Here is a 144179-nt window from a genome sequence, read left to right as displayed (position 1 = left end):
AGACCTTTGTTGCCAAAGTAATGTCTCTGCTTTTTAATATGCTGTCTAGGTTGGTCATAACTTTCCTTCCAAGGAGTAAGCGTCTTTTAATTTCATGGCTGCAGTCACCATCTGCAGTGATTTTGGAGCCCAGAAAAATAAAGTCAGCCACTGTTTCCACTGTTTCCCCATCTATTTGCCCTGAAGTGATGGGACCAGATGTCATGATCTTAGTTTTCTGAATGTTGAGCTTTAAGCCAACATTTTCACTCTCCTCTTTCACTTTCATCAAGAGGCTTTTTAGTTCTTCTTCACTTTCTGCCATAAGGGTGGTGTCATCTGCATATCTGAGGTTATTGATATTTCTCCTGGCAATCTTGATTCCAGCTTGTGCTTCATCTAGCCCAGCATTTCTCATGATGTACTCTGCATATAAGTTAAATAAGCAGGGTGACAATATACAGCCTTGACGTACTCCTTTTTCTATTTGGAACCAGTCTGTTGTTCCATGTCCAGTTCTAACTGTTGCTTCCTGACCTGCATACAGATTTCTCAAGAGGCAGGTCAGGTGGTCTGGTATTCTCATCTCTTTCAGAATTTTCCAGTTTGTTGTGACCCACACAGTCAAAGGCTTAAATAAATATTAGTAAGCTGGATATTTATTATTGATTTTTTTATTTTGAGAATATATATCTATTGCAAATGAAAAGAGACGCAAAAGAGGAGCTACTATTTTCTTCATGTGAAAAATAGCTTACAGGTATGGTGTTAACACTAGAGCTGGTCCAGCAATAGTACCATCAGGCTGCTCAAAGATGATCAACCTACCGAGGACTGTGAAACACTAACTAAACTGACAAACAATAGATTGGTCTCCTCAAGGGAAAATTTAATAAAGTGTCATATGAAATAAACCTGACTTGACAATGGGATCCTGTTATCTGTACAGTAAGTTCCCTCTGAATACCAGCTTACATATTTATAATATTCATACAGAATAGGACACAGAGCATTAGAAGCTCTCAAAAGATGTCTCCATTAAGTCATCTAAGTCTGGGACAGTAGCTTTCTTTATTCTGGGGATATTTTTTATCCAGATTAGAGCATTTGGTTTTCTAGAATCAACACAGTCTCCTCTTGGAGAGAATCAGAAAACGGTGACAAATTCCACAGGTACCATTTCAATGTGCCAGGCAAGCTACAATGCTGCTGGAGAGAAAGGACAGTTTCATTTTACATTAGTGGCATTTGAACCATGTCTTCCTGACACAGAGATTGGTCATTTTCCAGTTCTACCAACAGCACATTTGTAAGTCGTCTCTCCAGCTATTATGTTATAATAACATTCTAGTTTCACTTTCAGAAGATGACTTCTTCCATATTCTACTTCCACATTCTGGTTATTGAAGTGTAGTCCTTCATGAGCCAACAACATTTAAGTTTTAAGAATGACTTTAAAGCTGTGTGCCAGAACCATTACATTTACTACTAAGAATTCACAAGGTTCTTCTCAATGAAATCATTCAAACTAATTAATGCTATGTGTGAATCTACTGAAATATGATGATTTACATAATCTGGAGGGCGTACATGTCCCATGGTCCCTGAATTCTAATTAGTATATGGATGTGTGTTAAAAATAAAATAGGAAATAAATTTATACAGTTCATACTTATTTATCTAATTGAAGTTCATATTATTTTTGGTCTTGCAACAAAGGCTGTGTTGCTAGAAATATAAAAGTGGAGAGCTGGAAAATTATGTCATAAATTTGATCATGTAACTTTTGTACATGACAAACTTTTTAAAATTAAACAAGTATTGAACATATAAGTTATCTTAAACACTTATAGAATTCAGAAGTATCTAGGGTAAAAAGTGTAAGTTGATTCTTAGGTTCTGGTTTGCTATAAACTTTTTTTTTTTTTAACATGAATGAGCATTGACTTTTCTAGAATACTATTTTCTCCTTTAATCTTTCAGTGCTATAAATTACACAGAGTGATTTCTCAATGTTGAGCTGACAATGTTTACCTAGAATAAACCCTGCCATGTTCATGCTGCATTATTCTTTCATACATTGTCATATTCAACTTGCTACTCTTATATGTGTATATTCTTTCACTATACATGACTTTCACCTGTATGTTCAGGAATGATATTAGCCTAGAGTTTTCTTTTTTAATACTATATCCTTGTCTGCTTCTTATATTAGAGTTATACTTGTCTCCAAGAAGGAGTTCAGAAGCTTTGCATCTTTTCTGATGTTCTAGAAAGTTCATAAAACATAATAGTTTCCTGTTAGAATTCTTCTGTGAAAGGGCTTGGCCTGGTGCATTTTCATAGTTGTTTTTTTTTTTTTAATAACTTTTGTATTATGGGGAAATTCAAACATAAAAAAGTAGAGAGGATGACATAATGAAACTTGATGCTCCCATCACCCAGCTTTAACAGTCAACTGAGGGTCAATTTTGTTAAATCTAGTATAGCATACTTCAGGGATACTGTAGGTCCCATTCCAGACCATAGCAATAAGGTAAGTCCCATGAATATTTTGGTTTTCCAATACATATAAAAGTTACATTCACACTATATAGTAGTTCCTCAAGTGTGCAGTAGCATTCTACCTAAAAAAAAGTATGTACCTTAATTTAAAAATACTCAATTGCTAAAAATGCTAATCATTTAACAATACAGGGTTGTCACAAATCTTTGATTTGTAAAAGGTTTTGTGAATTTCAATAAAGCAGAGGGCAAAAAATGAAGTATCTTTGAATTTTAAATATTATTTCAAAGTAAATTCTAGATGCTACATGATTTCATGTATAAATATTCCCATATGAATTGCTAAGAGATCAAAACCCACACTGGGGTGGGTTGCCATTCCCTTCTCCAGGGGATCTTCCTGACCCAGGGATTGAACCCAGGTCTCCTGCATTGCAGGCAGATTCTTTATTATCTGAGCCACCAGGGAAGCCCAAACGGTGAAATTAGGTCCCAACAACAGAATTTTAAGAAGATATTTTACAATTATGGGGTATACTTGTCATGAAAATCATATAATTCTTTGGGGGAAAACAGTTTTGACACCCAGATTAGCTCCTTAAGCTGTCTACATTGATACAAAAAGTGGTTGTGTTAATTCTAATTCTCCTCTTTACCTTATATTGTTGCAAAGAGAAAAAAAAAGATATCCAAAGTAGTGAGTTCAATTAATTCAAACTATAAAAAATCATGTTTTTAATGCCAAGTTTTTTTTTTCTATTGAAGTATAACTGACTTATTGTGTTACTTTCAGGTGTGCAACATATGATTCAGTATTGTTTACACATTATGAGATGACCACGATAAGCCTACTTACCATCTGTCACCATACAGAGGTATTACCAATATTATTGTTGGTATTTGTTATGCTGTACATAATATTCCAATGGCTTTATAACTTTTAAACTATTTATAACAGGAAGTTTGTACCTCTTAATCCAATTCCCCTTTCTCACCACCCCCACAGCCCTCCCCTCTGGTGACCCCCAGTTTGATCTCTAGGATTTCAGTTTTTTATTGGCTATTGGCTGGAAGCTACCCTTATTTCCTGTCCCTTTATACCTTTATTCCCAATATGGCTGCTTGCTTCTTCAAAGTCAGCAGGGAGAGAGACTTTCCTACACCAAGATCGTTTGTTCAGTAATCTTATGGATTGAAATCAGCACATGTAATCAGGTCCATCTTTGTTACCTTTGCCATGTTCTATTAGTTGGAAGCAAGCCTAGTTCCCACCCACATTCAAGAGATGAGGATCACACAGGGCATTTTGGCTTTCTGTCAGTTCCCAGTATATACCATGATCTGTTCTGTCTCAGGGTATTTGTATAAATTATTCCTCTTTCCCAGATGCCTTTTTCTCCTCCCCAAGTTTACCTAGTTAATTCCTACTCCTCCTGCAAATTTCAACTCTATCCTAGTTGCTTTGTTTCTTGGGAGGAATTTGGGGAAATTTAATGCTAGGCTACTAGTGTCATCTTCCCCCCACTTTTTCTTTTGCATAAATTTTTAGATAGCTTCTAACTTTCTTTTGTGTCTTTTCACTTATGTAGTTTTTTCCCTCCGTCTCCCTTTAAAAGTTTTGTTATGTTTATTTTCCAACAAGATCATTCATTCACAGAGATATTGGTCTTTAGTAACCTCTTAAAGTTAAAACAAATCTCCTCCATCTCTAAAGTTGCCTCTCTTCCTTACATGGTTTATTTGGGGTTTCTCTTCTGTTATCATACTTGACAAAGATCTGTTTCATTGCTCTTTCAAGGAAATAACTTGTAATTATATTGAACAAGTTGTATTGTTTAATATTTTTTACATTTAGTCAGTTCAGTTCAGTCGCTCATTTGTGTCTGATTCTTTGCAACCCCATGGACTACAGCACACCCTGTTTCCCCGTCCATCACCAACTCCTGGAAAAAAAACCACAAAGCTTATTTTTTACATTAGTGCTTTATTAATTACTTGCTTTTGCTTTCTTTGAATTATCTTTCCTTTTTCTAGTGTTTTGAATTAATTTATTTTTAATCATTCCCATTTTTTAATATATTCTTTAAGTTAATACATTGTACCCTGAGTATTACTTTGGGTATATTACTTAAGTTTTAGATATTTTTTTCCCTCACTTTTAGTTTATTTAAAAGTAGTTTGTAATTTTAGTTTTCATTTTCTATTTAAGAGGAAACACTATATGTGTTTTTGTGATCTAATATTTTAGATCACTGATATCAGAATCAAGATTATGATTTCTGTTTTCAAGAGTTTCTTAGATTTGAGATATTTCTCTTTGACTGGGTTTATGTTCAATTTTTGTAGCTATTTCATTGGTGTCTGAAAATAAGGTGCATGCTTTTTTTTGAGGGGAGTTATATGTATTTTTGATTATTATATTATTCAAATTCTTTTCATTCTTTCTTAAATTCTGTTTACTTGATCTATCAATTCCTGATACATTTAATAAGTTTCCCACTGTGTTTAAGCATTTGTCAATTTCATTTAGTATTAATATTTTTATTTTATGCTTTCAAAGTTATGTCAGGTGAAATTTCTGACTGTTTTGTTTTTGTAGCTTGTTATTTTCATCAATATAAAATATTCCTCTTCTTCCAAATTAAAAATTTTTCATCTGGAAATTTATGCATGTGAAATTAATATCACCATATTGGCTTCCTTCTTATTAGCATACCTTGGATATCTTTTTTTCTGAAAACTTCATTTCAGTTATTTGGGATCATTTTGTTTCAGCTATGTCTCTTATGAGAAAGCATATGACTAGATTTTTTTTTTAAATGCAGTTTTTTCCCCCTGTTTATTGACAAAGAAACTTAATACATTCACATTATTGGATCCTACCCTGATATTTATGCTTCCGATACACTATTCTTTCTTGTGGATTTTTCTTTTCTGTATGAAGATCAAGAGAAAATCCAAGATGTTCCCAGAGAAAAAAGAGATGTTACTGACAAAAAAAAATATGAAGCTGAATATCAGAGAAAAAAATTTCCAGCATCAATATAAGATACTGAAAGACAACAGAATGGTGTCTCTAGTTCTGAGGGAAAATTATTTTTAAACCAGAATTCTACAGTCAGCCAAATGTGACTGCATTCAAATGTAAGAGAAAACAAAAAAGATGGTTTGGAACATGTCATGAATTCTATAGGACAAGAGAAATGCCACTGCTGCCCACTGCTCAGTGTGGAGTGGGGAAAACCATGCTGAAAGGTTTTCCCCGCTCCAGCTCTTTTTATTGCGATCTTTTGTATTCTTGCCCAATTGTGTTCCTTGTATTTGTGGGTCCTGAGCTTGGGGCAGGGGTTGGAAAACTGGTCCTCAGGCCAAACCCACCCTGTCACCAGTTCTTATCAATAAAGTTTTATTGGAACATAATCATGTTCATTTATTCACACACCTGTGGCTGCTTTCACTCGGCAATGGCAGACATGAGAAACTGTTACAGAGATACATGACTCACAAAGCATATAACCAGGGCTGGGACTAAGGTGAGGGGAGAGAGGTGCCTTGGGTGCAGTATTAAGGTGGTGCCCCTTTTTAAGACTGACCCTGCACCTGCATGACCCTGAGCACTAGCGTCTTAAGTTTTGCTCACTCACCACTTCTCCAGTCTCACTCCATTTCCAACCCTGCCTATAACATTTACTATGTGGCCCTTAACTGCATTTGTTCTCCTGGCTCAGAGTATCTCTGAAATTGTTTGTTTTCCTGGAATAGTTGTCTCTTGCACATGATATGGACCTGCTTTTCTACTTTCTACTCTCTCCATCAATCTGATTGTACATACTTTTTATTCAGTGATTCATTACTTAAAAAAATATATTATTTTAGGTTTTGCATAGTACAGGAGGGGAGGTAGATCTATTTTACATAGAACTCTAATGGCAATTCAGTTGAAACGATAAAATTGTAATATAAACTGTTATTCTCTCTTTCCATTAAAAAAAGTTTTCTTTTATGTTTTCAATATGTTTCAATCTTTTCAATATGTTATTGGGAGGTTTATCTTTGCAGATTAAATCTGACAGCACTGCAGAGGTCATGGCATAGAGTTATATATCCTTTCCCAAAAGGTTCATAAATATGTCACTTGAAATTTTACTCATATTGATTTTTTTCTCCTGAGTCCTTTTATATTTATTATATGAGGCATAGAATTAATATCTTTATCTCTTACCACTACTGACTTGTTTATCCAGCCCCTACTTTGTGCCAACTGCTGTGCTAGGTGCTGCAGCTACAATGGTGATGGGAAAATCAAAGCTGTTTCTGTTCTTTTGTAGTTTACAGTGTAGTTGGAGAGACAGAGATTGATCAAATATTGAATTGAATACTGAATCTTGGTAAGTTGTGTGAAAGAAAGAAACAGGAGGCTGTAATAATGTCTAAAAGATGGTCCTGACCCAGGCTTCTAGTGTTGGGAATGTTCTTCTGAGACAGTGATAACTGAGTTGAAATCTGTAGGAGGGGTAGGAATTAACTAGGTCAACTTTGGGAGAAGAAAAAAGTGGGGGAGAAAGAACACTTTCTGCAAATGCCTTGAGGCAGGAGTGAGGATGGTACATTCCGGGAGTTGGAAGAAGGCCAAAGTGATCAAAGGTCTGAGAGTCATACCATGAGGGAGAGTAATGAAAAATGAGGCTGGAAAGGGAGAGTGGGGGTCACATTATATATATAAGAATTTTGGTCCCAATCATTACAGCAATTGATATCTTTTAACCTGGGAAATGGTATGGTCACATTTAGGTTAAATTAAACAAGGAGTTTGTCACTAGAATATAAAACTGGATGGAGGCTATAAGGTGACCAGTTAAGAGGCTGTTATAATGGTCCAGGTGAGAGTTGGGGGGTAGATTGGACTATGGTGGTAAGAGAGAGAAGATGAAAAGAAACTGATTGGCTCAAGGGATATTTAGAACATAACATGAACAACTCTTTGTGATAATCTGAATATGGGGGATGACTAAGTGGTGGATGACAAGGACAATTCCTAAGCTTCTGGCTTGCTCATTTGAATGAATTTTGTTGTCACTTACTGATAAAAACACCATAGATGAACTAAGCTGTGTGGATAGACCATGTGTTCAATTTGGAACTCTCTAGACTTCCTGGAACTGTGTGTCTATTTTCTTTCCCCAGGTTAGGGGAGCTTTCAGTTATTATTTCTTCAAAATGTTTTCCTCTTCCTTCTCTCTCTCTTCTCCTTCTGGGACTCCTGTAATCTGAAGTTTAGTCCACTTATTATTGTTCCATAAGTCCCTTAAGCTATTTTCACTTTGTTTCATTCTTTAATTTTTTTTAAAATTTCTGCTGTTCGGATTGGGTGGGGTCCTCTTCCTTGTCTTCATGTTCATTGACCCTTCCTTTATTTCATCTAGTCTACTGTTGAATGCTTCTAGTATATTTTTGAGTGTTTGTTTTTACACTGTTCATGGGGTTCTCAAGGCAAGAATACCTCGAGGTTCTCAAGGCAAGGAAACCAAAGTAGTTTGCCAGTCCCTTCTCCAGTTGACCACATTTTGTCACGCTTGCTCCTTGGAAGAAAAGCTATGACCAACCTAGACAGTATATTAAAAAGCAGAGACATCACTTTGCCAACAAAGGTCTGTATGGTCAAAGCTATGGTATTTCCAGTAGTCATGTATGGATGTGAGGGTTCAACCATAAAGAAGGCTGAGTGCTGAAGAACTGATGCTTTCGAATTGTGGTGCTGCAGAAGATTTTTCAGAGTCCCATGGACAGCAAAGAGATTAAACCAGTCAATCCTAAAGGAAATAAACCCTGAATATTCATTGGAAGGACTGATGCTGAAGCTGAAGCTCCAATGTTTTGGCCACCTGATGCAAAGAACTGACTCACTGGAAAAGACCCTGATGCTAGGAAAGATAGAGGACAAGAGGAAAAGGGGACGACAGATGATGAGATGGTTGGATGGCATCACTGACTCAATGCACACAAGTTTGGACAAACTCTGAGAGACAGTGAAGAATAGGGAAGCCTGGCATGCTGCAGCTCATGGGGTTGCAAAGAGTCAGACACGGCTTAGTGACTGAACAACAAATTATGTTTCTTTAGCTCTGTGACTTCTGTTTGATGCTTTCTTCTAGTTTTCATTTGCTTGTTGAAGTTCTTACTGTGTTCATCCATTCTTCTCCTGAGTTCAGCAAGCATCTTTATGACAATTTCTTGAACTTTTTATCAGGTAAATTACTTATCTCCTTTTCATTAAGGTTTATTTCCTGAGGTTTTATCTTTCATTTGGAACATATCCCTCTGTTTCTTCATTTTGCATGACTCTCTGTATTGCTTTCTGTGTATTAGGTGGAGCAGTCACCTCTCCCAGTCTTGAAGGGTTGGCCTTGTGTAGCAGATGAAACTTACCATTCAACCATGCCCTAGCTTTTGGTTGTCTTTAAAACTTTTTGTGGTTGTTCAAGCAGACTATTTTATTTTAAACACCTCAGTATTTGAAGGTGTGCCAAGACCAGTCAGTGTCCCCAAGAGGATAATCTTAGTCAGTACTTAGATTAAGGCTTATTGGAAGCCAGACCCTCAAAAGCAGCAACTTTTAAAGAATGCAAATAGATGCAATCTTATGGGACTGCCAGTACAAGCCCACTGTCCACCAGAGCTAGGTAATCTAGAAATGTCCAGAAAAATTGTGGTTCTAGCAAAGCATATAAACTCCTTTCTGAGAGATACAGGTGAGCTATAGTTAGAGGGACAGCACAAAGATGGTATCCCCAGCCTATGTTCCTTGAGGGCAGCTCTGTAGCCTCTGATGCATGCTAAACCTGAAGCCTTACTCTAAGGCCAAAGCTCCAAGACAAGCAAAGACAGCAACCCACCCTCAGATCCAGGTGGTCAAGGAGTGTTCCCTGGGTTGCACCCCAAAACTGGGTCACCAGGTGTAAAGATTAGGGCACTATATGTTTGTAGAAGATGGCTCCCAGTGACTGAAGTGAGGCAGAAGGGGGAGTGCAAAGATTGCACCTGCCAAAAAAAGAGAAAAGAAATAAAAGAAAAAAATTAAAAGAAAAGGAATAAAAAGAAAAAAAGATGGTGACTTCCAGGTTTAGCAAGGCAAAGGGAGAGCAGGAAGATGGCACCTAATAGCCTCCAGCCCCAGAGAGTATCGGGCAGGGCCCTATTCCTCAGAGCAACACTTTAAAATTAGCAGATGAGTCTCCTTCACATAAAATCTGGGCGCTTCTCAAAGAGTTGCTTCTGTGCTGATCGCTGGGCTGGGTGAGCCTCTCTCTCTGTGGGAGCCCATTTGGAGCTGCTTCTCATTGCCACAGCCTCGAGGGTCTTGTGAGCATGTGCCCCACTGATTTTCAAAGCTAGATGTTTTGGGGCCTCATATCTTAGATGCTTGTCTTAAAAGTTAAAGTCCCTGATGTGTGATTAAACCCTTCATTTATCAGGTAGAATCTCTGTGTTTTGAGTTCCCTCTTGATTGTGGGTCACTGTCCCAGGGGTGGGGTTTACAGTGAGATTACATCTCAGCCTCTCCTACCTACTTCAGTGTGATTTCCTTCTTGTCTGTCCTATGTGAAGGGGTTTCTCTACCAGTCTTTAGCTCTTTTCCAGAGGAAGTTGTTTCATATACAGTTAAAGATTCAGTGTGTCCATGGCAGAAGGTCGGTTCAGGATCTTCTTACATCACCATCTTGAAAAAGACTTCCATGTGTTCAGTTTGGAGTTATGTGAGTGAGAAGTGTCTCTCTGAGACATGTGATCAAATATATCACACAGCTGTCTTGGTCCAGAGCTCAAAAGAAAGGTCCAAAATAGATGTGCATTTAAGATATCTGGTATTTAAGCTGTGGATGTGTTTGAGATTGCCTAAGGAAGTGGACTGGAGCTTCCCAGGTGGTGCTAGTGGTAAAGAATCCGCCTGCCAATACAGGACATACGGAGATGAGGGTTTGATCCCTGGGTCAGGAAGATCCCCTGAACGAGGGCATGGAACCCATCCCACTATTGTTGCTTGGAGAATCCCCATGGACAGAGGAGCCTGGTGGGCTATAACCCACAGATTCAGACACAACTGAAGCGACTTAGCAGACACACATGGACAAGGAAGTTGACTGGTGAGCCTATAACTGAACTTTGAGGAACTAAGAGCTAGCATAAAAGAGGATGAGCCAAAAAAAAAAAGAGGATGAAGAAGTAGCAGTCACAAGTGCAGAGAAAAAACCAGAAGGGCATGGCATCATGGAAGCCAAAGGATAAAAGTGTTTACAGAAGGGATTGGCCTTCATTGTGGCTACTGAATGAAGATGAGGACCAAAATATAGATCAAATCTAGTGTCAATAAAATTATTAATGTTAGTGATCTTTACCAAAATAGTTTCATATTTTGGTAAGAGAAAAATTCACATGGGAATATGTTGAGAAATTGGTGGAAAAAAATTGGAAATTGGTGGGAAGTTGAAGTTAAGGAAATGATATCAGCAAATGTAAGCATCTCTTTGATGAGTTTGGTGGTGAAGGGGAATCTCCAAAAAGGGAAGTGAATTTAAAATGGTTTATTTTTCCTCTCTTCTCTTTTTTTTTCTTTGCCTGCTTTTACTCTTTATTTTTAGTGCAAGAAAATGGAGTATGTTTAAAAGGGATAGAAGAATGCAAAAGTTAAATATTCTGGAGAAAATAGGATTAATAAGGTTCCTAAGAACAGATGGCAGAGTGTGGGATTCAGAATAGAGTGAATCTTGGAGGCCTTGAGACATCTTTGATCTCTTAGTCTCATGTCTTCTCACTGCTTAGAACTGTTATGTCTTTGCTTTTGTTTATTGTTTTTGGCTCAGTGAATGATAATGAAATGGAGCAGGACCATTTAGGTCATTTTCTCTTGACATCATTATTCTTATATTAGGTACACAGCCATTTTCTTTCTAAAATACATTTGTGGCATGTGCTTTTTAGAGGGTGAGGTCCTTCACATCAAGGACTCTTTGCCAATGTTGTTTTAAATCCCCCTCAGCTCTCTTTGAGGGCTTCAATGTTTTGCCTAAAGTCTGGTTCAAATCACAGATAAATGGCGAAGACAAGCTACAGACTGTTCTCCCTTTTCGTCATTGGTGCCGGCTCACCTGGCACTCCGCATACTCATGTCACTCTGTTATCCTGCAGGCTATGGTTTCTGCATAGGTCCAAGTGGTGTGATACCATCAGCATATGAGTAGTTGGAGAAATACACATGACAGTCAAGAGTTCATCTTATCTCAAAGTGATAAAAGACTTGGTTTTCAGGTTATATTACATCTCAAGATGATCTCACCTGTAGCTGAAGGTTGGTATTTCATCAATTATCAGCCAGCAAGAACTATAAAAGCCCATTCCACATTAACCAGATAAGCCATCCTAGAATTAAGTAGGTAGAAATTTTAAAAATAAACAAATGGAATCTAATGAAACTTACAAGCTTTTACACAACAAAGAAAACCACAATAAATGAAAAGACAACCTATAGAATAGGAGAAAATATTTACAAATGATGTGACAGACAAGGACTTAGTCTCCAAAATATACAAACAGCTCATACAACTTAACAATAGAAAACCAAACAGCCTAATTGAAAGATGGGTAGAAGGCCTTAATAGATATTTCTACAAAGAAGACACACAGATGGTCAGTAGGCACATGAAAAGATGCTCAACACTAATTATTCAGTTCAGTTCAGTTGCTCAGTCGTGTCCGACTCTTTGTGACCCCATGAATCGCAGCGCAAATCAAAACTACAATGGGGTACCACCTCACACCAGTCAGAATAGCCATCATTAAAAAGTCTACAAATAGTAAATACTGGGGAGGGTGTGGAGAAAAAAGAATGCTTCTGCACTGTTGGTGGGAATGTAACTTGGTACAGCCACTATGAAGAACAGTGTGGAGGTTCCTCAGAAAACTAAAAATAGAATGACCGTACGACCCAGCAATCCTACTCCTTGGCTTATACCTAGATAAAACTATAATTCAAAAAGGTACATGCAACCTTATGTTCACTGTGGCAGTATTTATAGGAACCAAGACATGGAACAACATAAATGTCCTTTGACAGAGGAATGGATAAAGGAGATGTGGTATATACATACAATGGACTACTACTCAGACAAAGAAAGAATGAAATAATGCCATTTGCAGCAACATGGATACAACTAGAGATTATCATACTAAGCGAAGTAAGTTAGAAAGAGAAAGACAAATACCACATGAGGTCACTTACATGTGGAATCTAAAATATGACACAAATGAACCTATCTACAAAACAGAAACAGACTCACAGACACAGAGAACAGACTTGTGGTTGCCAAAGAGAAGGGAGTGGGGCAGGGGCAGGCTGGGACTTTGGGATTAACAGTTGTAAACTATCATGCATAGGATGGATAAACAACAAGGTTCTTTGGTATAGCACAGGGAAATTTATTTGATACCCTGTGATAAACCAAAAGAAAAAGAATATAAAAAAAGAATCACTGAGTCACTTTGCTATACAGCAGAGATTAGCACAACATTTTAAATCAACTATACTTCAGTCAAAAAATAAAAAAAATTAGAAGTAGAAAAATTTAGCATTTACAAAAAGATGTCACTCTTGTATCTTTTGTTTGCCTCTTATTAAATGATATTATTACCCATTCCAGTATTCTTGCCTACAGAATTCCATGGACAGAGGAGCCTGGCAGACTATATATAGTCCACAGGGTCTCAAAGAGTGGGACACAACTGAAGTGACTTGGCATGCATGCATACAAGTGATATTATTCATCTAAACAAGGGTGAAAACTAGGAAAAAACAGTGTGGGATAAAAGAAAAGATATATTAACCCAGCAATTCAATTATACTTTTTATAACCAGTTTTTATAGGTAAGTCTCAGAATAACATTTCTTCAGCAGGCTTAGAAATTAATAATCCAAAGTAAATGGGAGAGTCAGTGTTCTCTAAGAAGAATAAAAATGGAATGACTTCCATGTAATAGTTAGCATGAGGAAGAAGTTGAGGGACTTCCCTGGTGGTCCAGTGGCTAAGACTCCATGTTCCCAATGCAGGGGGCCTGGGTTTAATCCCTGGTCAGGGAACAAGATCACACATGCCATAGCAAAAATCGAAGATCCAGTGTGCTGCAACTAAGACCTGGCATAGCCAAATAAATAAACATTAAAAAAAGAAGAATCTGGAATCCATTCATAACATAGGGAATAAGGGAATTCTTATCTATAGGAACAATTAAAAATGATACAAAATAATAGAAAAACAAAAAAATTTACAAGTCAGAATCCAAATATGCACTAGAAAATGTGTAAAGCTTTTCAAAAATTGGAGGGAAGGAAGAAGAAAGAAGAATCAATTTGCCCTTGACTCCAGAACATTCTTCTTTGAGTGGTACAGGTGTTATGATGCTGGTACTGTAAGGAAGAAAGGCACTATGGTTGTGACTGTGCTTCTTTTCTACAAAAGGTCACTGACCCTGAAAGGCCATCTCTGGATTTTCTGATACCTACTCCTTCCCTTGCCACTCCTGACTTAGAGGTTGCCAACCATGGGGAATCACCATCCATGACTGGTTTCCCTTAACTCTGCCCACATTTTTGTAAAAGATTACTTCATTAAACTCTCTCTGCTCACCTGTCCTGAGAGTTTCTGCTTGTATCCTGACATCAAGAGAAAGAGAGTTAGACAATACTTCAAATTCCATTTAGGTTCCACCCAGAAATGAGTGGAAGCCCATGAGGTAAGTGTAAGATGAAATGAGAGACACAAATCTCCCCTTCCTTCTGTCAGGTTCAGTCCCATGTCCACAAGCCTCTCATAGTATGCTCATCTTATGCCACATACGATTCTAGTGTTTGACTATTAATTTGTTTTGGGGCCAAATGGCCCCTATACACAAACATACTACCTTGGGTTTAGGTGAATAAATGAGACCAGTTCTCATAGTCAGTATTAACTCACTTAGAATGACTATACAAGTTACAGAAAAGCTCCTTTTCTGCATCGTGGTGAAAAGAACAGGCTCACTGGAGGGAGTATCTCCCACTCACCCCTCTGGAGACCTTGTGAGGGCAAGGGACAGCCTCCACCCCACATTCAGTGGCCCTGCTTATCCGTCTGCCAGAGGAAAGACTGGTTATGTTGGACTTACTGAGACACCATTCAGTCTAGAGCTCTACAGCTTGTTAAAATAAAATACTGAACTTTAAATAGCCTCCAAACCACAGTGTAATCAACCAAATCAACCTGGGCTTCTCATGCTGGGTCATGAGAAGGGACTTAGATGTTTCCACATGATACCAACACATCTTAACAAAAGGCCAAATCTAGGCATAAAGCTTATCCACTAACGGTTAATTCTCTGTTTTTCATAGAAACACCTCTTCCGATGTTCAAGACAGCTCAGTGGTAAGAAGCGTTGCCCCTCCTCCCTTCTCCCTCCCCCGCTCAATCAACTTCCCTTTGGGCTTCCTTTCCCTCGCTTGCCCCGCGCCAAGACCCTTCCGTGTCTGCCCAGAGGCAACTGCAATGTTTGTCCACACCCTGCTTCCAGATGCCCCTGTGAGCTGTGATTCAGCTGTGGAAGAGCTTCACAGCTATCTGACTTCAGATCTCCCCATTTTGGGTTCTTTTCTCCTTTTCCTATCTCAAGGCTCCAAGATCTTTTTGCTTGGAAGGGAAAAGCATTCACCGAAAAGGATTTTTTTTTAAGTTATCTATATTTTATCTGAATCTCCATTCTAATAATGATAATTCTTTGCATTAAGTACACAGGGCTTGCTTTGTGGTACTTTGATGTGGTTATGGCGCTATCGTAAGACTACCATTTTTGACCTAGGGTCAGTGCAGCCAGACTCCACTGCTGGTTGTGGATAAAGTATGATCACCTTTCTCAAATTAGAGCCATGAAAAGTCCCGTTTCTATCCAGCACTAACCTGGAGCTTGTCATTAAGTATTCTGCTAGATCAAGTGCCAAGCATTGTGTGGGGTACTTCTTATGCACTGTTCCAGTTAATGTTCACAACCACTTTGGTGTTTTTATTATCCCCACTTGAAAATAAGAGACTAAGCCAATTTCTCTTTCCTTAGAAATAGCTACTAAGTGTCCATTTCTTTCCTTCTCTTTAGAACATCAGCTTTTGGTTTGTTTGTTTCTAGGACAAGGATTGCTCCAAGCAATAGTAAGAAGAATACCGGCTATGTATCGAGCCCTTATTAGGTATAAGGTGTTATAGAAAATATTGTATAGAAATTACCTAATTCTTCTTTATACCAGTTCTTTGAAAGTGAAAGTTGCTCAGTCATGTCCGATTCTTTGAGACCCCATGGACCATGGAATTCTCTAGGCCAGAATACTGGAGTGGGTAGCCTTTCCCTTCTCCATGGTATCTTCCCAACCCAGGGGTTGAACCCAGGTCTCCCACATTGCAGGTGGATTCTTTACCAGGTGAGCCACAAGGAAAGCCCAAGAATACCTGAATAGGTAGCCTTTGAGGTAGCGATTATTTTAGAACAGAGATGAGAAGATTTGTCCTAAATGACACATCTAGCATAAGTTTGAATCTGGAACCACCTCATGCTATCTCCTATTGGTATAGGAAACCAATCAATACAGTGATAAGTAGGTTCATTGAACTTTAATAAAAAATAAAATGATGCTATAAGAAACCAAATGTGCTATGAAAATCACTTTCTGGTGGATAATTGCATAACAGAACATTTGTGGCACTGGAAAAGAAAAATTTAAAGTATTGCAAATAGTACCTGTTAAGAAAATTGGAAACACATCACTCATGATTTTATCTGAGTTGAAAGTACACAAATACACACAAAAATTCAGCAGTGCCTTTGGTCTGATTGTATTCCTTTCATGATCTGTCACTTCCTTCAGGCAAATATTAACAAAAGTCTCCTACTGCATCTCCTTAAAAAGTGGTTTACCCAGTAGATTCTTGAAATTCTATATAAGAGTACTGGAGGCTAATCAGCTGTTTGCTTGCCTTACTGAACTCTTAATTCTCCCAGCTAGGCACAATTTTGATGTTTATAAATCTAAATTTGCTCAGTCTTCACCAAACATAGGCTGGCCTCATGTACTTGGAAATGTGTGCAAGCTAAGTTGCTTCAGTTGTGTCCGACTCTTTGTGACCCTATAGACGGTAACAACCTGCCAGGCTCCTGTGTTTGTGGGATTCTCTAGGCAAGAATACTGGAGTTGGGTTGCCATGCCCTCCTCCAGGGGACCTTACTGACCCAAGGATCTAAGTTATCTCTTATGTCTCCTGCATTGGCAGGCAGATTCTTTACCACTAGCGCCACCTGGAAAGCCCTTGGAAACAGGATGTCTTAAACTAAATGGGCCTCTGACTCTACATTTTATGCTATTCTTTTCTTTTGATTTCTCTTTTCTTAAGAAAAGTTCCTTAAATTCGCTACTTAATTCTTCCTTTTTTTTTTTTTTTTTGATTCTTCTCAAATCCTTGTTCACTTCCTCAAAAATAAAATCAGAGCCATTCCCCAAGGGTTCTTGCCTGACTCTGTGTCTGTAATTGAATTTTAAATAAGCAGTCTCTTGTGTAAATTCCCATATCCTGACTCCCTAGAACAAACTACTCTCTCTTCTCTGTCTGTATCATTCTTATTTTGCAGTCACCGATTTTTTTCTGATACATGTTCATTTATCTTTTTCTAACTTTTTGCTCCACTCTTATGGTCCTTTCATTGCTTCTGCCGTTTTGGTTAGCAGGACTGTGTAGCGCAACTACCATGAAAGTGAAAGTGAAAGTGAAGTCTCTCAGTCCTGTCCGACTCTTTGCGACCCCGCGGACTTAGCCTACTAGGCTCCTCCGTCCATGGGATTCTCCAGGCAAGAATACTGGAGTGGGTTACCATTTCCTTCTCCAGGGAATCTTCCCAACCCAGGGATCGAACCTGGGTCTCTCACATTGCAGGCAGACGCTTTAACCTCTGAGCCACCAGGGAAGCCCAACTACCATATGACCTAGCAATTCCGCTCCTAGGTATGTATCTGCTGCTGCTGTTGCTAAGTCGCTTCACTAAGTCATGTCCGACTCTATCTGAAAGAACCCCACAATTGATTTAAGAAGATTACATACACCACAATGTTCACAGCAGCATCACTTACTTACGCTTGCCACGATATGGAAGCAACCTAAGAGTCCTTCAACAGATGGATAAAGAACATGTGGTACATATATACAGTGAATGCTCCTCAGCCATAAAGCAGAATGAAATTCTGCCATTTGCAGCAACACGGATGAACTTGGAGGGCGCTGTACTAAGTGAGATGAGTCAAACAGAGAAAGACAAATACTGTATGATACTATTTACATGTGCAATCTAAAAAAATACAATACACTAGTGAACAAAACATAAAAGAAGCAGACTCACAGAGAACAAACTAGCAGTTACCAGTGGAAAGAGCAGGGGAGCGATATAGGGGTCAGGAGGTGGGACATACAAACTATTGGGTATAAGAGAGACTACAAGGATGTATTGTACAACACGGGGAATATAGCCAATATTGTGTAATACATGTAAATGGAATGTGACCTTTAAAAATTGTATAAAAATAAAGAAGCTCTTAAAAAAAAAGAATGAGTAGCCAATTTCTGCTTCTCATTTTCTAAATGAGATTAATTTAAATATGATCTAAGTTAAAGAAAGTATTGATTTTAAGCCCAGTCCCCTTTTCCTGTCTCTTCTTCCCCCAGGGTTGGAGGATTGGCTCCTGATGACTTATGAAACCTTTGTTTCTTTCTAGCTGTTCATGAGTTACGTATTTTAATAATAAAGCAACAATCTACTAGGTTATAATGTTTCTCAGAGTTTTGTGAGTCCCTTGAGCAAATTAATCATATATGAGAAGGAGGAGGAAAAGGTTGGGAACTTTTATAGTCAGCCAGTCAGCAGTGCAAGTCCTGGGCTTACAGCTGGCATCTGAAGTAGTGTGGCAGTCTTACAGGATTGAACCCTCAGCCTGTGGAATATGATGCTATTTCTGGGTAAACTGCCAGAATTGAGTTGAATTCTCGGGTACCCTGCTGGTGTCCGAGAACTGTTTGCCGGTACTAGGGATCATGCCCTGCCATCTGATACACATGTTGGAACTGGGTCCAGGACCCCATTTTGAACACTTAAATGTGAAAGCCTAGAACTATAAAATTCTTAGAAGAAAACACAGGCACACATCTTTGTGGATCTGGTTTAGGCAATGCTTTCTTATATGAGAACAAAAGCATAAGAAAAAATACAAAAGGAAAATAGTATATTGGAGTTCATCAAAGATTCAAACTTTTGTACTTTAAAGGACACCATCAAGAAAGTGAAAAGGCAACTCACAGAATGGGAGAAAATCAAACATCTGATAAGGGACTTGTATCTAGAATACATAAAGCACTCTTACAAGTTAGTAATAAAAGGCAAATAATCCAATTAAAAATGGACAAAGAATAAAAAGATACTTTTCAAAAGAAGATAGGCAAAAGACATAGACAAATGAGATAGACCAATGAAGACAGGCACATGAAAAGATGCTTGACATCATTAGCCACCAGGGAAATGCAAATAAAAACCACAAGGAGATAGTATCTCACACCAACTAGGATAGCTATAACCAAACTGTCAGACAGTAACAAGTGTTAGCAAGGATGGGGAGAAACTGGAACTTCATACCCTGCTGGTGGGAAAATGATGCAATCACTTTGGAAAACAGTCTAGCAGATCCTCAAATGGTTAATTATGATTCAGGAAGTCCAATCTTAGATATACATCTAAGAAAAATGAAAACATGTTCACACAAAAATTTGTACATAGATGTTCACAGAAGCATTGCAAAAGTGAAAAGAGCTCAAGTATTCATCAACTGATAAGTTGATACATAAAATATGGTATATCCATATAACAGAATATTAGTTGGTAATAAAATATTAGTTGGCAAAAAAAAAGTACATGCTACAACAAAAAGACATTATGCTAAATGAACGAAGCCAGTCAGAAGGACTGCATTATTGTATGATTCCACTTATATGAAGTATCCAAAATAAGGAAAGTTGTGGACCAGTGAGGTAGGGGAAGGGAATGGTAAGTAGCTGCTAGTTGGTACCAGCTTTCTTTTTATGGTGATAAAAATGTTCTAAAGTTGATTGTGGTGATGATTGCATAGTTTTGTTTATATAACAAACCAATGAATTGGGTGAACTGTTTCACATATAAATTCTATCTTAATAAAACTATTAAAAAATAAAAAATGAATAAATTTTTAAAAACATAAGTTATTTGAAAACAAGTTCTTAGATTCTTTAAAAACAAGTTCTAAAGACATTTCTTTGCATTGACTCTCAAGCCAATGTGAAGTACTGCTTGATGTTACACTAGAAAGCTGGAGGAAGCTTAAGGAAAAAGGTAAACAGAATATAGTTGAAAACTGCCTCTCACATCACAAAATGTTCTTATTCTCAACAGCAAGATTTTCTTTCTCATTTTTCTTACTCAAGCTTGTGAAGTTTAAGAAATCAGAAGAAAAGACAGGATTGTAGAAATGCTATTTCATCATGGTTTGGGGCAAAAAAACTTTTATATCAGGCAGGCCTGTGTTCAAATCTGGACTCAGTTCATGTGGGGCAACAAATGACAAAGTTGTTCATCTGACTGGAGGGCTATAGATGAAGAACACTGCTAAAATCCCTTTTCTCTTACATAGTCCCAGAATAACTGGGTAATTGTTTCTTAGCTAGCTAGTATTTATTGACCTTTTTTTTTTTTTTTTTTTGAGACCAGTATCCAGAGATTTCTTTGGGAGAAATAGCCTTCTCAATTTCTGTACTTTTGGTGCATTTGAATGAATTTCTGATTTTCCATATATGTGCCTGTAGCATGGCTAATCAGCAAATTCCATGGTTTGGGGATGGGGACAAGTCAAATTTAGCCACTGGAATTAAGCTTATGATCTCTGTTTGGACTGTTAAAGCAGAGCTCTCATTGCTGCTGCTTAACTGAATCTGACAGTGTAAATATTTGGAACTGCTCAACCTTTATTGCACATTCACAGCCTGAAAGTGTGGGGAGCATGGAGACAGTAGCGTGGAGAGATGAAGAGGGGCTGGGTCTTGGGGACATCATATATGGCTCTTGTTAAAGTGTATCAACAACAGTTCCAGACCTTTCAGTTACATAAGTTGATCATTTGTTGTTAAGCTTAAACAGGTATAAACTGACTTTTTGGTTACCTACACCCAAATGATTTTTACAAGTAGCATTATCTCCTGGCTAGTTACTATGGCTGTGTAACAAATGACCCCCAAACCAGTGCTTTAAAATGAGAAAATTTCATGGTTTAAAAAAAGAAAACATTTATTTTGCCAGTCTGGGCAAGGAGTAGAGGGGGTAGGTTATTGCTTCTCTATTTGATATCAACTGTGGTGGTTTGAACACCAAAGGTTGGAATCATTTAAAGGCTTGTCCACTTATACGTCAGGTGCCTGGCTGGGAAGACTCAGATGGGACTAGAAAAGTTGGGGTTCCTTTCTCTAATTCTTTCTCCCTCCTTCTCTTGGTAATTCTCTCTTCTTCCTCCCTCTCTTCATGTGATCTCTGCATGGTAGCTTCAGGATGGCAAAGTTCTTCTGTGTCAGCAGAAGGCTCCCAAGGGAGAAAAATCTGGGAGAAGTTCTAGCATTTTTTATGACTTAGCCTCAGAAGTCATGCAGAGTCACGTCCACTACAGTCCAAGGCCCACCCAGATTCAAGAGGAGCAAACACAGATGGAGAAGTGTCAACGTCACACTGTAGAAAGAGCACACGGTTGGGATACACTGGTATGACCATCTTTGAAAATAACTTTGAAAATAACAAATACTCTGTGAGGTATTTGTAAAGATTAAATAACAAATTTTTCAGAAGACCATATTACAAAGATGTACTATAGAACCAAAGACCCGAATAGGCTGAGGGACCCTAAGGAGACCACTATGAACTGGAAATAAGCCTGTGGCCCAAGACAGGAAAATGCTAGCGAGAAGAGACAGAAGAGGACAATGAGTGGAGAATGTAATTACTCAAGTTTCACCATGTTGAGCTTTAAGGGCAATGTACACAGAGACTTGGAAAAGGAAATGTGAAAATGACATTTATGTCATAAATCTATTGTTGTTTATAAATATGCTAGTCTTTCTGATGAAAATTGTCTATTTGCTTATCTTAGCAGTCATGCTTGAGTAATAAGAGAGGGTGGGAAATGGTGCTAGCTTCTTCTCTTAGTTTGAAATTCCAATGACTGAAGTTTTACTCTATTAATCCCACAACTGGAACCAACTTTAATGTTCCAAAAATATATCTTCAAGCTTTTTTAGAAGTCAAATAAGTATTTTGGAAGTTAAGACCATAAAATTAAAGTTACAGTGTGTGAGCCACTGTCCCATAAAATATGAATCAGACTATTGATCAAGATGAGAACAGAAGCATAAAATGGAAAAAGCCACGGCAAACATAAATTTACATGAGGCGATTGCAACTAAACTGATTAACTAAGTCATAGCGATGAAAAGAGTCCCTTTTAGATTCAAAGTTTAAAATATTCCAAAGGGGGATGTCCCTGGTGGTCTAGTGGCTAAGACTCCATATTCTCAATGCAGGGGGCCAGTGTTTGATCCTAGGTCGGAAAACTATATCCCACATGCTGCAACTAAAAAAAGACCCTACATGCCTCAATAAAGATTGAAGAAACAGAGTTCCACAACTAGGACCAGGCATAGACAAATAAATAAATAAAAATATTAAAAAAATAAAATATTCCAAAGAAATTAGCCTTCCAAATTTGTAAAAGTTATTTTCCCTCCTGTAAATCTCAATTTTTTTTCATGGACAAAATGAGGGGATTGGACTAGAGATTCTTGATTTTTGTGGGGAGGTTGCCAGAATCCTTGCATAATCAGACTAAAGCTCTGGACCCTCTTCTCACAGAAAATGCACAGACACAAACATTTTCCATATAATATCAAGGATACAGCTTCTGAGTCCAGGTTCAAGACTCTTGGACCCCTTGGTTTCTCTATCTTCTTCTAAATTCTGTGATTGAGGACAGCTGATTTTGTGAAAGTTTGATACTTCCAGCTTTGTAAGGACTCCAAGGCCTCCTTGAGTTCATCGTCAATTCTCGGACCCACGACCAGCTTCTTGAGGCGTTACCGGAGCAGTCACATGTGACCCTGTGCTCAGAAGAGCCTCATACTTAGTTTAACACTCTACTGTTGCCATCTTGATGTTCTTAATAATTTCTTGACAGGAAGTCCTATATTTTTGTTTTGTACTGGGCCCCACAAATGATGTCATCTTCCTGCTCTGGCCACCCTCTGAGTCTCAGCCATTCCTTTTCATGTTCCTGAGATGTGATCATCCAGTCTCTGTGTGAACTCATGCAGCAAGGAGGAACTCCATAGTTTTTGAGGTAGACAGGCAGATCAGACATTTGTTTTTATGTTGTGCAGAGATCTACCTCTCTATAACTGTATCCACTGATTTTAGTTTTCTGCATCTTTAGTGACATGGTTTTTTCAACTTCAGAATATCTTACAAATTTTAAGACAGGGAGCTTTCTCTGCCACCTTAGAAGAACTCTAATAAATTAAGGAAATGAATCTTGCCTTCTTTGATTAACCATGGGAAAAAAAGGCTATAGAAAGCTCATTTGAGGGTCTTCCCTGATGGTCCAGGGGCTAAGATTCCACGGTCCCAACGCAGGGGGCCCAGGTCTGATCCCTAGTCAGGGAACTAGATGCCACAACTAAGAGTTTACATGTCGGAGCAAAAAGTCCCACATGCCACAACTAAAGATCTTGCATGCTGCAACAAAGACTGAAGATCATGCCTGCTGCAACTAAAAGCTGATGCAGCCAAATAAATAAATAAATGTTTTTTAAAAAAGAAAGCTCACATGATATGAAAGGTCACCCAGAAAGGGTCACATATGAAAAGGAAATAAAATCATTACAGGATTGACATTGTAGGTTGAAAATTCAGGAGAAAATGAAAAACGAACAGCAGAGCTTATGCTTCTGAAATGAAAACAAGCCAGAGGTTTTTTGTTTTTTTTTTTTGGGGGGGGCACCATAAAAAATCCTCAAAGAGTGAACTAAGCTAATACAACATGTTTCATTTTGAAACTGGTAGTATTAAGGAACAGATCTGTTTCCTAGTAAGGCAATGACACAGTTTGGGTTATTTCTGGGGTTCTTGTTTTTAAATAAATATCTTAAACAAGTAAATAACATGGATGAATAGACTTTAGCATCACTGTATCCAAATATGGGTATCTGCTACATGTCCTGACAGAGTATGACCTTCCCAGGGAGAAACTTACATTTTATTTCCCTGTGTTTTGTTTATGTGTGCTCTGGTATATAGTATAGTGCTTGGCACATAGAAAGCTGTCTGTAAATCTCTGATTCTGTAGTGTATGTTTCTGGGTCTGTGGCATGGGTGGTCAAAGATGATTCTCTCTGTTGGGGGATGGGCCTCCGTCAAGAGTCCTGTCTTGACCATCACACAGCTAATGACTCCCTTCACTGGGTGTCCATTCTGACCACACAGGAGGCAGGCAGAGTGCAGGTGCTCAAGGGAGGTGCTGGAGATGACATTTTCCTTTTCACATGGTCTTTATTACAAAGAGAAAGGCAGAATCTATGTTTCCCACCCCCCTCCCCCTATATAAAGGTATAGCTTTATCACTATAGACACAAAGGTGATCTAGAAACAACTAAACTCAGAAAACTGGCATCCAAGACAGTTGACAGCAACTCTACAAAGCAAAATGGGCTGGCCTAAATAACTCCATCCAACAAGCCAACTCATTCGATTGTCAGGAGGTAAAATGTGCAACACACCTTTTCTGCAGCCCCAACCAGGAGACCAGCTTGCACAAAACCACATGTTCGGCAGAAGTCGTGTTCTTTTGTGGCACAGGTGACTGGCAACACTTGCCCTGAAATATTCCAGGTCTAAACTGTTCCATAGGACTCTCAGATGTTAGCAGTACACTTGTCCAGACCCAGAGAATTCAATTAGTGAATTGTCAACACATGAGAAAAGAAGTCTTGAGTGTTATTAGTCAGTTATTGCTAAGCTGTTACAATACCAAGCAGTCCCTCAGTGGTTTCAGAGGTTTCAACAACACAGGTTTCCTTCTTGCTTGCGCTACTTGTCTTTGTGGGTCAGCTGTTTCTCTGATTCTTACTTTATCCATCCCAGGCCCTCCCCCTCATGGGGAAGATATGGACCCTCTCTGGACATACTGATTTTATCGCAGAAGTAAAAGAACATTGAACCTTGCAGAGTTCTTTAAAGACTTTGCTGGATACAGGTGCATTTCATTTCCCTTGACATAGAACTGACTGTTGACATACCTCTCAAAAGTGTTTCTGGAGAGATACTTTGAACTACAAGCTAATTTGCACCATCTTCAAAATTATGCACTTCAAAATAACTTCTTTTTAAAAATTGAAGTATAGTTGATTTACAATATCAACGATTAGCTTAAGGTGTACAGCTCAGTGATTCAGTATTTTATATATATGTATATATATATTCTTTTTCAGATTCTTTTCCCTTGTAGGAAAATCATCTCTTTTTTGTTATAAATTCCATTTTAAAACTTATACATTAAGTCTGGCCAGAAACTTGTTCCCCCTTTTACTCTTGTTTCCAGCTACTTATTAATGATTTTACCATTTAAAATGCTTTAATGCATTTTATTTTTTATTATCTATCATATGGGTAAAAATACAAGAGTATGCCATGTAGTCTATTTCTCCCCACTGTAGCCTGGCCATCCAACTTCCCCACAGGCAACTAGCATTATTGTTTCTTTTCTATTCTTTTTCAATCTTTTGCATAAGCATGAGCAATGAAATTTCAAGTCATTTCCATTTTCCTAAGAATGGGGTTATTAGTAACATTGTTTTGTGTGTTTGTGAGGGGAGGCATGTAGCCCTGTTTCCCCTGCCATGACTTTCTGCTTTGATCTCCCATCTTCTGACTCAGACAATTAGCCCTGAGCTGTCAGTGATCCATTACCATTGCATTTTTCATCCCTCTGTCCCAAGAGAGCATAGCTCACAATGTTAAACTCTTTTCATGAAGCCACAATAAAGCAAATATTACTGTACTGGGGCAGGACCTCTCCAAGTTATTTTCCATCCCTTTCTCAAATACCATTAATCTTCAAAGTCACCACAGCAAAAGGTTTTTCTGGGAAGATAACAAGAGATAAAAGTTTTAGCCTGTTCCATACTCAAGTTGGTGGGATCTGTCTCTTCTTTTCCTCTCTCCTCTACTATGGGAAAGAATATTGTTCTTTAAAAAGTTCACTACCAAACAATGATTCGGATCTCCTAAACTTTCTCATGAAGAGAGATTTCTACTTTTGATTTCTCCCCACATTTGTCCTCACCAGCGATGGAAGAAAGTTCTTGAGTGAATCTGAGGGCAGATTTGACTTAGAGAAGAATTTTACCACTAGGTTATTGACTAGATCCCATTATTTTGTGTGCTCAGAACTCACTCACTTCCTTTTCTATTCCTTCTTCCTTCTAGAAACTATCCCGTCTTCCTTTTTATCCACAAGGTTGATTTCAGAGTGGGCCATGTTGGTTCAGTGCAGGTTTTTTTTTTTTTTTTGAACCATTTTGAAAATCTTTATTGAATTTGCTACAATGTTGCTTCCACTTCATGTTTTCATTTTTGGCCACAAGGCAGATGGGATCTTAGCTTCCAAACCAGGGCTGGAGCCCATACCCTGCTTTGGAAGGTAAAGTCTTAATCACTGGACAGCCAGGGAAGGCCCTCAAATGTAGTTTAGACCCTGGCTACAAATAATTGGTTCAGAGGTGTACACCAGATGCGGCTTGGGCCAACAGAGTTTCCCCCCAAGGAATTTGGATTTTGATTTGAGACTCACGTCAGTCTCTTTCCAGATCATTGAAACTACCAGTAACATGGAAAATTCTTTGGTTTACTTTTGGTGTTATAGGGGTGAAAGAAATAGACGTGGATTGTCTGAAGAGAGGGCAAAAAGAAAGAAACAAGAGATAAGATGGAGAGCTACTGATAGCATTCCTGTTCCTGACTGCAGCTGTTTCTGCCCCTGCTTTCTAGGAGACATCTTACTCTTCTTTGGAATAAGCTATCTATATTTCAGGTTGGCTTTCTGTTACTTTCAACCAGAATCTAACAAATACGGAGGGGGTGTGGCAGCATCTGCCAGCCCTGCTTTCTATTGGGTAAGGCTTTGAGATATACCTCCAACTCCCTACATATAGCATTTTATCCCCTCTGCCAGGCAGAGTTAATACTCTTTCAAAAACTTACCTCTTTGGATCATGTTTCTAAACAAAATATTTACCTGAAATAATTTTTCTTTTATAAATGTTGAATTACATTAGACTATCACTGACTTCTTATGAGGCAGGAAAAAATGTTGTTTTGGATTTTTGACTTATGTATTTTTTAATCTAAGTATTTCACCTTCTCCTTTCCAAGCAAAACCTCAGCAGTATTCTGACAAAAGCTAGGAGTCTTCCAGATGTAAAAGCTGAGCCCACAAGGGAGGTGATACTAAGTATTTCTTAGGAAATTTATCAAAGCTAAATAGGAATGTTCTACCCTACCCCCAAGGGATTCAGAAACATGAAAATTTATTTACCAGGAAGAGCCCTTGAGAGATGACATGATCCCAGGAAAAATGTGCAACTGGTGTGTCTGGGCAGAAAGGCAGCCGTAGATATCCTTGCTGATATTTGCATGCCCCAGAGAGGCAAGGAAAGTACAGAAAGATGCCAAACTCCCACTCATGTCAGGAAGAAGGTTAGCAAACAGCTAGATAAAAAGGGCCTGTGAGGACAGGAATGGGGCATCTCAACTCCAACCTGTGGAGATCATTCCCACAACCATAACTACAGGGGTCTCTGTGGATGTGCTGGAGACCGACCGGGCTGGTGGACAAGATGCTACCACCTCCACCAGTCCACCCAATGCCTTAGCTTCATTGCAGGCCCCTGGAACTTAAGACAAACCTTGGGAGAGGGATACTCTAAATTGGTAAGAGAAAGTTTCCACCCCCCTACAGAATTTAAGCCAGAAAGAGAAGTTAAATGGAACGATAGGAAAAAAATGAAGGTCTATTTTGTGCTCACTTGAGTTTCTGATCTGAGATTCATACATGGCTGCCTGTTATAATAGTGATTTGCTTTATATTTAGGGCTAACCATGCATTCCTAGACACAACTATATTCAGTTAAAATCTGTAGTGAAAATCTGAGAAACTGTTGTTTGTTCTGTTCATAATAACTGTGTCAAGTTGTACTAAGGACTTTAAATTCATTATTACATTCAACATTCATAATAATTTTAAAGGGTAGAAATTCTTATTGTATTTCATAGACATAGAAAAATGGGTCTTTGAGAGGATAAAACCTTGCTCATTTAGGAAGTATAAAGGAGTCTATCCTATTTGTAGCAATTGCTTCTGTCAAGGGACTATTGGGATGGAATATCTATGCCAGAGTAAGAGTTCTCCAGGGATTTCAAAGTAACTACACAGTCTATGAAGCCAAGATCACCATTAAATAGCTTTTATAAATTGTTCATTAGCATGGGAGGCTTTCAGTGAGGGCCAGCTTGAAGCAGAAGCTGTGCCAGAAACTTGGGTTAACAATGGCATCCTCCCCTACAAACAGACCTGGTCTGTTAAAAGGCTTGTCAGGAGACAATTCAGATTCAAGTTCTTGAGTACACTAGCCATTAAGTCAGAAAAACACAGCTTTCAGAACTTGAAAGGACCAACACAAATCAGCAAGCAGGGCACCACTGTAACACTTCTGCTGGTGGCACAGTCAAAGCCCTGAGTGACCAAGGGGTCTCTCCCCTTTCCTGATCTTTTAATTACATTATCTTTATCTTGCAATATGGCACCCTTTCTGCACCATCATATTGTTCCTGGTTTCAGCCAGAAGAGAATTACCTCTTTCATACACACACACAACTCTCAAGAGGGTTCAAATTACACGAGAAAACAAAAACCAGAAAATGGAAATTTTTATAACTCTGTAACGTCTTTGGTTCAATTAAAACACAATGCCAGCATATTAGGGCTCTTCAGAGAGACCGGTCCAACAGGAATATATACACAGAAACACACATACACACACATTTATATTCATATACACATATATGCAAACATATACAAATATGGGGAGGGAGAGACTCAGATTGGGGTTAAATGGTTGATTTTAAGGAATTAGCTCACACAGTTGTGGGAGCTGGCAAGTCTGAAATCCACAGGGCAAACTGGCAATCTGGAAATTCAGGTAGAAGCTGATATAATTTTAAGTACAGAATATTCAGGGAAGGCCACTCAGGCTGAAATTCAGAGAGGGTTTCAATGGGCAGTCTTGAGGATAAATCCCTTCTTTTGGAAGCTTCAGCCTTTCTTTTACAGCCTTCAACTGATTGGATGAGGTTCACCCGCACTGTGGGAAAGTAGTCTGCCGTACTCAAAGTCTACTGTTTAAACATTAATTCCACATAAAAAAATAACTTTAAAGGAACATCCTGGCGTTTGACCAGGCCAACTATAATCACCGACCCGTGAAGCTGAAAGGGGTAAGTTCTGTCAAAGATAGGCTATATGGAATTTTCAGTATGTATTCCACCCAAAAAGTCCTCATGGTCAACAGTCCTTTGTTTCAACAATTTCAAACACTTATTTATTGATGAAAGCCTTTATTATGCTCAATATACTAGGAACTCTTCAAGTAGGAGCTGTAGTTTGTGGTGGCCTCTGATTTATGTAATCATATAATCTTTTTTGTATGAAAGTCATCTCCTCTCAGCCAGTTTCTTACTTTTTATTGAAGCCTAATTGATTTACCATATTATACTAGTTTTAGGTATGCAACAGGTGATTTGATATTTTTATACATTATGAAATGATCACCAAGATAAGTCTAGTTTCCATCTATCACAGTACAAAGTTATTAAAATATTATTAACCATAATCCCCATGCTATACACTATATCCTCATGATGGAAATTTATACCTCTTAATCATTGCTTATTTCAACCAAGCCTCCTCACCCTCCCCGTCTCCCCACCTTAACCGGTTTGTTCTCTGTATCTATGGGTTTGTTTCTGTTCTGTTTGCTTTCTTATTAGATTTTATATATATATATATATACATATACATACATATATATATATATGTATGTATGTATGTATGTATGTATGTTACATATACATACACACACACCATTCCTGGAGACTGTTCTAGCAGTTCCCTGACCTGCTGGCAGACACACTTCCTTCTCGTGCAGTCTAGGTGCTCTTTAAACTATTATTTCATTTTTGCTTTCAGGGTGGGTAAGTTTGTACATGGGCCCCTCAGCGATATCCATCCCTACTGCAGGGCACCATGTTGAGGGTGGGATTCCCCTAGACTCCATGCCTCTGTCTATCCTACCCATCTCTATGTGGTACTTTTATTGCCAATTGTGCAGAAGCTATTCAATCAGTCCTCAGTTCTCCTTTAGAAGGGACTGTTCTATATGTAGATGTAGATTTGGTGTGTCTGTGGGAGGTGAATTCAGGGTCTTCCTATGCTGCCATCTTGGATGGGCCCCCTTAACCATTGTTTCTTGATGCAGAAATAGTGATCAGAATCAATCTCTCTTTCCTGAAGCTGAGAAACTGATGCATAGACAGGTGAAGGGCTCTGGTTCACAGAGAGTTGATGGCAATTACAGATTCAAAATTATTGACTTCAGTGTTCTTACCAAATGGAAAATACAAAAAGTTAGTAATAAGTGGTAAGGATTGGAGCCATTCCTAGGGAGGTGTTTAATCTGAGATAGGCAACTGTGACTGATTCTGTTTTTCTAGCATGTCTGTGTAGCTGAAGTTAGACCTGATGAATGGATACATGATGGGAGTGGAAGTCCAGCAGGCTTTGTTTTGATGATGATGTGTGTGTGTGTGTGTGCACGTGTGCAGATTATCAACTGGTGGGACCCTCTCTTTTTTCCCTAGGGCCAGTTTCTCTAGTGACAGCCCAGTTGGTAGCAAGAGGTGGTGGAAAAAGCTGTTGAGTGAGTCTATCTAGGGGTTTGAGTCAATTTTCTACATTTGCTATACTTTGAGCCCAAAGATGGAAGGAATTCTCACCTGGGTAAAAAAAATGATGAGAAAAATTACGAAACAATGATGGTATGTCATTCAAATAGGAGGCTATCAAAGTTGAAAATTAATAGAGGACTATGCCCTGAAGCTCTTTCCAACAGAGTTAAAAAATCCTTCTTCTATCAATTATTTTCCCTTGGTTATTGGCTTGGGCAGAGTATAAAAAGCTATGATTTTGGATTTGATATATTATTCTCCAGGAATAGACATCCTCCCAATGTGCAAATGTTTTCAACTGAAGAATTGTTGATTTACAATGGTGTGTTAGTTTCTGTTTTTTAATTGAAATATAGTTGATTTTTAATTTATTAGGTTCATTTTCATCTTTAAAGCTTCCTGGGAAACTCTGTATCCCATGGCAGATGACATTATATGGCTCTGTTTGTATTTTCTTTTATGATAGAAGCATCAAACATAGGTGCCAGTATTTATTTTATTGTACAGTATGCCTTAACACTTGGAATAGGACATAGTAACCCACTCCAGTGTTCTTGCCTGGAAAATTCCATGGACAGAGGAGCCTGGCAGGCTACAGCTCATGGGGTTGCAAAGAGTCGGACATGGTTGAGTGCACACATACACGCCTAAAAAAACACTCTAAAAGAAAGAAAGCACTCTAAAAAAAAAAAACCAACCAAATAGGACTGAGACATTATACTAAAGCCATAAACTCTCCCATAGGGCCAAACTATCCCAGTAATCCAAACAGACCTACATTTTGTTTGAAAATGGTCTGTGCTAGTCCTTCAGAAATTAATCTTGAAAATTAGGAGATAATCATCACAGCACCTCCCCTCTTTCTAATTGTTAGGAACTTGCCCTCAAATTCTCTTAATCCTCCTAAATTTTTCTCTTAGGGGTAAGAGACTCTAATAGTGAATATTCATGGTATAAATCAGTTTGTGGTGGGGTTCTTACCCCTGCACTCTACCCGAGGCTATTATGGCTCCTGGAAAATGCCAAACAATAGATGCTATAGGTATATGCACGTTCTTCGAGCCTGGTTGTTAGGTTGGGTTTCCTCAGAGCACAGCCTGCAGAAGGCATTCTTGCACAGGCGATTTACCAGGGAGTGATCTCTGCTGAGCTCTGTATGAGGTGAGGGCAGCAGAACTGCCCAGAGGAGGAGGCTGAGTAAGGTGTGGTTTCAGCTAAAGCCCAGCCTCAGTCTGAGCCCATGGGGAGATGTGAAGCACTGAGCCTGGGGAGGAAGCTGTATCTTGCAGCTAATGACTGCACGTCACCCTGAGGAAGCATGCAGCCTCTCAGTCATTTCTGGGTGGAGGGGTGCCACAGCAGTTCTCTAAGGAGGGATGCAACAGCTGAGGGAATTGTGCCTTGGCTCAGTAAATGGCATCGAAGTAGGTCACCAAGGACATCTGTTCTACCTAGGCAGGCTTACTGTCTTGGATCCTTCCTTCCCTTCTTATTATCCTGGACTTAACCACCTAGAATGAACATTAAAGGCATCTTAAGCTGAAAGAACCAACTCTCGGCAGTCAGTTCCTCTTCCATGCACCTTGAGCCACATAATCCAAGTATCAACTGGATTTCCTAACTTTGAATCTCAAGATTTACCCTTACCATCTTCAATCCTTGAAACCTTTGCTATTTTCTAGTTTTATCAACTATTTACTCAATTGACAAGAGTTTCAACTTACTGCCCAGTCTTGGCCCTCACAGGGCAGTGTATTAGTTATCTTTTGCTGTATAATAAATTGCTCTAAAACTTACTGGCTTAAAACAATAATAGACATTTATTTTATTATAGTTTCAGTAGGCTTGGCTGGGGTTCTTTGGGGTTCAGTATTTGTTTTGTTTCCTATTTTGATGAGTTTCATTCAGATATTGACTGGAACCTGCAATCATTTGAAAGCTTGACTAGTGATGGAGAATCCTTTAAAGGTAGCCCAACCACATGGCTAGCAAGTCACATGGAGCTAGCTGTTGGTGGGAGGCTTCCATTACTCTACTTCACAGAGCTTCATGAGTGTCCTCATGGCATGACAGCTAATGTCCCCAGAAACAGTGAACCCTGAGAACAAGACAAATGCCACAATGACTTTTATGACCTATCCTCAGAAGTTGAATATAGTTGTCTTCATTAACTGGTCACACAATCCAGCTCTGATTCAGTGTGGAAGGAGACTGCATGGGGTGTAAATAGAGGCAAGGACCACTGAAGGCCACCCTGGAGGCTGGTTACCACAGGGCAGTATGTTCCTTTATTTCTTCGCAATATTATCCTGCCTTCCCACTCTGCCTGTTTGGCAAGAATATGGTGACTTCCTACCTCTCTATTCATAGCTTCTTTATTTTATAGTTCTGATATTTCTCTAGACTCCTACTTTAACAGGGCCATGTAGGATGTGAACCCAAAAGTTTATTTAAATTAGTAAATTTTTATCCGTCTCCAAGCTTTCAGAGATGTCTACTAACATTTCAGGAGCTGGTGACTAAGCCCAGGTTCTCCTCATCTCTAATCTTCATGATTATATACTCTTCAATTATGCCTACTCTCAGCCTTCATCTTTTCCTAGAGTCCTCATTTATAATGCTTTAATTACATAATTTTTTATGTAATTTTTCCTCCTATAACTACACTTCTGTTCTCTCCCTGGGTCTTCAAACCATCCATTCAGGTGCTTTATCCATTAAACCACAAAGATTCCAGAATGACATTTCCTTCCCTCAAGATGGCCACTCTGAGGCATGGATGTACTGAGCCTGAGTCAGAATGTGCAAAATTAGGTGGGTTGGCAGGGGAAAACCAGAACTGGATGCCAGAGGGGCACAGTATTTAAAGAAACCAAGCCTTTTGACCAAACACTACCTTTTGTGATGTCACATGTCAAGGGATTTTAGCTTGGATATCATAGAGTTTTTGATTTTCACTTTACAGAAGTACCACGCAAAGGTTATACAAAGCTCTCTGCTTATCCAAATGGGATTTGAAATATGAATGAGAATTAGGCTAAGCCTGACCACTCTGTCATCTGTGGGCTTTATTCTCTTTTCACTTCTGTGACACTTTTCATTTGTTCTGAAACAGAAAATCTCTGTTCCATTGACATAGGTGATATTCCTAACCCTGCCAGCTGTCTTAAAAAGCTGGTCATTGGTCAGTAGAGGATATGGAACTGTGGTTCAAGATAAATCTCAACCAGAGATAGTAAATATTCTAGGCTTTGCAGGCCACAAACAGTTTCTGTCACCCCTTCTGTGTTTTGTTTGTTTGTGTAATCAGTTGCTCAGTTGTGTCTGACTCTTTGCCGCCCTGCAGACCGTAGTCCACCAGGCTCTTCTGTCCATGGGATTTTTCTAGCAAGAATACTGGAGTGTGTTGCCATTTCCTCTTCCAGGGGATCTTCCTGACCCAGGGAACGATTCCATGTCTCCTGCATTGGCAGGCAGATACTTTACCACTGAGCCATCTGGGATTCTATTCATTTGTTTACAAGTCTATAAAAATGTAAAAGCTAGTCTTAGATCGGATGTCCATACAAACACTGGCCTCTGGAGGAATTTGGCCCATGGACTGTAAGTTGCCAACACCTGCTATGTCAAACAACTTACAAATGTAGCAATGGCACCAACAAAATTGAAAAAAACAAACACTTAAATACAAGTCACAGCCATTTGAGAAGCAAAGGTGCAGATTAAACGGCTACTAGAATGTCAAAATCAACATTAAACATCTTGCTAAAAGCAGGTAACATTCAGTAAAAAAAAAAAAAAAAAAGGACCAGAAAATGAATTATTTAGTAGCAGAACTTATTGCCCCAAACAGGAAGTCACATAGTAGGTGAGATGCTAATGTGATCAGGTATAATTTTTGTAAGAAAAATGCTAGGACAAGATGCAGTATAAGAAACTGAAAAGTTCACACTCTCAAACAGTGTGATAAGTTGAAGTATAGTCATCCCTTGGTATCCATGGGGGATGGATTCCAGAACCTTCCCATGGATATCAAAATCCACAAATGCTCAAGTCCCTTATATAAAATGCTATAATATTTGTATGCAATGTAGGCACATCCTTCCATATAAATGATCTCTAGATTACTTATAATATCTAATATAAAGTAAATGCCATGTTAACTAGTTCTAAATACAATGTTAATGCTATATGAATAGATGCTGGCATGTGGCAAATTCAAGTTTTACTTATTGGAAATGTCTGGAATTTTTTCCAAATGTTTATGATTTGTGGTTCGTTGAATCCACAGATTTGGGATCCACAGATAGAGAGGACTGACTGTATTGATGACGCGTTACATGATATTGAAGAGGTTTTGTGAAACAAACTGAAAGACTACATAGCTTCTTTATCTAGATTGAGTCAGCAGATTTCACCAACGAAAGTGATGCTGCAATATTGGTAAGATTTGCAAATAACTGTGAAGTTCAAGAACACAAAGAATTGCCCACAAAAAGCAAGGGTCAAGACATAATTAATGTTTGGCCTTCATATCTATAAATAAAAGATTTATCTTGGAAGAACAGTGTTGATTTCCAAACTGATGGTGCCCTGTCAATGGCTGGTTTTATGAGAACTTTTTTTTTCTAGTAGTTATGTATGGATGTGGGAGTTGGACCATAAAGAAAGCTGAGAGTCAAAGAATTGACCCTTTTGAACTGTGGTGTTGGAGAAGACTCTTGAGATTCTCTTGGACAGCAAGGAGATCAAATGAGTCAATCCTATTCCTGAATATTCATTGAAAGGACTGATGCTGAAGTTCCAATACTTTGGTCACCAGATGCAAAGAACTGACTCATTGGAAAATACCCTGATTCTGGGAAAGATTGAAGGCAGGAAAAGAAGGGGACAACAGAGGATGAGATGGTTGCATCACTGACTCTATGGACAGGAGTTTGAGCAAGCTCTGGGAGTTGGTGATGGACAGGGAAGCCAGGCATGCTGCAGTCCAAGGGGGCACAGAATTGGACACGACTGAGCGACTGAACTGAAAAATGACAGCTTTTGTATCTTAGTTAAAATTTCCTCACATTGTCACAACACACTGCCTTCTTTACAAGGAAGTACTGTTATCAAACACTCTTAGAGAGAGAATGAAAGGAAGTTTTGCATCATGCTACAAAATGGCTAACTTTGATATACAAAGACTAACTAACTTGAGAATAATTGAAATGTAGGAAAATCTGGACAAAGACCACATATTCTGCTCTACTAGAATTACGTGAATTCCCAGAGAAAGAGTTTTCAGCAGAGTTTTTGAGTCGGTAGGTGAAATTTAGAAGTACTTTCAAGATAAACTGGTCAGATTTTGTTAAGTGCTTTGAAGACGAACAATAGCTGCAGAAAGTAGTCTTCTCAGCAGATACTTTTCATCCTGTGAGCTAGTTGAACAAATTTCTACGAGGCCCTGGACAAAGTGTTTTGCCTTCAAATGACAAGATGCTTGAATTTAAAAGGTACCTGAGAGGAATTCCCTGGTGGTGCAGGGGTCCAGCAGCAATGAAGACCCATCATAGCAAAAAAAAAAAAAAAAACTGAGACAGATTTCTGATTCAGGTGATGAAGTTATTAGGCTCTCATGGAAAACTTTCCTGCAGTAAATGACTATAAAACCTGGACATAAAGCAAAAAGTAATGACCCTAAAAGCACTGGACAGAAACTGGTGAGAAATAAACACTTGGAAGAGGGGAGCAGAAACAATTAAACTCCTTGTATCTGTGACTTTGTGCCTGGGTGCATAGCCAGTACATGGTGGTGAACGTGTCAGGAGAAAATCTATGGTCAGGGGAGTCCACAGATGGAGAGAGTTGGAGATTCCTCAAAGAGAAAGAGATAGAACTTTCCCAAATTCTGCCTGCTGGTTTCTCTAATTCCTAAACCACACACGCATGAGGCAGATTCAAGGCATCTTAGCTAAAGACAGATGGCCCAAACTGAGACTGGAGTTGCTGTTTAAGAAACAGAGCTGCATAAGCAAAAGAAAATCTCTTATTAGAGAAAATCAACAAAATCAAGAATGTACACAACCATTCACAAAGCCCAGGGTAAATCCAAAATTTCCCAACAAAAAATAATGAAGAAAATGGAACATATCGTCAAGAGAAAAGGAAAGCAACTGAATCAGAACTTGAGAGGAGCTAGATGTTAGAGTGAACAGATAAGGACTTTTAAACAGCTATTATAATGATTTTCAATGAGATAAAATATGAGCTCAGTAAATGAAAAAAAATGGAAAACATCAAAAGTGAAGTAAAAACAACATCCCCAAACCAAACGGGCAGTATTTGAATAAAAAATCAGTACTCTTTGAAAAATACAATATTTGAATAAAAAATTTACTAAGTGATCTTAACAACCAGATGAAGATGACAGAATAACTCAAAGAACAATAGCAATTTTCCAATGAGATGAGAGAAAAAAGATTGTGAAAAAAAGAACAGAACCTTTTATATGAATAAAGATTCCAACATGTGTATAACAGGAATCCCATAAGCGAGAGAAAAAGTTAAATAAAGATGACTGAAGTGAAGTGAAGTGAAAGTCTCTTACTTGTGTCTGACTTTTTGCAACCTCATGTCCTTGGAATTCTCCAGGCCAGAATACTGGAGAGGGTAGCCTTTCCCTTCTCCAGGGGCTCTTCCCAACCCAGGGATCAAACCCAGATCTCCCACATTGCAGGTGGATTCTTTACCAGCTGAGCCATAAAGGAAGCCCCAAAATGACAAAAAATGTTACTAAATTTGAAAAAAGACAGAAATGTATAGATAAAACATGCTCAGAGGACATCAAGTAGAATAAACATAAACAATCCCATACCGAGGTGCATCATGGTCAAACCATTGAAAACCAAAGACAGGATAGCAAATCTTCAAAGCATCAAGAGAAAAACAGTAATACATTCTTCACCAGGAAAAATAATTTACTAGTTAAGTTTTCACCAGAAACCATGCAGAAAGGGAGAGAAGAGCAACATCTCTAAAGTATTGAAAGAAAAAAATCAGCTCAGGTTCCATAACCAGAGAAAATATCCTTTCAAGAATGAAAGCAAAATAAAGGTATTTTTAGATGAACTAAAAGTATCATCACCAGCCAGACTTCAACATACTAAAGGAAATTTCTTAGACTGAGGGTAAATAGTCACAAAGAAAGAATAACATAAAAGTTGCAAATGCAAAGGAATAGTTTTTTCTTTTTTCCTATTAACTGGTTTATATGAATCACCTATTTAAAGAAAAAAAATAGAATAGTTTCTTGCATAATTTATAACAAATGGAGACATATTATGTATAATAGCTATACATTATGGCAGGCACATGGAACAAATGGCTCCATGGTTTCTGTATTTTGAATGGTACAATATTAAATGCAAGTGGGCTATGAGAAATTAAGGATGTATAATGCAATCCTGGAGCAGTCACTAAAATATTATTATAATGCTTGAAACAAGTGAAAAGCTACAAAAAAATACATAACATTAACATGTTGGGTATCAAGAAATAAAAGGCCTTTTCCATCTCCAAGAAACAGGAACCAAATGAAATAAGCCCTACAATTACTCCAGCTGACTGTCAAAGTGTCTTCAGTGATGGTGCAGTGAAAGGGAAGCTGGGAAGAACCCAGCTGCTCCCTGAGTTGAGAACTCTGAATTGGGAGAGTGGAGCCATCTGCTTCAGAAGTCAGGTAAAAACTACTCCTGGACTAAACACTGCTCTGGGTCCACCTAAGAAAACTTAAAAGCAGTCCTTGAAATGATCAATCTGTTGTCAAATAGCCAAACTGTGTATAAGGACAAAGATCAAGACTACTCATAGGAATACAGATTAAACAAGTTAAAATTAACAATATCTGGCATACAATAAAATATTATCAGATGTATTAATTTTCTACTGCTGTACTATAAATGACTGCAAACTTTCTGGCTTAAGATAACAGCTATTTATCACCTCGCAGTATGTAGGTCAGAAGTCCAAGCAGGACTCAACTGAGTTCTTGGTTCATAACTTTGCAAATTAATAATCAAGGTGTTGGCCTGGTCTCATGTGGGGCCCAGGGTCCTCTTTCATGTTCATTTGACAACTGGAAAAATTTGTTTTCTTGCAGCTGTAGAATTCATGGAGATTGCAACTTCAAGGCCACCAGGAACACAATCCTCTGACTTCCTTTGTCTCTGTCTACTTTCCTTGTAAGGGTTCAGCTAAATAAGTCAGACCCACAAAAGACAATTTATTTCTTGATAAGTTGAAATGATTTGGGACTTAAATTTAATCTCTTTTGATATAGTAATCATGAGGGTGATATTTTCTCATCAGGCTAGGGGGTTATAAAATGGCATCAGTCATTGAAGTCATGATTGAGACAGCTACACAAGATATGAAAAGCAGAAAACCATGACCCATAAGAAAATTCAATAGTTGAAATCAACTTGGAATTGATGGAGATGATAGAGTTGATATCCCTAGAATTGATAAGGATATTTAAAAGTTATTATAGCTATATTCTCTAAGTTCAAGAATCTAGAGAAATGATCAAACATGATAAATAACACATACAAAAAATACAAGTGTGGACTCAAAGGAAGAAAATTACAATGACTGAGATAAGAAGTGCACAGGATGGGACATCCCTGGTGGTTCAATGGCTAAAACTCCACACTCCTAATGCATGGGACTTGGGTTCAATCCCTGGTCAGGGAACTATTTTCAATCCCACATGCTGCAGCCAAGAGTCTGCATGCTGCAACTAAAGATCCCACATGCTGCAACTAAAAAAAGATCCTGCATGCCACAACTAAGACCTGGCACAGCCTAAAAAAATAAATATTTAAAAAATGTTTTTAAGGATGGATTTAACAGCAGAGCAGACACTACAGAGGAAAAGAGAAGTACATTTAAAGAAAATTCTTTATAAATAATCCAAAACAAAACACACAGAAAAAAAAAAAAAGAATGGAGGAATGGGAAAACTTTAGTAGACTTATTATCAGTGTAACTGGAGTCCCCAGATTTAGGAGTGAGAGCAGAAAATTTGAAGAAACCATATTTGAGGAAATACAGTTAAACACTTTCAAAATTTGATAAATACTATAAATTCATGGATCTAAGAAGTTCCATGGTCCTCAAGCATAAGAAACATGATGAAAATTACACCAAGGCACTTTAAGCTTAGATCATTAAATCCAGTGATAAAGAGAAAATCTTAAAACCATCCAGAGCAAAAGCAAAATATAGAGGAATGAGGATTAAAATGACTGCAGATGTCCTGGACATGATGCATGGGAGAAGACAATGGTGCAGTATCTTTAAAGTACTGAAAGAAAAACCCTGACAAGCTAGACGTCTATACTCAGCAAAAATACATTTCAAAAATTAAGAAAGGCAAAATAAAGCCTTTCTTTCAGATATGCAGAAGATGAAAAAATGTATCTCCAGCATTGCTTCACTAGAAAACATTTTAAAGGAAGTCTTCAGGCAGAAAGACAAAAATGCCAAATGGAAATCTGGATCTACATTAAGAAATCATGAACATTGGAAATGGTAACTCAGGTGAATAAGTATAAAAGACTTTTCATTATTTGAATTTGTTTAGGAGGTCACTGACAGCTTAAAGCAAAAATAATAAAAATAGACCACAGGGTATATAATATATATAAGTAAATGTATGATGACAAGAAGAAGACCAAGAGAGGAGAAACAGAAACTCTTAAAATGTTCTCATATTATGGGTGAAGTAGTACATCAACACTAGAAGGAAGAAAGTTAAATGTGGATACTAAAAACCACCTGGGCTTATAGTGGTAAAGAACCTGCCTACCAATGCAGGAGACATAAGAGATGCAGGTTCAATCCCTGGGTCAGAAGATCCCCTGGAGGAGACATGGCAACCCACTCCAGTATTCTTGCCTGGAGAATTCCACAAATGGAGGAGTGTGGCAGGCTACAGTCCATAGGGGTGCAAAGAATTGGACTCAACTAAAGCAATTTAGAAAACACACTATGAACCCTTAAATGACAACAGATTAATACAGATAATAAATTTGTATATATAATTAATACAGTAATTATGGTTAGTCAGCCAACCACAGAGATGAATGGATTCATAAAGATACTCAATCCAAAAGAACAGAGAAAAATTGGAAAGGGGTATAAAGAACAGGTGGGGAAAGTTGAAAATATATAGCAAGATGATAGATTTAAACCCAATCATATCAATAACCAAATTAAATGTAAATGATCTAAACATTCTAATTAAAAGCCTGAGAGTGTCAGATTGGATATAAAAGCAAGATATGCTGCCTGGAGGAAATCCATGTTAAGCACAAAAATATAAAATGGATTATAAGTATGGAATTAGATATACCATACTAATATTAATTAAATTCAAACTAGAGTGGTTATACTAATAGAAAAGTATATTATAAAAAGAAAAGAACAGTGCTATGATAAAGAGGGTCATTTCTTGATGATAAAAGGGTCACCATGACATATAACAATTGTAGATAACTATGCACCCTAGTACCTAAAGCCTCAGAAATGAATAAAGCAAAAACTGATAGAACTGAAAGAAGTAACAGGCTAATTTACAATACAGCAAGAAATCTTAAAATCCCCTGAAGAAAACTGAAAAAACACTGATGCTCAATTGACCTGACTGACCATTTTATAAAATATCATACACAACAACAGATTACACATTCTTTTCAAGTACATACAAAAAAGTTATCAAGGAAGAACATGTTCTAGGCCATAAAAAAGTATTCATAAATTTAAAATGATCCAAGAATATTCATTGGAAGGACTGATGTTGAAGCTGAAGCTCCAATACTTTGGCCACCTGATGCAAAGAACTGACTCATTTGAAAAGACCCTGATGCTGGGAAAGATTGAAGGTGGGAGGAGAAGGGGACAACAGAGGATGAAGTGGTTGGATGGCATCACCAACTCAATGGACATGAGTGTGAGTAAGCTCCAGGAGTTGGTGATGGACAGGGGGCCTGGCATGCTGCCGTCACTGGGGTTGCAAAGAGTCAGACATGACTGAGTGACTGAACTGAGCTTATACTAAATATATACTGACCACACTGGAATTAAATTAGAAATCTGTAGAAATCTATATGGAAAAACTTCAAATATTTAAAAAACGAACACACTACCATATAACTCATGGGACAGAAGAGAAATGAAAAGTGAAATTACAAAATATTTTGAACTGCATAAAAATGAAAATGTAACATATCATGATTTGTGCATCTGAACAGAACTTAATGTAAAAATTATAGGGTTAGATATCCATATTAGAAAAGAAGAAAGGAATCAAATCACTGACTTCAGCTTCAACCATAAGAAATGAGAAGAGGAGCAAATTAAGTCTCAAGTAAGCAGAAGAAAGGAAATAAAAATGAGTGTTAATTAATGGCTTAGCAAACAGGAAAATAATGTGGCATAATCCATGAAACCAAAAGCATATTCTCAGAGAAGATGAATAAAATCTATAACTTCTAGACAGACTGATCAGAAAAAAAGAAGACACAAATTACCAATATTGGGAATGAAAGTAACATAGTCACAGATCCTAGTTATTAAAAAGATAAAAGGGAATATTATCCATTATCTCAATATCTTCGAAAACTTAATTGAAACTGACAAATTCTTTGATAGACACAACTACCAAAGTTCACTTAAGAAGAAATGAAAAATGAATACCTACCTCTATATATGTTAAAGAAATTGAATGCCTGTAGTTAAAATATTCCAACAAAGAAAACTTAGCACCTCATGGCTTCACTATTTAATTCTACCAAATATTTAACGGAGAAATAATGTCACTTGTACTCAAGCTCATCCAGAAAAGAGGAAATACTTTCCCACTCACTCTGTGCTCTAATGAAACATTCTTTTACACATTTCATTTTATTACAGTTCTGTGTGCATTTCTGTAGGATAAATTTTAGAAGTGGAATTACTCATTTAATTAGAAACAATGTAAGAGTAAGTTCAGTTCAGTCGCTCAGTCATGTCCGACTATTTGTGACCTCATGGACTGCAGCACACCAGGCTTCCCTGTCCATCACCAACTGCCAGAGCTTACTCAAACTCATGTCCATTGAGTCGGTGATGCCATCCAACCATCTCATCCTCTGTTGTCCCCTTCTCCTCCCACCTTCAATCTTTCCCAGCATCAGGGTCTTTTCAAATGAGCCAGTTCTTTGTATTAGGTGGCCCAAGTATTGGAGTTTCAGCCTCAGCATCAGTCCTTCCAGTGAACATTCAGGATTGATTTCCTTTAGGATGGACTGGTTGGATCTTCTTGCAGTCCAAGGGATGCTCAAGAGTCTTCTCCAACACCACAGTTCAAAGCATCAATTCTTCAGCACTTAGCTTTCTTTATAGTTCAGCTCTCACATCTATGCATGACTACTGGAAAAACCATAGCTTTGACTAGAAGGACCTTTGTCAGCAAAGTAATGTCTCTGTTTTTTAATATCCTTCTAGGTCAGTCATAACTTTCCTTCCAAGGAGTAAGCGTCTTTTAATTTCATGGCTGCAGTCACCATTTGCAGTGATTTTGGAGCTCAAAAAAATAAAGTCTGTCACTGTTTCCATTGTTTTCCCATCTATTTGCTATGAAGTGATGGGACCAGATGTCATGATCTTAGTTTTCTGAATGTTGAGTTTTAAGCCAACTTTTTCACTCTCCTCTTTCATCAAGATGCTCTTCAATTCTTCTTCACTTTCTGCCATAAGTGTGGTGTCATCTGCATATCTGAGGTTATTAATATTTCTCCTGGCAATCTTGATTCCAGCTTGTGCTTCATCCAGTCCAGCGTTTCTCATGATGTACTCTGCATATAAGTTAAATAAGCAGGGTGACAATATACAGCCTTGATATAATCCTTTCCCAATTTGGAACCAGTCTGTTATTTCATGTCCAGTTCTAACTGTTGCTTTTTTGACCTGCATACAGATTTCTCAAGAGGCAGGTCAGGTGGTCTGGTATTTCCACCTCTTTCAGAATTTTCCACAGTTTATTGTGATCCACACAGTCAAAGGCTTTGGCATAGTCAAGAAAGCAGAAATAGATGTTTTTCTGGAACTACCTCGCTTTTTTGATGATCCAATGGATTTGGCAATTTGATCTCTTGTTTCTCTGCCTTTTCTAAATCCAGCTTGGACATCTGGAAGCTCATGGTTCATGTACTATTGAAGCCTGGCTTGGAGAATTGGGGGCATTACTTTGCTACAGTGTGAGATGAGTGCAACTGTGTGGTAGTCTGAACATTCTTTGGCATTGCTTTTCTTTGGGACTGGAATTAAAACTGACCTTTTCCGGTCCTGTGGCCACTGCTGAGTTTTCCAAATGTGCTGGCATAGTGAGTGCAGCACTTTCATAGCATCATCTTTTAGGATGTGAATTAGCTCAACTGGAATTCCATTACCTCCACTAGCTTTGTTCTAAGGCCCCCTTGACTTTGAATACCAGGATGTCTGGCTCTAGGTGAGTGATCACACCATAGTGATTATCTGGGTCATGAAGATCTTTTTTGTATAATTCTTCTGTGTATTCTTGCCATCTTTTCTAAATATCTTCTGCTTCTGTTAGGTCCATACCATTTCTGTCCTTTATTGTGCCCATCTTTGCATGAAATATTCCCTTGGTATCTCTAATTTTCTTGAAAAGATCTCTAGTCTTTTCCATTCTATTTTTTCCCTCTATTTCTTTGCACTGATCACTGAGGAAGGCTTTCTTATCTCTGCATGTTATTCTTTGGAACTCTGCATTCAAATGGGTATATCTTTCCTTTTCTCCTTTGCCTTTCGCGTAAAGTAGGAAGTCAAGAAATACCTGGAGTAACAGGCAGATTTGGCCCTGGAGATACCCTCTTCCAACAACACAAGAGAAGACTCTACACATGCACATCACCAGATGGTCAACACTGAAATCAGATTCATTATATTCTTTGCAGCCAAAGATGGAGAAGCTCTATACAGTCAGCAAAAACAAGACTGGGAGTTGACTGTGGCTCAGATCATGAACTCCTTATTGCCAAATTCAGACTTAAATTGAAGAAAGTAGGGAAAACCACTAGACCACTCAGATATGACCTAAATCAAATCCCTTACGATTAAACAGTGGAAGTGACAAATAGATTCAAGGGATTAGGTCTGATAGACAGAGTGCCTGAAGAACTATGGACGAAGGTTCATGACATTGTACAGGAGGCAATGATCAAGACCATCCCCCCAAAAAGAAATGCAAGAAGGCAAAATGGTTGTCTGAGAAGGCCTTAGAAATAGCTGTAAGGGTAAGATCTTTCAGCAAAAGGCAGACCATCCCTACATTCTGTTTGCCAGAGATGGTTCTGTTCTTTCCAGCAGCAGCCACAGCAAAGAAAGGAACAATTATTCACAGGATTTAATTTACCCTTAAGGAGAGACCATGGTAACCCTGTTACTCTGTTACTCTTGCCTGGCAAATCCCATGGAGAGGGAAACCTGGCCGGCTACAGCCCATAGGGTTGCAGAGTTGGACATGACTAAAGCGACCGAGGGACTAAGCACGCATGCAAAGAGAGACCTTTAAAGGAAAAGCTCTGTTTGGGAAAAATCAGTCAAATAAGCACCAAAGGAAGTTCAGGTGAGAGTCAACCTGTTATGAAAAGAGAAGACCTGACTCCTTTCCCATCTTTCAGGAACAACAGTTCCAGTTTTCTGGAAAGAGCCCAGGCCAGGGGCTGACGTGGGGGAGGTCTCTGCTATCTACCTGCCTGATAACACACACCCTACCGAAAAATGTCAGGCCGCACAGCTTTCCCGCATCTGCGAAGGTCTGAGGAGTGTGGAGGTGTGAAAGCAAAGGCAGAAGGGAGTCAAACCACTTTATCAGTATCAAAAATCAGACCAGTGAGGTCTGACCATGAACCAGACACTGTGTTACATACTTTTCATAAACTGTAATGTTGAACTCTCACTATACTTCCAAGAGTAGGTAGCATGATGCCTGTTTTATGGCTGAGGAACAGAAAAGTAACTTGCCCATGGTCACACAGCTAGGAAATGGGCAATCTAGGACTTAAAGCCAGACCTGGCACAGAAAACACCTACTAAGTGTGTTCTGAATGTGACAGCCAGGCCTTCAGATGAGGGCAGGACAGGGACTTGGACAGTGTGAGGGGTTTGGAGTAACTCTCCAGCAACCTGGTCGGTGGTGCTAGTGGGGGTGTGGTCAGAGCCCCACAAGCATTCAAAGTAAGAAGGTGCCCAAGGCGTGCCTGCCCAGATATTTCAAGTCTAGAAAGGGCCACATCAACTCTTTTCACCTGTCAGGAGCCAAGGCCTGAGGGTCTAGTGAAGAAACTGGGCTCATGTTTCCATCAGTGAAAAGAAAGGGAGGGTTTGCTTTTTGACTGACGTTCCTTCTCTTGCTTTGCCCACGTGGATCATGGAGGACATACACTATGAAGGGTTCATGACTAGACCACCACTCTATCTGGGGATGACTAAGCTAGCCTCTGTGGGTAGCCACAGGAAGACCTTTCCGTCTTTTGAAATGTTGCAGCCCCTGTTCATTTCCTAAAAGTCATCGCTATGCCGAATCATTCTGTGATGGTTTAGTAAATGCTTATGATTCTTAACAAGGAGACAATGACAGCAGGATGGAGCTCTGCTTTCAGGCTACAGTAAAAGGCACATCCTTTTTTTTTTTTTTTTTTTTTCCTTTTTTGTTTTAGAAATACTGTGATGGGTCCAGAAGAGTCACTAATTTTTACTGCCACTGAAGGCACAATATATGGTGTGTGATCATAACAGTCATCACATCATTACTTTTTTGCTAACTTAAAAGCAAGGAGAATGTTAACGTAAGTTTTTTTTACTTTTAATTTGATCATATATTAGTTCATTTCATGAAGATTTATTGGGTGAGGGCCAGACTCTTTGATAGGTGTTGTAGATACAGAAATGAGACTCAATACTCTAAATTTCACACAAAAGATCTGGCAAGGCTGTGAATTCAACTGGCAAGATAAATTGGCAGTCTGGTAGTTTGCAAATCCCTCTGCTCTAGAGTTGTAAGGGATAAGAATTTCTTTTTGAACAGTCACAGAAAGTCCCTAGTTTCAGTCTAAGTCATGAGCCCATAGTTTAGTCATTTGTCATTCCCTTTCTTTAAGCTGCTCAGTCCCTTCAGAAAGAATTCCATGATCCTCAAATTTCTCATGTCCTTCAAACCATTTTATGATGGCAGCAATCTGGCTTCCCCAAAGTCAAGCCTTCAGTGGATACTTGACTTATGGTGACCATGGATATTAATTCAGTTAGCAGCTCCTCTCCCATATAACACATCTCTGGCTAGTGATGGGATCTGTAGTTGTCTTTAACAACTAAGACAGATAATCAGTCTCACATTCTATTTCACATCTCAATATTCTGGTTGGTTGCAATGGATTCCTGGAACCAAGTTCTTTCATTAGAATTCCTGGTTGGAAAAATCAGAAACACACTCTGGTTAATTTAAAAGGAAAAATGCTATTAATATGTATTATTTGGATATTTGGTAGCTCCTACAAATCATGGAAAGACCAGAGAACTGGTTTAGAAAATGGATAGGAATGGAGGCTGGGCCGCTTAGATAAGTAGAATCTGTCTATAATGTTAACACAAGTACTACCGCCACCTCTTCTGGCTCCCACTTCTTCCATGGGAATAAATTCTAAACATTCCCAGCTTCTTTGTATCCTTCAAACTCAGTTTGAGGAAGGAGCAGCTACTTGCCCAAATGTCCAGGCCTGGCACCCAAGCCCTAGAGTCCGAGGGACAAAGAGAACAAGTAAAGAAATCTGCACTAAGACCCGCACAATGGCGGTGTCTTCAACACTGAAGGGGGTGCAGCTAAAAAAATGACAAGTTTCTTCTGTAGTTAATAAGACAGGAAGTAACCTGACCCATGTGAATATTAGAAAGGGGCCCAGACAATGGATTGTAATGATGTACGACTAGATGGAGACTGATTGCAAGTATCTTCTCCACCTAGAATCATGGAGCTTGATTCATCTGGTGTGAAGGGTGAGAGGGAGAGGAGGGAGAGGAATCTGGTTCTCCCCTCAGGTTTCTGGCTAGGATGACTAGGTGACTGGCTATGCTATTGATCTCACAAACATATCAAGAAGTGGGGCTGGATTCTAGGTCACTAACTCTAGGCTAGGCAGTATGGTGTAGTGGTCAGGAGATTATGAGTATAGTCTTCTTGGGTTCAACTCCTGGCTGACCACTTTCCAGTTGTATGATTCTGAATGTGTGACTTAATCAATCAATGCTTTAGCATTCTTAACTTAAAACAGGGGTAGTAAGAATATCTATCTAAAGAGTGATTGTCAGGCTGAATGAACATATATTCAGTCGCTCAGTTGTGTCTGACTCTTTGCAACCCCATGGGAGCATATATTGGGTTGGCCAAAATGTTTGTTTCAGGTTCTTCCATGACATTTTAGTTTTTCTATGACATTTTATGGAAAAACCTGAATGGATTTTTTTGGCTAACCCGATATATGTAAAGCACTTTAGAACAGTGCCTGACACTATTCAGGGTTCAGGAAATAATAGTTTCTATAGTTAGTTATTATCCACCCACTGTTCACTCTGATTAATTCAAGGATTTGGGGGGTTTACCCTATCTGTGTAAAAAAGCTGATCTGCAAAACAAAACATAGTTGTATTTAACAGTTAGGGTCCACTGGTCATGCTGTCCATCATGCAGAAATGTAAACCAGCCTGAGGACAGCCATTTATAACTGCTCATACAGTGAGACAAAGGAGACACTTAGTTGAAGGCCCAGTTCCACAGCATGTTGATTGAAAACCAAGGAAATGACCTCTGTGGATCTGAGACCGTCTGTGTCTTCTGCATATTCTATGTTCACTTTCAGAAACTACTAAATTACGAGTAACTTGCAGCAGGGGAATGACACAGCATTTTGAAACCACTACTCAAGCATGAGCAAGTCAAACAGGTTTCTTACATAATAAGAGTTCTGGCATCTCACCCAGGGCTTGGCTCTTTGCCAGGTCCTCCATCCCCTAGAGAAACGTACAGAGCTATCTGGACGGCCAGGTCTGAACCATGTTTAGAGCATGGGGCAGTGTGTAGGCCAAGGCACTAGGAGGCCAATTCTACTCTGGCTTTGAGAGACTCTGGAATATTGGAGGTTGAATGTAAGTGGGAGACAAATGCTAACAGACCCATCATGGTTTGCCTGGGGGAGTTCCGGTTCTAGGCCTTTCTGGAGCCAGTGGGACCTTCAGAATTCACAAATCTCTAGGAGTTTCGTGCAGGGTCTTCAGATCTGTATCAGCTCACAGAGGTTAGAACTACTCCCAGAGCCTTTCCCAACGCTCAGAACCAAGAGAAGCTGGGTGTTGCACTTCCATCCTCATGGCACAGCAGGTCTAAATTTCCTCAATGAAGAAAGAACCCAGGGCCAAGAAAGATAAAAGATCAACTTTCACACTGGAAAACAAATATCCTTTACTATAGACTAATGGAAAAACAAGCTAAAAATTTACCAAAAACTTATAGCATAAATATCCTATTAATTTTCATTCTGAACTGCTACCATAATCATAGTATGCTTGCATTGCATATGAGCTCTGGTTGGAAAGAGCTAGTCAGTTCTATAATATACAATTTCTCTGCTTCTCTAAATTATCTTACTCAGTCAAAATTGACTTTGAGACTGGATGGGTCCTCATTTGTGTTATATGATCTGAAATTTGCAGTGTTTTTATGCTAGGGAAATAATCAGTCTAATGCTATTTCTGATACTGCTTTGAAAAAGGGAGACAGAATTTAAGCCTCATATCAAGAGGACAAATTATCCATTCTATGAGTTTTCTCTTGCAGTTTTACTGGAAGGAGTCTTATTGAACAGGTAGGATATTTCTACTTTAATAATGTGGATTGCTACTAGTTTTTTATCAGGTACTGGCCTTGGTGCTTTGTATGCATTGTCTCTAATTCTCATAATAAACCTGAATGGTAGAGCTTATTACTCCATTACAGAGGTGAGGAAACTTGGGTTCTGAGAGATTACTTTGGCTAGTCAGGGGCAGGCTACCTACTGCAAAGCACCAGCTCTTTTCACTGTTCTGTGACATCTCTTACAAAGAAAGGAAATTGTCTTAGAGCAAAGGTGTCTGGTAGTCTAAGTAATTCTGAACAGACCCAAACTGTCACTAGAAACTTGGTTCAGATCCAAACTGTCACTAGAAACTTGGTTCAGATCCAAACTGTCACTAGAAACTCAGTCCAACTTTTTGCTAAATGTTAGATATTTCAGGTATTTTTTAGATAGAATCACACTTCCTTTAAGGGTCAAGGTTTCATGTCTTGTTTCTATTTTTTTGTTTTTGTTTTGCCTCAGTACAGTAAAACAGAACAGGTCAGCATGGAAATACCTGCTGGTAATTTTTGAGCAGTTCTTGGGTAAATGCAATTGAAGCCATATTTGTCCACATAGATCTCATCCTAGAGGCTGAGAAAAACTCCATGAGAACCTGCCCCCCTTCAGGGAAATTTCTGCAACTACACATTCTTTCTCTCTCAATTTGTACAAAGAGACCAACTCATTTGCCATCCAGCCCCCAAACCCTTCCCACAGGGATCAACAGGTAAATTCGTGGAGGATAGACTCTGTATGTGATTTATCTTTCTATCTCTTGGACAACACTTGCCAAAGGCCTGCTGGCAGCTGAGGCTCTATAGATGTCTATTGAGCCAATGGGTAATGTGAAACAAGAGACTACATGCCATAAGCAGTTGTGGGTACCAAGTCATACTTCCCTGTTCTCAGGAAACTGATATTCTAATGGGGTGATGGGGAAACATCAGGGAAAAAATCCAGCTGGTATTTGAACTGGGGACCTAAGTTACGCATGCGTTAAAGACTACAAAGGCAGGCAGGTGCACTGCAGGCTGGAGTCCTCAGGGATGCTTCCTGCAAGAGAAGAAAACTGGAGTATGGAGGGGGCTCGGGGAAGTGGAAAGCTATGGTGGATGAGGGAAGCAAACATGACAAGTAAGGGATGGAAGGGAGAAAACTCATGGTAGGTGGTGGGAAACAGCCCCTCTGTCATCTCTGCTGTTTTCCTGCTCCCTGCACTCCTCATGGACTCAGTTCAAGCTGGCCCTCTCCACAAGTTTCCACTGTAGCCCCTTGTTATAGCACAGGAGCCCCAGTGATGTGGTGGTGAGGTGCGGGGCAGGGTAGCATGCTTCAGACCTAGCAAAAGGGTTCTGTCTATGCCTGAGCTGTGCCCCTTACTGTGACCTTCACAAGTGCTTCTCAGTCTCTTTCCCCCTTAGGCAGCTAGGGAGATGCCTAGAGTGGGAAGACCTGGGTACTTCACTTCCTCTCGGTTGCTTCAGTTCAATTCAGTTGCTCAGTCGTGTCTGACTCTTTGAAACCCCATGGACTGCAGCACACCAGGCCTGCCTGTCTATTACAAACTCCCGGGTTGACTCAGACTCATGTCCATTGAATCGGTGATGCCACCCAACCATCTCACCCTCTGTCATCCCCTTCTCCTCCTGCCTTCAATCTTTGCCAGCATCAGGGTCTTTTCAAATGAGTCAGCTCTTCACATCAGGTGGCCAAAGTATTGGAGTTTCAGCTTCCAACGAACACTCAGGACTGATTTCCTTTAGGATGGACTGGTTGGATCTCCTTGCAGTCCAAGGGACTCTCAAGAGTCTTCTCCAACACCACAGTTCAAAAGCATCAATTCTTCAGTGCCCAGCTTTCTTTATGGTCCAACTCTTACAGTCATACATGACTACTGGAAAAACCATAGTTTTGACTAGACAGACCTTTGTCATCAAAGTAATCTCTCTGCTTTTTAATATGTTGTCTAGGTTGCTTAGGCTCTAGTCAAACCCCAGCTGATTGGATTCTAGAAAAGAGTTTCCCTTGAGGGCAATCCTTATTAAGAAGAAGAGTATTCTGCTATATTTCAAAATGGTTACTTTCCCCCTCCCCCTACTCAAAACTGGAAGTGAGGGTTAGGGGGATTTTTCTCCCATCTTCACTGTGAGAACTTGGTAGTGCTCCTGGAAGTAAAACTTACAAATGTGTGGGGACCCCTTGAGACTGGCTCCCCCCAAGGTTTCTCTCTCTCCAACTTGTCCACCTTGAGCCTCCAACATATCCATTACAGTTCATATTTTCCCACCTGGCATTAGTTCCCACGGAGGTGTCTGCTCTGATAACCTGTGACTCTCTGTATCTACCTATCAGCATCTCTCCAATGTTGGAGCACCAGTTTACCAGGTGATCTCAGTTCTCAGTGGATTGAAGAGTTGTTGGTTTTTAATTTGTTCAATTTTTGCTGTTGTTGTTTTTGTGAGTATTTGCGCTTTAACTTTCAAGTTCCTGCAGTACTAGACATGACCATGCTTTTCTAAAGCAGCATTTTCCTGCAGTGTTTTCTGCAAAACTGAGTTTGACAGAGTTCTACAGAATGTTAGTGGTGTTCAACCACAGAAGGGCCCCTTGTTCAAAGAGTATTGAGAAATACTGGGCTTCTTTATAGCAGGTCTTTTCAGTGTCTTTATTACACTAAACATGCTTTGGATTCTACTTCATAGGATGATAGACTGTATTGTTTGCTAAACTGATATGACAATGAAATCCTTTTGGTGAAGAGCACTGCATAAGAGCATGTTCTTCAGAACCTGGGAAATGCTGCCTTATGGTCTTTCAAATACTTCTACTTTCCTGCAGTTGCCCCATCTTCATAGGTACAATTGAAGTAATTAGCCCATTTTATGTTCATTTATGCCACAGACATTAAGTGTCCATTATGGGAAAGGCAGTATGGTGGATACAAATCTTTTGGGACATGGTGCCTTTTAGAGCTTAGAGTTTGGTATGAAAGTGAAACAGTGAGTTGTCAGGTGTGTCCAACTCGTTGCGACCCCATGGACTGTAGCCCTTTGGCTCCTCTGTCCACAGAACTCTCCAGGTAGGAATGCTGGAGTGGGTTGCCAGTCCCTTCTCCAGGGGATCTTCCTGACCCAGGGATCAAACCTGGGTCTCCCTCACTGCAGGCAGATTCTCTACCATCTGAGCCACCAGGGGAGCCCAGAGACTTCAAAAAAAGGCCCTCCTCCCCTAACATTTATTTCTGCTATTTACAAAAGATGAATCAAATTAATCCTTGAGAACCAAAACAACACAGAAAGCTTTGCTGATAAGAGCTGTTCACTCCTCACATTTCACTGAGGTACCAAGTTGCCTTCATGAGTGAACAGGCTATGGGTCAGGTCATCAGAAGGTCAGTCTGCATAAAACTGTCCATGACTCACTCCCTTATTTGCTGACTGGTGTCTGTTATAACATCTCCTAACTATGTTTCTAGGGGTCCCTGTGGGTAGAATGTGCAGGCAGAAAACCAAGGGTTAGGTGGACTCACTCCAAATGCTTATACTTCAGAAGAGTGAATGGTGGGAATTTGCGGCACCATTCATTCAGCCTCTTGCCTGACTTTTGGATACAATCTTTTCCAGCTAAAGGACTCATCTCCCAGAGTATCACTCCAGGCCCTAGTTATTGACAATACAAGAAAACAAAAGACAGAGCTGTTTTTACACTAGGCCCAAGAATCAGGAAAGAAAGAAAAACTGGCCATGACTAACCGGCATATCAGAGAAGTGATCTTATATTCAGACAGGTGGTTCAGTGCAGCCTGGGAGGGATGAGAAGATGCAATCCAAAGTTTCCCTTGCCTGGTTCCATCGCTCAGATGCAGCTGTGCCTGAAATCTACCCTTAGGCAGGCTTTCTCGGGTTTAAGCAGGTCTTCTCTAGAAATCACCTCTTTAAGACGCAAATACCTAAGGAGCGGAGGATGTGACTTTACAACCTTTGCACAGCTGTTATGAAACAACAACTTCTGGGGATAAAAGGAATCAAAGGAAAATCACCTCAGCTCGTGTTCCTCAGAATCTTTGTTTGCAAAATGACAAGGGGCTGAATTAAAGTTTTAAGTTATATTCCTACTTTATGACTCATTAGGATGCCTAGAATTCAGACAATCTGAAGGCTTTGGTAACATAGGGAAAAGGGAGGGGAACACTTTACAAGTATGAAATCCAGTCAGTGAATTGTAATCAGCAATTGTTTTTTTTGTAACAGAGGAGAGTAGAGAATACCAGATTTCACTGTGTGTTAATAGGTAAGGGTAAGTAGTGTTTTTGTTAAGTGTGTGTGTGTGTGTGTGTGTGTGTGTATAATTCATTGAGGTTCTTCAGAGAAACAGAACCAATAGAAGAGACAGACAGACAGACTGATGCACATCAAGTTGCCAGACTTATAAGTGAGGGAGCCATACTGAAGGTGCATCCTTCAGCTCTTTGCCCCAGCTTAGGCTGGGTGAACCACAGACTAAGCACCTTGCTGAGTCCTTCCTGAATTTCTGACCCACAAATTCCTTACCACCTGTAAGAGAGGTAAAATTATGTTTTAAGTACTTGAAATTATGTTTCAAGCCACCGTATGGATGGTTTGTTATATCCATAGATAACTGGAACAAAGGGCAAAGACTCATACACACATAATGCTTCTAAGCATCTGGTTATGGCCATGCAGAGTGCTTTATGTAAATACAGAAAGTTTTGGGTGATAAGAACCTTAGAGCAGATACTCCGGGCATACTCAGCATCCTTGGAAAATCCAGCTTTCAAGTAAGAGGTAACTTTAACCTGTTTGAGATTAAAAAGGATCTTGCAAGTCAGATGCTAGTGATTTCTAGCATCACTAGAAGTCTGGCATAGAGAAAGACCCAGGATCATCACCAAAAATAATAAGAGACCTTGACCATTTAGAGAGGCTCATTAGCTCTCAGCTCCCTATTCCTAATGAAATCAATTCTTGGAATCATTTTACTTCCTGGCTGTGGAGGAACCAAAGAGATTTTCTCCCCCCCTGACTTTTTCATTTGCCTCCAACCCTTAAACTCTGGGGAAAATTAGACTTTGATCAAGTATTACTATAATAAGCACATACACTATGTGTGTGAGGTCGGTTGCTCCGTTGCGTCTGACTCTTTGTGACCCCATGGATTATAACCCACCAGGCTCCTCTGTCCATGGGATTTCCCAGACAAGAATACTGGAGTGGGCTGTCATTCCCTTCTCCAGGGGATCTTCCTGAACCAGGGATCAAACCCACATCTCTTCTGACACCTGCATTGGCAGGTGGACTGTTCACCATTGAGCCACCTAGGAAGCCCCACATACACTATAACGCACTACAAGAAAGTTAAAATGTCACAGCATTGTATGCTAAATCCTTAAACACAATTCAAATAATCACTGTGTACTTAATGCCCAGTTTATATTTCTTCTAGAATCACATTCTATAGTTTGCACTTACAAAAAAAAAGAATTGCTATTTTGTTTTGTCTTATCTCTGGCATCCTTTGTGTTGGGTCTGGTAGCAGCTTCTGGGTGAAATCTGCTTGCTTCTGAGTTGACCCAGAAGCAGGTAACTCCACAAGGCAGCCCTACATCACACTGCTTTATGGCATGTGTGCAGGTAATATTGGACCTGTGCTTTCTTCCAGAAACCTTTAGGTATGCTAGGTTCTGTCTGTGGCCACTGAGGTGTCATGCCTCACCTTACTTCTTTGATAATAGATACTGTTTTTTTAAAAGGTAGGTAGTAACCATCTTCTTCACTGGGAAACCAGGCAGTTATTTGGCCCAAGGAGGTGACTCTTGATTAAGTGAATGAATCGGGATGAGGAACACATGTAAATCCATGGCTGTTTCATGTCAATGTATGGCAAAAACCACTACAATATTGTAAAGTAATTAGCCTCAAACTAATAAAAATAAATGGAAAAAAAATGTAGTTAGTGACCACCTGCTTCATTGGGAGACCAGGCAGTTCTTTGGCCCAAGGAGGTGACTCTTGATTAAGTGAATGAATCAGAGTTCAGTCATTCTGTCAGTATTTGGTTCAAGAATGGGCATATGACACAATTCTGGTGCATGAGGGCCTTTGGGGAAGGCCCTGTCTTTTCAGGAGGCATCCAAGGACAAGACGCTCTCCATTCCTGTCCCCTGTCATTTGGATACTTACATGAAGGTGTGACGCCTGGAGGATCGTGCCTACCATGAGGGGAGCCAGCCCAAAGGGAAAAGTCGGTGTGCTGACTGGAGTAGAGAGAGAGAAAAGAACCTGTGTCCTTAGTCATATTATAAGCTGCTGAGGTAACCTACCGTGGACCTGTGCTAACACTGAGCTTCTCATCATATGAAAGAATACCTTCCCTCCCCCTTGTTTAAACTTCTTTTAGTGGCATTTTCTCTTATTTGTAACTGATCAGTTCTGTTCAGTTCAGTCACTCAGTCGTATTCGACTCTTTGTGACCCCAAGAATAACAGCACGCCAGGCCTCCCTGTCCATCACCAGCTGCCAGAGTTTACTCAAACTCATGCCCATTGAGTCAGTGATGCCATCCAGCCATCTCATCCTCTGTCGTCCCCTTCTCCTCCTGCCCCCAATCGCTCCCAGCATCAGGGTCTTTTCCAATGAGTCAACTCTTTGCATGAGGTGGCCAAAGTATTGGAGTTTCAGCTTCAGCATCAGTCCTTCCAATGAACACCCAGGACTGATCTCCTATAGGATGGACAGGTTGGATCTCTTTGCAGTCCAAGGGACTCTCAAGAGTCTTCTCCAATACCACAGTTCAAAAGCATCAATTTTTCGGTGCTCAGCTTTCTTTACAGTCCAACTCTCACATCCATACATGACCACTGGAAAAACCATAGCCTTGACCAGACGGACCTTTGTTGGCAAAGTAATGTCTCTGCTTTTTAATATGCTATCTAGGTTGGTCATATCTTTCCTTCCAACGAGTAAGCGTCTTTTAATTTCATGGCTGCAGTCACCATTCGCAGTGATTTTGGAGCCCAAAAATATAAAGTCTGACACTGTTTCCACTGTCTCCCCATCTATTTCCCATGAGGTGATGTGACCAGATGCCATGATCTTAGTTTTCTGAATGTTGAGCTTTAAGCCAACTTTTTCACTCTCCTCTTTCACTTTCATCAAGAGGCTTTTCAGTTCCTCTTCACTCTCTACCATGAAGGTGGTGTCATCTGCAAATCTGAGGTTATTAATATTTCTCCCAGCAATCTTGATTCCAGCTTGTGCTTCTTCCAGCCCAGTATTTCTCATGATGTACTCTGCATATAAATTAAATAAGCAGGGTGACAATATACAGCTTTGACGTACTCCTTTTTCTATTTGGAACCAGTCTGTTGTTCCATGTCCAGTTCTAACTGTTGCTTCCTGACCTGCATACAGGTTTCTCAAGAGGCAGGTCAGGTGGTCTGTTATGCCCATCTCTTTCAGAATTTTCACAGTTTATTGTGATCCACACAGTCAAAGGCTTTGGCATAGTCAAGAAAGCAGAAATAGATGTTTTTCTGGAACTCTCTTGCTTTTTCAATGATCCAGCAGATATTGGCAATTTGATCTCTGGTTCCTCGGCCTTTTCTAAAAACAGCTTGGACATCTGGAAGTTCTTGGTTCACGTATTGCTGAAGCCTGGCTTGGAGAATTTTGAGCATTACTTTACTAGCGTGTGAGATGAGTGCAATTGTGTGGTAGTTTGAGCATTCTTTGGCATTGCCTTTCTAGGGATTGGAATGAAAACTGACCTTTTCCAGTCCTGTGGTCACTGCTGAGTTTTCCAAATGTGCTGGCATATTGAGTGCAGCACTTTCACAGCATCATCTTTCAGGATTTGAAATAGCTCAACTGGAATTCCATCACATCCACTAACTTTGTTCGTAGTGATGCTTTCTAAGGCCCACCTGACTTCACATTCCAGGATGTCTGGCTCTAGGTGAGTGATCACACCATTGTGATTATCTGGCTAGTGAAGATCTTTTTTGTATAGTTCTTCTGTGTATTCTTGCCACCTCTTCTTAATATCTTCTGCTTCTGTTAGGTCCATACCATTTCTGTCCTTTATCGAACCCATGTTTGCCTGAAATGTTCCCTTGATATCTCTAATTTTCTTGAAGAGATCTCTAGTCTTTCCCATTCTGTTGTTTTCCTCTATTTCTTTGCACTGATCACTGAGGAAGGCTTTCTTATCTCTCCTGGCTATTCTTTGGAACTCTGCATTCAAATGGGAATATCTTTTCTTTTCTCCTTTGCTTTTCACTTCTCTTTTTTCACAGCTATTTGTAAGGCCTCCTCAGACAATCATTTTGCCTTTTTGCATTTCTTTTCCATGCGGATGGTCTTGGTCCCTGTCTCCTGTACAGTGTCACTGATAGCAAGTCATTATTCATAACAGTAGTCAAGAATAAGAAATAATAAATGATTATGTGTGTACTGGGGCTTCCCTGGTAGCTCAGCTGGTAAAGAATCTGTCTGCAATGCAGGAGATCCTGGTTCAATTTCTGGGTTGGGAAAATTAGCTGGAGAAGGGATAGGCTACGCACTCTAATATTCTTGGGCTTCCCTTGTGGCTCAACTGGTAAAGAATCTGTCCACAATGTGGGAGACCTGGGTTCAATCCCTGGGTTGGGAAGATCCCCTGGAGAAGGGAAATATAGTATCTCCAGAACACTCTAGTATTCTGGCCTGGAGAATTCCATGGACTGTAGAGTCCATGTGGTCACAAAGAGTCAGACACGAATGAGCGACTTTCACTTTCAAGACACCAAGCACCTTCCTCTCCAGGCTGATAGTGTACTAAAAGGGAAAAACATGTTTGGCATTGGGGAGCCAAAACTGTTGCATGCTTCTGGATGGGTAAGGCTGCAGGCATATGTGTTGGGTTCTGAATTGCCTTTGGGGGAGGTCCATGTTGGTTAGAACAGCAAAGGAAGCCCCCTCTGGAGCAATGAATTGACCTCAGTTTTGAAGACTTCAAAATAAGGGAGTCAAAGACAAAAAGCCACTGTTACACAGGGTTTTTCCAAGGTTTTGTTAGCCTACGAGAAAAATGCAGCGTTTCAGATCTTTACCTGAAAGTCTAGAATGAGGCTGTCCCAGCGTCTGGGAAGAAGATGCCTGTGTGCACCTCACTAGGGACACAGAATCCAGTGAGGAAAGGGTGTTCATCATTGCAGCACCCAGTCCTGGTGACCCAGAAGGAAGGCACTTTGACCACAGTTCATCTGTGGGCTAGTAAAGGAAGATCTCTGCACAACCACTCTGGCTGGCAGACAGAACTGTCTGGCTCAGGCTCACGTCCCCAGAGAGTTGTCCAAAGCTGCGAGCCTTTTGGATAAGCTCCAGCAACCTGACTTGTGCTGGAAACACACTGCCATCACCCCCTTTGACAACAACCAGAATGAAGAAACACTCTTGACACTTGGAACTGCTCACATTTTAATTCATTTGTCACAGGATAAATGTGCTTGCCCATGTGCTCTGAGCCAAATACTGATGTATTCCTTGGGATGAAGAAAGCATAAATTTCCTCATCTGACAGATAACAGTAATAACTCTTCAGTAAACAGCAAAGAAAAACTAAAAGAGAAGACTGACCACTTTTCATAACTCCCTAGAAGGCAATCTGGGGATGCTAGGGGCTTTTAAAAAATTACTGATTTCTCTTAGATCCTCCTGAGAAAACGGGAAGCCGCCCCTGGCATACGGAACTGGCTGGCACGCACAGCTGGGTCTTCGTGTTCCCTCACTGAACATAAACAATTTCACAGAACATCAACACAAGACAAGGCCACTCTGTGATCCTGATGGTTCAAGATAGAAATAAGCGCACTTTATAATGTCTGGACACAGAACTTAAACATTGTTCAAGACACCAAGCACCTTCCTCTCTAGGCTGATAGGAGTAGCTGCAGCTTCCTTACTCATCACAGCATTAGCCTGTTCTGGTCTGCCTTTCCTTGAGATAAAGTTGAGATACTGTATTAGTTCCCTAGGGTTGCCATAACAAATTACCATGAATGGGGCCGCTTAAAATAACAGACACTTATTGTCTCGCAGTCTTAGAGTCTGGAAGTCTGAAGCCAGGGTGGTGGCAGGACCGGTCCCCTATGGAGGCTCTGAGGGACAATTCAGTTCCTATCTACCTCCCAGCTTCTTGTGGCTGCCGGCAGTTCTTGGTGCTCTTTGGCTTAGAGATACATGACCCCAATGTCTGCCTCCATGGTCACATCACGCACTCCCCCATGTTATTCCTCTTGGTCTCTATGTTCTTTCTCCTTTAAGGATTCGTGTCACTGGATTTAGGGCCCACTTGGTTAATCCAGGATGACCTGATCTCCAGAGCTTTTGTTTAATTATATCTGCAAAGACCCTTTACCCAAATAAGGTCACATTCACAGGTACTGGGGATTAAGAAGTGGACATACCTTTTGGGGGACTGCAATTCAACCCACTACATGTCCCTGCCACAGAATTATCCAGCTCCCTACAACATCCAGTTCAGGGCAAAGCCTCACTTCCTTAAATCCTCTCCAAAATACCTAAAACAAACTCAAATCTTCTATGCCTTTTTAAATATACACTCACCGATGTGGCCCATGTTCACTGTGGCATGTTCTGCATCACTGCCGTGAGTAACAAACCCAAGTTGTTCAACTATATGAGTGTTCCTGGTGCTCTCTGGTTGAAGGGCATTGATACTCCCTGATATTTAACATTTATTAACCCTAATGTGTCAGGCATCATGTGAATGTTCAGATGCAAGAAACCATTGAATCTCTGTAGCAAGATGGGTATTATTCACCCTCTTTTCGCAGGTGAGAAAACTGAGGCTTAGACACATTAGCATCTTATTAGTCAGGGTCCTCCAGAGAAACAGAATGAGAAGGAGAGAGGAGAGAAAAAGGAGATTTATTATTTGTTATGAAGAAATAATCTCATGTGATGACGGAGTCTGACAAGTCCCAAGATCTACAGTTGGCAGGCTGGAGACCCAGGAGACCAACAGTTTAGTTCCAGCCCGAGTCTGAATCACAGCCCCTCAAAATCCATAGTTTATGGGCGAGCCAATTGTGTAGTTCCAGCCCTACACTGGCAGGCTAGGGCCCGAGGAAGAGCCAGTGTTTCAGTTCACCCCAGAGGCAGGAAAAGAAGCTGATGCCCCAGGTCTAAGGCAGTTAGGTAGAAGTATCTCTTACTCAGAGAAGAATCAGCCTTTTTGTTCTATTCAGGACTTCAACTGATTGAATAAGGCCCACCCACATTAGGGAGGACAATCTGCTTTACTCAGCCAACTACTTTAAATGTGAATCTCATCCAACAACACTCTCATAGAATCACCAGAGTTATCTTTGACCAACCTGTGGTCCAGTAAAGTTGACAAAAGAAATGAACCATCCCAGCATCTTTCCCACGATCACAGAGCTGGTCATTGGTGGAGCCAGAATTGAAACCCTGGCTCTCTTTCCCTCAAGTTCACACTCTGCCATAATGCTTCCCCATTTGCTCCCTCTACAAAGGTGGGCTTCCTCCAGAGATAATCTATGATGGATTCTGTGCTAATTCTCACTGGTCTTAGAGTCTGAACCACACAAATTGGAACATGCTGGCTCATGTTTTTGCTATTGTTTCATACCTGGGTTTTCTCATCTTTATTAGATTGCAAGGAATTTGATAATAAGGACTATCTTAAAGCTTTAAAATAGCTATCATTATTGAATATTTATTCAGGCATTTTTATGTAATTATTCATTTAATAGTCACAACAATACCATTAGGTAGCTACCTCCATTACTCCCGTTTTACAGATGAGAAGACTACAGCCCCGATACTGACTGACCTGCACAAGTTTACAGGGGCAGGAACTGGAGCTAGGGTTTGAAAGCAGGCAATCTGGCCTCAGAGTCATGCTCTTAACATCCCTCTGCTGTGCCTTTTGTATCCTTCCCCCTCAATTAGCCCTCGTTCCCATGATCCATCTCAATGGGTGGCACACACAGGCATCCAGGGACTCTCTTTAGGGAGCTGGTTTCAGGGTAAAACAACTCCTTGGGCAGCTAAATGGCTTTGAGTTTGGTTGACCAGGTTTGTGTGTGGAGTTCCGTCTGCACGGTGCACCTGGCTTGTGGTTTGACCCAGTGCTGCTCCCTGGGACTCCTCTGGCCAGATTCCTGCTTTGTTACTGGCTTGGGCTCAAGATAACACCTCCCACCAAGCCTGGGTTAAGAGTGCCCTGTGGTATCAGATGGTATTTATCTTTCTCTAACTTACTTCACTTAGTATGCTCATCTCTAATTGCTTTGCTGTGTAGCAGCGGTTGACACGACATTGTAAATCAAATCCACTTCCATTGAAATGTTTTTTAAAAAAGAAAACAGTGTCCTGTGGCCCTCCCTTGGGAGAGGCACATGGGCAGTGCTCACCTGCTTGAGTCCTGGTGCCAAGGCTGGTGGGCCTCGAAAATGCAGTGTCACTTTACTAAGCACCACCTGGCTTCTGCTATTATGTGACGCTGCCCAGCCAGGAGCTGCACAAACAGGTTCCTTGCAGAAGGGGAGACCTTCACGCCCATCCCGAGGCTGGCACAGTGCCTGGGGGTGGGTCACAGGCTTGGACACACCCGGCAGTCTTGAGGGCTGCTGGGACAAATACTAACTTAGCACTCAGAGTGGGAGCAGGAGAACCTATCCCCTAACTCCAGTCCATCACCTCCACATTACCCACACAAGCAGGTGGCGTCTTAACTTCCTGAAAGCTGAATTATTCCTTAATAGGCCAGAAAGTCCTAAATTCTTTGGATGATATAAAAATCAGAATGTAGTTTTCAGCTTGGGAAGGTGCGTCTCTTTGGTGCCTGGCTGCCGTGTCGCAGCACTTTTATTTTTGAGTCATCACCGTTTTTCTCAAGGACTAGACCATGAACTCTTTAAGTGAAGAATCATATTTTACTGATATCTGTCTTCCCTACCCCTAGTACAGGGTCTGCAATATAGGAGGCACTCAGGGACTTCTTTCCACAGGATAAAATCTGTAGGGTTTCCTCCTGACTTTTTTATCCTATCTCCATCATCAAGAGACCTGGCGAGGGACTTGCCTGGTGATCCAGTGGTTAAAAATCCACCTTGAAATGCAGAGAACATGGGTTTGATCCTGGGTTGGGGAACTAAGAGTCCCACATCCCTCAAGCAACTAAGCCTGCACACCACAACGACTGAACCTGTGCGCCGCAACTAGAGAATCTGTGAACCTCAATGAAAGATCCCTGCACAACACACCCAAGATCTCACAGGTTACAACCAAGATCTAACACAGCCAAATAAATACATAAATTTTTTTTTTTTTGTAAAGACCTGACTATAGGAGAACATCCGACACAAAGGCACAAAGCTTGTGGGATAAACCAGCAATGCAACCTTGGCAGTGTAAGTTTACTTCTGGACCTCAACTCATTTATCTGAATGGTCCACAAGGTTGGATTCAAGAAACTCTAATGTCCCTTCTAGTTTAACAGCCTAGGGCTCTGCTCTGCACAGAGGGAGTGACAGGAGAGTGGTTCCTGCTGTACCTGATTCTGCAGTCAAAGAGTGAGAATGTGGACTTTGATACACTGAGAAGTACCCCGCCCCGGCTCTCCACCCCCCCACCTCGCCCCACCCAGCTCTGGAGGTAACGTCTACAGGCAATGACTGACAAGGGGGCAGGATTGGGGGTGAGAGCTTTCCAGAGTCCGTGGGGAGTCCTGTCCCGGCTGCCTGGACACTCATATTTGAAACCTCACCTGGAGCTTCCCATGCCTTTCCCACCACTATCTCTGCAATCCAGCCATCAGAATCCGATTCAGGCTCTTCACCTTAGGCCACAGGCTTGGGGAAAACATCCTTCTTGCAGAGACTCCCAAGTGAAAGGAACCTAACTTTTTGATCTTGACCCATAACAAAGAATTTGTCCTGGTATCTTTGAAATCTTAGGGGAAAAAAAAATACCGTACTTTCAAAGCTTTCCTTTTTGATATTTTGTAAAATGGCAAAGGGTGAGGGACAAATATTCCCCTCTGGGATAAAATTCCTTTTTTCTGGGAAGACAATATGATTGTTATTTGGTTATTAAAAGGAAAATCAAGTATTCTAGAATGCAGAAATTTAGACCTTGACTTTCCAAGGGGCTCTGATATCATCACCATAACCTAAGAAACTGCTTTTATCTCTCAATTGTTTTCTATAGGAAAACCTTTCATCTTTAAAGAAGATTTAGTGTTCAGCGTCTCTGAAAATTGTTCCTTGCTTTTGGAAAATATATGGATGTCCCTACTGGAGTTGGGGCTGGGTACAGAGGAGGCACTGGAAACCTGTCCTCACTCTGGGTGATGGAGGGAATACTGCTCAAGGCCCATCTGGCTGGGCTATTTGAAACCATCCTCTGTGCAATATTCTAGACCATTTAACTCAGGCTTTGGAAAAGGATGATGTTTATTTCTTCCTGGTTTATTGTCTTGTTAGGGACTGTTTAAGCATCATGTACCCTCCAAAAGCCATTGAAATTCACAGAGAGAAAAAGAACTCCTACAAGCTGGACATTGAAGGGGGAAAAGCCATCAAAATGTTAACCTAAAACCTTCTCTAGTCTTACATATTTAAAGATTAAAATGCAATTTCCTTAAAATAATTGCTGGATCACCCACTTATAACTTCTACTGCAGTATCTTATTTGGGGAGGCTTACTCCATTCTCTAGGTGAGGGAAAAAGCAGAGATAGGAATGACTGAAAGGAAAAGGCAAAATTACCCATTAGGTTCATCCCTAATGCAAGTCAGGGCCTTATCACATGAATTGTCTAGTGTGAGTTATGAAGAATGTCTTCAGTTAAACAAAGCAGTACACATCAAAATGCTTGAGATCTGGTTAGAAATGAAAAATAAACACTGGAAAAAATATCAAGCAGCATAGCTCAGACATTCAAGTCTGTACAACTGTAGCACCATGACCACGAGATCACAGCAGGAAGGCCGCCAGTGCTGCAGGAGCCTGAGCCAGGGTTCAGTGAAAGCTTCCACTGATTTAGAAGTTCTGTTTTTCCAAAGAACACTCATGCAATACAATGGCAAATCTCATTCCTCGGATCTACTCATTCTGCAGCCTTCCGCCCCCCACAGCTCAGATTAAATAGACAATAAAGGAATCATGTGACTTCACAAATAGGCTTCGTCCGCGGATGAACGCGCAATGTCGTGTGGTCTGGTTAGCAGATGCCACGTGGTTTTCAGCCATCAAACTCTCATAAAAACCTGCAGAGTGACACAGTCAGCAAAACCATGTCATTTAAAAGTTGACATATATACACGCTACTATACATAAAATAGATAACTAATAAGGACCTACTGTATAGCACACCAGCCCTGGCTTTTGCCATCATCCCAAATGTCATCATCACATGGCCTATGCATTTCCTTCTCTAATGCAATGTCACAGCCAACTCCAACTCTCCAGACCTTTGTCTTCTAGTCCTGATCTATCATTAGCAAGATACTCTATAACCTCAGCTTCTTGCCCCAGTCTGTAATTCATCTTTGTTGCAACTCTCTTCCAACCCTCCACAAATGTACAGGCTCTACGAAATACATCAAGAAACGCCCTACCTCTCATGACACTGCTACTACTCTAATCTGAACAACCATTCTCAGAAAGGGGCACAGGGTAAAGGTTGCCACACCCATTGCCTTCAGGTTCTGGAGACTGGAAGCAGCTCTATGGTCAGAGCACAAATAGGCAAGATCTGACCAATGTGGCTCATATGGATGGCTTGGGCCCATGGGTCACCAGAACCCTGAAATTATCCTGTATCTAGCATGAATGGAGAATACCCCCAAACCAGCCTGTCAGTGCCATTCTGGTGGTCAATCTTGAAAGATATTTTCTACGGTCAGCAGGAGGGATCAGCTTACCTGGCTACCCATCTGAGACCAATTCAGGTAATGGACCCCAGATAACTCTATAGAATCAAGACCTGGAGCTACTCCAGGCATCTGGTAGACTTTAAATAGAAGGAGATTTATAGTTGGAAAGCAACTACAAGGAGAAGAAAAAATAGGCCTGTACCACACTGTTCCCAGTTGGGCTTAGGGAGCCCACCTGGATGGTAGCTCTACGGGTAAGACACACAGTCCAAGGTACACCCTCCCTTTCTCTCCCCCACGCATGCCCATCACTAAGGGTAGTACTATCTGGTAACATAGCACAGAACCTAGCGAAGTCAAACTGAATTTTGCTTTAGGCTTTCACTCAAACTTACGAGAAAATCAGACCTTTGTTTAGTCCCAGCATTATAGATGTTCTGAATCTTTCCATACACTTATCAGCTCAGAGAAAGTATTTACAGCAAAGTGATTTAATTAATTCTCAAATTAATTTACTTTCAATTAAAGCCAATTCCCTTTTTAAAGGGAGATGTATTTTGGATAGCACATTTTCCTTTCCCAAAGTAAGGGTTTGTTTACACTATTTTTGTCCCTGGACTAGAATGAAGATGTCCAGTACTAAAACCAAAGTCACCTGGGACAAACAAAATACATTTGTGTGCTCTTGTAAGTACTGGAAGACATTGGCAACAAGGTAGATGTGAGCTCAAGCCCCACACCGGCCTCTGCCACACCCCAACCTGAGGCCCCAGAAGGCTCTTTCTGGCTCTCATCTCTGTCTACTTGTCAGGGAGTCCTGCCCAAGATTAGAATTTTTCCTTTACTTCATAGCTTTGGATTCTGCTTCCCTCCCACCTTTACTTGTCCCAAGTCTTCCAAACTGGGCAGAGTCCAAGTGCACACTTTTAGGGAAAGGAAGGGCACAAGGTTTTGTGAAAAATCATTTTTCTAAATTTAAATATTAACTGACATATATACACCATTGATACTGTGTATAAAATCGATAACTAATGAGAACATACTGAAGAGTACAGGGAACTCTGCCTAATGCACTGTGGCGATCTGAACGGAAAGGAAGTCCAAAAGGGAGCAGATATATGTACATTATGGCTGATTCATTTTGCTGTAGAGTAGAAATGAATACATTGTAAAGCAACCATATTCCAATAAAAATTAATTTTAGAAGTTTTAAGTATTAACAAATGCTACAATGCCTGTAATGTTTTCTCTTTGATTAATCCTGATATCAGCAGTGACTATTCCTCAAAGAGATATAGGCAGTCTTTGACCTCACACAACTTTTACATGGTCTCCCTACTCTCCTATGTGGGATCTTCAGAACTCTGCTGATCAGGGTTTTCATAGTCCAGTTGACAAACAAGTGTTAAGCCATGATATGCCGGTTCTGTCTGCCTCCCAGCGTTCTGTTTTTGGTAATTGTTATTTGTGGTGTTTAGCCAGTGATTTGAGTATCAAGAACATTTTCTTTTGCTATTTTGTAAAAATGAATGATGGTACCAATACCAGTGATAATGCAGTTTGGTGTGCTGAAGGCTGGTTAGCTTGACCTTCAGTCAGATGCTCCATGGACATCAAACGGTTGACTGTGAAGTCAGCAGCAGAGGAAGAAAACAAACTGGAGACTACAGATAATGTTCTGAAATATCATCCAAGGCAAGGGGTGTTAATGGAGGAATTGGGGTGCCTGTTAAGTATGGACTGAGAATGAGTAGTGATCCAAAGGAGGTTCCCTCACTGACCTCTTCTCAGAGAAGAAAATGGCTGGTGTTCCACTTTCTCTTGAAAACCATTATAAGAAAACATACTGACACATAAGAAAACATGTTAAACAAACATGATTAAATAGAATTTCTATTGGCTAGTCATTACTCTAACTTTTCCTAAGTTTCTTCTCAAGGCTGAGAAAATGGACAACTGAGGTAAATTATTTCAAAACATGTATTTTTATTATCTATAACGTTCATGGTTCTTAATGTATTAAATAATATGTCTTGACTGGATATCCAAGCAAAAAATGATAACTTTTCATGGCAGTTATGGATTTTATAATGTCTGAGGAAGCCTTACAAATAGCTGAGAAAAGAATAGAAGCAAAGGGCAAAGGAGAAAAGGGAAGATATACCCAACTGAATGCAGAGTTCCAGAGAATAGCAAGGAGAGGTAAGAAAGCCTTCTTAAGTAAACAATGCAAAGAAATAGAGGAAAACTATAGAATGGGAAAGACTAGAGATCTCTTCAAGAAAATTAGAGATACCAAGAGAAAATTTCATGCAAAGACAGGCACGATAAAGGACAGAAATAGCAAAGACCTAACAGAAGCAGAAGAGATTTAAAAGAGGTGGCAAGAATACACAGAAGAAATGTACAAAAAAGGTCCTAATGACCCAGATAACCTTGATGGTGTGGTCACTGACCTACAGCCAGACTTCCTGGAGTATGAAGTCAAGTGGGCCTTAGGAAGCATCACAATGAGCAAACCGAGTGGAGGTGATGGAATTCCAGTTGAGCTATTTCAAATCCTAAAAGATGATGCTGTGAAAGTGCTGCACTCAATATGCCAGCAAATTTGGAAAACTCAGCAGTGGTCACAGGACTGGAAAAGGTCAGTTTTCATTCCAATTTCAAAGAAAGGCAATGCCAAAGAATGTTCAAACTACCATATAATTGCACTCATTTCACATGCTAGCAAAGTAATGCTCAAAATCCTTTATGTTTCAACAGTATGTGAATCAAGAACCCCCCGATATACAAGCTCAGTTTAGATAAGGCAGAGGAACCAGAGATAAAATTGCCAACATCTGTTGGATCATAGAAAGAGCAAGGGAATTTCAGAAAAACATCTACTTCTACTTCACCAACTGTGCTAAAGCCTTTAACTGTGTGGATCATAACAAATTGTGGAAGATTTTTAAAGAGATGGTATTATCAGACCACCTTACCTGCCTCCTGAGAAATCTGTATACAAGTCAAGAAGCCATGGTTAGAACCAGACATGGAACAATCAGTTCAGTTCAGTTCATTTCAGTCACTTAGTCGTGTCCAACTCCTTGCGACCCATGGACTGCAGCATGCCAGGCCTCCCTGTCCATCACCAGCTCCCAGAGCTTACTCAAACTCATGTCCATTGAGTTGGTGATGCCACTCAACCATCTCATCCTCTGTCATCCCCCTCTCCTCCTGCCTTCAATCTTTCCCAGCATCAGGGTCTTTTCAAATGAGTCAGTTCTTTGCATTTGGTGGCCAAAGTATTGGAGTTTCAGCTTCAGCATCAGTGCTTCCAATGAACATTCAGGACTGATTTCCTTTAGGATGGACTGGTTGGATCTCCTTGTTGTCCAAGGAACAATGGACTGGTTCAAACTTGGGAAAGGAGTACATCAAGGCTGTATATTATCCTCCTGCTTATTTAACTTATGTGCAGAGTACATCATGAGAAATGCCAGGCTGGATGAAGCACAAGCTGGAATCAAGATTGTCAAGTATCAATAACCTCAGATATGCAGATGATACCACCCTAATTGCAGAAAGCAAAGAGGAACAAAAGAGCTTCTTGATGAAGGTGAAACAGGAGAGTGAAAAAGTTGGCTTAATGCTCAATATTCACAAAACTAAGATAATGGCATCTGGTCCCATTACTTCATGGCAAATGGATTCGGAAAAAATGGAAACAGTGAGAAATTTTATTTTCTTGGGCTCCAAAATCACTGCAGATGGTAACTGCAACCATGAAATTAAAAGATGTTTGCTCCTTGGAAGTAAAGCTATGACAAACCTAGACAGTGTATTAAAAAGCAGGGACATCACTTTGCCAACAAACATCCATCTAATCAAAGTTATGGTTTTTCCAGTAGTCCTGTACAAATGTGAGAGTTGGATCATATAGAAGGCTGAGCACTGAAGAATTGATATTTTCAAACTGTGGTGCTGGAGGAGACTCTTGAGAGTCTCTTGGACTGCAAGGAAAACTCACCAGTCAATCCTAAAGGAAATCAACCTTGAATATTCATTGGAAGGACTGATGCTGAAGCTGAAACTCCAATACTTTGGCCACCTGATGTGAAAAACTACCCATTAGAAAAGACCCTGATGCTGAGAAAGACTGGAGGCAGGAAGAGAAGGGGACGACAGAGGATGAAATGGTTGGCTATCATCACTGACTCAATGGACATGAGTTTGAGCAAACTCTGGGAGATGGTAAAGGACAGGGAAGCCTGGAGTGCTGTAGTCCATGGGGTCACAAAGAGTCAGATACGATCACACTTAGCAACTGAAAAACAAATTTTTATTACCTATAATGTTTATTGTTAATGTATTAAACAATATGTCCTCTATAGCATATCCAAGAAAAAATGGTGTTTTTCATCACAATTATTCTATAATGAATTCTATAATGTCCTGAGCTCTCAAGAAGTAGAACCTTCTATATATGCCTATACTTTAACTCAGACACTCAACTTTCTTTTCTTTTTCTTTAACAAATTTATTTATTTTAATTGGAGGCTAATTACTTTACAATATTGTAGTGGTTTTGCCATATATTGGCATGAATCCACCATGGGTGTACATGTGTTCCCCATCATGAACCCCCCTCCCACCTCCCTCCCAAAAAATGGGCCAAAGAACTAAACAGACATTTCTCCAAAGAAGACATACAGATGGCTAACAAACACATGAAAAGATGTTCAACATCACTCATTTTCAGAGAAATGCAAGCCAAAACCACAATGAGGTACCATTTCATGCCAGTCAGAATGGCTGCTATCCAAAAGTTTACAAACAATAAATGCTGGAGAGGGTGTGGAGAAAAGGGAACCCTCTTACACTGTTGGTGGGAATGCAAACTAGTACAGCCACTATGGAGAACAGTGTGGAGATTCCTTAAAAAACTGGAAATAGAACTGCCATATGACCCAGCAATCCCACTGCTGGGCATACACACTGAGGAAACCAGAATTGAAAGAGACACATGTACCCCAAATGTTCATCGCAGCACTGTTTATAATAGCCAGGACATGGAAGCAACCTAGATGTCCATCAGCAGATAAATGGATAAGAAAGCTGTGGTACATATACACAATGGAATATTACCTAGACATTAAAAAGAATACATTTGAATCAGTTCTAATGAGGCGGATGAAACTGGAGCCTATTATACAGAGTGAAGTAAGCCAGAAAGGAAAACACCAATACAGTATACAGACACTTGACTTTCAAATACATTTTCTGGAATCCATTATATATGAATGGAAATATTTTACATATGATTATTGGGACATGATCTATCTCACTTGGTAGGAAGACTGTGGTGATCTTTTGAAAAAGGATATTCCCTCTTATAATGCAAATCTTCAATCTGTTTTCTGTATTTTCATAAATAAATGAGGCAGAAGTGCCCATCAGTATCAAGTTCAGCCACTTGCTCACTGACTTTTAGGTCGATGACTGCTGCCTAGAGACATTTAAAAGACAAAAAGCAAATAACACTCCCAGGCCACTGACAGTTATGGGTCTGACTGGGATACTGTCACCATGACTCAGGCCTAACTGATTGTTTTATGTTGAAGAAACCATGAATCAAGGATGCTGTTTAATCTTTACAGGAAAAATGGAGGTAGACCCCTACACCCATCCCCATGGTTTACCTCTCCCTGGAGTCTCAGGCTTGAACAAAATAAAAGCTTTAAAAAAAGAATTCTCAGTTCTAAATGGATCAAGTATAGATTCCTTTTGCCAATAAAGCTGTTTTAACTTGCGTCAAGTATTTTACAGTGGAGTCTCTCATAGCATTGTGCTCAGAATAGTCCAGAGCTTATGGTGGCCTATTTTTTAAATGGCTCTAAAAATACAGACTTCTAAATATATGTTTTCTTTATATTTTGAAGTTGTAATCCCTAGTCTGTAACTAAATGCTTGGTGATATCAAAGTAAAACACCTTAGTATAAAGCTGTACCTTAATTGGATTTTAGATATACTCAAAGCATAAATTTTACCACTTTTTTTGGGGGGGGGGTGGCGGTGGGGGGATGGGGGTGGTCAAGAATACCATTCCCTTCTCCAGGAGATCTTCCTGAGCTAGGGATCGAATCCAGACCTCCCGCACTGTAGGTGGAAAGCTTTACCGCCTGAGCTACCAGGGAAGTCTTAAAGCATAAATTTTAAAATCTAGATATTCAATAATGGCATCCACTAGATTCTCTGGGTTAGGTTGCGTGTGACAGTATTTGATGCCTACTAGACCAGATTCTCATAGATGATATAGACAAAGCAACTGAATAAGTAAAGATGTTGATAGATGGGGATTTGTGTAGAGGGTCAGAAATTTGAGGTGAAACAGTCAATAAAATATGAAATCAGTGTTGAAAATATATAAATGCACAGGCAAGTCTGGAAGAATATACACTCAATTGTTAACAGTGGTTATACTTGGTTGATGGGATTATGTTTTTTATTTCATTGTCTTTCTCAAAATTTCTATACTAAAAATGAATTCGTTCATAGAAACAAACAATACTTTTTTAAAATGGGAAGGAAAAATTGGGGGATGGCATTGTAGTTCAGCGATGACCTTGCTATTCTTCTGGTTCTCAGTAAGTTCCTGAATTGAAATAGGCCTTGGAGAGGCTTAAGGAGCGAAGGATTTTAAACTTTGCATTGTTCCATTAATGATATTATCAGTTCCTTTGCATTTTACCTTGCGAAATTTTCATGCTTTCTTGACACCTAATCATAGAGCTTAAAGTCACTAAATTGCTCAAGTCCCAAACCTTGAATAACACCTTTCTATGCCTGAGAGTTTTAAAATTTGTTGAATAGCTCAGAGCAATTACTAAGGCAGAGGTGCTTATGTTCAGGCATGATTAGATATTTGTAGATATTTATTGTCGGACACGACTGAGCGACTGGACTGAACTGAACTGATTGTAGATAAAACACATACTGAAGCTAAAGATTCTATCTTAAAAGATCAATAAATTGATCTTTATTAATTAACTGTGAGGAAATAGTTGGCTGTGACTTAAGACAGAATGTTTTACAGCACTTGCCTGGTGAGTGAAGAGATTTGAGTTGGTGGTCTCAGCATAGATTTTTTACTCTTGGTTAACGCAGGCAATATGGCTTTTAACGAAAAATTTTCAGTTTGATTTTCTGTAAAGCAAGTTGCTTTTCGGGTAGAGGGCTATGGAAATAAAGCTTACCAGTGAGTGCCAGCTCCCCTTGTGTCTGGGACTACCTGGCTTTTTTGGAACCACTGTGCGAGCCCACACTAGGCCTTTCGATCCCTTCAGCTCATTTCTTCTGGCTTCTATGCTGGTCACCTCCCCCTACCTTGCTCTGTCAATGGTGAAGCAATTCATGACTCCTGCCCCTCCTAGGAGAGTTGTCCCTCTACAGAAATTGGTTTCCTTGGTTGGTGTGGGATCTCGGTTTGGGATGGATAGAAGAAAATTTATGATTCTGTAAATTGCCAGTTTTTTTCATTAGGGTAAAAGCAAAGTTCTTCTGAAGTTTTCTATACCCTAAAGCCTAAAAGGAAGCCATTCCCAATCTCTTCAATCCTGTGTCTTACAGCTGGAAGTCTAGACAAAACTGGCTTTTCCAGTTCTATCAGAGTCTCGATTTCTGAACACTCTCTAGTCACATCCAATTGCCTGCAATTTCTTTTCGGAGTTCATCTGTTTCTCGTAGCACTAGCCAGTGGCAGTCAATGCACATGATTTATATTCTGCTTTATAGGTATTAGTTGTGTGTGCATGTGCTTAGTAACTCAGTTGTGTCTGACTCTTTGCAAGCCCATGGACTGTAGCCCACCAGGCTCCTCTGTCCATGGGGATTCTCCAGGCAAAAATACTGGAGTGGGTTACCATGCTCTCCTCCAGAGGATCTTCCCAACCCAGGGACCAAACCCAGGTCTCCTGCATTGCAGGCAGATTCTTTACCATTTTGAAGCACCAGAGAAGCCCATGAATACTGGAGTGGGTAGCCTGCTCCTTCTCCAGGGATCTTCCCAACCCAGGAATCGAACCGGGGTCTCCTGCATTGCAGGCAAATTCTTCACCAGCTAAGCTATTAGTTATGCATGTCTTTTTATAGACCTTTGAGTCCTGTACAGTTTGGGACCAGTAAGAATAAAGCTGCTATAATCACTGTTTACAATAGCTAGAACATGGAAGCAACCTAGATGTCCATGGACAGATAATGGATAAAGAAGTTGTGGTACATATACACAATGGAATATTACTCAGCCATAAAAAGGAACACATTTGAGTCAGTTCTAGTGAGGTGGATGAACCTAGAGCCTATTATGCAGAGTGAAGTAAGTCAGAAAGAGAAAGATAAATATCATATACTGACGCATATACACGAAATCTAGAAAAATGGTACCAAAGAATTTATTTGCAGGGCAGCAATGGAGAAACAGACATAGAGAATAGACTTATGCACACGGGGAGAGGGGAGGAGAGGGTGAGATGTATGGAGAGAGTAACATGGAAACTTACATCACCATGTGTAAAATAGATAGCCAATGGGAATTTGCTGTATGGCTCAGGAAACTCAAACAGGGGCCCTGTGTCAACCTGGAGGGGTGGGATGGGGAGGGAGATGGGAGGGAGGTTCAAGAGGGAGGGGACATATGTATACCTATGGCTGATTCATGTTGAGGTTTGACAGAAAACAACAAAATTCTGTAAAGCAATTATCCTTCAATTTAAAAGTAAATAAATTAATAATAATAATAATATATGTGTATATGTATAACTGAATCACCTTGTTGTGCACCTGAAACATTGTAAGTCAACTATACTTCAATAAAATACATATATTAAGAAAAAAAAGAATAAAGCTGCTGTAAATATATCATAAAAGAAAAGTTATGCTGTGCCATGCCAATCTCATTTTTTGAACACAAGTTTGTCTTTCACATTAAGTTCCATGCAGACTGGGTTTGCCTTCTCTGAGAATCATACAATACGGCCTCATAAGTTGCCATGTCAAGAGAAAACTGGAAGCAGCACATTGGCTTTCAACCACCACCTGGTGTAAAAGTGACCCATGTCACCCCTGTTTACAGTCCACTGGCCAGAATTACTCATGGCCCCAACCTAAATGCAAGATGCTAGGAAACAGGGACAAGATGGACCTTTGGTGAGCATTACTTCTGTTACCCTGTACTCTGTCATTCTAATATATGATCAAAACCAAAACAAGAGTGCCCTTTCCCTTGTTTTCATATCTGAAATAGTTAGTAAATACATATCAGAAAATTGCACTCTCTAGTAATGCACAAGGCAGGGGTAAGACCACATGAGATTGTTCATTAGTTTCTGTCCACCCCACCCCACTGCCCCCGGCCCAGTTTCTCATGAGGCTCATAGGGAACGAACACTGAATGACATTTGAGCTCATAGAGCACCTGCATGCCTATAAATCACCACAAACCACTTTCAGGCCTAGAAGCATTGGTGATCAGAGGTAACATCAGGCTGGCACACACTGGGGTGATGCACTGTCGTTTATGGCTGACAGTCATTCTGACTGGCTGAGCATCCATTCTAATGGACAATGCCCATGTCTTATGTTGATCATCACCCCTGCTTGTGTGTGCTCCATCGCTCAGTCATGTCTGACTCTTGGCGACCCCATGCGGGCTCCTGTGTCCATGGAATTTTTCAGGCAATATTGGAGTGGGTTGTGATGGCTTACTCCAGGGATTCTTTCTGACCCAGGGATCGAAACTGCATCTCTTGCATCTCCTGCATTGGCAGGTGGATTCTTAACAACTGCATCACGTGGGAAGCCCATCACCCCTGCTTACTACTCAAATATACCAAACCACTTCTTAGATTCTGCTAGATTTTGCTGCTACTTAAGGTTTCATTTTTAAGACCACCAATCCAAACCAAACAACCTGAGAACTAACGTAAATACTTGTGCTAAGTTTCTTTGAAAGGTAGCTCAGAAGATTTGTTTGGTGTAAATCATCTGAACCTTTCTACATGTCCTCTTTAACCATTTTTACCTCATTTAGAATTTTTCATTCATGTCAGCGGTCAAAATTTCCTTTCTCTGTCCCCACACAGTCCTTTCTATAAGGTGGCTTTTTGAGTTCTTATTCTTTTCTTGCCTTGCCCCTTCTCTGCCCCCCACGCTGTACACTTACATATGGCCCTCCCTGCTGCACAAGGCCATTTGAATAATGCAGCCTGATCCCACTTGACCTGCTTTACCAGTACCTGGAAATCAGGTGACTATATTCATTACTATTTTATCTATGATTGTACCAATTCTTCCATCAATGATACTCAGACTTTAGTCACAAGGGAAAAATGAGCAGATACTACTCTCAAGATACTAAGGTTTTGCCCCAAGCAAAAGCCAAGTGGCCGGCTCACTATAATACACCAGGCAGGGTGTTTCGATCTCAGTCACTGCTGATGAAACCCTCCAGAAGAAGAAAATCTGCCAACTGCATCGCAAATGTGCGTGAACGACAGATTTTCCCTGCCTCAGACATTAACGAACTGCAGATGGCAAATAGTTCTTCCCTTTAAAAAGTGGATTTTTTTCTCAGTCTGTTAAAATGCAAATGCCCAAAAAAGAACACAGCTCCCTTCCACTGAAGGCTTGCCAAAGTCTTTGTTCTTAAATAATCTTAACTATAACTGCCCTTTGAGGAGTTAATACTCTTGAAACAGTAATCAACATTTGATGCTTGGGGAATCAAACTGATTTTGTCCATGATGCTGTCATTTTAATTTCTAAGTGAAAAATACTACCAATTCTAGTAGGAACTGCTCTTCAAATGTGTGGTTTGAAGCTGTAATCCTTTTATCCCCTTGAAAGATAGACAGACATACAGACAGATGTATAGACAAACAGACAGGCAATTATAAAATGGATATAGGGGATAAATGTAAAAGGGGAAGAAACTGATGTCACACAGAGCCATAGAGGATAGGCAACTAGGGGTCAATGTACCTGTGTGACAAGAAAGACTTTTAACAAGGGGAGAAACAGTAGCTGAACTGCTCAATTAGAAGTGCTGGGAAGAACAGCTTGGGGAAGGCAGCCTGCCTGCGTGTCTTGATAAAAGGAAGACTTGAACTGAAGTCAGGAAGGAGCGATAAACCAGCCTTTACGTCTGAGAATTTCAAAGGAAAACATTTTAGCCTGATTTCACAGATTGAGCCAGGAAAGAATTCTGTTTCCTTGAGGATCTATTACAGTGAGAGACTGCTCACACACAATCACAGAACTGGAAAGTGGTGGAGCCAAGAACCGAACTTGGGCCTTCAGATTCCAAAATTGCTTCCTTTCATCAGACTAGATGGCCACATGTTTAAATCAAGGGGCAAGGACTCTAAAGTGGATAAAGGGAGGGAAATAGGGAGGGAAGGAAGAAGGAGGGAGGAAGAAAAGGAGGAAAGAAAACTTTAAAATCAATAAAAGGGTGGTGGTGATTCTAAAATGCAATACAAACAGAAGCAAATCACCAGCACTGAACTCATGACTTTCATATAGATTTAAAATAGGTATAGAAATGGATATAGGTATGTGCTTATAAATATATATATTTAGAATCAACACACTCCAATACTGATGAGTGCACCTTGTATCCAAATCCTGCTTTCTAAATACCATATCCAATAAAAAGGAAGCAGCACTTTTTTGGGGATGGGGACAGAAATAGCTGATTCTGAGCCAGGGAAGGGAAAATCCAAGAGGAGTCTAGAATATCTTGTTGTTCAAAATTGTAAGAAAGTACAAGAAAAAAATGAGGGACACAGAATGCAGCTCAAGTGGGCTTTCACTAGCTAAACTGAGGACAGTTTGATTAAAACAAAGACCGATAGAAGCAAGGAATTATAACCAAGAGCATAAAATAAGAATCTACAAACTAATACCTATATAAATAATTTTTAAAATAAATAAGCAGCAGAGACAAGAAAGCTCTTCCTTATAGCAGAGTTCCAATCGAAGAAAAAAATAGAATTTGAAAATTAATACCTGATCAAATACCACACTAGTGATTGCTTCAGATAAGGATCATTAATCAATTCTAAAAATTAGTGAATGAAAAACGTGATGAGATACAGGATATCTACAGTCTCAAAGTGTCTCTCCACAACATATCTATTATATTACAAAGGGAAAAGAGCATTGGAAGATACCATCTTCACCAAGAGACCACAGTTAACATTGTTAACATTGAGACAAATTTAAGTTTTGTGCCTTATGATATGATGCACTGAGGACACATCATTCTTGTGATATTCTTGCCCCAAATTCACCTCCTGAATTTAATCCTCAAGAAACATCAGACAAATCCAAATTGAGGGACACTCTATAAAATAAGTGGCTAATCTTATTGGCCAAATGTTTCAAGATCATGGAAGACAAAGACTGAGGAAGTGTTTTAGATGAAATGAACTAAAGAAATGTGAGAATTAAACGCAATCCACAATGCTGAATTGGACCCCGGGCCAGAAAAAGAATGTGAGTTGGGGGGAGGGGACAATTGGCAAAACTTGAATATGGTCTGTAGATCAGTAGCACTATATCAGTGTTAATTTTCTGATTCAGACAATTGCATTTTGGTTAGGTGAGATTTACCCTTTCAGGAAACTCAGTGAAGGATATGCAGAAATTCTACTCCTTTGTGTGTCTAAAATAATTCAAAATTAAAAGCTAAACATAACAACAATGATTTTAAATTGAGAGAGAAACATTTCCTCTGTTGTGTGTTCAATCCGGAGCCTTCCAGGGTGCAACTAGCAGGCTCCTTGGGCCGAGGTTGACGTGGATGGTGTTATCTTCACTTTAGTCACAGTATGGAGATCTCCAGGGCTCTTAGGAATCAGGCCCTGCCACTCAAAGTACAGTCTATGGACCAGCAGCCGTGGGATCACCTGAACCTTATTAGAAATGCAGACTTTCAGGCCTACACCTACTACTATCACATTAGAATCTGCATTTTAATGGATGTCTGGGTGATTCATGTGTACATTCAGTGTTGAAAATTCCTGATTTACCTAGTCATTCTCAATGGAGGATCACCTAAAGAGTTTTAAAAAATTTCTGAAATCTGAGCCCCACCTCCAGAGATTCTGATTTGGTTGAACAAGTGAAGACTCTGAGGCTATGGGGTGAAGAATGAAGTACAGGAAGGTATTTTAAAGGTATCATTTATTTATCCTTTCATTTGACAACTACTTCTGAGCACCTATATTAGGGTCAGGGAATCTTTAAAATCTTGAGGATACAGCAATGAGCAAGACCATCTCCTTGCTTTCATGAGCTTACCTTCTAGGTGGGGAGATATAAATTCAACACATGACAAAGGTATACACTATATATGTAATCTGAGACTGAAATAAGGACTATGAAGAAAAATAAAGCCAAATAATGGAATAGAGAGGGCTTCCCCAGTGGCTTAATGGTAAAGAATCCACCTGCCAGTATAGGAGACACAGGAGGGTTCGATCCCTGGGTTGGGAAGATCTCCTGGAGGAGGAAATGGCAACCCACTCCAGTATCCTTTCCTGGAAAATCCCATAGACAGAAGAGCCTGGCAGGCTACAGTCCAAGCGGTCTTAAAAGAGTCGGACATGACTTAGAGACTAAACAACAACAATGGAATAGAAAATGATAGGGGTAAGGGTTGGGAAAGCCCCTTTGAGCTGGTCACATCTGAATGAAGGGAAGGGGTAGAAATGTCCCAGACACAGGGCATAGCAACTGATACAGGAACAAGTCTGAGAGATGGGAGAGATGGCAAGATTAGAGCCACCTGAAGTGGAGTCATGAGGAAGTATAGTGGCAGGAAACTTCTCAGAGTTATTACTGTGGGGTCCTGTGGGTTGAGATAAGGAATTCTATTTTTATTACAAGCACAGTACAAAGCTATAGAAGCTTTTGAATAGGGAAATAAAATAACTAAACACACATTTAAAGACTGCTTTGAAAGCTGGGGTGAAAAATTGACTGTAGCAATATCAGAGTAGGAATTGCGCGACAAGGTAGAGACTGTGGTTTAGGTAAGAGATGATGGTGGACATGGTAGAAGTGATCTAGATTTGGGATGTATTTTGAAGGCAGAACTGATGGTAATTCCTAATACATTGGACTCAGGATCCAAAGGAAAGAGGAAAGTCAAATATGATTCCTAGGTATTGGTTTGAGCAGTAGTGCGAATGGCAGTTATCAGTGATTACAATAGGACTACTTAACATCACTTTGGGAGAAGGCAATGGCACCCCACTCCAGTACTATTGCCTGGAAAATCCCATGGACAGAGGAGCCTGGTGGGCTGCAGTCCATGAGGTCGCTAAGAGTTGGACACAACTGAACGACTTCACTTTCACTTTTCACTTTCATGCGCTGGAGAAGGAAATGGCAACCCACTCCAGTGGTCTTGCCTGGACAATCCCAGGGACAGGGAAGCCTGGTGGGCTGCTGTCTATGGGGTCGCACAGAGTCGGTCACGACTGAAGTGACTTAGCAGCAGCAGCAGCAACATCACTTCGATGGGAGGGGCTCATTTATCTGTGGTGGGAAAACAAAAAAATTAAAACAAACTGCTGCTACTCTGGAGTCACTCTTAACTGAATCTTTAGTTAGTCCCTTCTAATGAAATTCCCACATCCTTCTGCCCTGATGAAATGCTAGCCCCTTCTCTTTCTTTCCAGTAAGAATCTGGACCAAGCTGGCCATCTACAAGCAGGAGATGAAGAGACATCACCTACAAGTACAAGAGCTAAAGGGATAAGGGGCCCATTCCTCGTCCTCTTCTCAGACGACTCAGTGCAGTGTCTGACTGGTATTTCCTTTACTCCAAGACATTCTGAGCAACAAATGGTGACGAATGAATACATGTGAACTAAGACTAATCAGATGATCAAATGACATTTTCTAAAAAAACACTGAAACAGATTTTGTGCTATGCATAATTATTGTGCAACATGGTAGACTGGGATACATGTCATAAATCTCTGTAGTTAGAATTTTGTACAGCCAGGCTGACCAATTATAGAATCTGAAACGCCCAGGGAAAACTCTGAATCTTAGGATAAAGTTCTCTACATAGGCAAATGGACAAGAGGAACTCTAGAGAGCCTAATATTCTTGCTCATCCTTATTTTTCTTTTTGGCACAAGGAGTATTTAAAGAAGGGATAATTTCAGAGAAGCAGTGTAATCTAGAGAGAGGAGAGAGCAGCAGACTAGACTAATGATGAAGGTATCACTGCTTATTAAGCATCCCCTAATCACCAAGCACAGAGCACCAAAGAATTGATGCTTTTGAATTGTGGTGTTGGAGAAGACTTTTGAGAGTCCTTGGGCTGCAATGAGATCCAATCAGTCCATCCTAAAGGAGATCAGTCCTGGGTGTTCATTGGAAGGACTGATGCTGAAGCTGAAACTCCAATACTTTGGCCACCTCATGCAAAGAGTTGACTCATTGGAAAAGACCCTGATGCTGGGAGGGATTGGGGGCAGGAGAAGAAGGGGAAGACAGAGAATGAGATGGCTGGATGGCATCACTGACTTGACGAACATGAGTTTGAGTAAACTCCGGGAGTTATGATGGACAGGGAGGCCTGGTGTGCTGCAGTTCATGGGGTTGCAAAGAGTTGGACGCGACTGAACTGAACTGAATCACCAGGCATTAGATTAGCTGCTCTTTATATTTTTTTTCCCAATAATTATGACAATTTTTCACAGAGGCTGCTACCATTCCATATTATGTAAAAAACAAAAAAAAACAAACAACAACAACAAAAACCCAACAAACTGAGGCTTAGATAAAAACCAGTATGATTTCCTTGGGCCATAGATAAAGTACTCATGGCCTCTACCAGGCAACTTTGAGCCACTCTGAATGGACCAAAGAGTCCAGTAGGATTAGAACAATTTTGTAGAGGGAGCAAGACAAATGAGTTTCTCTCACTTGAAGGTGTACAGAGATAGTTGTTCACATGGTACTCTCATGTTGGGCATCCTGGGCATGCAGAACCTGCTCATCTCATCTCTAAACTTTTTCTGGACAGATGAATATACCCTAGGACCTTCTCCTCCTCCATGAAGTTTGTGATATGAGAGTCTACTTGTTCAAAATTTCTTTATCCCTTAAGTCCTTAATTCAAAGGTCTGGCAAAACTATATACACTGGGGAAAAAATACATTTAATAAGACACATGCACCTCAATGTTCATAGCAGCATTCTTTACAACAGCCAAGACATGGAAGCAACTTGTGTTCATCAGCAGAAGAATGGGTAAAGAACACATGGTATATATATACAGTGAAATACTCCTCAGTCATAAAAAAAGATTTTGCATTTGCAGCAACATGGATGGACTTTGAGAGAATTATGCTAAGTGAAATAAGTCAGACAGGGAAAGTTAAGCAGTGGATAATATCACTTACATGTATGTGGAACCCAAAAAATATAACAAATTAGTGAACATAACAAAAAAGCAGCAGACTCACAGGCATAGAGAGCAGACTACTGGTTACCAGTGGAGAGAGGTAGAGGGGGCAGATGGGGGTAGGAGATTAAGAGATTAAAAACTATTAGGCAGAAAATAAGCTACAAGGGTATATTGTACAACAGAGAAAATATAGCCAATATCTTATAATAAATATAAATGAAGTATAACCTTTAAAAATTTTGAATCACTATATTTTATACCTATAACCAACATAATATTATATATCAGCTATACTTCAATAAAATTTTTTAAAAAGATTATTTACACTGATGTAAGTAAGCCTACTGATGATGGGCTTTCCTGGTGGATCAGTGCTAAGAGTCTGCCTGCCAATGCAGGAGACACAGATTCCACCCCCGACCTGGGAAGATCCCACGTGCCACGAAGCAACTAAGTCCGTGTGCCACCACCACTGAGCCTGTGCTCTGGAGCCCACGCTTGGCAACTAGAGAAGTCACCACAATGAGAAGCCCACACACCTCAACTAGAGAGTGGCCCCTGCTTGCCACAACTAGAGAAAAGCCCGGGCAGCAACAAAGACCAAGGACGGCCAAAAACAAATAAATAAACACATTAAAATTACTAAAAAAAAAAAAAAAAAAAAAAAAGACTGTCTACACTGAGAAAATCCAGGTATACTGATCTTTCAGGAGAGAAAGAAGACTATTCAGGAGAAAGCAGAGGTGACCATGCTCTCAAAGCATAAGGATTTCCATGATGCTGATTACCAAGTGGCTTCCATGGATGGGAGGCCATGGCTAAGCCTCAGTACAAGGCACTGGAAAATCTCTCTGACCAGCCTTCAGTGTTGACATATTAAGAACAAAGCCTAGAGGTTTGAGCACTGAGCTGTAGGTGAGTGTCTGTGTAAAACGGAAATGACAGAGGAGACTACAGTTCTTCCATTATGGAGAAGAGGACTCAGGGAATTAAAGAGGATAGTATTCTGGAAGGTGAAACTAAGGTAGAAGGAATCTTGCGTCCTCATTCCCTGTAAGTAGGTGGTCCTAGATGATAGAAACCTAAATAAACCTCAAGCTAGTTGAGGAAAAGTCTAAGAACATCTGGGCTTGTGCTCCAATACTGTTCTCCTTGTTATGAGTTCTTCTCTAAAAAGATAGGCTGATGATCTAACCTCTGGTTTCTGTGAAAGTGATCTTATTTGGAAATAGGATCTTTATAGATGTAATCACAATAAATGAGGTCATACTGGATTAGGGTAGCCCCTAATTCAGTAACTGGTATCCTTATAAGAGAAATTGGAGGTAGAGACATGCATTGAGAACACCAGGTGATGATGGAGGCACATTCAGCTGGAAGCCAAAGGATGCCACAGGTTGCTGGCAACTACCAGAAGCTAGGAGAGTGACATGAAGCTGATTCTCCCTTAGAACCTCCAGAAGAAGGAATCAACCTTGCCAACACCTTGATTTAGGACTTCCATCTTCCAAAACCATGAAAGAATAATTTATGATGTTTTAAGTGATGTTTGTTATTGAAGTCTTAGGCAACTAATTCACTCCTGCTATATCTAACATGAGGTGGATGTGGTAGAAGACTCCTGGTGGAGAGAAGTGTCTGTCCTAGATTGATGAGTACACCAGTGAGTATGAAGGAGGAGACAGAGACGTTCCTGTGTGAGCCTGTGAGGAACATAGAAGTTACGAGGAGACCTTCTAGCTGGAGAACCTCAGAGGTTAGTAGGGTCTGCAAGAGCTGCTGTGTTTCCAAGTATTTTCTTCCATTACAAAGGTTGCCTTTTCACTCTACTCTTTCCTTTGCTGTGAGAAGCTTTTTACTTCTGATGTAGTCAAACTTGTCTATTTTTGGTTTTGTATATGCACTTTTGGTGTCATAGTTAAACCATCACTGCCAAGACCAATGTCATGAAGCTTTTCCCATATGTTTTCTACTAGGAGGTTTACAGTTTCAGGTTTTACATTTAAGTCTTTAATCCATTTTGAGTTGATGTGATGTGAGTATGAGATAAGGGTCCCATTATACTCTTTCACACATGCATATTAGTATTCCCAATACAGTTCTGGATATCTATTCAAAAGAATTGAAATCAGGATGTTGGAGAGAGATTTGCACTCCCATATTCATTGCTGCATTATTCTCAGTAGCAGAAACAGAGAAACAACCTAATGTTCATCAGCAAATGAATGGACAAAAAATGTGGCATATGCTTGTAATGGAAAAATATTTGGCATTAAAAAGAAGGAAATCCTGCCATATGTGGCAGCGTTATGAGCCTTGAAGACATTACGTTGGGTGATATAAACTCATCACAGGACAAGTACTGCATGATACCATTTTATTTATGAGGTATATAAACTAGTCAAACACAGAGAAGCAGAGAATAGAATTATGATTTCCAGGGACTAAGTAGGGGTAGAAATGCAGAGTCGCTATTCAATAGATATAATGTTTTAGTTATGCAAGGTGATTAAGTTCTAGAGACCTTTTGTACAACATTGTGCCTATGGTTAACATTATTGTACACTTAAATTTTTTTAAGATTGTAGGTCTCATATTAAGTGTTTTTATCACAATAAAAACATGATAAAAGCAAAAAATTCTCTAAAAAAGAGCTGATATGGGGTTCCTAGTCAGCGGGAGAGGCAGCTGTGGTCCTCAAAAACAAACATTATTTACTGCAAAGGCCAAAACAGTAAACCAAACACTGGGCCAGCTGCTAAAACTTCAGCAGAAAGTGCAGGGAGGACAGAAATTGATGTCCAAATTACAGGAGAGGTGAGCTACGTCCCAGTGAGATCTCAGCTCTCAGTGGTCCAGAGAAGGACCAAAAGAAAATAAGAAACCCTTCATTTCCATCCCCTAGAATACCCATAAGCTCCTTCTGTGCCCACATGCCATCTGGAGAAAAGGCAGAAATCCTGAAAGACTGAGTGATTAATTACCCAAATGGTATTATACTGATCTGAAATAGACTGTAAAAACTAAAAACAAACAAAAAATACTGAGTTGCCTTGAATGGGCAAGCTTTTTCTTTTTTCTTTCTTTATTTTTTTGGTTGCATAGCATGTGAGATCTCAGCTCCCAGACCAGGGATCGAATCCATGCCCCCAGCACTGGGACCATGGAGTCTTAACCACTAGACTGCCAGGGAACTCCCAATGGTCAACCTTTAATCATCCCACCACTTTTGCCTTCTTGCACTTGGAAGGGGCTGCAGAGCAAGATAAGGCACATTTATTCTTTCAACTCAACACGTGTTGACTGGCTACCGGGAGTCTGCAGACTTCTAGTCCAATTAGAGAAAATAAAGAAAGGTACACTCTTTTTCACATTTGAATTTTAGTACATACATTTAGACTCTATTATACCCTCCTAGGCTTCCCAGGTGGCTCAGTGATAAAGAGTCTGCCTGCCAATGCAGGAGACACAGGAGACAGGGTTCCATCCTGAGTCAAGGAGCTCCCCCGGGGGTGGGAATGGCAACCCACTCCAGTATTCTTTCCTGGAAAATCCTACGAACAGAGGAGCCTGGGAGCAGGGGGTCTACAGTCCACAGGGTCAAAAAGACTCAGACACAACTGAGCAACTGAGCATGCATGCCTACCCTCTAAGCCCATCCAGAACTGCTTCCCTCTCAACCTTGAGGAAAGGACTGACTTTGGATGGTGGTTGGGGGAGATCTAGTGAGGGAGTAGTTTGTTGGTACATATTTATTGAACTCTTGCCTTGTACAAGACATCATGAAGGGAGAATGCAGAGGAAGGTGGGGCAACACGGGAATGAGTGAGGTAGGACCACAGGAGCAGAAGTGTCTTCTTTTTCCTCTCCCCAACCTTTGCCAACAGCCTTCATGAATATTATGAATTATATTTATAAATCTCAACTGAATTCCAGGAGAATGGAAGAGGTAGACTAGAAGCTTAGGAACAAATTTTTGATGGCTTTGAAGAAAAGATACAAACTCAGTTAGGCCAAGGGGTCTTCCCTCTAAAGTCCTCTGGACATGTAGGGAACTTCAGGAGGAGCTACAAAGGAGAGAGGCAAGGACAAAGTTTACTCTAAAACACAAAAGAATGACCAAAATATTTCTTGCCCAACCCTCCTCTAGAAGCATGTTGACAAGCCCGAAACCATCTTCAAGTTGGTAATCATTTAAGACAACCTGGCTAAACATAAGCAGGCTACTAGAACTGTCTGTATAGATGAGAAACAAACCACTGGCTTTTTGCCAAAATAAGCTCAAAATGAGTCAAAATTCACCCAGTTCACAGTCAAACAAAAATGGCTTGGGACAAGAATCAGAGAAACATCTTAAATGAGTGTTTAGCACCTTAAAGTTAGCCACGTGACATTCTTTTATAAAGCATCACTTTATTAATATTCTTGATCAAAGTCCTTGCCACTTAAAGGGAAATGTACATTTCATTTTAAGGGCAGAACCCAATATTTTGTCTTGCTTATGTGATTTTTCAGTTTATATGATAAATGCAGATTATGGCCAAGTCTATTTTAGGCATGATAAATATAAACATTTTATATATCAAGCAAAAGCACTAAATGAGCAACCTTTCTGACTATACTAATGGCTATATTGAGGAAAGAATGTGAGATAATATTTCATAACTCTGGTTCATCAACCACAAATCTAATGGGATTAAATAAGCGTAATGAGAATGAGCAATGATAGCATTAAATGTGGAAAAGGAAGGGCAGGTCATGACTAGTTATTTCTTGAATCCCTGCTTTGGCTAACATACAATATAACCCAAGGAGAACTTTGATTGCCATTTCTATAGAAACTGTAACAAAATAAAAGTAGATTTAACCCAAAAACCTCACTTCAAATGAAGAACTTTATGATAAGTAAAAATGACCACATTGGTAAGAAGTTGGTTAATGAGAAAAAGAAAATTGCCCTTTTACATTCTTTTGGACAGAATTTAGGTAAAAACAAGCTCACTTGGTGGAGAAGGAAATGGTAACCTACTTCAGTATTCTTGCCTGGAGAATCCCATGGACAGAAGAGCCTGGCAAGCTATAGTCCACAGGGTTGTAAAAAGTCAGACATGTCTGAAGCAACTTAGCATGCACACAAACTCCCTTGGAGGTCTGGTCATATTCTAGATAAGTATAGGCTTTCTCAGATTAGCTAGATTTTTTGTGTTTGAAAAATTGCTTCTGATCATTAGTAAGAGGGATTAAATTTATCCAATGTTGCACAGAGGTCATAATAGGATCCAAAGTTTTAATAACAAAAGAACTGGGCCAATTAAGCTGCTTTGCAATGCAGTAGGTGGTTTTTTAAATTTGGGAGCTCTCAGTTCCTTGAAATACTCAGATACTCTAATTGTAAAATGTGTAAGTCACCTTATGGTCATATGAATCTGTGGCAAAGCTGTGATCATTTCTCAGAGGCAGCATCTTTCCTCCAGAAGACTGTGTGATAAGTAGTGTAAAGAAGCTTGTCAAAGTGACATGGGCATTACTGTCAAGTAACTGACTCTGCATGGAATCTGATCATTTACATGGGTCAGATCTTACCTTTTCTCTCTGGTATGTCAAGAGTTCCTGTCACAGTGGTGGGACTATTATCCCCCCAACTCCCACACTTTTTGTTCATGGTGGGGGTAGAGGGGAAGCTACCCTACATGATACTTTTTCCTGGCTCTGAACTCTCCGGCTAATGACCAGGTGAGAGGACAACTATATTGTTAGTGTCTAATCAAGTTTTATTCCATGATAAAATGACTCTCAGAGGTCACTGCTTTTCAGGGAAAAACTGCATGATGAGCCATCAGAGAGAACATGAGACGCACATCACCAATTTGAACTCAGACCCTTTTAGCTCCCAGGGCTCTCTCTGAGAAGAAACAAGAAACTGTATGGATGTACCAACAGGAGGTCAGTTCTGGGATGAAAAGGAAATAAAAGCAACTCCTGGCTTTTAGGAAAACCAAGGACACTTACAGAAAATATTATTCTCAATGGTGAGAAACTGAAAGCATTCCCCCAAAGATCAGGAACAAGACAAGGGTGTCCACTTTCATCACTATTATTCAACATAGTTCTGGAAGTCCTAGTTACAGCCATCAGAGAAGAGAAAGAAATAAAAAGGAATCCAGATCAGAAAAGAAGTAAACTCTGTTTGCAGATGACATGATACTGTACATAGAAAACCCTAAAGACAGTATCAGAAAATTACTAGAGCTAATCAGTGAATTTAGCAAAGTTGCAGGACACAAAATCGATACACAGAAATTACTTGCATTTCTATATACTAACAGTGAAAAATCACAAAGAGAAATTAAGGAATCAATCCCATTCACCATTCCAGCAAAAAGAATTAAATATCTAGGAATAAACTTACCTAAGGAGACAAAAGAACTGTACACAGAAAATTGTAAGACACTGATGAAAAAAATCAAAGACGACATAAACAGATGGAGAGATATTCTGTGTTCCTGGGTAGGAAGAATCAATAGTGTGAAAATGACTACTACCAAATGCAATCTACAGATTCAATGTAACCCCCATCAAATTACCAATGGCATTTTTCACAGAACTAGAACAAAAAATTGCACAATTCATATGGAAACATGAAAGACTCTGGATAGCCAAAGCAGTCTTGAGAAAGAAGAATGGAGCTGGAGGAATCAACCTTCCTGACTTCAGATTATACTACAAAGCTACAGTCATCAAGAGAGTATGGTACCAGCACAAAAACAGAAATGTAGACCAATAGAACAAGGTAGAAAGCCCAGAAATAAACCCATGTACCTATCGGTTCCTTATTTTTGACAAAGGAAGCAAGAATACACAATAGGGCAAAAACAGCCTCTTCAATAAATTTTAGCTGGGCAAAGTGGACAGCAACACATAAAAGAATGAAATTAGAACACTTCCTAACACCGTACTTGAAGGTAAACTGAAAACGGATTAAAGACCTAGATGTAAGACCAGAAACTGTAAAACTCTTAGAGGAAAACATAGGCAGAACACTCAATGACATAAATCAAAGCAAGATCTTCTATGACCCACCTCCTAGAGTAATGGAAATAAAAACAAAAGTAAACAAGTGGGACCTGATTAAACTTAAAAGCTTTTGCATAGCAAAGGAAATGATAAGCAAGGTGAAAATACAACCCTCAGAAAGGGAGAAAATAATAGCAAATAAAACAACTGACAAAGGATTAATTTCAAAATTTACAAGCAGCTCATACAACTCAATGCCAGAAAAAGAAACAACCCAATCAAAAGTGGGAAAAAGACCTAAACAGACATTTCCCCAAAGAAGACATACAGATGGCTAACAAACACATGAAAAGATGCTCAACATCACTCATTATTAGAGAAATACAAATCAAAACTACAATGAGATATCACCTCACACCAGTCAGAATGGCCATCTTCAAAAAGCCTACAAACAATAAATGCTGGAGAGGGTGTGGAGAAAAGGGAACACTCGCACTGTTCGTGGGAGTGGAAATTGATACAGCCAGTATGGAAGAAGGTATGGAGATTCCTTAAAAAACTAGGAATAATACCACCATATGACTCAGCAATCCCATTCATATGCATATGCCCTGTGGAAATCAGGGTTGAAAAAGACACATGTATCCCACTGTTCATTGCAGCACCATTTACAATACCTAGGACATGGAAGCAACCTAGATGTCCATTAACAGATGAATGGATAAATAAGTTGTGGTACATATACACAATGGAATATTGCTCAGCCATAAAAAGGAACACATTTGAGTCAGTTCTGATGAGGTGGATGAACCTAGAACCTATTATACAGAGTGAAGTGAGTCAGAAAGAGAAAGATAACTATCATATTCTAATGCACATATAGAGAATCTAGAAAAATGGTACTGAAGAATTTATCCACATGGCAGCGGTGGAGAAACAGACACAGAGAATAGACTTATGGACATGGGGAGAGGGGAGGAGAGGGTGAGATGCATGGAAACAGTAACATGGAAACTTACATTACTATATGTAAAATAGATAGCCAACGTGAATTTACTGTACGGCTCAGGAAACTCAAACAGGGGCTCTGTATCAACCTAGAGGGGTGGGATGGGGAAGGAGATGGGAGGGAAGTTCAAGAGGGAGGGGATATATGTATACCTATGGCTGATTCATGTTGAGGTTTGACAGAAAACAAACAAACAAAAATGCTGTAAAGCAATTATCCTTTAATTAAAAGATAAATTAAAAAAAGAAAATCCAGTGAGAATAGAGAAGAGGTTTTATTATAAGAGTCAGGTGCTTTAAAGATTTGACCAAAACAAATCATAGAATGATCTTATGATACGTCTTTTTATTTAAAACAGTAAAACAATGCTATATATTTTCTATAGATACATATATTTGCAGTAAGTGCAGGGAAAACTTTTGGTAGTATTTTTACTATGTGGATGTTGGATTACTCACAGTGGCAACATTTGGGAAGAGACTGAGTTGAAGAGATGATCAAAAGGCACCTAAGCCTAGGCTATATTGTCTCAATTTGTATAAGGAAATAGTGTTCATGTATTGCTTATATAATTAAAAATCAATTTGAAGAATGCACATGTATACGTATATGCTCACACAAGCAAAGAATGTCTCTAAAAGAAAACTGAAGAAGTTGGTAAGAGTTTTTGACTCTAGGGAGGAAAACTCAGTAGCTGGGAGGCAGTTCTGTAAAGGAGACGTATTTTTGACTATTAACATAAGCCTTTTCATAGCTTGTGAGTTTTGTACCATATGCATGTATTAAATAAATCAATTAATAATGCCAAGTAAGTCAGTAATATAGAAAGTTAATTTTAGATATTAATAATAATGAACTTTTAAATGACTTTTCAAATTCTGTTTTAAAGGTTTAGCACACAGTTTAGACCAATTGTTCAAGGACTGAGCTTTGTACAAGAGGAGAACTTGGTTAGAGAGGAGGGAGGTCCACTTTCAGGTCTCTGGGACTAGGATAGGTCATGGTCTAATGGTGACCAAAGGTCTTTGAAACTGGGTGCAAAAAATACTTGGTATCTACACCAGCCTCCAAGTGCCTTAGGTTAAGAATCAGAATAGGGTAGTCTAAGATTAAACCAGATGGAGGTGTGTCAAAACAGGAAGAAAAGGAAGGAGAAGAGGAGGAGAAAGAGGAGGAGAGGGGGAAGAAGGGAAAGAGGTGGATGAAGAGGAGAAGGAAGAGGGGAAGAATGAGGGGAAAGAATGAGGGAGAGGAGGAGAGGGAGAGATAGAGAGAGGGGGAGAGGGAGAGAGAAGAGGGAGAGAGGAAAGGGAGAGATAGAGGGAGGGTGGGGGGAAGGAGGGAGGAAAGAGAGGGACTATGAATGAATGAATATGACTTTGGCTTTTCTATTAGAATAAGAACTTCAGATAGATATATAAATCCTGGAGGTGTAACATAATGGTTACTATAGTTAATAATACTTAAATACTGTATGGTATGTTTGAAAGTTGTTAAGACAGTGAATCTTAAGTAGATCTTAATATCTATTACATCACAAGAAAACAAAACTTGTTACTGCATGTGGTGATGCATGTTAACTAAACTTATAGTGGTAATCATTTCCCAATATATTCCTACATATATCAAATTGTTATGTTACATACCTAAGACTAACACAATGTTACATGTCAATTATATTTCAATTGAGAATTTTTTTAAAAATCCATGATGGTAAATGCTCTGTTTTTTTACTTCTGTGTTTCTTAGTTTTAATTTTTATTACTTATCAATCTTTAGCAATCATTAGCACCTAAATTATAATAACTGGAGGTTCATACACCAAAGGGCCCCTGATTTGACAGTTGCAAGAGTATGTGCTGGAAAAAGTGCATGTGCTAGGGAAAAGTAGTGCACCTGAGAGAGTGAAACGAATAAAAAAGAAAACTCTGACAATAGCAGTGGGATGAGATTGTGGTCAGACTTGAATTCCTTAATCCTAATCAATGTGGATTAATTGCCTGGGTAGCTGACAATTTTACCCAAACGCTGGACAGAGGCAAACAAATGATAAAGGCAAAGGCATTTGGCTTTTCCAAGTGGCTTAAGTGCCATTTCCTTTTAATGCCATCCTTCATGGGGCTTCCCAGGTGGAACTAGTGGTAAAGAACTTGTTTTGTGCCCCTGAATGCTTAAGAACTTATGCAGGAGACGTAAGAAACATGGGTTCGATCCCTGGGTCTGGAAGATCCCCTGGAGGAGGGCATAGCAACACACTCCAGTTTCTTGCCTGGAGAATCCCAAGGACAGGGGAGCCTGATGGGCTCTGGTCCAGAGGGTTACACAAAGTCAGACATGACTGAAGCAACTTAGCACGCATGCACCATCTTTCTAAACTTGATAACAAACGCAAAGGGATGAGATAGGTACAGCTAACCATAGATTTCACTCACCCACTTAGTTCCAGGGAAGGAAACGAATGTACCATCTATAGATGTCGGGACATTTCAATTATGCTGAAGGGCACACCCTAACCATCTTCTCTGTACTCTCCTGGTTTGAGAGATAATTTTCATTTAAGTTTCATAGAGAATTTTCCTCTGGCTCTTTTCTTAGCTCCAACCTTGCATTTAACACGTAAAATTACCTCCTTATCTGCAATCAACTTAGATGATTTCCAGAGAACTTCTTATATGTTACTTGTGTGTGTGTGTGTGTGTGTGTGTGTGTGTGTATTAGTTGCTCAGTTGTATTCAAATCTTTGCAGCCACACGGACTGTGGCCCATCAGGTTCCTCTGTCCATGGAATTCTCTAGACAATAATACTGGAGTGAGTAGTCATTTCTTTTTCCAGGGGATCTTCCCAACCCAGGGATCTCCTGCATTGCAGACAGATTCTTTACTGTCTGAGTCTCCAGGAAAGCCCTACATATGTGTAGAGCAATGTAAATCACTTTCTACTTTTGAATCACCCCACATAACATTCATACTTGTATTCAACTCATAGTCACAGCACTCAGCACAGACTCTAAAGCCTGTAGTCTGAACCATACTCTGTGGCTTTTCAAGCTGCACGGCACCCAAGAGGAACTCTGGAGCACAACTTAATAGCCCAAAGCACCTCTGCATGTTGGGACAGGACATATTCCCTTCAAAAGCCTCTTATAGAAAGCCAAAGATAAATATGGTTGAACCCTACATTGTTTTTTTCAGGTCAAGGGGTGGGGGATAAGTTTAAAAGGGCAGAACCACAGCCTGTTTTGTTTCTTTCATTTTTTAGTTTTGTTTTCTCAAAAGTTAATCTCCTCTTGTTCACACAAAAAACACCTAGACATGTGGCTTTGCTACCTCTTTCCCTTCTCATCTGGGCATAGATTTGAGAGTGCTTCTGGAAAGAGTGCTAATTAGAGGCTTAATTCCAGCTCCAGGTCTGCCATGCACAATACCAGCTTTCCCATACACCTGGGAATAAAAGCCTGCCATCAAAGAAAACATTTCTCTCTCATCTCAGTTCCAACAGAGTCATTCAGGGAACATACATCCTGAGGCTAGAAAAGGAGATTCTTTCTTTCTTTTTCCCAGGTGGGGTAGAGATTATTCATTCAAGGTCAAGTTGGAGACATTTGGGTTTAGTAAGTCCCTTATTTCTAAATAACCCTTTATTTACCAGAGCTAGGTAGACAGAAAAAGATAAAGAACTAAAAATTCCCTTCACATCTCTGCCAAATCTTTGGCAAAATAAAGTTGATAAAGTCAATTAGTTTTTCTGTAAAAGGAGAAAAAAACAGTTTTTGTAGAAGAAATGTGGCTGAGAGTATCTCAAGGCTGATATTCAGGAAAAATTATGGAGACCAGATGAAAGTGGAGTATCTTTATAAAGAGTGTCTGAAAGAAAAATAATGAACAACAAGAAAACAAAAAAAGGCCTGAAAACCCAGAATTCTACATCCAGTGAAAATACCCTCCAAAACTGGAAGTGAAGAAATTTTCAAATAAAACAAAAATAAGAGAATTTGTTGCAAGTAGACCTGCATTATAAGGAACACTAAACCAAGTCTTTCAGGCTGCAGGAAAATGATGTTATATAAAGTCTCAGATCCTAAGAAAAGAATGAAGAACATCAGAAATAGTAACTATTTGGATAAATGCTAAACTATTTGATATACACTTTCTTTTTAATCCCCTCATTACACAATAACCGTTTAAAACAAACAAAAAGTGTTATAGAGTTTTAAGTATGTAAATGTAGTACAATAGCTATGGCATAAGGGCCTGGGGTGGGAATATGATTGTAAGATTTGTATATTTATTATATGAAGTGGTACAATATTAACAATCAGCAGACTGAACAAATTTTTAAAAATTAAAAATATATATTGCTATTTCTAAAAGAAATCATTAAATACATAATGCAAAGAAGTATCACAAAAAGCCACAGGGAAATTAAAATGGAATTCAAAAATAATTCTAATAAGTTAAAAAAGATTGGAAAACAAGAACAGAATGGAAAACAGAGATGAAAAGAAAGCTAATAATAAGACAATAGACCCAACTCAATCATATCAATAATTATGTTGAGTGATATTGAGCAAACACTCCAACTATAAGGTAGAAATTGTTAGAATGTACAAAAATATATGATCCAACTATTTGTTGTCTATAAAAGATGCACTTTAAAAATAAAGACCCAGATATGTTGAAACTAAATGAATGGGAAAAGACAAACCATGCACAGTAAGCATAAGCTATACTAATATGAAAGTAGATTTTTATGCTATAAGATTACCAGATAAGAACAGGGACATTTCACTATATGAAAGTGTCATTCATTAGGAAGAAAAAATAATCAAATATGTGTATGCTTAATACAAGAACTTCAAAATACACAAAACAAAAGTTGATAATACTAAAAGGATGCCATAATGGAATTAAACATCCAAAGGCTTTATCAGGAGAATTGCTTGCATGAAAAGAAGGAGGGAAGAAGCCAGGGAAAGCTGGGAGAGCCCTCAGACCAAGATGTAAGACGTAGATATTTGATAAAGATTTATAGAAGACATTAGGAGCTTCTTTAAAATCTTTGAAGTCAGGGGTCAGAATAATAAAGTTATATACATATAATGTCTTATAGATAATAACATTAAAGACTTTTAGGGCAGAAAAAGATCTTAGATATAAACTATTCCTGGATGGCAGCTGTGACAGGCAACGACTTCACAGGGAACTAGGTTTCTCTGAGTCTGTGCTGGGACCAGCCACTGGACTGGACTGGAGCAGGGAGCTCATTTACTTGGTGGCCAGAAGCAGACAAATGCAAACAGGATGGATGCATGTGAAGTGTGGAGGAGGAAAGAGGCTAAGTCAATATAGGGTCAGGACTGATGCACCAAGTCTGAAAAGCTTTAAATAGGAAATGAGTCAAATAGTCAGTAACCCTGAATATCAGGGGAAAAGAAGCACCAGGTGGACTTAAACAAGACAATCCAACATTAGGTGGTGAATAAGGCAAGGGTCTTTTAAGATGATTTTATGGCACAGGAACAGGCCAGTTGGCTTCATATTACTGATGAAGCCTACAGAGAATTTTTAAAAAATGCTTAATTCCACACAAACAGACACCCTTCAGCTATCAGCAGCCTCAATGAGAGTTTCACTAAATGACTCCAGTGGGAATTGCATTCAGATCTATGAAATGTGTTCAGAATAATATGAGTGGCTGTCTGCCATATATTTAAAGATTTTCAAGGGCTGATCTGAGTCATGCATTTCAGTGTTAGTGGAAAGATTAAGATGGCAGAAATGAAGGCAGTAACCTTTAAGGGCTGGCCCAAAACACAAAGAGATTAAAAATTAAGCCTTGAAATCATTTTCATAATACTGATTTGGCGCAGCGGAGGGCAGAGCATTCATTGTAACTCAATAAGAGGGTAATTAAGGATAATGGTGCATCCATCAATTAAAGAGTTTAAATACATTCTGGCAATGTTTTCTCATTATCTGAGGTTTTCCTGAAAATAAAATAAAATAAAATTTCGTCTGAAATATAGAAAGTGAATTAATTGTAACAGGAGAAAACTGGAGGTAGCGGGAATCAAGGAGTTGTTGCTTAAATTCCCTCAGGGGATTAGAGCTCTAAAAAGGAGACATTAAAAAGTGGTCAGTGGGATGAAGTGGATTGGATACTTGAAAATATGCCAGGGGAAGGATGATCAGAACTCGGGGGAGGAGAAAGGGTCAAGGAGTTAACACCTGCACACAGGTAAGAAGCTTGGGCAGTCGTGTGGGTGGTGGACTTCTAGGCCATCTGCGTACAGATGCTAGTAGGCAGCAGATTACAAGGATCTGCAGCTTCTTTCCTATGGAAATCTGCACATATTCCTTCAGTCTGAACCCTTTTCCCCAGACTCACTATCAGAAACCACCCTATCTAACATGTTCCCCTAAGTCTCCCTATGCTCCATCAGTTCAATCCATTTCTTTTCCATTTCTAAGTCTCCTTACACTCTATCATCACATTCCATTTCGGAAGCACCCATGGCTCTTACTCATCTCCAAAGTCTTCACAAAATCATCTCTTTCAGCTTTTCTGCTTTCCCCTCATTTTCAACAGGCTAACTCAAAGGAGCCACCTACACATGCCACTCTGCACAGGATCCAGTCACACTGCAGACACAGCCCTGTCTCCACTCATTCCACCCTGGAAGCATCTCTCTTCCGCCTTTCCTAACCCCACTATCACCTAAAACCACAGTGACAACAATCCCAGACTTCAAAGAGAACTTTGGAGACATTGGTCCAATTGTATGCAAAAAACTCACGCTCAGACTAGAGCATTTAATTTTGTTCACACAAACAATGAAAGGGAGAGGGTATCTTTTTCTGTGTCCCTTAATACTTTCAAACTGTGGTGCTGGAGAAGACTCTCCAGAGTCCCTTGGACAGCAAGGAGATCAAACCAGTCAATCCTAAAGGAAATCAACCCTGAATAGTCATTGGAAGTACTGATGCTGAAGCTCTAATACTTTGGCCACCTGCTGTGAAGAGCCGACTCTTTGGAAAAGACCCTGATGCTAGGAAAGATTGAGGGCAAGAGAAGTGGGCAACAGAGGATGAGATGGTTGGATGGCATCACTGGCTCAATGGACATGAGTTGGGCGAACTCAGGGAGATAGTGAAGGACAGGGAAACCTGGCATGCTGCAGTTCATGGGGCTGCAGAGGTGATTTAGCGGCTGAAAAACACAAAGGTGCCCTTTTAGGTGATCATTTGTAAAACAAAGTAACAGTTTTCCTTAAAAGTGAATTGAAATCTCAGTCTTTTAAAGACAATGCTTGCAACTTTGAGAAGACAGCTCCCATCTCCAAACCCCCACGTCATTATAGAAAATCTTTGCAAATGAATTACAATAAACATATTTTAACAAATTGGAATTATATTACATATGGGAAAGCAGAAAACAAAAGATTACAGTCCTGGAAGAAAAATCTCTGGCTTCTATCAATTAGGATTAGATTTGCCTGTGGATAACAGACCCAAATAACTGGTTTGAACATGAGAAAACTTTTTTTTTTTTTTATGGAGGTTATGCTCTTTAAATCCTAGAGACTCTTGACTTCTACAGCTCATCATTCTGTCATCTTTTGAAGAAATGGTCTTCATCCTGATAGATATCTAGAGTACAAGTTTCACATCTGCACTATGGACAGAAGGATGGAGAAAAGAGTCCAAACAGCAAAGGAAGTATGCACCATAGGCTCTCTTTTAGGAATTCAATTTACTCACCATCATATCAATTCCACCAGCTGGAACTTAGTCATGTACTATGTGTGGTTGACATAGGGACTAAGAAAGACAGCCTTTTCTGGATGGCCATGTGCTAGCAATAAATAAATAAATAAATAAATAAATAAATAAATACATATACACACATATACCACACACACATATACAGTTGCTATTACTAAGAAAAAAAGGAAAAATGGATTTGGGCAGACCACTATTAGGTTTGCTGCCGAACTAAACTTCTGAATATTTCCATAAGACAGATTCCTAGATTACTGAGTTAAAAATGTGTTTGTATTTTAAAAACTTCTTGCTGAAATGACTAGCCACTTAACAGTTGACATTCTTTCCTTTCTGGGCACACAGACCACATTTCTTCAGTCTCTCTTAAAATAGGATATGGTCACACCAATCACTAAGTTGTGTCCGACTCTTTGTGACCTCCATGGACTGTAGCCGCGCCACCACTCCCGCCCCCCCAAGCCCCCATTTCCTCTGTCCATGAGATTTCCGAGCAAGAATGCTGGAGCTGGCTGCCATTTCCTTCTCTGGGGATTTTCCTGACCCAGGGATAGAAACCATGTCTCCTGCATTGGCAGGCAAATTCTTTATCATTGAGCACCTTAAAGTTTAACATTCAGAAAACTAAGATCATGGCATCTGGTCCCATCACTTCATGGGAAATAGATGAGAGACAGTGGAAACAGTGTCAGACTTTATATTTTGGGGGGCTCCAAAATCACTGCAGATGGTGACTGTAGCCATGAAATTAAAAGATGCTTACTCCTTGGAAGGAAAGTTATGACCAACCTAGATAGCATATTAAAAAGCAGAGACATTACTTTGCCAACAAAGGTCCGTCTGGTCAAGGCTATGGTTTTTCCAGTGGTCATGTACGGATGTGAGAGTTGGACTGTGAAGAAATCTTAGCGCCGAAAAATTGATGCTTTTGAACTGTGGTGTTGGAGAAGACTCTTGAGAGTCCCTTGGACTGCAAGGAGATCCAACCAGTCCATCGTAAAGGAGATCAGTCCTGGGTGTTCATTGGAAGGACTGATGTTGAAGATGAAACTCCAATACTTTGGCCACCTCATGCAAAGAGTTGACTCGTTGGAAAAGACCCTGATGCTGGGAGGGATTGGGGGTAGGAGGAGAAGGGGACGACAGAGGATGAGATGGCTGGATGGCATCACTGACTCAGTGGACATGGGTTTGAGTAAACTCCGGCAGCTGGTGATGGACAGGGAGGCCTGGCGTGCTGCGATTCATGGGGTCGCAAAGAGTCGGACAAGACTGAGCGACTGAACTGAACTGAGCCGCCTGGGAAGCCCATGGTCACACTGAATGATGGCTAACAGAATTTCAGCAGAAGTGATGTGTGCCACTTCCTGACCTGGTCCGAGAAAACATTTTATGTTTCCCCCGTTACCAGCTGGGCAGATGGAGAAATGTCCCACACAAACTTAGATTTCACTTAATTAAGGAGGGCAGAGCTGGCAGCATCTGTTCTCCTATCTAGTATTTATCATGTGTACAAGAAATAAGCTTTAACTTTTGAGTCTTTAGCAATCAGGAGGCATTTTTGTTACCAGGATTAACTTCCCTAAGACGAAGCACTTGATCATTATTGTGAAATAATTCCCAGAAAGATTCTATCAATTCCAACTCACAAAAAGATGTATCGGTCTCTCCCCCTTAGCACGGTGAGTATTATGAATTTTTGAAATACTTTCCAATTTAACAGGAAAAAACTCATTGCTTGATATGCATTTCTTTGTTGTCTTATGAGGCTGATTATTTTGAAATGTTCACTAGCCTTTGCGTAACGTTGTGCCGCTCTTTTTGGTTGCTATCCCTAAGGTCAAGATTTTTTATAAGATTAAGATTAACCCTAGTTAAAAAGATGGATTCCTCTTTGGACAAAGCCAGAATAAGAAAAACCATTTTAATATAAAAGATAAGTGAAAGAGTTGATCATTTCTTTGTTTTGGATCTAAATGTAAGACCAGAAACTATAAAACTCCTAGAGGAGAACATAGGCAAAACACTCTCCGACATAAATCACAGCAGGATCCTCTATGACCCACATCCCAGAATTTTAGAAACAAAAGCAAAAATAAACAAATGGGACCTAATGAAAATTAAAAGCTTTTGCACAAAGGAAACTATAAGCAAGGTGAAAAGACAGCCCTCAGATTGGGAGAAAATAATAGCAAACGAAGCAACAGACAAAGGATTAATCTCAAAAATATACAAGCAACTCTTCCAGCTCAACTCCAGAAAAATAAATGACCCAATCAAAAAATGGGCCAAAGAACTAAACAGACATTTCTCCAAGAAAGACATACAGATGGCAAAAAAACACATGAAAAGATGCTCAACATCACTCATTATCAGAGAAATGCAAATCAAAACCACAATGAGGTACCATTACACACCAGTCAGGATGGCTGCTATCCAAAAGCCAACAAGCAATAAATGCTGGAGAGGGTGTGGAGAAAAGGGAACCCTCTTACACTGTTGGTGGGAATGCAAATTAGTACAGCCACTATGGAAAACAGTGTGGAGATTTCTTAAAAAGCTGGAAATAGAACTGCCATATGACCCAGCAATCCCACTTCTGGGCATACACACCGAGGAAACCAGATCTGAAAGAGACACATGCACCCCAATGTTCATCGCAGCACTGTTTATAATAGCCAGGACATGGAAGCAACCTAGATGCCCATCAGCAGACGAATGGATGAGGAAGCTGTGGTACATATACACCATGGAATATTACTCAGCCATTAAAAAGAATTCATTTGAATCAGTTCTAATGAGATGGATGAAACTGGAGCCCATTACACAGAGTGAAGTAAGCCAGAAAGATAAAGACCATTACAGTATACTAACACATATATATGGAATTTAGAAAGATGGTAACAATAACCCTTTATGCAAAACAGAAAAAGAGACTCAGATGTATAGAACAGACTTGTGAGTAATTAGCCTCCAACTAATAAAAATAAATGGAAAAAAAAAAAAAAAGAACAGACTTGTGGACTCTGGGAGAAGGCGAGGGTGGGATGTTTCAAGAGAACAGCATCGAAACATGTATATTATCTAGGGTGAAACAGATCACCAGCCCAGGTTGGGTGCATGAGACAAGTGCTTGGGCCTGGTGCACCGGGAAGACCCAGAGGGATCGGGTGGAGAGGGAGGTGGGGGGGGGACCGGGATGGGGAATACATGTAAATCCATGGCTAATTCATTTCAATGTATGACAAAAACCACTGCAATGATGTAAAGTAATTAGCCTCCAACTAATAAAAATAAATGGAAAAAAAATAAAAATAAAACAAAGAGAAACTTCAGCCTAGAAGAGAACAGGAGTTATGCCAGGCATCAAGAGACTTGCTTTCGAATGAAATGGTGAGTATATGAATAGAGCCCAAACTCATATGCTCCCAGAAGTACAGATTTAAAAATCCTTCACTCATTAAAGTAACTAATAAGAAAGACTATTTTCTCAGTCTTTCTCAGCATCGGAGGGTCTATTACCGTTGCTTACCTATCAGTTGCTAACAGTTCAGAGAAAAACAGTGAAATTATGGTTCCTGGAGTTCTCTACACACATATGAGGCATTCTCTCCTAATTCTTCTCGTCTATCCCTGACTCTTTTTTTCACATACTACTCCCTGTCCAGCAGCAAGTATGATGTGACCCTACTAATAGATTCTGGGATGATTTACCCCCATCCATAACACCCTTCACTGTTGATCCTTGTTGTGTTTTAGAGTCATTTCTGGGTGATGGTGTGGGTGGCTATTGGGAGTATTGAGTAAAATGCTGTGGGTGGGGAAGGGCTGTGTGGGTGATAGTAAAGCTCCATCGTCTTCAGTGTCCAGGTGAGTTCTGCTACTGCAGGCCGCAGGAGGGAGGCGACCAAGATGGGTGCTTATTCTCCTGGGTTCCTCCCTGTGAATTTGCCTCACACTCACCTGTATCTCATAGTAAACCCACCTTACAAATCTCTCTTCTTCCGAGTTCTAGTCATGCATCCCTGTTTTCATTCCATCAGACCAAGGGATGGTACCAGCTCAGCTCCTATTAGCCCCAGGCTCCTAAACTATTCTTTCTTTTCTCTTCTATCCTATCCACATTTTGAGAATTAGGTGTAAATAAACCCTTTTAGATTATTCTCATTTGAATGTGACATCTATTTTTTATTGAGATGCAGACTTGCACTTGTTTTGCTGGAAAATGGGTAGTTGTTGCTTTGCTGCATCTTAAAGAGAATTTTAAATTTTCATATGTGAATTCATGTCTCTAAAGAAATTTGTCTTATTTGACAGTTACCAAGTTTGACAAGGAGCTTTCAGAAATGCAATCACTATACAGCCTTGTGTGGTGTGTGTGTGTGTATAAAATATTTGTTTACGTTATATAGAGTTCACACACATATACCATGGGTACAAATCAGAATCACCTGAGGAGCTTTTCTTTCACCATTATACTTAAACCCTACTCCAGATTTACTAGATAAGAATCTCCAGAGTAAGACTAAAGCAAACGTAGTTAGCAAAATTTTGACGTGCACTCCTACTATTTAAGATCTCCTACCTTATATAATGGGCTTTCCTGGTAGCTCAGTGGTAAAGAATTAGCCTGCTAATGCAGGTGACATGGGTTCAATCCCTGGGTCAGGAAGATCCTCTGGAGAAGAAAATGGCAACCCACTCTAGTATTCTTGCCTGAGAAATCCCATGGACAGAGGAGCCCAGCAGGCTACAGTCCATGGGGTCACAGAGTTGGACACAATTTAGTGACCAAACAACAACCACCATATATAATGTAGTAGCAGTAACGAAGCTTCTGTAAGAGTAACCATGTGCTCAGTATCACGTGCATGGCATTTAATAAGCCCTCTGCACATGCCAAATAATAGCGGTACTCGGTATTATAAACCCTCGTTCTAGGACCTCTGTTAGAGTTGCAATGAGAAGATAAAATTTCCACCCTACTATTCCCATGGGATAAGGCCCACAGAAGCGGGAGGACCTGGTTTCATTCAGGCATTAATTTTACAATGACGATAAGAAAGGAGCCATGCCAACAATTTTAATGGGGAGCTTTGAATTTAACCTTAATGGCATGATATGAAGGATCAAGTTCTCACTTTGGAGGGAGAGGGGCATAATTGCTAAATACTTGAGTATGCTGCCTTTAAGTATTATCATCATTAATAATCTCCTGATTTACTGACCTTAGGTTGGACAATCTCCCTTCTTTTTAAAAAAAATTTTTTTCTGTTAGACGTGCCACATGACTTGTGGGATCTTAGTTCCCTGATCAGGGATTGAACCTTGCCCCCTGCATTGGAAGTACAAAATCTTAATCAGTGAACTGCCAGGGGATTCCTGGACAGTCTCCCTTCTTATGGAAGACAAATGGAATCCACATTGACATTACAGGAAAAAAACAAAACAAAACATTGCTCTCTTTACCGAATACTTAAATAACTCTGTAGCTTCTATCATTAACATTAGTTACTCTAGGTCAGAGGTCAGCAAACTATTTCCCATGGGGCCAATCCAACCTATATCCGTATTTGTAAATAAAATATTACAGGAACACAGCTATGTCCATTTTTAAAATGTATTGTTTATGGTTACTTTCATGCTACAACAGCAGAAACATCTTAAGATGGAAGCTTAGATTATTACTTTCAGACTTTTTTTCTAATACAAATATTTAAAGCTATAAATTTCCCTCAAACAGCTGATTTAGCTATAGACCTTGAATAATTAAATGTTACAATTTAGCAACTCTGTAATCTGCTATGTTCTTCTGAGGACAGATTTCATAGCTGTCAGTCTGCCTAGACTCAAACTATATCCCCTTAGGTTGTGCAGCAGCACCATCTCTGTTTAGTTCTTTCCGCTTTAAGTCATTGATTTTTAGTCTGCTTCCCAGGGAACTTCCCTCAGTCTGTTTAGGTTAGTGGCTAGTAAAGAATTTGGGTAGGGTTCGTACTAGATTTTTCAGTTCCTTTGCTGGTCTGTCTGACTTGAGCTATTGCCACTGATATTAGAATGGTATAGGAGAAAGTGCTAAATCTAAAAAGCAGCAGTTTTGCAAACTGACTCAGTGCAGTTTTGTATTTATTTAGATTATTATTATAATACTATAATTATTTTTTAGGAGCCACTGAGGTTTCCCCTGTGCTTGTGTGGTTTAGCAGTTGCTAAGGATGCACTGGCAACAGGACCGGAAAAGGTCAGTTGTCATTCCAATCCCAAAAAAAGGCAATGCCAAAGAACGCTCAAACTATCACACAATTGCACTTATCTCACACACTAGTAAAGTAATGCTCAAAATTCTCCAAGCCAGGCTTCAGCAATACGTGAACCGAGAACTTCCAGATGTTCAAGTTGGTTTTAGAAAAGGCTGAGGAACCAGAGATCAAATTGCCAACATCCGCTGGATCATCGAAAAAGCAAGAGAGTTCCAGAAAAACTTCTATTTCTGCTTTCTTGACTATGCCAAAGCCTTTGACTGTGTGGATCACAATAAACTGTGGAAAATTCTGAAAGAAATGGGAATACCAGACCACCTGACCTGCCTCTTGAGAAATCTGTACGCAGGTCAGGAAGCAACAGTTAGAACTGGACATGGAACAACAGACTGGTTCCAAATAGGAAAAGGAGTATGTCAAGGCTGTATAATGTCACCTTGCTTATTTAACTTACATGCAGAGTACATCATGAGAAATGCTGGGCTGGAAGAAGCACAAGCTGGAATCAAGATTGCTGGGAGAAATATCAATAACCTCAGATATGCAGATGACATCACCCTTATGGCAGAAAGTGAAGAGGAACTAAAAAGCCTCTTGATGCAAGTGAAAGAGGAGAGTGAAAAAGTTGGCTTAAAGCTCAACATTCAGAAAACTAAGATCATGGCATCTGGTCCCATCACCTCATGGGAAATAGATGGGGAAACAGTGGAAACAATGTCAGACCTTATTTTTTTGGGCTCCAAAATCACTGCAGATGGTGATTGCAGCCATGAAATTAAGGGATGCTTACTTCTTGGAAGGAAAGTTATGACCAACCTAGATAGCATATTAAAAAGCAGAGACATTACTTTGCCAACAAAGGTCCGTCTGGTCAAGGCTATGGTTTTTCCAGTGGTCATGTATGGATGTGAGAGTTGGACTGTGAAGAAAGTTGAGCGCTAAAGAATTGATGCTTTTGAACTGTGGTGTTGGAGAAGACTCTTGAGAGTCCCTTGGACTGCAAGGAGATCCAACCAGTCCATCCTAAAGCAGATCAGTCCTGGGTGTTCATTGGGAAGGAGTGATGCTGAAGCTGAAACTCCAGTACTTTGGACACCTCATGTGAAGAGTTGACTCATTGGAAAAGACCCTGATGCTGGGAGGGATTGAGGGCAGGAGGAGAAGGGGACGACGGAGGATGAGAGGGCTGGATGGCATCACTGACTTGATGGACATAAGTTTGAGTAAACTCCGGCAGCTGGTGATGGACAGGGAGGCCTGGCGTGCTGCGATTCATGGGGTCGCAAAGAGTTGGACACAACTGAGCGACTAAACTGAACTGAAGGATGTGGGCAGAATTTACACTCAGATTTTGGGTCTTCCCACTTCTGTGGCTCATTACTTTCAGGATTTCTCTCCCTTTCACCCTAAATTTGTTCTGTAAACCCTGAACTTTTTTCTGTGGCACTTCAAGCCAGTAAGATTGTGGTTTTCTGCCACTGGAACTGTGGATATTGGGTAGTGACTTCAGACCAAAACCAACCAAACAAACAAAAAAATAACCCCAAAACCTTACAATTCTATTTTTATCTGTTGCACTTGTGATCTTTCAAGACTGCATCTCCTGGTTTCCATTTGCTTTGACCACTTTCCAGTGCCTTTAAATAACATTTTTTAAAATACTTTGTTCAGATTTTATAGTTTTATCTGCAGTAAGTTTTGCCCAGCAAATTCAATTAATTCACCACCAGAAGTCAGACCCCTAAACAGTTGCTTTAAAGGGGTTTTTGGGCAGTTTTCAACTTTGTTGTATGCTCAGTATGAAAGTACCTGTGACCATTCATTAGTGATCTTTGATTCCAGTATCAATCCCACAGTTGATCTTTGATTGCAGTATCAATCCCAACGTAGAGAGAGGTCCTATGAAGTGAAATTCCCATTAGCCTAATCCTATTTATTCATGACAACTTGGTGAGTCCCCACAATCAGAGCTATTGTCCTGAGGGACCATTACAAAATAGGAAAGCAGTCCCCAGCCCCATATGTTTGTGTGAATGAATGAACACTTACAAGTCTTCTAAGATGGCAGAGATAGCATTAGGAAAATCATAAAGATCTGAATCTGAAGGATCTTGACCATGAAAGATCTGAACGTGAATATTCAGAAAATCATCCCTAACAGTGTGTAAGACCCACCTGTCCAGGCAGGGGCCCAAGAAAAGAGAAAGCAGAGGGGTATCTAACAGGCAAATAGGAAAGCTAGGGTTGGTGGAGGATTGCATAGCTCTGAACATCACTGATCGACTTTGGGGCCATGTCCAATAAGTGGATAAACTTGAAATAGCAATCCAAAGATGGGTCAGCTCACCAGATAATTTCTGCTCCAGAGTGGCATGAAGACTAAGCATGTTGCTCTCTCATTCAAAGACCCGAGGGTTTTCTAGACTTTCTTCCATGTGCAAAAAACTCTTTTTTTATGCCTAGCACCAGGCAGCAAGATGCAAACTCACTTCCCCTCTTCTACCTTCTTTTTTTTCAGCCTGAAGAGTGACAGGAAGAAGAAAAAGCAGAGTCACAAGCCTGCGTTTCTTTGATCTTCAGTTTTATCCTGACTAGCCTCCAGGTAAGAGCAAATTGCTAATGAGAAATTTAGAAAACACAGATTAGCAGATTGAAATTTCATTCTGATGCTCTTAACCAGATGTGCCTCTTGCACAATAGCTCCCGTGCCTGTAGGCAGTTGCAAAGATTGGTGGGGGGCGGGGGGTGAGGGGGGGGGTTGCTGAGCTATTCAGTTTTGCCGGGCTTCATCCAATGGTTCTTTCTTGGCTGAATAACAACCTGACCAACACAAAGTATCTGCCAGTCTCCTCAACATCTTAACCAAATAGCATTTAATATGCACCACTTGTATTTGGGCCTCTCCTGGGCACACTTCAAAAGAAGACAAGTTCACCAAGGCCCTGAGGACCTGCAACTTGAAATCTCTGGAGCATCCTCATCTCTGGGGTGTCGAATGGGGAAGGGAAAAGGACCTGAACATTCTGGGGCCTAATCTCATTCTTAAGCAGTGATTGTTTGGTTTATTCCTTGGATGTGACGAACTGGAATTCTCTCACCGTGGCTTTCTTTTCTAGGAGCCTGGGGCTTAATTTCAATCAAATACTGACATCTTACAATGATTGTGCACTCAAAAAATGCTCTATTTAAATTATTTGGAATTCTGGAGAGGATATGGAGGAAAGAGACCCCTCTGACACTGTTGGTGGGAATGTAAAATAGTACAATTATTATGGAGAATTGTATGGAGGTTCCTTAAAAAACTGAAAATAGAACTACCATATTATCCAGCAATCCCACTGGGCATATATCCAAAGAAAATTATAATTAAAAAAAATACATGCACCTAATGTTCATAGAAGCACTATTTACAATAGCCAAGATGTGGAAGCAACCACAATATCCATCAACAGATGAATGCATAAAGAAGATGTGGTACATATATACAAAGGAATATTACTCAGCCATAAAAAAGGATGAAATACCATCATTTGCAGCAACTGGGTTGGACCTAGAGATTGTCATACTAAGTGAAGTAAGTCAAACAGAGAAAGAAAAATATATGATATCATTTGTGTGTAGAATCTTAAAAAAATGATACAAATGAGCTTGTTTACAAAACAGAAATAGAGTCACAGAAGTAGAAAATAAATTTATGGTTACCAGATGGAAAAGGAGAGGGGAAGGATAAAATGGGAGATTGGGACTGACAAGGACACACTACTATATATCAACCAGTAAGGACCTATTGTATAGCACATGGAACTCAACTCAGTACTTTGTAATGACCAGCTCGGGAAAAGAGCCTAAAAAACAACTGGATGTATATGTATAACCAGTTTACTTGACTGTACAGCAGAAACTAACGCAACATTGGAAATCAACTATATTCCAACAAATAAAAATTTTTAAAAATAAATTATTCAGGCTACTGGAAACTTCAAGCAGTTGTTTGGAAACTTAGAAACACCCAGCAGAAGCAGGAATTTATCTTTCTACAAATGAAGTAACAAATGTTTAGTTCACACTTTTGGTTAAATATTTATATTAGAGCTGTTTTTTTTTTGCAATGGTATTACTGAGTGTTCTAATACAGCTTATTTTGTTAGCGGACTTACATGCTCATGTTGCTTCATTGACATTGATATTTTGTGCCTTACATTTGTTTTATAAATATTCATTTGTGTCAATCTGTGAGATATTCTAGTGAACTGACCAAAAAAAGTGATCTAATTAGTTGGTTCACACAATAAACACTCAGTGAACTATTAGTCTCAATTGCCCATCTTCCAGCCGGTGACTTTTATATCATAGTATTTATAAGGCTTCAATTCACTGATTTATCAACTTTGGGCATTCATTCCACACATAGGCCCAGGGACATTGTTTCAAACAAATATAAAGTCTCTGACCTCAAGGATATATGACCAGTGATAGATGAGTAAACAAGCAACTTAAAAAATTCAAATAATGATAAATGCTTCAGGGAAAATGAAGTCAAGTAATGTAGGCCAGAGTTTCTGATACGCTAATTCAGGAATTCAGCTACATAACTTGTCAGACCAGCATTCCAGATGAGTGAACAGGAATGCAAGTGGCTGAAGCAAGCCTCTATTGGAAGTCTAGGGTCCTCATTCATTCATTCGTTCATTCACTCATTCGTTCAACAAAAGAGAGTGACCATAGGCCCCAGCCTTTGTCCTGGAGTCTGACTTAGCTCTGTGAAAATTATGGGGAGTTATTCTTTCCTAACTCTCAGCCTTTAGCCATAAAATGCCTGGGGTCACACCTACTTCTCCATTTATGATTCTTCTAGTTCCTCAGTGGGAAATCACTATATAATTAGGGATTGCTTCTCTTAGCTGCTATGTGTCATGCTCTATGCTTTCCAAGAACGTCTTTGTTTATACACATCAATGCCAATACCAGGTGGTTGTCAGGGTCACTCACTGGACCTTCAGCCAAACTCTCCATATAGCTTTCTTATTCTTCCCCCATAAATCAATTACTGACTTTTTTTCCATTTACTTTGCCACAGATGATGCTAAAATGCTGGGAACAGAAGGGATGAAAAGCACAGACCTGCAGAATTAGGGGAGGAGTTGGCATTGTCTCTTAAGAGACATGGCTCCTGTGGCCCAGGCCCTTAAGGATGCTGGACATGGAAGGATCTAGAAGGTGTTGAGACTCTGAGAAGTCCCAGCTTAATTTCTTTCCAAGTGTTTCCAACCACACAATAGTCTTAGTTGCTTACTGTCTGGACTATATTTGTGAAAAGTTTGCAAATAGAGCATCAATCCCTTTCTGGTAATTCCTGAGAAGCTTCAAGTTTTGTTCTTTAGCAAGCATGGGATTTGAGATTTCTTCCTTTGTCTTAACTGTGTGGCTTTTGAATGTTTCTTCTATGGAAAACCTGCTAGAAGAAAATGCATTTATTTGCCAAGGCCCCCTCAAATGTAGGCAGGCACTAACCTTTCACATCTCTCAGGGTTCCGTCCACTTCTTTCCATCACCACCAGGTGAGTCCAGCATCGCCTCTCACCTGGACCACGGCCTTAGACTCAGAACTCGGCTCCCTTCATTCAATTCATTCTCCACTCCACAGCCTCCTCTCTTCAAAATGCAGTCTAATTTTGCCCTGTCTGTGCTTAAAACTGCAATGGTGATCCTTTGCTCTGTGATAAAGATAAAACAGATAAGTGCCTCCCTACTCTAGCCTTCCCCATCTCTCTGGCCATTCTTCCAGACCTGTTTCCTTGCTGTGCCATGCACTTACTCAATGTTTCTAGGCCATGGTTCCTTCACCTATAAAATGGGGAGGAAAGTCCTACCAGTAAAAGATACAACGTGCATAAATAAAGCTCAGAATGTGTGTGGAAGGCAGGAAGCTTCTTAGCCTCATGGAACATGGAAGATGGACCGTCATCACAGCTCCTTCAGCCTCCTACTCTAGCTCCCTGTGCTGCTTCATCTCAGCAGAGATTCAGAGCTAAACAGCCATTTCTTCCACAACCAGGACCCAAGTCCCATGGACCAGCTCTGCCCACACATTCCAAGCCTACTGGATGAATTTCCCAGAACATCAGGCTTCCCAAGTGGGGCAAGTGGTCCATGCTGGAGAGAGGGCGCAGAGGTGAGTGTGGGGCTGGCGACTGCATATATCAGCAGTGTATCAACCCACTGCTACCAGCCTCCAGGTTGCCAGGAGAGCCCCGCAAGCACTCTCTGGGCCTTGAGGCTAAGCAGTCAGGCTGATATCTCAGAGTCATTTATTATTTCCTGCCGTGTCAAATAGCCCTGGAATGTTGATTAACCTCCAGGCAGCCGAGGTTCTGTTTCAAGGATGGCAGAGTCCGAGCACTTATCCAGGACAGACTCTCTGGTCCTGAATGGAGAAGTTTCCTCTGGTATCCTGTGGCCTCCTAGTTACTTCTCATTTCTGCTTTTAGCTTATTTCTTAGGTTAGAGGGAATCCATTTCACTGGCTTAAAATAGCAACAGCCAGCCAGTGCCCTTATGAGATCTGACCTGCCAAAGGTCAGCTGGTAGGACCTTGTGGGAGATGGAAATCACAGCCCCAGTGCTATGTGGATGCTGACCTGGACGCTTGAGCACCAGCCACAGAATTTCACCAGGACTCCTTCCAGTCCTGCGAGCTTTGTGCCAGCTCTTTCCCTCGCCTTAAAAAGTACTCCAGCACTTTCTACTGGCTAGACACTATGCTAAACACTTGGCATAAAATAACTCAATTAGGGACTTGCCTGGTTGCCTAGTGGCTAAGATTCTGAACTCCCAATGTAGGGGGCCCAGGTTCAATTCCTGGACAGGGAACTAGATTCTGCATGCCGCAACCAAGATCAAAGATCTCGCATGCTGCAGCTAAGACTGGTGCAGTCAAATAAACAAAACAAAACAAAATTCAATTACGCTTTATCTCAAATCTGAAGCCAAACCCATGATGGCTCTCAGTTTACAGGTGATGAAGGAACTGCAGAAAGATTAAAGCATTTACCCAAGGTCATTTAACAAGTAAGTGTCTGACTCCAGAGTCCACACTTGGAATTTAGCCACCATACTATGTGGGCTTCCTTGGTGGCTCAGCTGGTAAAGAATCTGCCTGCCAATGCACAACAGCAAGAGACATGGGTTTGACCCCTGCATCAGGAAGATTTCATGGAGACGGAAAGGGCAACCCACTCCAGTATTTTTGCCTGGAAAATTCCACGGACAGAGGAGCCTGGCTGGCTACAGTCCATGTGGTTGCATAATGTCGGACACGACTGAGCACACATGCCTATGTGGTCTTCAGAGGCCTTTAGTATCTATGCACTCTGGCCATGTGAACCAAACCAGGTAATAAATTCAAAGCACTCAAAATAGTCCCAACGGGGCTGGCCTAGAGTAAGCACTCAGTAGATGCCCTTCCCTTCACATAGAGATAACGTGGAGGGATACTGAGAAGAACAGGCTCTTAGCTAGGCTGCTGACTATGCTGTGTCTGCCACTAGATTTGGGGCCTCAGCAAGCTGAGTGATCTCTCTCTGCTTCCTTGGACCTAGGAATAATGATGATACGTATGTCCTAGGGTCATTGTGAGTATTAAAGGAGTTAATATTTGTCAAGCACTTAGGACAGAGCCTAGAACTTACTAGATGTTGCCTTTGCTAAAATATATACAGGTGCATGTGCATCTAGGGTGGGCACTAGGGTGGGCCGGGACTGTGTCTTTGAAGACCTGGATTTCAAGTCCTGGTCCTGTTTCACTGCCCGGGTCACTTTGGATAAACTATCTGCCCCATCTAAGCCTTGCTCCTCTCTCAGAGCTACATGAGGATGAGATGAGATGAGGTGTGCAGGAAAGCACAGAATTAGACATGAATTAGGTGCTTAATAAATGTTGTTCTTCCCTTTTCCCAGGCAGGTCTCCATTGTGTCACAAATATGGAAGCTAGTTTCTGCCCTCAAATCTTTCTACTGTCTCGTCTGTGACGCTCCACTGTTTCGTGTTCCCTCCCTGCCCTCTGTTTTGACACCTTGGGAATGCCTTCAGCTCGAACTTTCTGTGACACTCTGAGGGCCTCAGAAATTCTTGGAGATGTTCTAATTACAGCAGTTCTGAATTTCTAATTGGCCAAAAGGGACCACAGGTCAGTAGGCAATTTTCCAGACCTTTCCACAGAAAGGAAGATGTGTGTGTGTGTGTGTGCACGCACATGTGCGTGTCCCTCCCAGGCAGGTATGGGCCCTGTTTACACAGCTGCCTATTTTGTTTTGTTTTGTTTTTTTATCCCAGGCTTTCATCTAAAGCTCCTGCAAATTCTATTTGGAATTAAACTGGATTTAAGGAATGTGTCCCCCAAACTCCACTACTTAGAGTGAAATAGCATCTTAATGAGAAAGACACACAAAACAAGGTTCTCAGGATTTACTGCAACACACTCTGTGGCTGCTTTAATGCCCATTCTCCCATCAATTAGATCCCCCCAAATCTGGGATTCCTCAGTGATTATCACACAGATACCAAGCACAGAAGCCCTGCAGTTACCCGTGGCACCTGCCACTTTCTTCCTCACCTGTTCTCACTGGGCTGATGTCTCCACTGCTGCTGACACCAAAAGTGGCCTTGTGAGGCATCCCCCCCAAGCTGGTGCCTGCCCGTGCCCAGGATAAGGGTGCTGACAGCTGCCTGGCCCTTGGCCGCTATTGCTGCCGCTACTGCTGCTTTCTGTAACCTTAGGATGTCGGAGTGAAGAGCTAGTTTAGTTTTGATTTGCCCTTTCACTAATACTCTCACCTAAGGACTCAGGCACAAGTTCTTGCCTGCTACGTCAGAGGACATATGAGTGACAGGTGCTTTGCTGTTTCCAAAATCCCACCAGGACCACCCCAAGCTCCAGCCCACTGCTGATTCATTGCAACTGAATCCAGTAGGTATCCTCCACTTTCTAGTCCTATGGACTAAGACTTTCTTAGGAGGTTCCCATCCTTCAGATACATAGAGGCAAGGTGGGCTCACCCACAAATCAGCTAAGCACTCCCAGACTTAAATCTAAATCCTAGTGGTAGGAGGGGTGCTAGCTAGCTTATGTTCAGACTCCAGATACAAATCAATGAAAAAATAATTAACATATTAATGAATAAAAAGGGAAGGAACTGAAGGAAAAGAAGGGAAGGAAAGAATAAAAACAACAGAAGATTTTGGAGAGCAAGTCTTAATGCAAATTCTAAACCCTCTCTTCAACCATGGTGGAGCGGGGAAAGCAGGGGACAAGGTTAGGGGAGATCCCACCACTTCAGTACAAGTGTCAGTAGCTTGGGGTAGAAAAACATAAGCAGATCAGAGGGCTAGAGCTCCCTAAGGCTGAGTAAGGCACTTTGCTCACTCCTGCCTCACAGGACATTAGAGAACGCCCAGGAAGGCAGACAGACGGAACAAGATTGATTCCTTACTGATAGATTATTTTGGTAAGAAGAGCCCTGGTACCTAGGGTTTCACAATGCAATGATCAAACTGCAATGATCTTTTTAAAGCTTAATTTCACATAAGCTACTTGGAAGACTTCTAACTTCCTGGAATAAGGAGTCCAGATGGTCAAGCAGTAAATTTGAGATGCTAGAGCCTCTTTAACACTGCCTGTAGCTCAGCAACCCTAAATGAGCACAGTGCCCCACACCCAAAGCTTGGAAGGGGCCAGAGGGAGAAGAGGAACCAACAGGTCCTCTTTCTCAGTCCTGGTGGTGGGTTCTGAGGACAGAGAGGACAGGGAATAAGTCTTACAGGTTCCTTAGCTCCTCTGACTTGTTGCTTCACATTTGCAAGAATAGGATTAGGGCCCTTACCAAAGATGCACACAGAGACCCTAGGTCTTCCACCAAGTCAGCACACAGTGAGAAGATGCCAGTTATGAACCAGGAAGAGGGCCTTCACCAGAACTCAACTACACTGGTGCTCTGATCTTGGACTTCTAGCCACCAGGACTGTGAAAAAGAAATTTCTGTAGTTTATAAAGCCAACCTTTGCCAACAAAGGTCCTCTAGTCAAAGCTAGGTTTTTCCAGTAGTCATGTATGGATTTGAGACTTGGACCATAAAGAAAGATGAGCACCAAAGAATTGATGCTTTTGAACTGAGGTATTGGAGAAGACTCTTGAGAATCTCTTGGATGACAAGATCAAACCAGTCAATCCTAAAGGAAACCAGCCCTGAATATTCATTGGAAGGACAGATGTTGAAGCCGAAGCACAAATACTTTGGCCACCTGATGTGAAGAACTGACTCATTGGAAAAGACCCTGATGCTGGGAAAGACTAAAGGCAGGAGGAGAAGGGGATGACAGAGGATGAGAAGGTTGGATGGCACCACCAACTTGATGAACAAGCTCTGGGAGTTGGTGATGGACAGGGAAGCCCGGTACGTTGCAGTCCATGGGGTCGCAGAGAGTCGGACACGGCTGAGCGACTGAACTGATAAGCCCCAGGCTCTGGTACTTTGTTGCAGCAGCTCAGATGGACCCAGACAACTACTATCTTTCCTCTTCCTTTCTGACTCAAACTTTGGGTCAGACTGAAAATTTATTCTAGTACCTATGGATTAAGGCTGGCTGAGTTTGAGAACCTAAAGGGCCTCCTTGCTAACATAGCATCTTTGTAAGAATGAGAAACGGGGGTTCTTTTTATGAGTGTCACAGCTCCACAGGTGCATGGTTGAGTAAATGGAGATGTTGCTCTGCATTAATTAGAAAAATATTCCAAGTCAGTCCTGGTTCCAGCAGAAACCCTCAAACTGGATATCGAGGAGAGTGTAAGGGAGGCCCCATTTTCAAGGGTATGGGTGGGACTTAGAGAAACCCACAAGGAATAACAGAGCATCCTGGAAGAACAGTGTAGAGTCATTAACAGCCCAACCCTGAACAGGAGAGAACCCTGAGCTCGAACCCAACAGGGACTGATGCTGTGGGAGCCGTGCCCCTCAGTAAAGGGAGAGAGACCGCCCAGTAGGGAGGGAGCAGAGACATCAACACTCCTCTGTTTGATCCCCTGCCAGTGCCTCCTGCTAGGAAACCCAGGGTGAGAAATGCAGTTCACACAGGCCACCCATCCAGGGCCCACGGGAAGGTGAAGCATGGAGACTGGATCAGGAGAGGCACATGGAAATATCCAGCATGGTGCCCTTCCCTGCTGGCCAGATGCAGCCCTGGCCAGCAATACCTAAGGAGTGAGTATGAACCACATTTCAGCCCCACTCACTCCCTTGGTCAGACGCCCTTTTGCTGGCATGGCTTACTCAACCATCTATAGGAGGCCTCAGAGCCTTTGAGGGTTTTACCCCGTTTCAAGGGCAAAAATATTATAAAAGAATCCCATGTCCCAAAAACAACTAGAGAAAAATACAACATTTTCCAAGTAGATGTCTCCTCCAACTTTACTCTTCTTCCAATTCTGCTGTATTGAATTGAACAAACCTCTTTCTTCTCTTTACCAAAAGGCACAAACATCCACTGGGTCACCCGAGGCAGGAATTGGGGTTTCATTCTGATTCCCCCAGCTCCTCCACTTTCCGCATCCAAAGAAATGGTGATCACCATGTTGATTGCCCCCCCTGGAAATCCAGCACTCTGTCACTGTCCCTACGCTACAGTCATCTCTCCCCAGAATGACCACCATAATCATTTCCAAACCCAGCTCCCTGCTCCCACACGTAGCCAAACCCACTCTGTCTCCCACTGTCTCACACCATGGCCAGAGGTGTCTTGAAGAGAACTGATGGGATCATGTCATCCTACCACTCAAAATCCTTCCATGGTTTGCCTTTCCCCTTAGGCAGCTCAAGTGTATTAGTCTGACATGGAAGACTCTTTATGACCCTGCCCTCACTAGGTCCTGCAGCTGCAGCCTCACCTCCTACCACATCCATGCAAGCTCCCTGAAAACACTGACCCTCTTGCAATTCCTTCAAAGCACCAGGCTCTCTCCCACCCCCAGGCCTTTGTCTGGGCTATTCTCCCTGCCCAAACACTCCCTCTTCCCTTTGTACCATCCAACTACTTCTGTATCCAACCTTACAGGAGTATCTGGTCTTTTTGGAAAACTGTCTTGGTCCTTCCTTGCTTCCCCTGTGAGCTGAGTTAGGTGTCCTTTGTTTATACCTATTCTCTGCGTCCCTTTCTCTGTGTGCCTCTCTTGATCGCATTTCTGACACTTGCTCAGTTTATTTTCTTTATTTATATGTATTATTTAAATTTTTTGGCCATGGCACACAGCATGTGGGATCTTACTTCCTTGACCAGTGACTGAACCCACACCCTCTGCTTGGAAGAACAGTGTCTTAAGCACTGGACTGCCAGGGAAGTCCCTCACTGTTCATTTTCTTTTCTGTTGCCCTCACCACTCTTAAAGTCCCACTGCCCCAGCACAGTCCAGGTTCTGACTATTACTGGGTGTTCAAGTGTTAATTGAACCAAAGTAAGTTGCAATGAAATGAAACCTTCCCAGGTTGATGCTGCCTGATTTCAACAGACATAATCGGTTATCATGTGTGACTACTGACCATGGCAACATGCTAGGCCTGCTTTATAGTTTATGACTGAATGTCGTTTGCTTTCTCCTGCCTGCTCCATAGTTTATAAGCTTTTAAGACAGAGAGAATTCTATCTTCTACATAGTTTCAAATGGTTTCTTACCCAAATCCTGTTTGAGTATTTTGTCAGATACTAGACAAAGTCAAAAGAGAAAGTGAAAGACAAAGAGAAAGACAAAAGAGGAAGCGAAGACAAAGAGAAGTGAAAAGAAAAGAGAAAAGGAAAGATATTCCCATCTGAATGCAGAGTTCCAAAGAATACCAAGGAGAGATAAGAAAGTCTTCCTCAGTGATCAATGCAAAGAAATAGAGGAAAACAATAGAATGGGAAAGACTAGAGATTTCTTCAAGAAAATTAGAGATAACAAGGGAACATTTCATGCAAAGATAGGCTCAATAAAGGACAGAAATGGTATGGACCTGACAGAAGCAGAAGATATTAAGAAGAGGTGGCAAGAATACACAGAAGAACTATACAAAAAAGATCTTCACAACCCAGATAATCATGATGGTGTGATCACTCACCTAGAGTCAGACATCCTGAAATTCGAAGTCAAGTGGGTCTTAGGAAACATCCCCAAGAACAAAGGTAGTGGATGTGATGGAATTCAAGTCAAACTGTTTCAAATCCTAAAAGATGATGCTGTGAAAGTGCTGCACTCACTATGTCAGCAAATTTGGAAAACTCAGCAGTGGCCACAGGACTGGAAAAGGTCAGTTTTCATTCCCATTCCAAAGAAAGGCAATGCCAAAGAATGCTCAAACTACCACACAATTTCACTCATCTCACGTCCTTGGTGACTCAGATGGTAAAGCGTCTGCCTACAGTGCGGGACACCTGGGTTCGATTCCTGGGTCAGGAAGATCCCCTGGAGAAGGAAATGGCAACCCACTCCAGTACTCTTGCCTGGAGAATCCCATGAATGGAGAAGCCTGGTGGGCTACTGTCCATGGGGTTGCAAAGAGTCGGACACGACTTCACTTTCACACACTAGTAAAGTAATGCTCAAAATTCTCCAAGCCAGGCTTCAGCAATACGTGAACTGTGAACTTCCAGATGTTCAAGCTGGTTTTAGAAAAGGCAGAGAAACCAGAGCTCAAATTACCAGCATCCGCTGGATCATCAAAAAAGCAAGAGGGTTCCAGAAAAACATCTATTTCTGCTTTCTTGACTATGCCAAAGCCTTTGACTGTGTGGATCACAATAAACTGTGGAAAATTCTCAAAGAGATGGGACTAGCAGACCTCCTGACCTGCCTCTTGAGAAATCTGTATGCAGGTCAGGAAGCAATGGTTAGAACTGGACATGGAACAACAGACTGGTTCCAAATAGGAAAAGGAGTACATCAAGGCTGTATACTGTCACCCTGCTTATTTAACTTATATACACAGTACATCATGAGAAACGCTGGGCTGGAGGAAGCACAAGCTGGAATCAAGATTGCCGGGAGAAATATCAATAACCTCAGATATGCAGATGACACCACCCTTATGGCAGAAAGTGAAGATGAACTAAAGAGCCTCTTGATGAAAGTGAAAGAGGAGAGTGAAAAAGTTGGCTTAAAGCTCAACATTCAGAAAACTAAGATCATGGCATCTTGTCCCATCACTTCATGCAAATAGATGGGGAAACTGTGGAAACACTGGCAGTCTTTATTTTGGCGGGCTCCAAAATCACTGCAGCCATGAAATTAAAAGATGCTTGCCCCTTGGAAGAAAAGTTACGACCAACCTAGACAGCATATTAAAAAGCTGAGATACATCTTTGCTAACAGAAGTCCATCTATTCAAGGCTATGGTTTTTCCAGTAGTCATGTATGGAAGTGGACTATAAAGAAAGCTGAGCACCAAAGAATTGATGTTTTTGAACTGTGGTGTTGAAGAAGACTCTTGAGAATCCCTTGGACAGCAAGGAGATCCAACCAGTCCTTCTTAAAGGAAATCAGTGCTGAATATTCATTGGAAGGACTGATGCTGAAGCTGAAATTCCAATATTTTAGTCACCTGATTTGACTCATTTGAAAAGACCCTGATGCTGGGGAAGATTGAAGGTGGGATGAGAAGGGGATGACAGAGGATGAGATGGTTGGATGGCATCACCAACTCAATGGACATGAATTTGAGTAAACTCTGGGCGTTGGTGATGGACAGGGAGGCCTGGCGTGCTGCAGCCCATGGGGTCGCAAAGAGTCAGACATGACTGAGTGACTGAACTGAACTGAAGACAAAGTCAAAGAAAATTAAGCCCATTTATGGGGCTGCATTTCATAGGCAAATAAACCTTTTCCAGGTCTCTTCTCCCAAGGGCATGGCCTTAATTCATTTTTCAAGTAAGCTACTTTCAAAATGTCTCTCCTGGCACCATTTACTTCATTCTAACCTAACTGAATGTGGAAGGGACCTGGACTGAGTGAAATGTATGTCTTCATCTCACACAGGTAGGAACCTTTGGTAAAGATCCTGGGACATGTCTACTTACGCTCTCTCCGTTTACTTACTCACCTGACTCTCATTTGATTTTTGTTTAATCGTATGTCAGGCACTTTCTTGGGGGTATAAATAGAGTTCACTGTAAGGGCAGTAGTGGTCAGTGTTCGTATGATGTCTGCAGGTTACAGACCATTTCACTTAAAGCATCTCATTTAACTCTCACACACATAAGAGGCAGGAATTTTTATTGCTGTGACTGTTTTCTAGATGAGGATACCAGATGCCTCAACTTAAAACCTTCTCACCTCTCTCTTCCTCCAGTCACAGCCTCATCAACTAGCTGTACACAATTGGTGGCCCCACTCAGCATTGCATCCTTGGGCTGGCTCTCCCACTTTCCCCCATTTCACTTTCTACCCCTCACTTCTACTCCTTAGGGCTTCTTCCCAAATGAACAACCTATACACAGGCCCTTATACATCCAGCTCTGCTTCTTAGGGACCCAGACTAAAATAATTAAATCAGGTGACTCACCAAGCATCCCAGAATTCATGTGGAAGACTGTAATTTATAGTCAGGCCTTTGGATTCCCACACCGCATGTTTTCCCCTCTTTCCTCCTTGCATTGAGAGAACTAATACAGAAACAGAGTCTTGGCCTCAGAAACCAACCACCAAAGAGAGGTATCAAGTCAAAAGGAGAAGCAAACGACTTTGGAACAGAGATCAGTGACTGAGTGGGGTGGGTGTGTGGGCTGGTGAGGAAATGCTTCTCAGGGGAGTTACCCGGGAGGCCTCACTTAACCACTCTCTCTACAGTCAGTGCCATCTAGTGTTTCCTCTGCCAGCAAAAATTCTTCTTGGTACTTATTACAACGTGTAAGCAAATATTTCTATTTGTTTATTGTCTCTCCCCCAAGAGCACAGGGACCATGTCTGTTTTGTTCATCACAATATCCCCAGTGCCTAGCACAGTGCCTGGGACATAACTGGTAATTGACAAACTAGCAAATCAAAAGAAATCAGAGAAAATCAGACAGACAAATATCATATGATATCACTTACATGTGGAATATAAAAAAAAATGATACAAACAAACTTATTTACAAAACAGAATTGATGCTTTCAAACTGTGGTGCTGGAGAAGACTCTTGAGCGTCTCTTGGAGATCAAACCAGTCAATCCTAAAGTAAGTTAACCCTGAATACTCATTGGGAGGACTGCTGTTGGAGCTCCAATTCTTTGGCCCCCTGATGTGAAGAGCTGACTCACTGGAAAAGACTGATGCTGGGAAAGATTGGGAAGCGGGTGACAGAGGATGAGATAGTTGGATGGCATCATTAACCTAATGGACATAAGTTTGAGCAAACTCTAGGAGATACTGAAGGACAGGGAAGCCTGGTGTGTTGCAGTCCATAGGGTTACAAAGAGTTGGACATGAGTGAGTGATTGAACAACAACAAAACAGAAATAGATTCACGGACATAGAGAACAAATTTATGGCTACCAAAGCAGAAAAGAGGATGAAGGAGGGATAAATTAGGAGTTTGGGGTTAACAGATACATAACTATCAAAGATAAAACAGATAAATAGCAAGTATCTACTGTACTGCATTTGGAACTACATTGAATATACATATAACTGAATCACTTTACTGTATACCTGAATCACTGTAAATCAACTATGTTTCAGTAAAAAATCAATCACAATTGGTGAATGAATCAATGAATTTGTTCCTGAATAAATGAATGAATGAGCACATAGCATTATAGGCAAAATGAAAAGCATAAAGGCAAGGAAGAGTATGTGAATACAACCTGTTCAAAGAATGTCTGTGGTTGTTTACATAGGGTACATTTTGTTTGGAAGAGTGGGGAGGCTGGGAGTGGTGGGGGAAAATATTTCTTGGAGTAATATTGAGGTCGTGTAAGTACCCTGGCCACATTCTTTGTGTTAGAAGATGATGTTGCCTCTGCTTAACTGGTTGTATAACTTGGGTTTTCAAGTGTCTGCTGTCGCCTACAGTAAGTGTGCCTCCTTCTCCGCTGGGCAGCTGGCAGGGGTGTTGGCAGGGCCTGACCTTGTTTGGGGTCTGGGACGTTGTGTTCCAAGTGTGCCTTGGATGACCTGCTGCTGTTGTCACCTGTTGTGTTTGTGCAGTTGGGCATTGGCAGAGCCTTTCCTAAGTCTCATCTACAGGCCGACCTCAGAGTTATCTGTTTAGGGGTCTTGCTGCCCTTTATCCTCTGCCTCGCCTTTCTCGCATGAACCTTTAAGGCCTTTAACACCAGCCTTCACATCCTTAATAATCATACAAGACAGTATAGGATACCTTCTTATTCATTTATTCAAACACATATTAATAGCATGCTGGTGGACAGACACTATGCCAGGCACATGTGTCTCCTCGTGATACTGACTCATGATACTGTGCACTTCGCGCTGTCCAAAAGCCCTGCTAATCCTCTGCTGATTGAGATTCATCACTGCATTCTTTCAGCCCCGGATTTGCTGAGGTGGGCTCACCATGCCTGTGGACTGTGTGGACATAAGGACCTGCTACCAAAGTGTCTGATGATGGAAGAACCATTTCTCTGCTGTCCTGCCCTCAGCACAACTTAAGCAAAAAAAAAATTAAGATATTCCAGCTACTCAGTAACCCTCAGACAGTTTCTCATTTGCAAAAGTTCAGTTAGACGCGGGTGGTCACATGTTCCTTTCTGGCTCCTTGAGAGCTAAGTTTATTCCCTCGGTGTGCTGACATTTCAGGAACCATGACACTCACCTTTAGCACTGCTTATTTTTAGTGTCTCTGCATTTATATTTAGAAGAGAAGCTCTGATAGGCCTCTGAGAGCAGCAGTCCTACAGTTTTTGCTGGAACACTTGAAGGCCACCAAGAAGGAAAATAAGTCATGCGAGTAACTCCCCATTAATTTCCTGGAACTGGTGACGTCACACAAGTACATGTACCACGAGACACAGGAGCAGTGGTGAGGACTCACCTTTGGTTGCTCAAACCAGGCCGCTGACCCAGTCTCTCCGGCAGCACGCTTCTGTTGCTCCACTGGAGGGATCCTAGGAGAAAGCCAAGTTGACATCGTAAGCACCAAGAGAGGTAAAATCACTCCCAACCTCCAACTTGCCACAGTTTCTTCTTTTCTTTTCAGTCACTATAAAACACATTTCTGTATTCTTTATAAAATTTTGAAGTATGATATGCTTGTATCAGAAAATTCAACAGGAAGAATTTGTAACATATTTCAAAGAGAAAGGGTTAGTAGTTCTAATATTTTTTAAAAACCTCTTAGACATTGAGGGACAAAGGACCGAAAACTTGATAGAAGAATAAGCAAAGGACATGAACAAACAATTCACAAAACATGTTCCTTTAAACATATTAAAAGCTGTCCAAACTTTCATTATTAAAGGAATGTAACTTAAAATGCTATAGTATATTTCACAAATGGTATCCTGTTTCTCAGCTATAAAATTGATAAAAATATAAAGAGCAGGACAAAAAAATCTGTTGGGAAATGAGCTCTGGTGGTGGCAAATTAGTACAACTGTACAGAAGGAAACTTGTTTCAAGATTGAACAAGACTACACATACACTTGCACTGGACCCAGAAATCCTACTTCAAGGAATTTATCTTGAAGATACAGTCCCAAGAGCAGAAACACACATTGGCACAAGTTTATTCACCTCAGCATTATGTCTAATTACAAAACTCTGAAAACCCCCTGAAAGCCCATATGTGGGAGATGAGTAGAACACACAAGACACGTCCACACAGTGGAGTCCCGTGCAGCTGGGAGAAAGAGCTCATTGAACCGTACGGAGAGAGTTCCCAGATATATCGCTAAGTGCAAAAAGGAAAGCACAGAAGAGTGCCTATACTAATATGAGACTTTTGATATCAGAAAGAAGGAGAAATGAAAAAATACACATGTATTTGCTTATGTAGGCAAAAATAAAGGAAGAATCAACCTGAAACCAGAATCAGTTATCTAGAGAGAGTAGATGCAAACAAAATAAATAAAATGCAGGAACTAAAACACAGTGTAAGAAGTTAGGGAGGTTACATAACTCTGAGTATGCTGTGCTGTGCTTAGCCGTGTCTGGCTCTTCACAACCCCATGGACTGTAGCCCACCAGGCTCCTCTGTCCATGGGGATTCTCCAGGCAAGAATACTGAAGTGGGTTGCCATGCCCTCCTCTAGGGGATCTTCCCAACCCAGGGATCGAACCTAGGTCACCTGCACTACAGCAGATTCTTCACCATCTGAGCCACCAGGGGAGCCCAAGAGCTACCGGAGTGGGTTGCCTATCCCTCTTCCAGGGGATCTTCCTGACCTAGGAATCAAACTGGGGTCTCCTGTATTGCAGGCAGATTCTTTACCAGCTGAGCTACCAGGGAAGCCCAACTCTGAATATATCTTTCTGTAAAGTTCTGAATTTCAGGATCACAATAATGTTCCACATGCCAAAAAGAAAATCCATAAATAATTAAAACCAAAATGAAAATATTAAAATATGGTACAAAATATGGAACCTCAAATAAAATCTGAATAATAGCAACAAGTGAACCTAACTCTATTATAAGTGAATGACATCATTTCCTATGCTGTGATTATTTTAAAAGATATAAGAATTCTAATTCTTGGATACTTATTGAAACTTTTTTCTAAATCTGATGTCATTTTTTTTCAAAATGAGGAAATATTCCAATATGATAAGGACAGATCAAAAGGACACAATGGCCAAATCCAGGGACCTCCTAATAATCAAATTTGGGATAATGTGAGCAACAAAGTAAATGACAATAGCAAGAGATTATAATACACAGAATAAAATAAATATCTTTGATTTCACACTGACATAAACAAGTAAGTATTTAACTTATATGCAGAGTACATCATGAGAAATGCTGGGATGGAGGAAGCACAAGCTGGAATCAAGATTGCCATGAGAAATACCAATAGCCTCAGATATGCAGATGACACCACCCTATGGCAGAAAGTGAAGAAGAACTAAAGAGCCTGTTGTTGAAAGTGAAAGAGGAGAGTGAAAAAGTTGGCTTAAAGCTCAACATTCAGATCATGGCATCTGGTCCCATCACTTCATGGCAGACAGATGGAGAAACAGTGGAAACAGTGGTTGACTTTATTTTTCTGGGCTCCAAAATCACTGTGGATGGTGATTGTAGCCATGAAATTAAAAGACGCTTACTCCTTGGAAGGAAAAGTTATGACCAACTTAGACAGCATATTAAAAAGCAGAGACATTACTTTGCCAACAAAGGTCCGTCTAGTCAAGGCCATGGTTTTTCCAGTGGTCATGTATGGATGTGAGAGTTGGACTATAAAGAAAGCTGAGCTCAGAAGAAATGATGCTTTTGAACTGTGGTGTTGGAGAAGACTCTTGAGAGTCCCTTGGACTGCAAGGAGATCCAACCAGTCCATTCTCATGGAGATCAGTCCTGAGTGTTCATTGGAACGACTGATGTTGAAGCTGAAACTCCAATACTTTGGCCACCTCATGTGAAGAGTTGACTCACTGGAAAAGACCCTGATGCTGGGAAAGATTGAGGGCAGGAGGAGAAGGGGATGACAGAGGATGAGATGATTGGATGGCATCACCGACTTGATGGACATGGGTTTGGGTAGACTCTGAGAGTTAATGATGGACAGGGAGGCATGACGAGCTGTGTTTCATGGGGTCACAAAGAGTCAGGCATGACTAAGTGACTGAACTGAACTGAAGAAAGTTCTCACAGCAGAATTCCAATTCATAAGGATAGAACAAATGATAAAAACAGAAATGACTAATTTGCAAAGACCACAGTATTAATTAATTATTATAGATAGAATCACCAACAGATGCTAAATTTATGGGATAAATATGCTGAGAAAAAATTTGCATAGCTTCAAGTAACATATTGGTGATGGACATTTATGATGTTTCTGATATTTTGGTATTTTAAACAATATAACAATAAATGCTTCTTTTGCTTTATATACTAACACTTGAGGTATAAACATGCAGCAAAACAGAAGTGGAATTTCTGGTTCAAAATGTATAAAGATTTTAATTTTATTGCTATGGCCAAACTGGTCTCCAGAAGGATATGTCATTTATACTTTTAAGATCAGTGTAGCAGAGTACCTATTCTTTATGATTTCTTCAGCATGGTATATGAAGATGATCCATGTCATCAAGATGGATAAGAAACATACCTCATTGTAGTTTTACTAGGCATTTGTCTTATTGTGAATCAAGCTAAGGCTTACATCACATGTATAACTCCATTTGTGGTTTCTTTCCTGTGAACTGTATATTCTTTTACTTTATTTACTACTGGAAGGGGGTTGCTCACTGGTCCTCCTCTGCATCATTTCAAAATTTCACAGAACTTTGAAAAATAGGTATTATAATCACCACCACCTAGCAGATAAAGAAAAAAAGGTTCAGGGAGTCAGGGCATTTTCCTAAAGTTACAATGCGTATATTTGTGTAGCTGAGAATCCCCATTTGCCTAACTTCAACCTCAATGTTTTCTACAGCCTTTTGCCCAGATTAAAGTGAAGAAAGGAAGGAGGGCTTTATCAAATGTTACCTGAAGAGTGGCCAGTGAACCCTGAGCCCATATGCTAAATTACCTCCCTTCTTCCTGGTAGAATGACCTCTGGACTTCCACTTGCCTACCAGTTTCAGCTTCACTATTTGCATATTTCTTCACAAAATTGCATATTTCACTCACCTAGTTAAATGATCCTAATTTCATTTCTGGCACTTCAATTCTATTTACCTTATAAAAACAAAAGAAGAGGGGAAAAGTTCAAAAGGAAGACTTAGAGATATCTAAGTGATATCTTGAAATCTGGTACTAATTATTGAATATGTTAGAGAATATGGCCAAATTGGTTTGTGAGCCTTTGATGAATACTTTCCCAGTGTGGTCAGTGAATATCAGGGCATCAGAGTCTCTGAAGGTCATGTGAAAAATACATTCCCAGGCTCTTCCACATGCCCATGGGATACTAATTTCTGAGTACAAAGTATGTGCAATTTCCAAAAGCTCTTCAGGTGTGATTCTTTTCTATACCAAAGGTGATGAACCGCAGGACTTGTCATCTGAAGTGGGACCACAGATCAGTAGTAATGGTGTCACCTGGGTGTTTATTACAACTGCAGACTCTCAGGTTGCCTCTTAGACATAGCGGATCAGAACCTGCATTTTAACATGATGTTCAGGGATTCCTGTACACATTAAAGCTTGAGAAACACTGCTCCAGAAAGATTTAGTAACAGGTGTGAGGCATAAACCTTTAACTGGGCATAAGAGGAAAACAATAGGATGGGAAAGACTAGATATCTCTTCAAGAAAATTAGAGATACCAAGGGAACATTTCATGCAAAGATGGGTTCAATAAAGGACAGAAATGGTATGGACCTAACAGAAGCAGAAGATATTAAGGCAGCAAGAACACACAGAAGAAATGTACAAAAAAGATCTTCATGACACAGATAATCACAATGATGTGATCACTCACCTAGAGCCAGACATCCAGGAATGCAAAGTCAAGTGGGCCTTAGGAAGCATCACTATGAACAAAGCTAGTGGAGGTGATGGAATTCCAGTTGAGCTATTTCGAATTCTGAAAGGTGATGTTGTGAAAGTGCTGCACTCACTATGCCAGCAAATATGGAAAACACAGCAGTGGCCACAGGACTGGAAAAGGTCAGTTTTCATTCCAACCCCAAAGAAAGGCAATGCCAAGGAATGCTCAAACTACCGCACTATTGCACTCATCTCACTCATCAGTAAAGTAATGTTTAAAATTCTCCAAGCCAGGCTTCAGCAATACATGAACTGTGAACTTCCAGATGTTCAAGCTGGTTTTAGAAAAGGCAGAGGAACCAGAGCTCAAATTGCCAACATCCGTTGGATCATTGAAAAAGCAAAAGAGTTCCAGAAAAACATCTATTTCTGCTTTCTTGACTATGCCAAAGCCTTTGACTGTGTGGATCACAATAAACTGTGGAAAATTCTCAAAGAGATGGGACTAGCAGACCTCCTGACCTGCCTCTTGAGAAATCTGTATGCAGGTCAGGAAGCAACAGTTAGAACTGGACATGGAACAACAGACTGGTTCCAAATAGGAAAATGAGTACATCGAGGCTGTATACTGTCACCCTGCTTATTTAACTTATATGCAGAGTACATCATGAGAAACGCTGGGCTGGAGGAAGCACAAGCTGGAATCAAGATTGCTGGGAGAAATATCAATAACCTCAGATATGCAGATGACACCACCCTTATGGCAGAAAGTGAAGAAGAACTAAAGAGCCTCTTGATGAAAGTGAAAGAGGAGAGTGAAAAAGTTGGCTTAAAGCTCAACATTCAGAAAACTAAGATTATGGCATCTGGTCCCATCACTTCATGGGAAAGAGCTGGGGAAACAGTGGCTGACTTTATCTTTCTGGGCTCTAAAATCACTGCAGATGGTGATTGCAGCCATGAAATTAAAAGATGCTTACTCCTTGGAAGGAAAAGTTATGACCAACTTAGACAGCATATTAAAAAGCAGAGACATTACTTTGCCAACAAAGGTCCATCTAGTCAAGGCCATGGTTTTTCCAGTGGTTATGTATGGATGTGAGAATTGGACTATAAAGAAAGCTGATCTCAGAAGAAATGATGCTTTTGAACTGTGGTATTGGAGAAGACTCTTGAGAGTCCCTTGCACTGCAAGGAGATCCAACCAGTCCATCCTAAAGGAGATCAGTCCTGGGTGTTCATTGGGAAGGACTGATGTTGAAGCTGAAACTCCAACACTTTGGCCACCTGATGTGAAGAGCTGACTCACTGGAAAAGACCCTGATGCTGGGAAAGATTGAGGGCAGGAGGAGAAGGGGATGACAGAGGATGAGATGATTGGATGGCATCACCAACTCAAGGGACATAGGTTTGGGTAAACTCTGGGAGTTGGTGATGGACAGAGAGGCCTGGCTTGCCTCAGTCCATGTGGTTGCAAAGAGTGAGACACGAGTGAGTGACTGAACTGAACTGAATACCACGTTAACAAACTGAAGAATAAAAACCACATGATGATCTCAACAGATGCAGAAAAAACTTCTGACAAAATTCAACACGCGTTTATGATAAACGTCTCCAGAAAACAGATATAGAGGGAACATACTTCAATATAAGAAAGGCCACATGTGACAAACCCACAGCTGACATCATACTGAAAGGTGAAAAGCTGAAAGCGCTTACTTTAAGATTAGGAACAAGTCAAGGATGTCCACTCTAGTAAATTTGATTCAACATAACTTTGGAAGTGCTAGCCATGGCATACATGGCAGAAAAAGAAATAATTCCAAACTAGAAAAAAGATGTAAAACTATCACTGTTTGTGGATGACATGATACTATGCAAAGAAAATTCTAAAGGTGCTACCAGAGAATTACTAGAACTCATTAAATTTTGGGAAGGTTGCAGAATAAAAAATTAATACACAGGATTCTTCAGTAATTCTATATACTAACAGAAATATCAGAAGGAGAAATCAAGGAAACAATCCAATTTACCATCACATAAAAAAAAATCTAGGAATAAACCAATCTAAGGAGGTAAAAGACTGATACTCTGAAAACTATAAGATACTGATGAAAGAAGTCAAATGACAAAACAAACAGATGGAAAGATATACATTGTTCTTGAATTGCAAGAGTCACGACCGTCAAAATGATTATACTATCCAAGGAAATCTGAAGATTTAATGCAAACCCATCAAATTACAAATGACATTTTTCACAGAACTAGAAAAAAATTTTAAACTATATGGAAACACTAAAGACCCCAACTAGGCTAAACAATCCTAAGAAAGAAAAACAGAACTGGAGGAATCAGGCTCCCTGATTTCATATTATACTACAGTAATCAAAACAGTATGGTACTGGCACAAAAACAAGCATAGACCAATGGAACAGGGTAGAAAGCCCAGAAATAACTTAGGCATCTATAGTTAATTAGTCTATGACAAAGGAAGCAAGAATATACAATAGAAAAAAGAGAGTCTCTTTAATAATTGGTCCTGGGAAAAGTGGACAGCTACATGTTAAAGAATGAAATTAGAACATTCTCTAATACCATACACAGAAACTCAAAATGGATTAAGATAAAATACTGTAAAACTCTTAGAGGAAAACATAGGCAGAACACTCTTTGACATAAATCACAACAGCATCTTCTGTGATCCACCTCTTAAGAGTAATCAAAATAAAAACAAACATAAACAAGTGGGACCTAATTAAATTTATTGCACAGCAAAGGAGGCCATGAACAAAACAAAAAGGCAGCTCACAGAATAGGAGAAAATATTTGTTAACAAAGCTGCTCACAAGGGATTAATCTCCAAAATCTACAAACAATTCATGAAGCTCAAAAAACAAACAAAAACAAAAAACCCTCAATTAAAAAAAGGACAGGGAGGAGCCAAGATGGCGGAGGACTAGGACGGGGAGACCACTGTCTCCCCTACAAATTCATCGAAAGAACAATTGAACCCAGAGCAAACTTCACAAAACAACTTCTGATCGCTAGCTGAGGACATCAGGAGCCCAGAAAAGCAGCCCATTGTCTTCTAAAGGAGGTAGGACAAAATACAAAAGATAAAAAGACTGAAAAAAAAAGAGCTAGGGACAGAGACCCGTCCCGGGAAGGGAGTCTTAATAGAGGACGTTTCCAAACACCAGGAAACCCTTGCACTGGCAGGTCTGGGGGAAGTTTTTGAATCTCGGAGGGCAACCTAACTGGGAGGAAAAATAACTAAAACCCACAGATTACCTGCGTAAAAGCAACTCCCAGCAGAAAAGTACTCCAGACGCCCGCATCCGCCACCAGCAAGTGGGGGCGGAACGGAGAGGAGCGGGCGGCATTGCTTAGGGTAAGGACCGGGCCTGAGTGCCCTGAGGGCAATCGGAGGGAGCTTTTGTGAGAAACCAACTTAAACTGTGGGACAGCAAAACAGAGAGAGAAAATTAACCGGCCCGAACACACTGCCGGCCGATCGCAGAACAAAGGGTCTGAACAAGTCCAGAGAAGAGCTAGCCTGTGGCGGACCTGCCCAGCCGCGCCTGAGGCGGGAGGCAGGAGGCAGGGGGGGAGGGGAAAGGGGCAAACTCGGCCCCAAAGACGGCATCCCCTACCACACTGCAAACAGGCTCCAGTTTCTAATCAAAGGATCCCTGAGATTCTGGATGGTCGACTCCGCCAGGAGGGTAGCAGCTGAACTCAAGGCGCACGCACGCGACCGATGCATGCGGAAACTGAGGCTGGGGCCGCGGAGGGGAGAAGGTGCGCCACATGCGGGGAGAGTGCGCCCATCAAGCTCCTGGCTGCCTGAGCTGCTCCGGCAGGGAAGGCACAAAACGCAGGCGCAACAGAGTCCGCGCTTTTGTAGAATACAAAAGAAATACAAAAGAAAACTGGAACCGCATGCAACGCAGGGCACGCTCCGTATAGAGCAGCCTGGAGCCTGAGCAGCGTAGACAGGGAAAGCAGCGCCCCTCCCTTCCCACAGCACAACGGAACTAGCGAACCTGAACAAGAGACCACCTCCGCCCGCTGTGTCAGGGTGGAAATTAGGCACTGAAGAGACCGGCAAGCAGGAGCCAAATAAACAAAGGGAACCGCTTCAGAAGGGACCGGTGCAACAGACTAAAATCCCTGAAGAGAACACTGACTACATCGGAAGGGGCCTATAATTATCGAGAAGTGTAAGCTGGAACGAGGAGCTATCTGAAACTGAACCGAACCCACACTGACCGCAACAGCTCCAGAGAAATTCCTAGATATATTTTTACTTTTTTTTTTAATTAAGATTTTTTCCTTTTCCTTTTTATTTTCTTTCAAAATTCCGTATTACTTCCCGACTACTCCTTAACTTTCATTTTCATATATTTTTACAATTTTTTTAATTAGGAAAAAAATTTTTCTTGTTTTTCTTTTCTTTTTTTCTTTTTCTCTTATTTTCTTTTAAAGTCCTCTATTACTCCTGTACTACTCCTTTTTTTTTCCATTTATTTTTTATTAGTTGGAGGCTAATTACAATATTGTAGTGGGTTTTGTCATACATTGACATGAATCAGCCATGGATTTACATGTATTTCCCATCTCGATCCCCCCTCCCACCTCCCTCTCCACCCAATTCCTCTGGGTCTTCCCAGTGCACCAGGCCTGAGCACTTGTCTCATGCACCCAGCCTGGGCTGGTGATCTGTTTCACCATAGCTAATATACATGTTTCGATGCTGTTCTCTCAAAACATCCCACCCTTGCCTTCTCCCACAGAGTCCAAAATTCTGTTCTGTACATCTGTGTCTATTTTTATGTTTTGTATATAGGGTTATTGTTACCATCTTTCAAAATCCCATATATATGTGTTAGTATGCTGTAATGGTCTTTATCTTTCTGGCTTACTTCACTCTGTATAATGGGCTCCAGTTACATCCATCTCATTAGAACTGATTCAAATGAATTCTTTTTAATGACTGAGTAATATTCCATGGTGTATATGTACCACAGCTTCCTTATCCATTCATCTGCTGATGGGCATCGAGGTTGCTTCCATGTCCTGGCTATTATAAACAGTGCTGCGATGAACATTGGGGTGCATGTGTCTCTTTCAGATCTGGTTTCCTCAGTGTGTATGCCCAGAAGTGGGATTGCTGGGTCATATGGCAATTCTATTTCCAGTTTTTTTAAGGAATCTCCACACTGTTCCCCATAGTGGCTGTACTTGTTTGCATTCCCACCAACAGTGTAAGAGGGTTCCCTTTTCTCCACACCCTCTCCAGCATTTATTGCTTGTTGGCTTTTGGATAGCAGCCATCCTGACTGGTGTGTAATGGTACCTCATTGTGGTTTTGATTTGCATTTCTCTGATAATGAGTGATGTTGAGCATCTTTTCATGTGTTTTTTTGCCATCTGTATGTCTTCTTTGGAGAAGTGTCTGTTTAGTTCTTTGGCCCATTTTTTGATTGGGTCATTTATTTTTCTGGAATTGAGCTGCAGGAGTTGCTTGTATATTTTTGAGATTAATCCTTTGTCTGTTGCTTCATTTGCTATCATTTTCCCCCAATCTGAGGGCTGTCTTTTCACCTTGCTTATAGTTTCCTTTGTTGTGCAAAAGCTTTTAAGTTTCATTAGGTCCCATTTGTTTATTTTTGCTTTTATTTCCAATATTCTGGGAGGTGGGTCATAGAGGATCCTGCTGTGATTTGTCTCAGAGAGTGTTTTGCCTATGTTCTCCTCTAAGAGTTTAATAGTTTCTGGTCTTACATTTAGATCTTTAATCCATTTTGAGTTTATTTTTGTGTATGGTGTCAGAAAGTGTTCTAGTTTCATTCTTTTACAAGTGGTTGACCAGTTTTCCCAGCACCACTTGTTAAAGAGGTTGTCTTTTTTCCATTGTATATCCTTGCCTCCTTTGTCGAAGATAAGGTGTCCATAGGTTCGTGGATTTATCTCGGGGCTGTCTATTCTGTTCCATTGATCTATATTTCAGTCTTTGTGCCAGTACCATACTGTCTTGATGACTGTGGCTTTGTAGTATAGTCTGAAGTCAGGCAGATTGATTCCTCCAGGTCCATTGTTCTTTCTCAAGATTACTTTGGCTATTTGAGGTTTTTTGTATTTCCATACAAATTGTGAAATTATTTGTTCTAGTTCTGTGAAGAATACCGTTGGTAGCTTGATAGGGATTGCACTGAATCTATAGATTGCTTTGGGTAGTATAGCCATTTTGACAATATTAATTCTTCTAATCCATGAACACGGTATGTTTCTCCATCTGTTTGTGTCCTCTTTGATTTCTTTCATCAGTGTTTTATAGTTTTCTATGTATAGGTCTTTTGTTTCTTTAGGTAGATATACTCCTAAGTATTTCATTCTTTTTGTTGCAATGGTGAATGGTATTGTTTCCTTAATTTCTCTTTCTGTTTTCTCATTGTTAGTGTATAGGAATGCAAGGGATTTCTCTGTGTTAATTTTATATCCTGCAACTTTACTATATTCGTTGATTACCTCTAGTAATTTCCTGGTAGAGTCTTTAGGGTTTTCTCTGTAGAGGATCATGTCATCTGCAAACAGAGAGAGTTTCACTTCTTCTTTTCCTATCTGGATTCCTTTTATTTGTTTTTCTGCTCTGATTGCTATGGTCAAAACTTCCAAAACTATGTTGAATAGTAGTGGTGAGAGTGGGCACCCTTGTCTTGTTCCTGATTTTAGGGGAAAAGCTTTCAATTTTTCAGCATTGAGGGTAATGCTTGCTGTGGGCTTGTCATATATAGCTTTTATTATGTTGAGGTATGTTCCTTCTATTCCTGCTTTCTGGAGAGTTTTAATCATAAATGGATGTTGAATTTTGTCAAAGGCTTTTTCTGCATCTATTGAGATAATCATATGGTTTTTATCTTTCAATTTGTTAATGTGGTGTATTACATTGATTGATTTGCAGATATTAAAGAATCCTTGCATTTCTGGGATAAAGCCCACTTGGTCATGATGTATGACTTTTTTAATATGTTGTTGGATTCTGTTTGCTAGAATTTTGTTAAGGATTTTTGCATCTATGTTCATCAGTGATATTGGCCTGTAGTTTTCTTTTTTTGTGGCATCTTTGTCTGGTTTTGGAATTAGGGTGATGGTGGCCTCATAGAATGAGTTTGGAAGTTTACCTTCTTCTGCAATTTTCTGGAAGAGTTTGAGTAAGATAGGTGTTAGCTCTTCTCTAAACTTTTGGTAGAATTCAGCTGTGAAGCCATCTGGTCCTGGGCTTTTGTTTGCTAGAAGATTTCTGATTACAGTTTTGATTTCCTTGCTTGTGATGGGTCTGTTAAGATCTTCTACTTCTTTCTGGTTCAGTTTTGGAAAGTTATACTTTTCTAAGAATTTGTCCATTTCTTCCAAGTTGTCCATTTTATTGGCATAGAGCTGCTGGTAGTAGTCTCTTATGATCCTTTGTATTTCAGTGTTGTCTGTTGTGATCTCTCCATTTTCATTTCTAATTTTGTTAATTTGGTTCTTCTCCCTTTGTTTCTTAATGAGTCTTGCTAATGGTTTGTCAATTTTGTTTATTTTTTCAAAAAAACAGCTTTTAGCTTTGTTGATTTTTGCTGTGGTCTCTTTAGTTTCTTTTGCATTTATTTCTGCCCTAATTTTTAAGATTTCTTTCCTTCTACTAACCCTGGGGTTCTTCATTTCTTCCTTCTCTAGTTGCTTTAGGTGTCGAGTTAGGTTATTTATTTGACTTTTTTCTTGTTTCTTGAGGTAAGCCTGTAATGCTATGAACCTTCCCCTTAGCACTGCTTTTACAGTGTTCCACAGGTTTTGGGTTGTTGTATTTTCATTTTCATTCATTTCTGTGCATATTTTCTTTTTAAATTTCTTCTATGATTTGTTGGTTATTCACAAGTGTGTTATTTAGCTTCCATATGTTTGAATTTTTAACAATTTTTTTCCTGTAATTGAGATCTAATCTTAATGCACTGTGGTCAGAAAAGATGACTGGAATGATTTCAATTTTTTTGAATTTTCCAAGACTAGATTTATGGCTCAGGATGTGATCTATTCTGGAGAAGGTTCCGTGTGCACTTGAGAAAAAGGTGAAGTTGGTTGTTTTGGGGTGAAATGTCCTATAGATATCAATTAGGTTTAGCTGGTCCATTATGTCATTTAAAGTTTGTGTTTCCTTGTTAATTTTCTGTCTAGTTGATCTATCCATAGTTGTGAGTGGGGTATTAAAGTCTCCCACTATTATTGTGTTACTATTAATTTCCCCTTTCATACTCGTTAGCGTTTGCCTTACTTATTGCAGTGCTCCTATGTTGGGTGCATATATATTTATAATTGTTATATCTTCTTCTTGGATTGATCCTTTGATCACTATGTAGTGTCCTTCTTTGTCTCTTTTCACATGCTTTATTTGAAAGTTTATTTTATCTGAGTATTGCGACTCCTGCTTTCTTTTGGTCTCCGTTTGCGTGAAACATTTTTTTTCCAGCCCTTCACTTTTAGTCTGTATGTGTCTCTTGTTTTGAGGTGGGTCTCTTGTAGACACCATATATAGGGGTCTTGTTTTTGTATCCATTCAGCCAGTCTTTGTCTTTTGGTTGGGGCAATCAACCCACTTACATTTAAGGTAATTATTGATAGGTATGGTCCCGTTGCCATTTACTTTGTTGTTTTGGATTCACGTTTATACAGCCTTTCTGTGTTTCCTATCAGAAGATCCTTTAGCATTTGTTGAAGAGCTGGTTTGGTGGTGCTGAATTCTCTCAGCTTTTGCTTGTCTGTAAAGCTTTTGAATTCTCCTTCATATCTGAATGAGATCCTTGCTGGATACAGTAATCTAGGTTGTAGGTTATTCTCTTCCATTACTTTAAGTATGTCCTGCCATTCCCTTCTGGCCTGAAGAGTTTCTATTGATAGATCAGCTGTTGTACTTATGGGAATCCCCTTGTGTGTTATTTGTTCTTTGTGTTTGATCTTTGTTAATTTGATTAATATGTGTCGTGGGGTGTTTCACCTTGGGTTTATCCTGTTTGGGACACTCTGGGTTTCTTGAACTTGGGTGGCTATTTCCTTCCCCATTTTAGGGAAGTTTTCAGCTATTATCTCCTCGAGTATTTTCTCATGGCCTTTCTTTTTGTCTTCTTCTTCTGGGACTCCTATGATTCGAATGTTGGGGTGTTTCACATTGTCCCAGAGGTCCCTGAGGTTGTCCTCATTTCTTTTGATTCTTTTTTTCTTTTTTCCTCTCTGCTTCATTTATTTCCACCACTTTATCTTCTACCTCACTTATCCTATCTTCTGTCTCCGTTATTCTATTCTTGGTTCCCTCCAGAGTGTTTTTGATCTCATTTATTGCATTATTCATTCTTAATTGACTCTTTTTTATTTCTTCTAGGTATTTATTAAACATTTCTTGCATCTTCTCAATCTTTGTCTCCAGGCTATTTATCTGTAACTCCATTTTGTTTTCAAGATTTTGGATCATTTTAATTATCATTATTCTAAATTCTTTTTCAGGTAGATTCCCTATCTCCTCCTCTTTTGTTTGACTTGGTGGGCATTTTTCATGTTCCTTTACCTGTTGGATATTTCTCTGCCTTTTCTTCTTGTTTAGATTGCTGTGTCTGGAGTGGGCGTTCTGTATTCTGGAGGTCTGTGGTTCCTTTTTATTGTGGAGGTTTCACCCAGTGGGTGGGGTTGGACGATCGGCTTGTCAAGGTTTCCTGGTTAGGGAAGCTTGCGTCAGTGTTCTGGTGCGTGGAACTGGATTTCTTCTCTCTGGAGTGCAATGGAGTGCCCAGTAATGAGTTTTGAGATGGGTCTATGTGTTAGCTGTGGCTTTGGGCAGCCTGTATGTTGATGCTCAGGGCTATGTTCCTGCATTGCTGGAGAATTTGCATGGTATGTCTTGCTCTGAAACTTACTGGCTCTTGTGTGGTGGTTGGTTTCAGTGTAGGTATGGAGGCTTTTGGATGGTCTCTTATTACTTAATGTTCCCTGTAGTCAGGAGATTTCTGGTGTTCTCAGGTTTGGGGCTTAAGTCTCCTGCCTCCGGATTTCAGTTTTATTCTTCCAGTAGTCTCAAGACTTCTCCAACTATACAGCACTGATAATAAAACCTCTAGGTTAATGGTGAAAAGATTCTCCCCCGTGAGGGACACCCAGAGAGGTTCACAGAGTTACACGAAGAAGAGGCGAGGGAAGAGGGAGATAGAGATGAGCAGGAGGAGAAAAAGGGGGACTCAAGAGGAGAGAGACAGATCTACACAATTGTCTGTTCCCAAAGTGTTCTCTGTAGCCCAGACACCCACAAAGATTCACAGAATTGGATTGGGAAGAGAAGGGGAAAGGAGGAAATAGAGGTGTTCTGAGGTAGAAAACTGAGAGTCAAAAGTGGGAGAGAGTAATCAACACACTCCTGAATAAAAATGGGAACTGAATATTGGATTCTTAAATGTCCAAAATTTATATCACATACTGAAAAGCAAAGACTAAAAATCTAGAGTAGAGGTTAGACTCTTAAAAACACAATATTAAAAACAAAAGCAAAAACACAAAAAAATTTTAGAAATATATATGAAGTTCGGTTTAAAAATAGGGCTTCTCTTCTTTTTTTTTTTGCAAGGTTATGGTGAAATGAAAATGAAAATTAAGGAGTAGTACAGGAGAAGCCAAGATGCCAGAGGAATTGACGGGGAGACCACTGTCTCCCCTACAAATTCATTGAAAGAACAATTGAACACAGAACAAACTTCACAAAACAACTTCTGATCGCTAGCTGAGGACATCAGGAGCCCAGAAAAGCAGCCCATTGTCTTCTAAAGGAGGTAGGACAAAATACAAAAGATAAAAAGACAGAAAAAAAAGAGCTAGGGACAGAGACCCGTCCCGGGAAGGGAGTCTTAATAGAGGACGTTTCCAAACACCAGGAAACCCTTGCACTGGTGGGTCTGGGAGAAGTTTTTGAATCTCGGAGGGCAACCTAACTGGGAGGAAAAATAACTAAAACCCACAGATTACCTGCGTAAAAGCAACTCCCAGCAGAAAAGTACTCCAGACGCCCGCATCCGCCACCAGCGAGTGGGGGCAGAACGGAGAGGAGCGGGCGGCATTGCTTAGGGTAAGGACCGGGCCTGAGGGCAATCGGAGGGAGCTTTTGTGAGATACCAACTTAAACTGTGGCACAGAAAAAGAGAGAGAGAAAATTAACCGGCCTGAACACACTGCCGGCCGTTCGCAGAACAAAGGGTCTGAGCAAGTCCAGAGGAGCTAGCCTGCAGCGGACTGGCCCAGCCGCGCAGGAGGCAGGAGGCAGGAGGGAGGTGAAAGGGGCAGGCTTGGCCCCAAGGACGGCACCCCCTACCACACTGCAAGTGGGCCTCCAGTTTCTAACCAAAGACTTCCGGAGATTCTGGATGGCCGACATCCGCCAGAAGGGTCGCGGCTAGACACAGGGCACACGAACCGGACTTCGCGCGGGCAGGGGCTGGGACCGCAGAGGAGAGAAGCGCACGCACCTAACTGGTGTGGGCAGAAACTGAGGCTGGGGCCGCGGAGGGGAGAAGGTGCACCACACGCAGGGAGAGTGGGCCCATCAAGCTCCTGGCTGCCTGAGCTGCTCGGGCCAGGGAAGGCACAAAACACAAGCGCAACCGAGTCCGCGCTTTCATGGAATACCCGAAAACTGGAACCGCATGCAACACAGGGCACTCCATATAGATCAGCCTGGAGCCTGAGCAGCGTAGACAGGGAAAGCAGCGCCCCTCCCTCCCCACAGCACAACGGAACTAGCGAACCTGAACAAGAGACCACCTCCGCCCGCCTGTGTCAGGGTGGAAATTAGGCACTGAAGAGACCGGCAAGCAGGAGCCAAATAAACAAAGGGAACCGCTTCAGAAGGGACCGGTGCAACAGACTAAAATCCCTGAAGAGAACACTGACTACACCGGAAGGGGCCTATGATTATCGATAAGTGTAAGCTGGAATGAGGAGCTATCTGAAACTGAACCGAACCCACACTGACCGCAACAGCTCCAGGGAAATTCCTAGATATATTTTTACCTTTTTTTTTTTTTTTAATTAAAAAAATTTTTTTTTTCTTTTCTTTTTTTATTTTTTCTATTTTATTTTCTTTTAAAATTCCCTATTACTACACCGTTACTCCTTAACTTTCATTTTCACAGATTTTTTACAATTATTTTATTTAGGAAAAAAATTTTTTTTCTTTTTTTCTTTTTTTTCTTTTTCTCTTATTTTCTTTTAAAGTCTTCTATTACTCCTCTACTACTCCTTAATTTCCATTTTCATTTTACCATAACCTTGCAAAAAAAGAAGAGAAGCCCTATTTTTAAACCAAACTTCATATATATTTCTAAATTTTTTTTTTGTTTTTAATATTGTATTTTTAAGAGTCTAACCTCTACTCTAGATTTTTAGTCTTTGCTTTTCAGTATGTGATATAAATTTTGGACATTTAAGAATCCAATATTCAGTTCCCATTTTTATTCAGGAGTGTGTTGATTACTCTCTCCCACTTTTGACTCTCAGTTTTCTACCTCAGAACACCTCTATTTCCTCCTTTCCCCTTCTCTTCCCAATCCAATTCTGTGAATCTTTGTGGGTGTCTGGGCTACAGAGAACACTTTGGGAACAGACAATTGTGTAGATCTGTCTCTCTCCTCTTGAGTCCCCCTTTTTCTCCTCCTGCTCATCTCTATCTCCCTCTTCCCTCGCCTCTTCTTCGTGTAACTCTGTGAACCTCTCTGGGTGTCCCTCACGGGGGAGAATCTTTTCACCATTAACCTAGAGGTTTTATTATCAGTGCTGTATAGTTGGAGAAGTCTTGAGACTACTGGAAGAATAAAACTGAAATCCGGAGGCAGGAGACTTAAGCCCCAAACCTGAGAACACCAGAAATCTCCTGACTACAGGGAACATTAAGTAATAAGAGACCATCCAAAAGCCTCCATACCTACACTGAAACCAACCACCACACAAGAGCCAGTAAGTTTCAGAGCAAGACATACCATGCAAATTCTCCAGCAATGCAGGAACATAGCCCTGAGCGTCAACATACAGGCTGCCCAAAGCCACAGCTAACACATAGACCCATCTCAAAACTCATTACTGGGCACTCCATTGCACTCCAGAGAGAAGAAATCCAGTTCCACGCACCAGAACACTGACGCAAGCTTCCCTAACCAGGAAACCTTGACAAGCTGATCGTCCAACCCCACCCACTGGGTGAAACCTCCACAATAAAAAGGAACTGCCTGACTTTAGACTATACTACAAAAGACTCTACCAGGAAATTACTAGAGGTAATCAACGAATATAGTAAAGTTGCAGGATATAAAATTAACACAGAGAAATCCCTTGCATTCCTATACACTAACAATGAGAAAACAGAAAGAGAAATTAAGGAAACAATACCATTCACCATTGCAACAAAAAGAATGAAATACTTAGGAGTATATCTACCTAAAGAAACAAAAGACCTATACATAGAAAACTATAAAACACTGATGAAAGAAATCAAAGAGGACACAAACAGATGGAGAAACATACCGTGTTCATGGATTGGAAGAATTAATATTGTCAAAATGGCTATACTACCCAAAGCAATCTATAGATTCAATGCAATCCCTATCAAGCTACCAATGGTATTCTTCACAGAACTAGAACAAATAATTTCACAATTTGTATGGAAATACAAAAAACCTCAAATAGCCAAAGTAATCTTGAGAAAGAACAATGGACCTGGAGGAATCAATCTGCCTGACTTCAGACTATACTACAAAGCCACAGTCATCAAGACAGTATGGTACTGGCACAAAGACTGAAATATAGATCAATGGAACAGAATAGACAGCCCCGAGATAAATCCACGAACCTGTGGACACCTTATCTTCGACAAAGGAGGCAAGGATATACAATGGAAAAAAGACAACCTCTTTAACAAGTGGTGCTGGGAAAACTGGTCAACCACTTGTAAAAGAATGAAACTAGAACACTTTCTGACACCATACACAAAAATAAACTCAAAATGGATTAAAGATCTAAATGTAAGACCAGAAACTATTAAACTCTTAGAGGAGAACATAGGCAAAACACTCTCTGAGACAAATCACAGCAGGATCCTCTATGACCCGCCTCCCAGAATATTGGAAATAAAAGCAAAAATAAACAAATGGGACCTAATGAAACTTAAAAGCTTTTGCACAACAAAGGAAACTATAAGCAAGGTGAAAAGACAGCCCTCAGATTGGGGGAAAATGATAGCAAATGAAGCAACAGACAAAGGATTAATCTCAAAAATATACAAGCAACTCCTGCAGCTCAATTCCAGAAAAATAAATGACCCAATCAAAAAATGGGCCAAAGAACTAAACAGACATTTCTCCAAAGAAGACATACAGATGGCAAAAAAACACATGAAAAGATGCTCAACATCACTCATTATCAGAGAAATGCAAATCAAAACCACAATGAGGTACCATTACACACCAGTCAGGATGGCTGCTATCCAAAAGCCAACAAGCAATAAATGCTGGAGAGGGTGTGGAGAAAAGGGAACCCTCTTACACTGTTGGTGGGAATGCAAACTAGTACAGCCACTATGGGGAACAGTGTGGAGATTCCTTAAAAAAACTGGAAATAGAATTGCCATATGACCCAGCAATCCCCCTTCTGGGCATACACACTGAGGAAACCAGATCTGAAAGAGACATGTGCACCCCAATGTTCATCACAGCACTGTTTATAATAGCCAGGACATGGAAGCAACCTCGATGCCCATCAGCATATGAATGGATAAGGAAGCTGTGGTACATATACACCATGGAGTATTACTCAGTCATTAAAAAGAATTCATTTGAATCAGTTCTAATGAGATGGATGAAACTGGAGCCCATTATATAGAGTGAAGTAAGCCAGAAAGATAAAGACCAATACAGTATACTAACGCATATATATGGAATTTAGAAAGATGGTAACAATAACCCTATATACAAAACATAAAAATAGACACAGATATACAGAACAGAATTTTGGACTCTGTGGGAGAAGGCGAGGGTGGGATGTTTTGAGAGAATAGCATCGAAACATGTATATTAGCTATGGTGAAACAGATCACCAGCCCAGGCTGGGTGCATGAGACAAGTGCTTGGGCCTGGTGCACTGGGAAGACGGAGAGGAATTAGATGGATAGGGAGGTGGGAGGTGGGATCGGGATGGGGAATACATGTAAATCCATGGCTGATTCATGTCAATGTATGAGAAAACCCACTACAATATTGTAAAGTAATTAGCCTCCAACTAATAAAAATAAATGAAAAATAAATAAATAAATAAATACCATACTAATGATAGAAAGCAAAAAAAAAAAAAAAAGACAGAAGATCTAAACAGACATTTCTCCAAAGAAGACATACAGATGGCCAAAAAGCAGATAAGAATGTGCTCAACATTGCTAATAGAGAAATGCAAATCAAAACTACAGCCAGGTATCCCCTCCACCAGTCAGAATGACCATCATCAAAGTCTACAAACAAAAAATCCTGGAGAGGGTGTGCAGAAAAGGGAAACCTCCTACACTACTGATGGTAAAGTAAATTGGTAGAACCACTGTGGAGAACAGTAAAGAGGTTCCTTAAAAATCTAAAAATAGAGCTACCATATGGTCCAGTAATCCCACTTCTGGGCATCTATCCAGAGAAAACCATAATGCAAAAAGTCACATGTACCCCAACATTCACTGCAGCACTATTTATAATGCCAAGACATGAGGCAAACGTAATGTCCAACAGATGAATAAAGACATGGTACATATAGGCAATGAAATATTACTCAGCCATAAAAAGAAGTGAAATAATGTCATTTGCATTATTTCATAGATGGATCTAAACTTGATCATGGATAGACCTAGAGATCATCATATTAATTGAAATAAGTCAGACAAAGACAAATATCATATGATATCACTTATATGTGGAATCTCTAAAGATGTTACAGATAAACTTATTTACAAGACAGAAACAGACTCATTGACTTTGGAAACAAACATGGTACCAAGTGGGAAAGGAGGAGGGGATAAATTAGGAGTTTGGGATTAACATATAACCCCTACCATATACAAAAGATCATCAACAAGGGCCTACTGTATAGCACAGGGAACTCTACTCAATATTCTGTAATAACCTACATGGGGAAAGAATTGGAAAAAGAATGGATATGTGTTATTGAATTATTTTGCTGTGTACCTGAAACTAACAAAACATTGTATACCAACCATAGCCCAATATAAAATAAAAATTAAAGAGATTGCTCCTTTATAGTCCCTCTCTCCTGTCCCTCTGCCCAGAAACTTCAATCCAGGCAATCCCTGATCAACTTTAAAAATCACAGATTAAAGATGGCGGAGGAGTAGGTGGACATGGAGTACATCTCTCTCCATGGATACATCAGGAATACAACTTCAGACACATGCAGAACACCAGCTGAGAGCACACAGGAGTACCTGACCAGTGGAAAAGAATAATACAGACCTACGCAAAACTCCGTAGGATGAAGGAACTAGGGGGAAAAACAGGAATATTAGTAGGACTGGACCTGCCCTCAGCTGGTGGGGGAACTGAAGCAAGGGTCCAATCCCCACATCAGGGCAATTGTCTGAGTCAGAGGAGAAACATTTAAGGCTGAGCAGTGAAACAGCTGATCTGTGGCAGCCTAAATGGAAAGAGAATCAGACAGTCCCTGCCGCAGTGATACATACCCCAGACAGGGATGCAGGCCCCCTGGAAAATGCAGCAGCTGGGAGCTGGAGTTTAGGGATTGTGGAGCAATCCCAGGGTGAGGGCTGCAGTTGGCTGTGGAGAGATGGATCGAGGGGATGTGAGGGAGGAGACTGTGGTGGGAAATGCCTGTGGAGGAAAGCCAGGCAGCAATGGAAGCAAGGCGATACTGCTGAGTCATGCATAGTGAGTGGAGCCATCACCATAGCCTCTCTCCCCCCACACACCAGCATTGGCAGCTGAACAATAGAGAGGCTGGCCCATCAAATGCCTGATGCACTGAACTACAGAGTAGGACCCCAGCCAGGGTGCCCGTTTAAGTGCCTGACTTGCCGATCTACAGAGTAGGACCCCAGCCAGCGGGGGCGCTCTATGTGTCTGATGCGTGGAATGACACAGAAGACCCCAGGCAAGGGAGCCCTCTAAGTGCCTGAATGGGTGGAGCTACAGAGAAAGACTGGCCAAAGAAACCTTCTGATTACCAGCCTCAAGAGGCTGGAAAAAAGACTGATAGGGCCGTAACTCCTGCCGCAGAGGCAGTCCGTGTCCCTGCCCACTCGGTGCCTCCAGGGTCCCCTCAAGCCAAGCAGCTGTGCCACCTTCTTGCTTA

This window comes from Odocoileus virginianus, chromosome 1, assembly GCF_023699985.2.
Source record: "Odocoileus virginianus isolate 20LAN1187 ecotype Illinois chromosome 1, Ovbor_1.2, whole genome shotgun sequence".
Lineage (NCBI taxonomy): Eukaryota > Metazoa > Chordata > Mammalia > Artiodactyla > Cervidae > Odocoileus > Odocoileus virginianus.
This window is presented reverse-complemented; position numbering follows the sequence as displayed.